This window comes from Leptodactylus fuscus, chromosome 11 (genome assembly GCF_031893055.1).
Source record: "Leptodactylus fuscus isolate aLepFus1 chromosome 11, aLepFus1.hap2, whole genome shotgun sequence".
Classification (NCBI taxonomy): Eukaryota; Metazoa; Chordata; class Amphibia; order Anura; family Leptodactylidae; genus Leptodactylus; species Leptodactylus fuscus.
This window is the reverse complement of record NC_134275.1, coordinates 36,700,688-36,822,583: the sequence shown is the minus strand read 5'-3', so window position 1 is coordinate 36,822,583 and position 121,896 is coordinate 36,700,688. Positions and strand designations below refer to the sequence as shown.

The window sequence follows — 121,896 nt, the reverse complement described above, 5'->3', positions numbered from 1 at the left end:
TATCTTTTATTATATAGCGGTATGCCGGTTTGTACAGTTTGTTTTTTTTCTCCCGCTGTGCAAACAGCAGCAGGTCTATGTACAGTATACCCAGCCTAATAAAGGAATGAAAAGGCCAGTGTTTGTCAGTTTTCAGTCAGTGTGGTCTAAGTAATGACCACTAGGTGGCGATGTGAGCATGTCATATATGAACTGTATTATGTACTGGGTAATCTATAGGTTGCTTAGGTTGTTTTATTTTTACTTAAAGGGGAAGTAGTTCTATCTTGTTAACTCTTGGTATTCCACTGAATCGCTAAAAACAAAAATGCAAGATACAAAACTCAGTGGGGGAGGTTCATGTCTGTGTCTGTGGTTCCTTTGCATCTTGTCAAAAATCCTGGATGGACAAAGTCCAGAATTTTCATCTGACAAAATGATGGGCACCATAATGGATATCCAACAGACCTTATTATAGTCAATGAGATCTGTGGAGATCTATTGGTGTCCTCAATGGTGGGATCTGTCTTCAGTGTTCATTCTGCTTTTCTGTAACTGTGATGGATAAAGAACACTGTAAATATGGACCCTGCCTCAGGGTATGTTCACATGGCGTAGTTTGGCGCTGATTTTGAGGGGGGGTGCCCTGAATCTAGCTTGAATTCAGGGACTGATGCAGGGTGCTGAATAAGTAAGTGTCTTGCTTGAACTTGCTGCAGAAAGTAGAGAGAACTTTGTGGAGGAAATGTACCTCAAATTCCTCTTCCTGTCATCCATGTGAACATACCCTAATTTAGGACCTTGAGTTACATACATAGTTACATAGTAGATGAGGTTGGATGAAGACATTAGTCTATCAAGTCCAACCTATAACCCTACAATGTTTATCCAGGGGAAAGCAAAAAACCCCATGAGGCTCATGCCAATTGCCCCAATTCAGGGAAAAAATTCCTTCCTGACTCCAATCTGCCAGTCAGTATAAAAACCCTGGATCAACGTGTACTTAAAATCTAGAATCCATAACCCATAATATTGTTCTCTTCAAGAAAGACATCCATTCTATGAACTTGTTCAATGAATCCACCATCACCATGTCCTGGGGCAGAGAGTTCTGTTCTTACTGTGAAAAATCCCCTTCTATGTTGCTGGTGAAACATTCTCTCCTCCAGACGTAGAGGAGAGACGTTGAGGTAGTCTTCTGCTTTAAAGGAGTTGTGCCATCATGAAAACTTATTCCCTATCCCTCCAGAGATCAGGTAGGATGGGGGCCTGAAAGCCCCCCGAAGGCCTCCTTGTAAATTGGGTGCCAGTATGTTTTCATGACTGGCGCTCCATTCACTTCTATGGGGGGATACAGGAGATTACAGTCCTGGAAGCCCCCCAGAAATTAATGGAGCACAGATCATACAAGAGCACTGGCGCTCCATTCAGAAGGGGGTTTTAGGGGGACTTCGGTCTCCTGTCCTCCTGATCACTGGGGGAGCCCGTGATTGGACACTTATGATGAAAATACCACACGGTATACAGGGTTTTTTTAATAGACACTGAAGACGAAAAAAGCTGTGGAAAAACGGCGTTTTCAAAATCGCACGCATTTTTGAAAACACAGCAGGTTAATTTTAACTGCAGAAATGGCAAGCATTTTCCCTATAGATTTAACAGGAGGAAAAAAACGCTATGCGTTTTTGCTGGGTTTTTTTCTGCAGGTTTTTTTTTTAACTGCGTTCTGCTACGTTGAGCCTTAGCTTAAAGGGGTTTTAATAAAAATATTGATGAGCTACTCTAAGGTTATCAGATCAGTGGGGGTCTGACACCCAGCACCCTCATCAATCAGATGTCCTCAGGAGCTGATACACAGAGTGGAGCAGTAAAAAGATATCACCGTTCTCTGTGTAGTGGCTGAATTGAATCACTGCAGCTTAACTCCCATTCAAGGGACTGAGTATTGATTTGCAGTACCATGGCCTGGCCACTACACAAAGAACAGAGCTGTCTACTTCCTGCTCCATTCCCTGTGTAACAGCTCCTGAAAACAGCTGATCGATGAGGGCGCCGGTGGTCAGAACCTCACTAACATGATATTGATGACCTATACTTAGGATAGGTCATCAATATTTCATTCTAGAAGACCCCTTTAAGAGCTTTACTTGTACCTGTGGTAAAAACTGCATGTGAATAGCCCCTAATAGTCCCCACCGTTATGTTAATAATAGCCCCTTATATAAATGACTGCCTCCCTTATGTTCATAAGGCTCACTAATATAAATGATGACCTTACCATAAAGACATATGCACATTTTATATAGGATATTATATAGGATATATTTAGAATGGCCCCTTCATGTTCATAATGCCATATAATAACCTCTTATATAAATGATGCCCCTTATATAAATACCCCTCTGTATTCAAAATGCCTCCTAATAGCTCTTATATAAATGACCTCCCCATGTTCATAATCCCCCCTATATAAATGGCCCCTTATCGTCATAATGCCCCCTAATAACCCCTTATACTATAAAAAGACTCACAACTGCTCTGCGGACACCGATCAAGTTAAAAGTAAAGTATGTACTAATGGCGGTTGTGGGGTGGGCCCCCCAGAGTCAGTGGGCCTGGGTTAGCTGCCCCTTCCACCCCTTCCCAGCTACACCACTGGGAAGAGGGGATGGCTTGCCAAATCAGACAAAACAGTGATCATTATGTAACTTGTTTGGCGCTGTACACACATAATTTCATGTTGTCATCCATCTTTTCAACTACCCTATAGGTTCCCAGCACTCTACACATGATTATAGACTTCTTGTTGAGGGAACCCGCATGTATTTTTTGGCAAATTTAGCAACAAACTGTGGCCTACACAAATTTCTGTACATTTAGAGGCAAATAGTTAATTAACTTTATTAGTCCATGGAAGATACACATGTCCTGATGTAGGATTTCAATGTATGTGAGAATTACAGCTGAGCTCATACTCAGGCCATGCCATAAGCCATATCACGTATACAGACAAGCCATTATTCTGAGCCGCTATACCCAGACTAACACCAAGCAGGCGGGTTTATTGACAGAGATGGAGTCACATCTGGTTACTTTATGTACGGGATGATGGTCTGTATACAAGAGTGAAGGCCGGACGAATCAGCAGCAGCTCCGCACTCCCCTCTTCCGCTGGAATTCCAGCTCGTCCACCATCCATACGGCCCCCTTAATGTTCTCCACCCGTACAAAACATTTATGGAGGCTCAGATTGTGTCTCACGGCGTTCTGGGGGGAAATAAAACATACCCTTCTTATATCACAGTTGTCAATTACAATGATTAGCCATAACATTAAAACCACCTGACTAATATTGTGGTCTATGATACTGCTCAGTCCTGTAAATCTATGCACTAAACACTAAATACCAGGAACACCCCATAAAACCCGCCATGACCCCTCGTCCACTTTTGGATCTTGTTAGTCACTCAGATCCTTATGTTCTCCCATTTTTCCTGCTTCAAGTACGGTCTAATATATCACATCTGACATCAGGCGCCATTGTTACATGATGAATGTAATTCACCTCAGCTAGTTGTAATGTTATGGCTGATGGGTATGTGGGAATCCTTGAAGCTGTGTATGACTATGTTCACACAGCAGAATTTGTAGAAGCCGAAAAATTCTGCTTCAGGAATTCAGAAGCAAAATTTTTCTGCTTTACCAAATCTGAACCGGAATTTTCAAATTCTGCCTCAAATCCGCCAGGCAGTATTTCTTTGCCTCCAATTCATTCAATGGGCAATTTCGGGCAGAATCCGCTTGAGGATTGAGCATGATACTGTTTGAAAATCAGCAACTGTCTTCCATTGAAATGAATGGAGACTTATTTTGAGGCAGAATCAGCTCCATGTGAACATAGTATAAGGGTGGAGACCTCTTCGAGATTATTCACACGGGCATTTTTTGCACGGCCGTCATGCTGCCTTTTAAAAAACAATGAGAGTAAATGTCTGTTTTCGACAGACTGATAGACACGTACACAGACATGTTTTTTGACAGATACATAAAATAGACATGTCTATACACCCATAGACATTCATGGGTTTTAAAATAGCCACGTGATGGTTGTCATGTGAATAAGGCCAAAAAAAGGACAATGTGACCATTTTTCACAGCCGTTTAGGTTCTTCAAAAATGGAACAGTCATGTGAATCAGGCCTTAATGGCATCAACAACCCTGGATTTTGTGCCCTTCTACTGCCTGTGACCCCATGTTGGTGATGTCATTGACCTACGTTGAGTTTCTCAAGGCCTCATGTTCCTTATTTGACCTACTTGGCTTAACAAGTATAGAGTGGAGGCTGACATTTGCCAAATTATTAACTAAGATCTAGTCTTATATCAAATGTTCTAGAAATTCTACAGTAATTTCTTTTAAAATTTTGATTTCAAAGACAATCATAACTGCCCCAGACCACCAAAACAAAAACTACTCATTGCAGTGCCCCTCCACTATAGCTGACCGTTTGGTTCTCATGCAGTGACCCCCCTCTATGATGTCTGGACACCCTATTTGGGCGTATAGATGGGTTCTTATAATAAGAGTATGTTATAGATACAATACCTTCCAAGTGACCTTGTTAAGTCTGAAGAAAGCGAACATTTTAGTAAACCAGTGATAGATTTCATTCAATGCCAGCTGCTTCTGTGGTGACTCCAGAATTGCCTATAGGATATAAGACACTCAGTGTTAAAATTTTTCCCAGTGGAGCCCCTAGTGGTGACTTCTGGTAACCACTATGATGGTGTAATGCCAAACATCAACCATTGTTTCTTTTCCTTATATCTGTTGCCAGACATCTCTGCCGGCAGCTTATATTCCTGAGAACAAAAGGATGGGGTGTGTCGAGAACCAAATGTTCTGCTCATTATTTCACCCGGCATTTGAGGGAGAGTTGGGGGGACCCCAATTTAGATGGTTGGTGGACCCCAAATTAGATGGTTGGTGGGTTCGGCTGACAATTATATTATGTGTATGGGCTGCATAAAGGGGTTGAGAGCAACTTTTCCCTATCCACAGACTAGGTGATATGTTGGAGATTTGTAGAGATCCAACCACTGGGACAGTTGTGCACCCTACATCAAGTATGTCCCCGAATCCTAATACACCTATTTACTTACCCATCGAATAAGAGAAGCATATGTGAATGGTGGACGAACGTTGTTAGTCTTGTAATAGTCAATGCAGGTTGTCATGTCTGTGAATATATCAGATATGGTTAGTGGATTAACACAGCCAGGGGTAGCAGGCAGAAGTGGGTAACATGGGCAAAAAGCAAACTGGGGAGACACTGAGGAGTAAGCAATTGATTAGTACTGCCCCTTTCTGGTTTAGATTTTGACCTCAAAGATAGTTATAGTTCATAATAAATACTTTCATACATTACGCAAAAGATGTGGAAAAAAGCTGGATAATATTAAAAAACCCTAACAACAAACCGAGGCTATTATATTACATTTTGGGGCAGCAGTTTTTTATCTCTAGTTGGAAACTATGCAGTATTGGCTTATATCATGCTTTGGGCAGTATGTTGCCCGGCTAAAATATATCTCCCCCTGTCTCCCCATACACACTTGGCTCATCTGAGCATGTATACTGAGTAGTAGGGGGGAAGAAGCCACTGGTGGCAGATTATCTTTCCAAGAACAAAAAGATCTGGCATGTTGAAAACCAAATGCTCTGTTCAATTTCTCTCACGACATTTTGGGGAGAATTGGGAGGACCCTATATTAGATAGTTGGTAGGTTCAGCCAACAATTGAGTCAGAGGTTTGCCCATGACAAGAACTTATCCTCTATCTATAAGATAGAGAATAAGTTACAGATTGGGGGAGTCTGACCATTGAGATTCTCAATAATAATGAGAACAGGGGTGCTTCTGAATATACTAGAGGTTCACACAAGCATGCTGCTGCTCCATTTATTTCTATGGGGCTGTACGGGATAGTCAGATTACTAGTAACGACCATCAGCAACATATTCCCTAGCTCGTGTAATGGTGGGTGATGGATTATTGGAACACCACCGATCTGCAACAAATTACCTAGCTTGTGTATCAGTGGGGAACAGACTCTTGGAATACCCACCAATCTACAACTTTTCCCCTAACTCATGCGTCAGTGGGGGACATATTTATGGGATCACCACTGATCTGAATTTATTCCCAATCTTGTGAATAAGGGATACATTGCTCTCATGGGCAAAACCCTTTCACACTGCCAAACTAATAGATGACATTAGTAAATTTAGGCCATTATTTCAGATATTTCCTAGGAAAACAATAGACAGAATGCATGTCTTCATCAGACCCACTGAATTCTGTAATCTCTGAGATCAGATTATGAATGTAGGACATAACCCAATATCTGTCTCTTATCTCGGTGTCTTCAGTCGCTCGCTATCTCTTATAATAACGGTCCGTCTATCTCAGAATGTTCCTTGGATTCTCAGTACAGGTAATCCGTATTTTAATGAAATATCCAGATTGATAAAAGTCACCATTCCAAACACAAATGCGATCAAACATTTCTCGCACATCTTTATAATATGGTGTTCTTGCCAGCGCGGTTCATAACAATGATCTTCTACATCCGGAACCTATCGCGCTTCCCAATTACCGAAGAAACAAAGCAATAATGATGTAATTGCAGATAACAAGCGCTTGGCGCAGCTATCTCTGCCTGATAACAGACCGCCTTTATAACCAGATAAATTCACTTTTTGTCCGAAAGGTTTTGTGAACGTTCTTACAATTAGCATATGCAAATAAGAGCCTTACATCCTAATCCATTTACATTCAGGCCCCTTAAGCTAATGCCTGTTATTTGTTAGTCACACACAGTTTACTCCGCCAGAGCCTGGGTAACGCTAAGTATAGATTGTCGCCATTAGTGCGTTACTCATTGTCATTCCAAGCAGACAACTCCGTTAGCTTTTAGTCTATCAAGCAGACATTATGGTCAGCTTCTTTAATTGACTCCTGCGGTTAAAGGCATACGAACCTCATTGTTTTAAACTTTTCTCATATTTAAAGGGAATCTTTCACCAGAAAATTACCTATTTGTTATAAACAAAGTTCTTATTCTAAACATTTTTTTAAGAATTTTTAATATTTTCTTTTAATTTTGATGTTATTGTCTATATTTTAAAGGGAAAGTGCCACTAAAAATGGCCTATTTTTTTAAACCAAACTCATCTGACTCACTTCTGGTGATCCCAGCACCTGCGCAGTTGTTCAGTGAAGCCTGGTGCTCCCATCGCCTGTGCACTGCAGCCGTGGTGTACTCCTCTGGGTTCACTAAAGAACTAACGCCAGCGCAGGGAGTACGGCTAATAGGTAAGGGTAGTATATAGGGTTATTTGGGACCCTAAACCATCAAGACTTGTGGGTGGTTTAGTGTCACAAATTGTCCTGACAGGTTCCCTTTAAATGGGTGCTGTCAAACTTTAACGTAGGAGTGGCACATGAATACCACAGTGAAGCAATGTACCACCGTAAGGCTCTGTGCACACAGCAATTTCATGCACATGATAGCAGATACTACAAAATCACCCAAAACTCCAATTGTCTGCAGAAAACATCTGCCATAATATAAATGATGCACCAATTTCGTGAAATAGATACTAAGTAAGGATACCAACTCTCAAATATATTGAAGCTGGAGCCTTCCCAGATCTGTCTTCTTAAGGCCAGGACGGTGTCGGAGAAATCCTTCTGCAGTGGAACAGAGAGGTTGAGTCCGGGCCAAGGGGAGACTCCAGAATGATGGGATGGTTGGAGGATTAGGCCGCGTTCTCTCGCCTTCTGTACAAGATTACAAAACAGTTGTTGGTGAACCTCACAGCCCTGACATTAGAGATTAGTCAATGTTGGAAGGAGGTTGTCCACTTACAGCTACATGAACCGTGCCGAGCTTTCCCGTCATCAAGCTTTGCATCTCAACAAGTCTATGTTTCTCAACAGCAAGCTGTCATGAATAAGATAATGCCAACATGTCAGACAATGGTATAAAATACTACATCTATTGTGCTCAATTTTGTCCTGGTCCATCCAGTTACCAACCACAGAAAATCCAAAGTTTTTGTCCAGAGTGAAGTCAGACACTACAGCGCTAGAGTTATTCGGTTGACCTATTAACTTGTAGGTCCTTGGTAGCGGTTATCATTTCCCACCCAAGAACTTAAACAGGAAGTAGCTCTTTTTGCCAGCAAGGAGGCTGATTACAAAAAGACCCCAAGGATCTCCAGATCACTGGGTGATAGCTGGCATTGTGGTATGGGATGGATTCCTTTACTTCAGGTATAAGCTGCATGTAGTGAACCAACACTAAATAACAGTTCCCTAATATACTTGAAAGCGTCCTTTTAACACCAACATTTTAGGCACATGATGACTAAATTTTTGTGATTATTGCATTACTGACATTGCAGGTGGCATTGCAAAAAAAATTCAGGTGCTACAATACCACTCAACCATGATCTATAAACCTGAGCCTAGAGAGCAAGGGGACGCATTAAATGGCCATTCGGAGAGTCATAGAGCTGGTCATTTGACCATGGAACGCTACTGAACCCTATAAGGACATGAAATAGATACCCTGACAGATTCTCTATGATATTGCCTTGGACCCCAGGAAGTCTCCATGGGTTATAATCCTTTAATGCTTTCCTGTTTAGATCAAACGTCACCACTTTCAGCTATGTGCTTGCTAACACCATACATGAGACTAATACTGGTGTCTCACCTGCTCCTCTAGACTGTGAACCACCTCGGTCTGGATGAGGCATTGCACTGTGCTTTTGTCGTCCAAGTGATGGTCATTGTACAGGTGTCTGAGTAGACAGAACATATTCATGGTGAGTACTAGCAGTGACTTAAAGAAGTTGACTAATTCAGACAAGCTCATATGAGGGTACAGGTCCCATTGCCAGAAGATGCTCCACAGGGATCTTGCTGCTGGATTAGTCTCCCCAGATTTTTTTTTACGGCAAGAATGTCTTACCTCTCCTGACATGTCTGTTTTAGTAAATACGGTTATTCCACTTCAGACCCATATTCCCAAGTTATCACCCAATCATAGGCTAGGTAATAACTTGCACAATGGCAGGGATCGGTGCACCCGCCTGCCCTACCACCAATCCATTCAAAACACAGGACTAAACTTCCCCATTCTTCTGAACACTGGGAGTCTAGGTGGTTGGACCCCACCAATCTGCAAGTTATCCTATATGCTATAGTTAAGTTGTTAATTTGGGAATACCCCTTTAACTTAGAATGTAGATACTATAGGTTCATATAATATGTATACTCAGTTTTAGGTACATTAGTCAAATTATTCTTGTGTCTATGGAGATCTCTCTATGTGATTTGTGAATTTCAATACCTGAGAAAATTGCGTTGATCTGTGAAAGTCTTCTCACACCGAGGAAATTTACAGGCACCACCATAGTGAACAGGATAGATGTGTTCACTGCTTCAAGACACAATACAAATGGATGACTTAGTAACTTATCAGACAGATGACATGTTGCAGAATGTCAGATACATTATTGCTAGTTCTTCAACTATTCCCTACAGATCCAGGCGTCAAACATCTAAACCTGGCCGAAGTCATTCAAGGGAACCTGTCACATGGAAATGCAGCTCAATCTACAGGGAGCATGTTATAGAGCAGGAGGAGCTGAGCAGATGGATATAGAGATATAACTTGTATGTTATGCATTTATGTCTTTACTCTTTTTGGCATTAGAAGCAGTCATTTAGTCATGGGGCAGTGCTACCTATGATTGGCAGCTATCTCTATATGTGCAGTAATCCAGTCATGTGTGCGGTCCTATTAGTGATGGCAGCTATTTCTATATATACTCTTATCTAGTTATGGGGACTGTCCTATTAGTGACTGACAGCTATATTTGTATGTACAGTAATGTAGACCTATCTATGATTGACAGCTATCTCTTTATATGCAGTAATGTGGTCACGTGGACGATCCTATCAGTGATCTCAGCTATCTTTGTACGTACAGTAATCTAGTCATGGGGGCGGTCCTATGAGTGATGACAGCTATCTCTGTATGTACAGTGACTTAGTCATAAGGGCGTTCCTATCACTGATGATAGCTATCTCTGTATTACACAATAATCTACTGGGTAACCTGTATGATATGCCATCTCTTGCCATATAGGCACATTCCTCACATTGTATATGGTAACACCTACCTAATGTCAGGAGTTACTATTTAACATGGAATCATGGCTGTACTAGCCAATCTGATTGACATATATGGATAATAAGTTTGTTTGGGTGTACACACTGATTTTATTTGGGTGTGTTCATAAATGTCACTTACTGTACAAATGTTTTAGAGAATGGAGAGTTTTTAATTATGATGTATTTATTTGTGTCATTTTAAGCAATTTTGCACTTGAGAAAGGACCATCAGTGGTCCACAACGCATTGTGCCATGTCCGCTTTCCAATAATAACAGCTGGATGACAGGTAGCTCTGTATATACAGTAATCTAGTCATAAGGGCGGTCCTATCAGAGATGACAGCTATCTCTGTATGTACAGTCATCTAGTCATAAGGGCGGTCCTATGAGTGATGACAGCTATCTCTGTATATAGTCATCTAGTCATAAGGGCGGTCCTATCAGAGATGACAGCTATCTCTGTATGTACAGTCATCTAGTCATGGTGGTGGTCCTATGAGTGATGACAGCTATCTCTGTATATACAGTCATCTAGTCATAAGGGTGGTCCTATGAGTGATGTCAGCTATCTCTGTATATACAGTGATCTAGTCATAAGGGCGGTCCTATCAGAGATGACAGCTATCTCTGTATGTACAGTGATCTAATCATGTGGGCAGTGCTATCATTGATGACAGCTATCTCTATATGTACTGTTATCTAGTCATGGGGGCGGTGCTATCAGTGATGACAGCTATCTCTGTATATACAGTTATCTAGTCATGTGGGCGGTCATATCAGTGATGGCAGCTATCTCTGTTTATACAGTGATCTAGTCATGTGGGCGGTCCTATCAGTGATGACAGCTATCTCTGTATATACAGTCATCTAGTCATAAGGGCGGTCCTATCAGTGATGACAGCTATCTCTGTATATACAGTGATCTAGTCATGTGGGCGGTCCTATCAGTGATGACAGCTATCTCTGTATATACAGTCATCTAGTCATGTGGGCAGTCCTATCAGTGATGACAGCTATCTCTGTATATACAGTGATCTAGTCATGTGGGTGGTCCTATCAGTGATGTCAGCTATCTCTGTATATACAGTGATCTAGTCATGTGGGCGGTCCTATCAGTGATGACAGCTATCTCTGTATGTACAGTGATCTAATCATGTGGGCAGTGCTATCATTGATGACAGCTATCTCTATATGTACTGTTATCTAGTCATGGGGGCGGTGCTATCAGTGATGACAGCTATCTCTGTATATACAGTTATCTAGTCATGTGGGCGGTCCTATCAGTGATGACAGCTATCTCTGTATATACAGTCATCTAGTCATAAGGGCGGTCCTATCAGTGATGACAGCTATCTCTGTATATACAGTCATCTAGTCATGTGGGCAGTCCTATCAGTGATGACAGCTATCTCTGTATATACAGTGATCTAGTCATGTGGGTGGTCCTATCAGTGATGGCAGCTATCTCTGTATATACAGTGATCTAGTCATGTGGGTGGTCCTATCTCTGTATGCAGTCATATATGGTGAGCTGTCCATCACTATGTAGGACCACCACTAAATTAGAGCAGAATCAGTGTAGGTCCTGAACGCTTGGCCCTTGGTTTACGCACTCTTTACATTTCAGTTGATAGACTTGCTCCAAAGTCATCCTTATCTGTGTATAAGAAACAACAGTCATGAATGCAGCTATGGTCAGCCATTTTGGTTGTTGCAGGAAGCTGTCCTTGGTCACATAGTCACTGGCCTACGTACATCCATACACTGATCCTTAGAACATACCTCCCAACCGTCCCGATTTCCGCGGGACAGTCCCGATTTGGGTGACATGTCCCGCGGTCCCGGTTGGAGGGAGGTATGTCCCGATTTCAACTCAGATCTGTGTCCAGAGGACGCAGATCTGAGTTGAACACACATGCGGCTGAAGGAAGGAGCTGACACAGGTCAGCTCCTCGCTTCGCCGCTGCCCGCCTCTCTCCCTGACACACGCGGCTGAAGCTGCTCGCGTGCTCGCTTCGCCGCTGCGTCTCTCTCTCTCGCTGACACATGTGGCTGAAGCGAGGAGCTGACCTGTGTCAGCTCCTCGCTTCGCTGCTGCCGCCGGCTCCTGGCTTGTAGACGCGATGTACACGCCAGGAGCCGGCGGCAGCAGCGAAGCAAGGAGCTGACACAGGTCAGCTCCTCGCTTCAGCCGCATGTGTCAGCGAGAGAGAGAGACGCAGCGGCGAAGCGAGCACGCGAGCAGCTTCAGCCGCGTGTGTCAGGGAGAGAGGCGGGTAGCGGCGAAGCGAGGAGCTGACCTGTGTCAGCTCCTTCCTTCAGCCGCATGTGTCAGCGAGAGAGGCGGCGAGGGAGCGGAGGAGAAGGTAAGTTTAATGTGGAGGTGGAACGTGAATCTGGGGGCAGATGAAGGAGAGGACGGCATGACATTGGGGCAGAGATGGGGGACATGAATCTGGGGGCAGAGATGGAGAGGACATGAATCTGAGGGCAGAGATGGGGGACATGAATCTGGGGGCAGAGATGGGGGACATGAATCTGGGGGAAGAGATGGAGAGGACATGAATTTGGGGGCAGAGATGGAGGGACATGAATCTGGGGGCAGAGAGGGAGGGACATGAATCTGGGGGCAGAGATGTGGGACATGAATCTGGGGGCAGAGATGTGGGACATGAATCTGGGGGCAGAGATGTGGGGACATGAATCTGGGGGCAGAGATGGAGAGGACATGAATCTGGGGGCAGAGATGGAGGGACATGAATCTGGGGGCAGAGATGGGGGACATGAATCTGGGGGCAGAGATGGAGGGACAGGAATCTGGGGGCAGAGATGTGGGACATGAATCTGGGGGCAGAGATGTGGGGACATGAATCTGGGGGCAGAGATGGAGGGACAGGAATCTAGGGGCAGAGATGTGGGACATGAATCTGGGGGCAGAGATGTGGGGACATGAATCTGGGGGCAGAGATGGAGGGACATGAATCTGGGGGCAGAGATGGGGGACATGAATCTGGGGGCAGAGATGGAGGGACAGGAATCTGGGGGCAGAGATGTGGGACATGAATCTGGGGGCAGAGATGGGGGGACATGAATCTGAGGGCATAGATGGGGGACATGAATCTGGGGGCAGAGATGGAAGAGGGACATGAAACTGGGGGCAGATGAAGGGTGTATATGAAACTGGGGGAGAGATAGAGGGGGGACATATAATTTACGGGTGACTGTAGGAGGATTATACTGTGTGCGGGCACATGAAAAATTAACGAGTGGGCGGAGTCAACACAAAAGTGGGTGGGGCTAAATTTGCCGCATAGCGCGCCGCACATTTTGTCCCTCTTTCGGTTCTTCAAAAGTTGGGAGGTATGCCTTAGAGTTGTCTATTCACACTGCTGTGAATTTTCTGCCTGCTTTACGTCCTGTGTGAACATACATTGCGATTGACCCTCTTCTTTGTACCACTACTGACCTGTCCTTATTCACCCCGTCACTGAAGGCTTTCTTTTGGGGTCTCTCGGTGGTATTTGAGGACAGTTCCTGTACATAGGCAGACGTTGTGTTTCTTTTGCTGACAGAATCTTCCTCGCCTTTTCCAAAGCCTGATTCCTGTTGGACCCAACCCAGACTGGCAAGACTGTATCCTGTGACAACATAATCACATGGAGTACATGTTTTCAGGGTCAGACATGGTGAACGTCGAGGGAGGATCAAAGATTTCACATATTTAAGGTGTGTACCTCATATTTGACTTCACCTGCCACTCACTTTGTACTTACCCGAGGGCTTATCATGCTGAGTCTCTATTAACCCATCCATAGGAGTATAATCCGATTTATAAATAAATCATTCTTCCCGTATAACTTCATTAAAGGGAAACTAACACACTTTTATATTACCCCAATCTCCATATATAAAATGGTGATCACGGCCATTCCTATAATTAAATGATATGTTATCAATATGTGATCAGTAGTGGGGAGGGGCGACACATGGGACCACCACAGATCAGCTCTTTGAAGAGCCTGTGGCACTCATGAGCACTATGGCCTCTTCCCTGTGTCAATGACATCACATTCATTGGTCACATGGTACAGTCACATTCAAGTGAATGGGGTTGAGCTGCAACGTAGAGGCTGCAGCGATCACCTGAATGTTTTGGTTTCTTTGACCAGCTGATCAATGGGGTCAAGGTGCCAGACCCCCAACAATTGCATATTGATAATAGATCATTATTATGTAACTTCTGGTAAACCACTTAAGACTGAGGATCCACCTTTCATGCGCTCCTGCACGTGCAGTTTTATAAACCGCTAGAAGTCTGGCAGTACGCTGAATTCAGCGCAATGTCGACTTTCTGGTTATGTGCACCTGGGCCGGAGATATCGGTGCCGTTAGTGCCCACCATCAGAAGGGCGTTCTTGACCATCTACACTGTATTGGGGGGGGGGGGACTCATTCATGCGTCATTCATGGGTGGTAAGAAACGCCCCCCTCTGACCATACAGGGCAGATGAGTAATGTCAGGCGGGACAATGGTAAGCTGTATACCTGCTTACATGGTTATATTTGTGCCACACTTACCTGGAGCCACAGCCTGTATTTGTTTGTGTTTGTTCATTACTTGTAAGTATCTTGAAGGCTGCAGGTTTGGTACTGATAATGATGATGATGACGATGAAGAAGAGGAGGAGGAGGATGAAGGCGATGGTAATGATGGTGAAGCAGAAGATGCCATATGTAGGACAGGAGATTGAGAAACAGAGTCTCTGGTGATCTGTGAGAGGAATGACAATGACTTAGCTGTGCAAACCCCAAAAATAGGTCTTTTAATGATAAAAAATGATGGGTCATTTTTATATTTATTTATATTGCTTAGTTTTATAGCGCCATCATATTCCGCAGCGCTTTACAGACATTGACAATCACTGTCCCTTATAGGGCTCACAATCTACATTCTCTATCAATATGTCTTTGGAGCATGGGAGGAAACTGGAGCGCCCAGAGGAAACCGAACATACAAACTCCTTGCAGATGTTGTTCTTTATGATACTTTATAAGGTTACCAAAATAAGACTTTGATAAAGATCAGACAGACAAAACATAGCCCCAGTCTTAATAAGATTTTTATTATAAGGGTCTCCTGACAAAAATAGCTAATCCAGGGGCCACACGGTGGCTCAGTGGTTAGCACTGCAGCCTTGCAGCGCTGGAGTCCTGGTATTCAAATCCCACCAAGGGCATAAAACCATCTGCAAGGATTTTGTATGTTCTCCCCGTGTTTGCATGGATTTCCATCCCATATTCCAAAAAAAGACATACTGATAGGGAAAAATGTACATTGTGAGCTCTATGAGGGGCTCACAATCTACATTTAAAAAAGCAAAAAAAAAAAAAAAAAAGCTAATCCTAAAGAGTCCTGCTGATAAGACTGCTCATGGTAAGTAGTCTGTAAGGGAACCCAGCAACTGCAGCACCCCCACAGGCAAAATGATGTATTACAGTCTCTATTGGGTCTGGGGAAGGAGGATAATGTTTCTTCTTGCGATGAACACGAAGGTGGCATAAGGAGCCCTATAGGCCAGGTATACAAAGTAACTTTCCACCAAGAAGAGGGGCAACTATCACCAGGGGTAGCTTCCCTATACATCCATATCTAACTCTTTAGCAGGTCTCCAAATATGAATAGTGATATAATCAAAACCTGGCCTGTGACATCACAATTACTTTCTTTATATGCTGTGATTTCATAGTGTTTATAATCTCTGTACTGTGACATCACTGTGTATATTATCCCTGTACTGTGACATCACTGTGTGTATTATTCCTGTACTGTGACATCACTGTGTGTATTATCCCTGTACTGTGACATCACTGTGTGTATTATACCTGTACTGTGATATCACTGTGTATATTATCCCTGTACTGTGACATCACTGTGTATTATTCCTGTACTGTGACATCACTGTGTATATTATCCCTGTACTGTGACATCACTGTGTGTATTATCCTGTACTGTGATATCACTGTGTATATTATCCCTGTACCGTGACATCACTGTGTATTATTCCTGTACTGTGACATCACTGTGTATATTATCCCTGTACTGTGACATCACTGTGTGTATTATTCCTGTACTGTGACATCATTGTGTGTATTATCCCTGTACTGTGACATCACTGTGTGTATTATCCCTGTACTGTGACATCACTGTGTGTATTATCCCTGTACTGTGACATCACTGTGTGTATTATCCCTGTACTGTGACATCACTGTGTGCATTATCACTGTACTGTGACATCACTGTGTGTATTATTCCTGTACTGTGACATCATTGTGTGTATTATCCCTGTACTGTGACATCACTGTGTGTATTATCCCTGTACTGTGACATCACTGTGTGTATTATCCCTGTACTGTGACATCACTGTGTGTATTATCCCTGTACTGTGACATCACTATATGTATTATCCCTGTACTGTGACATCACTGTGTGTATTATCCCTGTGCTGTGACATCACTGTGTGTATTATCCCTGTGCTGTGACATCACTGTGTGCATTATTCCTGTACAGTGACATCACTGTGTATATTATCTCTGTACTGTGACATCACTGTGTGTATTATCCCTGTACTGTGACATCACTATATATATTATCCCTGTACTGTTACATCACTGTGTGTATTATCCCTGTACTGTAACATCATTGTGTGTATTATCTCTGTACTGTGACATCACTGTGTGTATTATCCCTGTACTGTGACATCACTGTGTGCATTATTCCTGTACAGTGACATCACTGTGTATATTATCTCTGTACTGTGACATCACTGTGTGTATTATCCCTGTACTGTGACATCACTGTGTGTATTATCCCTGTACTGTGACATCACTGTGTGTATGATCCCTGTACTGTGACATCACTGTGTGTATTATCCCTGTACTGTGACATCACTGTGTGTATTATCCCTGTACTGTGACATCACTGTGTGTATTATACCTGTACTGTGATATCACTGTGTATATTATCCCTGTACTGTAACATCATTGTGTGTATTATCTCTGTACTGTGACATCACTGTGTGTATTATCCCTGTACTGTGACATCACTGTGTGTATTATCCCTGTACTGTGACATCACTGTGTGTATTATCCCTGTACTGTGACATCACTGTGTGTATTATCCCTGTACTGTGACATCACTGTGTGTATTATCCTTGTACTTTGACATCACTGTGTGTATTATCCCTGTACTGTGACATCACTGTGTGTATTATCCCTGTACTGTGACATCACTGTGTGTATTATCCCTGTACTGTGACATCACTGTGTGTATTATCCCTGTACTGTGACATCACTGTGTGCATTATCCCTGTACTATGTGTGCCCTGTGTGCAGTTATCCCTGTATTGTGATTATGTGTTATGCTCCTGCATTTATAGCTTTGTAGGATGCTAAAGTACTCAAACTAGTCCATTGATACAGATACTAAATATGGTGCGCCGCTCTTGCCTCTTCTGCATTAATCCAGGTCTAGAATCTGTTTATTCATCTCCGCCTAGGCTTTAGATGTCTCTGGTTATATATATCGGTTGTGTTTGCAGTCACCATTATCAGGAGCCTTCCTGTGTTTGTTGCTCTTGTGGCTTATGATTCAGATCACTATTAGCGACAGCCAAGACTTTGATGTAATAGACTCGGCAAACGTCTCTTTCCAGGAATAAGACAGGCAAATCATGACACAATCCTGTAATTGTTGATATAATGGACAGGGGTGCGCACCACCCACCTCTCTATTTGTCTTGAACGTTTCCTTTTAAGTTTGGAGTGGCTTTTATTATTTTATGTTTATTTGATGTTTTAATTGCAGTTGATCCTTAAAGGTGCAGTACACTCTAGTATGGGGATCATCCTATAGGAACGTGCCATGATCTTTAACTATGAAGTGGAGGACTGCTGATTAAAATAAACACCTCCATATGGTACAATGCAGATACTATGCAGATACAATATACATTTTATCTGATGAAACCGCCATGACCTCATAGTGGTGAGAAACCACAAAGTTACAGGCAGGAGAACAAGTGCCAAAAACACTTTGCTCAATATCAGAACAGATGTTGAACGTCTAATCTTCAAGATGATGCACATAAAATATGACTATCACACCCTGGTGCAAGCCTGCAGGGACATCCCCTGGCTGCTACCATATACAATATTGTGCAAAAGTTTTAGGTGGTTGTGGAAAAAATGCTGCAAGGTAAGGCTAGGTTCACACCTGTGCCTGGTCTCCGCTTGGTGAACTAAGTGCAGATTTTCTGGATGTAGCAGTGGCGTAACTAGGAATGGCGGGCCCCAAGGCGAACATTTGACATGGGGCCCCCCTGACCCCCACCTCTGTGCTCCCCCTTCCTGCACAAACCTTGTTTCTGCACACACTATTATGCCCCATAGTAGGCCTCTGCATATAGTATTATGCCTCATAGTGGCCCATACACACACTATTATGCCCCATTGTGAACCACCCATGAACAATTATTATACCCCAGACCCCAGAGTATAATGATCGGAGATACAAACATAAAAAACAATGTTACTTAACTCTCCCTGGATCCGGCGCACTTCCCACATATCTTTTCAATGTTGGACCAGACGTCACCTGACTCCAGCCGGCATCACGACGCATAATGACGTTGGCCTGGGTTAGGTGACGTCTGTGACACAACCAAACAGGCCAGAATCCTGCTGGAGCTCAGGACAGGTAAGTAACAATGTTTTATATGTTCCCCCACCTCCCCTGGACCTCCGATTGTTATATTCTGGGGTCTAAAAAGACCCCAGAGTATAATGATAGAAGTGTTTGTGGGGTTCACGGGCCCGTGGTCTCACTTACCGATCCCATCTCCTGATCACAGCCTCCTCCGGAGAAGGGGAGGCGCAGGCGGACGTGAGCAGGAGCGAGGATCGGTAAGTAAATAGGGCGCCTTACCTGCTGATGTTACTCCAGCAAATAATGGCCTATTAAATTTAAAAAAAAAAGACATCAGGGGCCTACCGGGCCCCCTAATGTCCTGGGGCCTGTGGCAGCCACTACTACTGCTAGCCTGGTTGTTGCGCCCCTGGGACATAGGCTTTCTCCAATCTTTCTGTCTCTTCATGTATTCCCAGACAGACTGGATGATGTTGAGAACAAGGCTGTATCTGTGGGGGCCATATCATCACTTCCGGGACTCCTCCTCTAAAGGGCAAAGGTCACACCAAATATTGATGGGATTTACATTTCTCTTTCTTTCATTCACTTTACATTTTGTTAATTCCGAAAACATTCTTATATTGCAACATTTTCCCATGCTGGCCTAATAATTTTGCACAGTACTGTATGCGGTCACCTGGAGTGCAGCTCTCAGATGAAACCGCCTTTACTTGTTGCATATTTGGCTCGGCTGAGTGTGCATGTGTTCTAAAGTGTAAGATTCCCCGGGCACTTACTGGATGGATGACCACAGCTTCTTTATTTTCATGAAGCAGAGCCCGCAGGTACGATGAAGAGCTGATAGTGGCTGGAGTGCTCACCATGATGTAAGGATGCTGCTGCTAACATAACACATGTATATTAGTATTGGTCAGTATTCACATTAGACATGTGCTCTTATTAACTATACATTACCTGACGTAACTGTGAGCTGACTGCAGCATTCCTGCGACTCCACTGACCAATCTGCACCTTTCCTTTTCCATCGGGCTGAGTATCACTCTCAGGAGATGACGTCTGCACAGTCTTGTCTTGGGAGCTAGGCATGGGGCCTTTTATCAGCTACTAAGGAAGGGTTAATGCAACACTTAATTTATTATTTTATAAACAGCATGAAAAATGAATGGTGTAATACACATGGGAGAACACTGGGGGCAGTGTAACACTGGCAATTCTGGCTTTTTGGACTATATAAGGCTGATCGAGACATTGCATCTTAGATTTGTTTCCCTGATTTCCATATGATGATACCTAACACATGTGATAAATGGAATGGACAAGTAAACATTAGAGGCACTAGGGCTACACTCAGACAAGTGAGGTGTAAAACGGCCATGAAAAACATCTTATTTATCACGTATTTATACCTGAAGGGCACCCGTTTTCATGGATTCACCATACGTTACAGTGTATAGAAGGATCCATGAAAACGGGCAAAAATTTCACATCTATGCCTAGCTCTTCTTATCTAAGTTATGAGCAGAAACATAAACAGAATGTCTTACCAAAAATGGTCTATTTTTATAAAGAATTTTTGATGATTTTATTTCTTTTACGTACTATATGCTGAAAGTTTCACTCTGGCAACTAAGCCTAAAAATAGACTTGACAGTTACTAATTCTCTAGGGGTTGTCTTTGCAGAAGTCTCCTCACTTACATTCCAGACACTACTAGAATCGAAGATAACACCTCTATAGATAAAACCACTGCCCCGTCATTGCATCCACTACTGACAATAGATGATGTGACAGTTTATCTACTCCACCCTCCTCGCTATAAAACTCTCCCATAGATCTCAATGATTCGGCTCCATACTATTGATACCTATGGCTATGACTGCGCTGTAAAGCGTATCACTAAGAGCTGTTAACTCAAGATGGCCGCCCCCTTAATCCTGCACAGAAAACAGAATTTTAAAAAAAGTACAATATGAAAATAAAACAGTTTAGAAAAAAAAGTGATAGATTTTCCTATCTGGTTTTAATGAAATAAATAAAAAATTGGCGATAGTTTTATTTTAAAGGGAATGTCCGGTACTGGAAAACTTTCAGATTTTTTGCTAAGAACAGCGCCACTCTTGCCCATGGCAGGTGCCTGGTATTGCAGCTCATTGAAGTGAATAGATTTCCGATATAAAACCAGACATAGACTTTGCAAACCGCTACACGGTACTTAGTAAACATTTTGGTACAGATTTTTACCATCTTATACGCTTTCACTCACTAATATAAGCCGAATATTTGGTAGCCCCCTCACGACAAGTATGTATGTCACTCAATGTGATGATAAACGCGACCCATTAGGACATCACGGCATGAATACTTACCCATCCACCGTGGACATTGCCACCTGTCTCCAGACAACTGCGCCTTCTACTACAAAGAGATCTAAAAAGCGACTTTCCATGGAAACTCCCCTCCCCCACCATAGAGCGGTTTTCCATTGTGACTGGTACGCCGGCTTGTCGAATACGTTTTTCACAACGTCATGTGTAGGTTTCTCTTGCCTGACCTCTGTTCTTACAGGAAATGGAGCCAACGTGGGATGTGTCTGTATCTACGGCTTCCCTTCCTGAGAGGCATAAAAGAGAATCTACATCTCTCTGTAACCTTTACAAGGAGTCGTCTGATATTTGGCGCAACATTTTTTTTTTGCGTTTTTATTTTTAGATAGATACTAGAAAAAACGGTAAAGATATAGTATGTGGAGATAAAGGGGTTTCCAGGCTAAATAATTGAAGACCTTAGGATAGGTTATCAATTAACGATTAGTAGGGTTCTAACCAGGGACGTTTTAATGCGTTGGGGGGCCCTGGGCAAACTTTTTGAAAGTGGGGCCCCCCAGTAACCCCCATAACTTAATATACTCCGCCCCTCAACCACCAATGTTACATAAAAAAAAAAAGTTAAATACACATGGAAACGCGTTCCCGCTGACCTGTAGACTCCAACTGTAATGTCTGTTACCCGGCGCTCATTGCGCTTCCCTGCCACAGACGTTATCAGATAACAGCTGAACAATGGAGCTAATAGCTCTGTGTTCCATTATAGTATTCAACCTCTATCTATGTCCTAAGGACACAGTTATTGTCTGCTGCCCGGAAAAATCGGGACATCACCCAAAATGTGGGACTGTCCCGCTCAATCTGGGGTAACTGAGGGTACTTTCAGTACTTACAAAGCACCGCACCGTACATCTGTATAGTAGTTGTGCTTGATATTGCAGCTGAGCCCATTTCCTTGAATGAGACTGAGCTGTGATCACACCATGTGACCAATGAACGCAACGTCACATTGCTTGTGAAGTGGAAGTAGGACTCAGGGAAAGCCAAACAACTGATCTGCACGGTTCCAGGTGTTGAAACCCCATAGTCAATGATGAGCTATTCTAAGCATCACATGACTGGACAGTTTGGTTTAGAAAACTCATTATGAAATATCATATCACGGCATTCTGAGGATCCGTCATTTGGGGCCTCCCAGTGAATTACACCCAAATATTGAGTATTATCTGACAACCTTATGATTGCTTTATAGAGTTGGGTTGTTGTAAAGGACATAAATCCGATACACAAAAAAACGCTGATCCTTCTTGACAAGCAGGACACAAACCCATTTCTATTGGCTGCCCTGCAGTGAACAGAGGATCACTAGGCAGAGACCTGACTATGGGGAAAGTGACTGAGCATGTGCGTCCACCAGCACTCAGCTCATTTGATGGACATGTACACTGCTATACACTTTGAACACCAGGTGGCGCTATACTATGTAAGTAAATATAACTTCACTGGCTATTTTTAATAGCATGTACATGGCAAACATTACTAATTTTTTATGATCCATACAATAAGTATGACGTTTAATGGTGGGGCACCCTCTTCACTGTTTTAGCATTTGCCATATCTGCCCACATTACTAGAAACAAATTGTATTAAACATTCAATAGATTTTCATTTTCTTCAAGCTCTCCCCTTTGCTGGCCATGGCCATAGATAAACATTGCAGCAAGATCTGCCATATGTGCCCCTCCAAGAGTTCAGTGTAGGGGTCATTGCTCCTTGTTATACGGCCAAGGAACCTGTATATATTTATTCTCCCCATAAATAACTGATTTTTTTCTGATGTTTTCAGTTTCCACCAATATGAAAAAATATTTCTAGGAAATTGCCCTTATTGTGGCCACTTAATATGACTAGATAGCATGAGCCGTACGAGTACTTTCTGTAACGTAAGGTGATCTGGAGTATGTGTCCTGGAGACACTAGGTGGCAGCTGTGGATCAAACATTATAAGGATGTATCATCTATAGAGATGAGCGAACAGTGAAATGTTCGAAGTTCGATTCGTAGCCGCTCAATACTCGACTGTTCGATCGAACATCAAACCCCATTATAGTCTATGGGGAAAAATACTCGTTTAGGGGGAAACCAATGTTCGATTCAGGAGGGTCACCAAGTCCACTATGACACCTCAGGAAATGATGCCAACACCTCTGCAATGCAACTGGGACAGCAGGGGAAGCATGTCTGGGGGCATCTAACACACCAAAGTCACAGTTTTACCCCAACATCACAGCCCATCAACTACACACTTTCCACACTCAAAAAACTCACTATGAAAGTGGAAAAATACCTGGAAATCTTTTTTTCCTCCCCAATAGGATGGACAGAAACCCAAATTTTACTCTAATGAAACCTTAACATGAACCCCTTTAAATCATGTTGCCCATGACAACCACAGATGGACTAGGCAATGGGAAATCCAACAGTACCCACCCTGAACTGTCAGTGTGTGTGTGTGTGTGTGTGTGTGTGTGTGTGTGTGTGTGTGTGTGTGTGTGTGTGTGTGTGATGTGGTAAGACCTTACAAAGTTCACTTTCCTGGCCCTTAACGTGAGCCCTTCCAAATTAAGTTAGAGGCCCATGAGCTGAGTTACCAGCAGAGATTGAGGCCCTTCAGGTGACTTCAGTCTTTTACCAGCAGAGTTTTAGGCCCTTTAACTTAGTTGAGCCTTGCACCAGCAGTGTTTTTGGCCCTTGGAGTGAGTTGAGCCTCTAACCAGCAGAATTTGGGGAAATCAGGGTGGATTGAGCCTAGAAGGATGAGAATTGTGCAACGCAGATGGTGGAGGAATATGAGGAGGAATTGTAGAGGTTGAGCGCAGACATGACAATTCATGTTGGGGTGCTTGACACTGGTGGGCACGAAAATTATTGGTCTATCCAGTGGCTGTTCATTTTGATGAAAGTCAGCTGGTCGGCACTCTCAGCTGATTGCGCTTATCCATCATGATAGCACCGGCTGCGCTGAAAACCCTTTCAGATAGCACACTGGCGGCAGGACAGGACAGCACCTCCAAGGCGTATAGGGAAAGTTTAAGCCACAGGTCCAACTTCAACACCCAATATGTGTAGGGCGCAGAGTGATCAGAGAGGACAGGGCTGTGGTCGGTCAGGTATTCCCGCAACATGTGCCCAGAGGCGTAACTACCATAGAGGCAGCGGAGGCGGCTGCTACAGGGCCCAGGCCATTAGGGGGCCCGGTGACAGCCGCTACCGCTGTGTTTTTTTTTTAAATAGGCCGTTACGGGCCCTATTCACTTGCCGATCCTGGCTGGGCTGGGATCGGTAAGTGACACCACAGGCCCCACAAAGGCTATCATCATACTCGGGGTCTTTGCAGAACCCCGAGTATAATGATGCGGCGGATCGGGAGAGGTAAGGGAACATAACAAACAGTGTTACTTACCTCTCCACGATCCTGCCGGGCCTCCTTTCTGACATCACATGAACCCGGCCTGCGTCCTGAGTCATGTGACATCTGACATCATTTCATAAGGACGCCAGCGGAGAAGACAGCGTAGGAGCCGGGGACAGGTAAGAAACAGTAATTTTTTATGTTTTTATTCCCCCGGGTCTCCGATTATTATACTCTGGGGTCTGAAAAGACCCCAGAGTATAATAATTGTTTATGGGTGTCCACTATGGGGTATAATACTGTGTGCAGGGGTCACTATGGGGGATAATACTGTGTGCAGGGGCCACTATGGGGGATAATACTGTGTGCAGGGGCCACTATGGGAGATAATACTGTATGCAGGGGCCACTATGGGGGATAATACTGTGTGCAGGGGCCAGTAAGGGACATAATACTGTGTGCAGGGGCCACTATGGAGGATAATACTGTGTGCAGGGCTTACTAAGGGACATAATAGAGTGCGGAGGAGGGGGTCGTTCGAGGTCTTCGACGTCGGTATCGGTTGGGGGGGGGGGGCATGTCAAAAGTTCGCTACGGGGCCCCGCCATTCCTAGTTACGCCACTGCGTGTGCCTATACTTTTCCCGCCTGGTGACACTAGACCAAACGACACTTGATGGAAACATCTCCATCATATTCTGCATCAATTGCTTGTGGCAATCATTAATGCAATTGGCCCTCCCCTCTACTTGAATAAAAGACAAGATGTTATTTTTATACCGGGGGTCAAGGATTGCAAATATCCAGTATTGGTTGCTCTCCATTATTTTGACTATGCGCTTGTCACTTGAAAAGCACCCCAACATGAAGTCAGCCATGTGTGCCAGAGTGTTACTTGGCAGGACTTTGCTGCCCCCTCCGGAAAGGTCACTCTCCATTTCCTCCTCTTCCTCCTTCTCCTCCTCCCTTTCGCCCCATCCGCGCTGCAAGAATGGGACACATTGAACTTCCCCGGTAGCCTCCTGTGTCACAATCATATCATCTGCCACGTCTTCATCCTCCTCCTCCTCCGTCATTAAACGCTGTGAAGCGGACAGGTGTGTGGAATTACTCTCCTGCTGTGACGGTTCTGCTGCTATCCCTGACTCCTCAGTGTGATCTGCGTTATCCCTGATGGCAATGAGGGATTCTCGCATCACACACAAGAGTGGGATTGTTACGCTCACTAGTGCGTCCTCAAAGCTGACCATCTTGGTAGACTCCTCAAACACCGGGATTTCACATAGGTCTCCCATCCATGGCCACTCATGGTTGAGAAAGTGAGGGAGCTGACTTTGTGGCACCCTAGGGTTTTGGAGATGGTACTCCATCACATGTCTCTGCTGCTCAACCACTCTGCTCAACATATGATATGTTGAGTTCCAGTGTATGGGGAGGTCGCACAACAGCCGGTGTTTGGGCAGATGTAGGCGTTGCTGGAGTTTTTTGAGGCTAGCAGCGGCTACTGTAGACTTGCGGACAAGCGCCGCACTTTCACCAGTAGCTCGTGCACATTTGGGTATGTCTTCAAAAAACGTTGCACCACTAGGTTAAAGATGTGGGCCAGGCATGGAACATGTTGGAGGCTGGCAAGCTCCAGAGCTGCTACCAGGTTCCTGCCATTATCAGACACGACCATGCCTGGGCCCAGGTGCAGCGGCTCAAACCATATTACTGTCTCATCGAGGATGGCATCCCTCACCTCGGAGGCAGTGTGCTGTCTGTCCCCCAAGCTGATGAGCTTCAGTACGGCCTGCTGACGTCTACCCACGCCAGTGCTGCAATGTTTCCAGCTCGTAGCTGGAGTCAATTTAACAGCGGCGGAGGAGGGTGTTGTTTTAGAGCCCCTGCCAGGAATGATAGGCGGGGAGACGAGGTACACCGGCCCAGTTTGTGACCCAGTCCCAGCCTCAACTACATTCACCCAGTGTGCCATCAGTGAAATGTAGCGTCCCTGTCCGCATGCACTTGTCCACGCGTCAGTGCTTAAGTGGACCTTTCTGCGAAGCGCGGATCTTAGGGCCCCCCTGATGTTGAGTGACACATGCTGGTGCAAGGCGGGGACGGCACACCGGGAGAAGTGGTGATGGCTAGGGACGGCATAGCGAGGTGCCGCACTTGCCATCAGGTCACGGAAGGCCTGAGTTTCCACAAGCCAGAACGGCAACATCTCCTGGGCCAGGAGTTTGGAGATGTGCGCGTTCAAGGCTTGCGCATGTGGGTGGTTAGCGCTGTATTTTTGCCTGTGTTGAAATGTCTGAGAGATGGTGGGTTGCTTGGAGGAGGCGCATGATGGTGCAGGAGAAGGAGCTGAGACAGGAACAGAGGAGGATGAGGGAGAAGTCCCCAAAGTGGTGGAGTCAGATGTTGCAGTGTCCTGGCTGGTGCTCTGGACTGCAGCGCCAGCACTGGCAACAGTGGGAGAGGCACGACGACGATTGTCCTGTGTTTGCTCTCTCCCACTGAGCCCAGTGCTTGGATTCCAAATGACGGCGCAAGGAAGTGGTCGAAACATTGCTCTTTTCAGAGCCCCTACTGAGTTTCGAGTGGCAAATTGTGCAAACCACACTATATTTGTCCTCCGCACATTCCTTGAAAAATCTCCACACCATCGAGCGAACGTGCCTTCGATGGGGGAGTTTTTCTGGGCTGGTTATGATAGGGAACATCTTGGGCCATTCTGGGTGTGGCTTGGCTTCGGTGAAACAGCTGACCTCTGCCTCTGGACATGCCTTTGCCTCTAGCTACCCTCCTTGGTGCTGCACCTCCCTCAACATCGACACTGCTTTCCCCGCTTGACATCCCCCCTGTCCAGGTCGGGTCAGTGTCCTCGTCGTCCACCCCCTCCTCTGCCAATTCCTCTCTCGTCTCCTCCTCCTGCACACCGCACATGGCATAATCCCCTCACATTCCCCACCGCGGAAAGCTGGGTTGTGCAGATACAGCCTGACTTAATTGCTGTGAATACCACTTTAGCGTTTGTGGGTAGACATTGTGCCAAGCTTGTTTGAGCTTCTCCCTTTAGTGTAGCTCTTACAAGAGCTGTTGTGGTTCTTCTTCTTTGCTATTCTTGCCTAGCAGAATCTAAAACCTTATTAGCCCTCAGCAGATGTCTGTCTCTAACTAAGTGCAAGCACAGAATGAATCGGAGCTGCTACCGCCTGTTTGTTTAAATCTGAGGTCACATGTCCTCAGCAGCCAATGGCTTTTTCCTAGTTTTTTCAATGCGTCCGTTGTCATAGTTCCTGTCCCACCTCCTCTATACTGTTATTGGTGCAGAAAAAGCGCCAGGGAAGGTGGGAGGGAAATCGAACTGTAAGTGCATTTTCAACGCGGTGTTCGTATGGAATCGAACAGTGCGAACAGCGTGATGTCCGATCGAGCATGTACTCGATCGAACGCTATTCGCTGATCTCTAATCATCTACCCTTTCTACTTTACATGTAGTTAATCTATTCTCTAAATATATTGTATCATTTATCTTGTACTGATTCTGAGTTGCCTGGACCTATTTTATAGCTGCATTCACAATTCTGTAGGCTTCAAATCCCCCTTCATTCCTTGCACACTTTGGTTCTTTTTATTTTGGGAACTGTACTTCTTATACAAGGCCCTGTACAGTAATGTTATAGGAACAACATTCCCCATTACAATATAGGCAACTGAGTTGACATCTATGTCTAACAGTCGCTACCAGCCCCTGGATCATGTGAGGCCCCAAATACAATATATTACGTTTCTAAAGGGCACAAGGTAGGTAGATTTTGCATTGGAGCCCAGGATCTTCAAGTTATGCCTTTGATTTGGCATTTTCCCAAAAACATGGGTGACCACCTGGAGTTCTGCAAGAGCAGACAAAATTCCTTTCTTTTTCTATTCAATGTGGACGGGCATGCTCTGTGTCTCAAGAAAGTGGTGTATTTAGCTTGTTGCATGTCTATGCCTCAAAGATGGGTTTTGTCATGTCCCAAAAGGGAGTATGGTTTTAAAAAGGGACTTATACATTCCAGAAAATTTTAAGGGTGCACAAAGAACGCCATTCTCCTGGACAATCCGCTATCAATGCTGACGCTGATCGTAAAAATGGTACTCCTTAGCTGGCTGATGTAAATGGAGCAGCAGTCAAGCATGTGTGTTGCCCTAGTGGGAGACTGAGGTTCCCTGGGCCCCCCATATGCATTGGACCTGGGGACACCCTCCAACAATTCCTAGGGGATAGTCCATAGTACCCTTCAAACTTGGGTGTCATCTGGTGGGCCATTATTGTGTTACAATCTGAGTCCTTTGATACCATGGTGGGCCAGTCCGACACTGGCTGATGCTGACTGTCACTCTATTCATCTCTAGGAGACTACCAAAAAGTCAAACAAAGTCCTCATCTATCTTTGTCAGTGCCATAAAACAAGCAAGCAAACAAGATCTACCGCGCCCGCATCACTTGATCAGTGAGGGTTCCAAGACTTATGGAGCTAGGTAAGTGGTATGTGCCATGAGGTCATGTTCATACAACAGAAAGGAAAAGAGATTTGAAGTGTAATTCCAGCAAAAATTCCTTTCGACTTTCTGTCCCTCTGGCTTTCCCCTACATATTCCCCCACCGCGATGTGTTTTGTGTCGCGGGTTCCGCCATGGAATCCGTGGCAAGATCAAGCAGGATGGTTATGTTTTTAGCATCCTGCAGCATTATTTACTTATTATTATATACAATGGATGGCAGATTCATGGCGAAGCTTGGCGCTAATATTGAGGTGGGATCTGTCTCAAAATCAGCGCCAAACTCCACCGTGTGAACATACACTAACTCTCCTGCAGCTATTATGTGAGACAGTGACTTTTTAAGTCAGAATCTGCCCTTAGAACTTTCCACAGAAGAGACAAGAAATCCTAAAAACATCATAAATCACGCAGCGCCCAACAATATGATGGTAGACAAAAGTAACAGGTTACTGTGACAGTTGCCATAATTTCTCTGACCTTCGTTTTACTACAACGCTTGCAAACATCAATCAGCTTACAGCGCTGTTCGGCCCTATTATGTGGTGTATTCCAATTTGCGTGAAAAGTGATAAAAATACATTTTTCGCATAATTCCCCAATCATTCCTCGGTTATTTAATCTCTAGCAATGGGTTGCACAATGTTTACTGGATAAACAATGTGTATTATAGCAAGCCACCTACTCGGTGCCAGAGAAATCTGAAGCACTGAGTATTTATAGGCTCCAAAGCAGATGGAAAATATGTACAAAAGGAAACAAAGAGCCCGGGAATGGTAATTAACTCCGAGGAGCCCGGGTGCTGCCTTCTCCTTCATTCCAGGCACTTAGGACTTGGCTGTGAAGCCACGTGCACTTGTATAACACAAGTGTGAGTGTGTTTGTAAGTGAGGCGTCTAGTGTGTGAGTGTAACTCTAAATACTATTATCAGGGTGCGCTTCAACGTTACGGACGGCATGTCCCGTCTACCGTATGTCAATACGCCTTGTAGCTATACACATGAATATCTTATCACTATATATTGTGCTGGAACCAGTTAAAGGGAGTCTGTCAGGTCAAAAATGTTTGATAAATCAATAATAGTATCATAGAGGTTCCTTTAATAGTCCAGAAGTAAATGAAGCAATGCAGAGATTATCCTCTTTTTATGGGTATATAAATCAGCGGGCAAGTGCATTGGGGGTATGGCCTTATTTACCAGATTTGCCTACAGATGGTCACAAGTGCTCTAAATGTCCTCTGAAATTGCTGCCTGATGTTGCATCTTTACCAGTGTTTTTCAGCTTAAGTGCGCATTTCATCTTCTCTGAGAACAAAAGGGTCAGGCATGTTGAAATTCAACATGTCTGACCTTTTTTTTTACCTGCCATCTGACATCTGTTAAGAGTCAGTCCCACTAGACTGACTTTCACTCTGAAAATTCTACTCTATCCATCTTGAGATAGACTTTTGGTCACACAACTCCATTTACACTTAGCTATAGAACTCTATGGAGCGGGGAGAGGAAGGAGTGAGCAGAAGGAGATAAGAGATAGCAGGACAAACACAGGTTTAGGTTGGGTTCACATCCAGTGTTGTTTAATCCGTTTATCTATTCCATCTTAGGGTTAAACAACAAAGACAGATCCGTCTAATCATGGACAGTAATAGATCCTGAAGGATCCCATTGACTATAATGTGGTTTGTTGGGTATCCACTGTTTCTCTGTGACTTTGCCAGATGCTTTCAGGACTTTTTTGGCTTTAATTTTACATGGACTATGCGACAGAGGCTTTAGACTGAGTCTCTGCCACAAATGTGAATATAACCTTTGTCTGATGCTGGAGCTAAACAGAAGCATTCTATTACAACCAAAGTACTTTATTGACAACAGTACCTATCAGTCATACTCTACATATGTCCTGCATGGTCCTTGAGCTGTTTCTGGCTGACAGAAAGATTATGGAGCAGATTCTCCTCTACTTACTGTGTAGCGTGTATGGCAGCTAGTCTATACCCATCAGGTCAAGGAGAACTGCAAACTACAAATAGAGCCTGCAGAGTAGAAAACTGCTAAATACCACAGAATACAAATGATATATAGCCAGAAATAGTATAATTCCTCATGCATACATACAGTGGTATTATTTATATTTAGGTTAAGCATGCTTTAGCTTTTTGAGCTGCTTTCTATGGATGTTAGCGGACATAGAGGGTAATTTTGACCTTTATTACATTGGCATTATATAAATAAATGCCACGGTCAATGACCTTACTAAAAATGTATGGAACTCTACAGCGCTCTGAATGGCCAACAACATCCTTTATTCTGTGCAGGAATATTTTTGAAGTGATGAGACCCTAAGAAGGAATGATGGCAGAGGCCTTTGGCTTTTTTGCCACCTTGTCGCTCATGTAGTGTCCTCTAGTTGGAAAGGATAGAGAGACAGCTGTCATGTATTGCTGTGCCTTGTTTGTTTTCCTTTGGCTGAAGCTAGTCTGGAGCGGGATCAGCTTTTGCACCTGTTTTTTGGAATGGGATTACCAGCTCAAAGTAAGGCATGTAGTGAAGGGCTGTCTGCCTCTGCCCCATTCGATTGATGGCATGCCAAGCTGCTCTTCTCCAAGAGTATATGTCTTGTGGCTAACCACCAACAGGCAGCGCACTTCAAAACACAGCAAGAAATCAGATACCCGTGTTATATGTCAGACGCCAGGGACAGGGCCAGCCATCTCTTCCAATGTCACTGCGTGCTGTGCACCAGCCTGTGAGCGTCTGACTGTACCTGGGGAATCACCACTCCGCTCACAAAAACAAGATTTTCTGTCTTTGTTCAATGAGATCTGAGCCCGTTGCCTTATCAGCGACCTTAAGTCTATCTTATTTTATCTCATTGTGATTTTTATGAGATTTTTTTATGCTATTGTAAATCAGCAACAATGAACTGCATGTAGTACAGGTCTGAATGGGTGTCTCTTACATTATGGTTCTCTGATACACTGACAAGGTTCCAAAATATTATAGAAATCCATTAAATATATAATAATGAAATTCACCTCCAATCCCACTGAAAGGGATCAATTATAGCATACTAGAATCTTTAGCAGGACATTTATGGTCTATAACAGGGGTCTCCAACCGCCGGTCTGTCGACCAGTAACGGGCCGCGGGGCATGTTGCACCGATCCGCGTACCGGCGGCGAGGAATCAGCAACACTGACGGGATAAGGTGATCAAAGTGCGGGGTTGAGCCGGGACCCGCTGTATGTCCAGGATACTAGTACTATACAGGACATGCAGCGGGTCTTGGCTCCACCCCGCACTCGCCTACCAAACTTTGGGCAACTACTGTACATTACACGTCACTTGTCCCTGTGATGTGTAATGTAGCTGTAGTGAGGCTGTAGTGAAGTTAATAGCAGCATTAGGAGTGATATCTGTCATCAGTATCCATCTTCATAACATTGTCTGTAATCAGTAGCCATCTTCATAACCTGCAGTGTCCGTCAGTTTGCACTTTCTCTTGTGTTTTCATATATACATGATTCTAATCTACACCCCCATGCTTAACCACTCATGATCCCCTTCCTTTAGTCCCCTTTCATTACTCATCCATAATTATGACATACAGTGCTAATCTCTGCGTATAGGGCTGTTTGTTTTTTTTTTGGTTTTTTTGGGGGGAGGGGTCATTTACTTAATCTGGTTTTCTTAGAATCACTGCTATATAAGCCAGCTATGGCCTCACTGGGGCACAGTCACATTTTACATCTATGTATGTGTGCAAGTATACAAAATAGTACTAACACACATAAACCTTTATATTTGATACATTAATCTGGGACAGTCCCACAGAATCTGGGACAAATGGGAGGTATGTATCCCCGCAGTCCCAGTCGGCGGGAAGTATGTCCTGGATTCAGCTAAACTGCATCCGGAGACGGAGATGAGTTGAATACAATGGTGAAGCAGGAGCTGTCCGCAGACAATACTTGCTTCACCACTGTTCCCCTCCCTATACTCCAGCCCTGGGAGCTGTAGGCACAACGTGATGATGTCACTCACATTGTGCCTATTACTCCCTTAACACTCCAGGAAAAGAGACAAAGCAGCAGGGAAACGAGGAGAGGTGAGTATCAGTGATTTTATTATGTTAAACTTCTTGGAGGGACATTAGACCGGGGAGAGATAAATGGGGACATTAAACTGTTGGCAGACACATGGAAGGGACATTAAAATGGGGGCAGATGAAGGGAGACATTAAATTGTTGGCAGATGTAGGGGATAATTAAACTGAGGGCAGATGAAGGGGGACATTAAACTGGAGGCAGATGAAGGAGTGGACATTAAACTTGGGGGGCAGATGGAAGGTGACATTAAACTGGAGGCAACTGGATTAGGACTTTAAACTGGGGGGGGGGGGGTAGCTGGAAGGTGACATGTCTGCCTATAATTGCCCCCAGGTTAAACTGGGGCACGAGGAGAGGAACCTCATACTGTGGTGTATTTGGAACATTATAATATGGGAGGATTATACTGTGTGCTGTGTCTTTGTGTACTGAACAAAGAAAAATGGGTAAGAATGAGCTGAGTCAATGTAGAAGTGGGCGGAGTTAAGTTTGCCTTTGCGCGCGATAGGTAGGGAGGCATGTAGATATATGAAAGTATGCATGTCTGTATGTAAAAGTGTACTTTTTCAGTATTTATATATGAGTGTGCTTATATGTCTGTATGCTTGTGTCAAATTGTGCCTTTTTGTCAGTGTATATAAAAGTGCACCTGTGTGTGTGAGTATATGTGTGTCTATGTGTTCACATGATGTGCTGGTTTTGACTCCCTGGTGTCATGACACACACAGGAATGCTTGGAGATACATTTGGCATTTCCTGGCCTCTGTTGGACCAGTGCAGGGATCGATAGGGGTGACAGTTTACAATTTCCATAATTACAACAATTTAGGTCTGTAAAACAACTGTGAGTATAATGTATCTTACACAACTGTGAGGATACATTACACAACTGTGAATATACAAGTCCTATGAAAAAGTTCGGGCACCCCTATTAATCTTAATCATTTTTAGTTCTAAAAGTGTTTGCAACAGCCATTTCAGTTTGATATATCTAATAACTGATGAACACAGTAATATTTCAGGATTGAAATGAGGTTTATTGTACTAACAGAAAATGTACAATATGCATTAATCCAAAATTTGACCGGTGCAAAAGTATGGGCACCTCAACAGAAAAGTGACATTAATATTTAGTAGATCCTCCTTTTACAAAGATAACAGCCTCTAGTCGCTTCCTGTAACTTTTCATCAGTTCCTGGATCCTGGATGAAGGTATTTTGGACCATTCCTCTTTACAAAACAATTCAAGTTCAGTTAAGTTTTATGGTCGCCGAGCATGGACAGCCTGCTCTCAAATGATCTGAAAATAAAGATTGTTCAACATAGTTGTTCAGGGGAAGGATACAAAAAGTTGTCTCAGAGATTTAACCTGTCAGTTTCCACTGTGAGGAACATAGTAAGGAAATGGAAGACCAAAGGGACAGTTCTTGTTAAGCCCAGAAGTGGCAGGCCAAGAAAAATATCAGAAAGGCAGAGAAGAAGAATGGTGAGAAGAGTCAAGGACAATCCACAGACCACCTCCAAAGAGCTGCAGCATCATCTTGCTGCAGATGGTGTCACTGTGCATCAGTCAACAATACAGCGCACTTTGCACAAGGAGAAGCTGTATGGGAGAGTGATGAGAAAGAAGCCGTTTCTACAAGCATGCCACAAACAGAGTCGCCTGAGGTATGCAAAAGCACATTTGGACAAGCCAGCTTCATTTTGGAAGAAGGTCCTGTGGACTGATGAAACAAAGATTGAGTTGTTTGGTCATACAAAAAGGCGTTATGCATGGTGTCCAAAAAAAACAGCATTCCAAGAAAAACACTTGCTACCCACTGTAAAATTTGGAGGAGGTTCCATCATGCTTTGGGGTTGTGTGGCCAATGCCGGCATCGGGAATCTTGTTAAAGTTGAGGGTCGCATGGATTCCACTCAGTATCAGCAGATTCTTGAGAATAATGTTCAAAAATCAGTGACGAAGTTGAAGTTACGCCGGGGATGGAGATTTCAGCAAGACAATGATCCAAAACACCGCTCCAAATCGACTCTGCATTCATGCAGAGGAACAATTACAATGTTCTGGAATGGCCATCCCAGTCCCCAGACCTGAATATCATTGAACATCTGTGGGATGATTTGAAGCGGGCTGTCCATGCTTGGCGACCATCAAACTTAACTGAACTTGAATTGTTTTGTAAAGAGGAATGGTCCAAAATACCTTCATCCAGGATCCAGGAACTGATGAAAAGCTACAGGAAGCGACTAGAGGCTGTTATCTTTGCAAAAGGAGGATCTACTAAATATTAATGTCACTTTTCTGTTGAGGTGCCCATACTTTTGCACCGGTCAAATTTTGGATTAATGCATATTGCACATTTTCTGTTAGTACAATAAACCTCATTTCAATCCTGAAATATTACTGTGTCCATCAGTTATTAGATATATCAAACTGAAATGGCTGTTGCAAACACCAAAATATTTAGAACTAAAAATGATTAAGATTAATAGGGGTGCCCAAACTTTTTCATAGGACTGTATCTTACACAACTGCGAGGATACAGCAGTGGTTCTCAATCTGTGTTATGCATACCTCAGGGAGTAAACCCTGTAGTCCCTGGGGATACACAAGAGGCCCATTCTACGGATGCAAGGATTCACCGTAGCATTGTGCTCTACATCCTTTGAGTCCACCGGGAGACCCAAATGACAGAGAGCTGAACTGGTAAACCAATGATTATATACGGGGCCTGGTGGGTTGGGTGTCCGCCATTTGAAAAGTGCAGTACTTTTCTCTCCGCTGGTTTTTGGCAGTTTCTGTAACAGAGATTCCAACAGAAGCCAGCCTTAGTGTGGCGACAGTGTGGAACCCTTTATACTGAGTGTGGAGGCCCATGATACTACATGTGGGTGCACTGATGTGGCATTAAACTACCTGTGGGGGCCATTATATTGCATGTGGGGCACAGACGTGGCATTATACTACCTATGGGGCCATTATAATACATGTGGGGACATTGCATTACTGCTGCCGGAGGCTTCAAATGTATAATTTTGTTTGAAACTCTGGGGGTACTTGGTTAGGACTTTTTCTCAATATGTATACTTTGCTTCTAAAGGTTGAGAAACACTGCTGTACACAACTGTGAGGATTTACTAATTTTTTTCCAACATATCAAGTATATATTATTAGATAGACAGAAAGATATGAGAAAGACAGATGTGTTGCTCACATACAAAGAGACTGTTAATCCAGTGGTTGAGGGAGCCTTATGCTGGAATCAGGAGATTTGCCTACTCTTCTGGTCACCCCTTTTGTCAGGGGCCTCCAAAACCTTTCAGAAGAGTTGGCAAGTATGATAGATAGATAGATAGATAGATAGATAGATAGATAGATAGATAGATAGATAGATAGATAGATAGATAGATAGGTAGATAGGTAGATAGATAGATAGATAGGTAGATAGATAGATTTAGATCAGACCTTGAGGCAGTTTACAAGTATAACACCAGGGGGCCTGTGACTCCATGAAGTCCCCTATAGTGTCAGCGGGGGTGAGATTTAGAGTGCGGTGTCTTCTAATTAATAAGTATGTTCATTAACAGATTAATATGCAAATATGCCTCGTTATACATGGAAAAAGCAGTGATCGGGGAATTGTGTCGGCAGTGAAGAGCTGAGGATAATTTGTAGACATTCGAGTTACCTGGAATGAATCTTATAAGAGCTTCTGCTAATACCTCCTTATTCTAATAACATCTCCTACTTGGATATGACGGCAATTCATCGTTATCAGCGCAATCAGTAATTAGTCATATTAATAAAGTCGGATGTGTCCTCGGCCCTATAAGATGAAAGTAGCAATCTGCACTACAGCATGAACATAAGGGCTGCAGATAACAAGCAGAATACATATTGGTTCCTCCAAGCCGCCAATGATACCCGTATCTATTTACTGGCACACATGTATATATATATATATGTGTGTGTGTGTGTGTGTAGAGAGAGAGAAATGGCACTACAAAAGTAATTTTGTAGTAATTTTGTAGTATAATATTGACAACACATCTTGTATCTGCCATAACACAGGAAGTGCGGTGTAGACAAAACATCAGTACCCAGATACCAGTGTACCCGCACTATCAACTGCCAAAGGTGTAACATGAAGTTCCTGGGCCCTAATGCAAAATCTGTACCAGGTCACCAAGCATAATGTACTAATATATACACAATAGTATATTATACTAATAGTACTGGTCTCCTTATATTGGAAAGAGAAACACTTTGGCAGGGGTGTCCAGGAGAATGGCGCATAAAGTGGTATTTTTGACATTGCCAAGCCTTCTTCATGTATCTCCATGCCCCTTGGGTCACAAAATTCACTGGTCACACCACCTTTTATGCACAAGTTGCATATAATACGACTGCTACCTCAGCATTCTGGGAGATTGGCCTGCTCTTCCTGGGAGATCACATATACATAAGTATGGGGTATGTCCACATGTAGCGTAAATGTTGTACATTTTATGTCTCAAAATTATTTTACAGCGGGGTCACACGGTGGCTCAGTGGTTAGCACTGCAGCCTTGCAGCGCTGGAATTTGTATAGAGTTTGTATGTTCTCCCCGTGTTTGCATGGATTTCCATCCCATATTCCAAAGACATACTGATAGGAGAAAAAAAATGTACATTGTGAGCTCTATGTGGGACTCACAATCTACATAAAAAAAAAAAATTATTTCACAGCAGCAGCAAAGTGAATCTCAGCGCCAAATCTTTCAAGTCTTGAAACGCGTTATCGTTTTTTAGTTTTTTTCTTGTTTTTTTCATCTTTCCTATATTTTTCTTGTGTTTGAATTTTTTTTTTTTTCGAAATATGGATTAAAAGTTAAATTTTAAATGTACCCAGCGAGATGCCGGCCTATCCTTTTTCCATGTCATGTTTATTGGCTTCCTAAGTCCTGAAGCGACTCGTGCACCCTGAGGACTGCTCTACTTACGGTGAGATACAGAATCTTTCCTCTATTCTCTGCTGCTGAGGTGGGCTATAGAAAGGTAATTCCCCCAAAAAATTATCAATCTTTGGTTGTGTGATAGGGCCCCCAAATTAAAATTGTAGAACATGTTCCTCCCATTTTCAGATCAAAACATTCCCTTTACTGGCCCCCACACAGGGGCGTAACTACCGGGGTAGCAGCTGCCACAGGGCCCGGGACATTAGGGGCTCAGCGGCAGCCGCTACTGCTGCATTTTTTTTTTCTTAATAGGCTGTTACTGGCTGGAGTTATGAAATCAAATCAAAGGAGCTTTATTGGCATGTCCGAATAGATATTTGGCATTGCCAAAGCAAGTAAAGTGTGTGTGTGTGGGGGGAGTTGGGGTTGGGGGGGAGAATGGTGGGTATGGGGGGGAGGTGATTTGGAGTATAATAGTCTTTGGGGTCTCATCTTCCTCTCAGTTGGTGGAACTGGGCAGCGATCTCCACAGTCGACTCCTCTTCTCCCAGTAGGATGTAGAATTTCCTCTTCTCATCATCCAATCAGATTAATGCAAGTCGGAAGAGCTTTATTGGTGCCAGAGGGAATGGTTGGTATGGCGGGCAGGGCGTTCAGATATGTGGGAGTGGGTAATTTGGGGGGGCAGAAATGACCGGGGGGGAATGGGTGATTAGGGGGCATAACAGTCCATGGGTTTCATCTTCCCCTCATTTGGTGACAGCTGGACAAATATTGGGCAGCGATCTCCACAGTGGTCTCTTCTTCTCCCAGTAGGATGTAGAGTTTCCTCTTCTCGTCTGCAGATATGAAGTCTGGGATGTGGGCAGAGAGTCTTTAGTAGTAGACGGCCCTCACAGCTGAGTATTTGGTACAGTGTAGCAGGAAGGGTGACTCGTTTTCTAGGGCCCCCTGGTCGCAGTGTTGGCACAGTCTGTTTTCCCGTGACTTGGGTCTGCCTGTGTCGTCCTGTCTCCATCTCCAGGCTGTGGGCGCTCAGTCTGTACCGGCTCAGGGTCTGTCTGTGTTTGGGGTGGGGTATTTTTTCCAGGTAAGTGGCCATGGTGTAGTCCCTTTGCAGTGACTGGTACACGGTGAGTTTCTTGGAGTTATTTATTGCCCTTCTCCATTCCTTGATCTACCGCTCTTTGTCGCTCTCAATGGCCCCTTTTATTTGAGCCTTGTTCAGGGCATGTTGAGGGGTTTGGTTTGGCAGACGGCTGATGTTTGGTTGGGGGGCGTCGGGTTTGCACAGGAATTATACCAGATGGTAACAGGCCCTATTTACTTACCGATTCTGGCAGGGGCCGGGATCGGTAAGTGACACCGCGGGCCCCACAAACATTATTATTATACTTGGGGGGTCTTTTTAGACCCCTGAGTATAATGATGGGAGGCCCGGGATCCAAACAGGCTTTGGACCTACTTCTGTGACGTACCTAATGCGTCCCAGGTCATGTGACGTCCCGGACGTCATTGATGATGGCTGACACCACTGAGGAGTGCAGCGGAGCCAGGGATAGGTAAGTAACAGTGTTTTTTAATGTTTGTATCCTTCCCTCTGTCTGGGGGAGGGGGGTCAGTCGGGGTTAGTTGCCCCGATTTTTCCCTTTTTACTTTGGCCTTCCACCCTCCTTGTCCAAGCCTGCCTACGCAGCCACCACAAGGATGTGCTGTACCTGACACTGAATTTATGTTCCAGCGTTCTTCAGCGTCGTAACATGACATGCAGCGTCACCTAGAGGCAGAAATGGAGGCCAGCCTGGACAGAAGCATCGATGGGTGAGAAAATTATCAGCTGCTATCCATTGCAATAATCCAATATATAAATACAGGTATGTATCCATTGACTTCCATTGTTACAAAAATGGATGTGTGGCACACGTTAAAAGAAAACAACTTTGGTGTTGGCAGTTAAAATGACCCTTCTTCTGAAAGTTCTTTACCTCTTGAAAAACGCTCCCAGTTGCGGTATCTAGATCTGAATTACGCACCCTCCAGAAATCGATATTTCAGTTTATATGGAATGCCAGACAGCACCATATACCTTGTTCCGTGATGCTATCCGGTAAAACTGATGGAGGTATAGTGGTACCACTGCACTACTATTGAGTGGCTCATTTATATTGTATTCTGGGCAGCGCCCCATGCCTAATCGAAGCGGGTGGAAATTGAGACGCTCGGGTTGTCTCCAGTTCATCCCAATGCATTCTTGTAGTCCCGTTCCTCTCAGTTACCTGTTTCCCCCTTCCTGGGCACTTCTGCTTTATGGAGGCCATCTGGATAACCTGTTCAAAACTATTTCCCCCAGCCTCCCCACGTTTCTTTATGATATCTTTCTTGTATAACCCACTCCTCCCGGGGCCTCTCTTCTGCTATGGTCCATCCTTGGCCTAGTCCATATTGCTGATTTAGTTGATCCTTTGACTTTGGAGCTCATGACCTTTGATTACTTTACTTCCGTGTTGCACTTACCCACCTCAGAGTGGTATCATTAATAAACAAATAGTCCACTTTGTGACTACACAATTTGGGGCTATGCGGGTTTCTGTCCCCACCACTTTTGAAAGAATATGCAGAGCTAGTAAAGTACTTCCACAAAAGGCCTAATCTCTGGTATCTACAGTCTACTTTTATCTCTGGAGGGCTCACAAATACATGGCAAGGTGGACTGAGATAGGGAGATCTCGCCTGGTCAATGGCAAATCATTTGGTCCCGTGCGGCCAAGTCCTAAACCTGTACTACCTTCAGAGTGACAATGGGCATGCTATTCCACATCTTTTGGGATTGTCCTCTGATCCGCCCTTTATGGATGGAGGTCAAGGCCCTTAGTGATGCCCTTTTTCTGCAGGGAGTCCCACTGAACCCTTTCACCTACCTGCTCAATTTACCGCTCAGAAACCTGGATAAAAAGACTTCCGAGCTATTTCTATACCTGTGCACTACTGTTAAAACACTCATTGCTTTCCAATTGCTAGTGTAGAGGACATCTGTAGTCTGGAATTCCTGACTGCCTCTCTTTTTTTCCCCAAGATGGCGCCGCATGAGTGGCAGCCTCAATACAGAGCTACAAGTTGACAGCAACCTTTATCTTTCCTTTTTCACTCTTTTTGTCTGTATCTTCAAGAATCCTCTACTCAAGCAACCTAGCACTATGATTTAGCCAACTATATCAAATGGACGAACCTGCGGATTATTTTCTTTGTGATGTGTGTATTTTCTTTAAGTTTGGAAAATACCTGCTCATCTGGAATTTCCTTTGTACGTGTGCCTTGTTACCATCCCCCCATAAGCTAAGGAAAGTATGGATAACATGAGGCAGGAGAGGAGGGAGAAACCTGCATGAACTTGCGGACTTCTTCTTTCAAGGAAATGTTTTCGGTGTCTATTGCCTATGCGTGGAAGATGCCAGTGGTCGGCTGACTGATATTTCTTTCTTTTACTGTGGACATGTGGGACTCTGTTACAGCCTAGGAATCTACCATCCCCCCTTTCCCCATGAGTTAACTTCTTCAGGTGGATAGAACATGTGACAGCGGTAAGAAGATAGGAAGACGGCTTGCGATGAAGGATGGGATACTTTTTTTGGACATTTTTGTGGTTAAAGAACAATAGCGCAGATGCAAGATATGGAACTATCAGCTGAGCATGAGATCTCACGACCTACCAAAGGAACTACCACATGTTATTGTGATAGCTGCATATGTCCCTCACCTCTGTAAAAAACAGTTTCTGCCTGTTATGCCACATACTGTGTCCCCCTTCTCATGTCCTCCAACTGCAGTCGGGCTGTATTATCAACATCACTTTGAACAGAGAACTAAATGATCTTGTAGTTTGTCTTCTGTTCCTTTCTTTTTAGTTGCTATGACTCCTAGTATCTCTCTATCTGCCATGAGCTTGTATGTATTTCTCTCTTGCTATATACTACTGTACTACTGTACATTATGCTGTATCACACTGAATTTCCCCATTATGGGACTATTAAAGGATTATCTTAATTTATCTTAACCACGCGATGGAGGCCTTTGATGCCATATGGTCTTCTTGGGGCATCCATTGCATTCTGCAAGATCTCTAACTCCTACCCCTCTTCTCTCCTCCTCCTCTTTCCCCTGTCGTCCTCCCCGTACTCTCTGTGTTACATGTTGATTTTTCCCGTATTAAGCACATCCATGTTTCCTTAGATCAGGGGTGGGCAATTAATATTCCCATGGGGCTGCATGAGAAATTGAAACCGTTCTAGAGGGCTATGCGCGCCGTGGCAAATTTAGCTCCACCCACTTCTGTGTTGACTCCACCAATTCTCAATCATTTTTCCATGTACCCCCACAAAGTATAATCCTCCTACAGTCACCCTAACATTATACACCCCCACATTATAATGTTTCCCTCCAAATGTCCCACAGTATAAAGTCCCTTTCCTGGTGCCCCAGTTTAAACTAGCAGAAACTACAGGGGACAATAAACTGGGGCAGATTGAGGGGGACATTAAACAGTGGGGGTAGTTGGAGGGGGACATTAAACTGGGAGCAAATAGAGGCAGACATGTTCCCCTCCAGCTACCCCCCACAGTTTAATAAGCTCCTCCAGTTGCGCCAGTTTAATGTCTCCCTCCATCTGCCTTCAGTTTAACTGCCCCCTACATGTGCTCCCAGTTCCCTCCTCTTACTCACACATGCTGTCTCTTCTCTCCTTATCTTCCTTCAGTCTCCATTCCTGGCAGCTTGATCCTTCTGTTTAACAGCAACCACATTGTCCCGTGTGGCTCCACCCACTAACAAGTCTTAGCCTATCCTAGTGGGCTAAAGGATCTGTGATGACGTCATCACAGGTCCTTTAGTGGACCTCCCATTCAGCATCTACTTTTATCTCACAAGCAGTGGCGTAACTAGGAATGGCGGGGCCCCGTGGCGAACTTTTGACATGGGGCCCCCCCCCATCCCAACTGACGCCGAAGACCTCGACTGACCCCCTCCTCCGCACTCTATTATGTCCCTTACTTACTTGCCCCTGCACACAGTATTAACCCCAATAGTGTCCCCTGCACACACAGTATTAACCCCAATAGTGTCCCCTGCACACACAGTGTTAACCCCTATAGTGTCCCCTGCACACACAGTGTTAACCCCTATAGTGTCCCCTGCACACACAGTGTTAACCCCAATAGTGTCCCATGCACACAGTGTTAACCCCTATAGTGTCCCCTGCACACACAGTGTTAACCCCTATAGTGTCCCCTACACACAGTGTTAACCCCTATAGTGTCCCCTACACACACAGTGTTAACCCCTATAGTGTCCCATGCACACAGTGTTAACCCCTATAGTGTCCCCTACACACACAGTGTTAACCCCTATAGTGTCCCCTGCACACACAGTGTTAACCCCTATAGTGTCCCCTGCACACACAGTGTTAACCCCTATAGTGTCCCCTGCACACAGTGTTAACCCCAATAGTGTCCCTCTGTGGACACCCATAAACAATTATTATACTCTGGGGTCTTTTCAGACCCCAGAGTATAATAATCAGAGACTAATTCGGGAATAAAAACATTTAAAAAAAACCCCACTGTTGCTTCTTACCTGTTCCCCGGCTCCTGTGCTGTACTGTCCTCCTCTCGCGTCCTTCGTTAATGACGTCGGACGTCACATGACCCGGGAAGCATGCCGGGTTCATGTGACGTCAGAGACGTCAGACAGCAGTAGGACGGAGGCCTGGCAGGATCGCGGAGAGGTAACAGTTTTTTATGTTTATTACCTCTCCCGATCCGCCGGTCATTATACTCGGGGGTCTGCAAAGACCCCCGAGTATAATGATAGCCCCTGTGGGGCCCGCGGTGTCACTTGCCGATCCTGGCCCAGCCAGGATCGGCAAGTGAATAGGGCCCGTAACTGCCTATTGAAAAAAACTGCAGCGGTAGCGGCTGTCACCGGGCCCCCTAATGGCCCGGGCCCTGTGGCAGCTGCTACTGCTGCTACCACGGTAGTTACGCCCCTGCTCACAAGCTATGTGGGCCAGACAGAACCTGTCAGAGGGCCGGATGTGGCCCGCGGGCCGTACATTGCCCAGGTCTGCCTTAGATACTCTTGAGTTAATTGGCCACTCGTTGTGGTGAATTTTTTTTTTTTTATTCTTTCTCTACTATTAATGTGTCTTTCATTACATGTCCATATTTTACTGCTGTGTTTATGAGACCTTATACTGTATTCCCTTAAGTAAATTGTGTAGGTTCCTATGGGATAGCAGCAAACTGAGAAAACCTTGACAAATCGGAACAGAAATAATATTATAAAATTGTAATTCCCCTTTAACTAAAAAAAAAAAAAGAGCAACTATACCAAAATCTAACAAATCTAAAAAATAATAGTAAAAATAAAACATAACATCAAACAGCACAAAAAGTATAAGCTCCATTTTTTTAACATGAAATTGTAAAAAATAATGTATTGAAAAAGTGAGAAAAATATAAAGGGAAAACAACATGCCCATATAACTAATAGAAAGATGCATCGTTTCTGCCATTACATCTGTGGGATCTAAAAAATGTAAGAAAACTAACATTCTCTACCTTCGCAGCACTGATAGGTTTGCGGTTATATATTTTCGCATTAGTTAGCACTTGCTACTTGTAAATGGGTGTGGACCATCGACGGGATATGGCTCAAAAAGGTGGTTTTGGGTCTGTTTCTGAGAAAAGCAATTGCAGCATTTTCTGCATAGCTGCCGCTTGCGACGTCACTGCGGTCGCTTTTATCGGGTTGCGGATTGTGTTGAAGGAGGCCAAAGGACATTCACCACCGCACGGTACTTTCCTGTGGACGTCACAGTCCGCAACCTTCACACAAACCAATGCAACAGGTGAATCATACTTAAAGTGACAGGAGCTTTCACAGCAAGACTAATATTTCCAAAAATGAGATTAATTTTTTTGGACCATGATGTTCTAAATTAAGGGTAAATTTAACAGACACAGATGGCTACATGAGGAAAACCATAGTTACCAGACCTAGATTCTAGTATTACAAAATTACCATAATGGGCTGTAACCAAATCTTCAAGCCAGATGATCATAAATTTTGTCGGATAAGGGGTCAAGGTCACAAACATATCAATGTACATTCATCCCATACAACCAAAAAGACTATAAATGGGTCAAACGACAGCATCTACTTTACCTCCCTCTATAAAAGAATTTTCCAAAAATTTTCAATAAAAACAAAAATGCTAAAATTTTTGGAGCTGAAGAGAGATGGGATTTTACTAACTGGGGAAAAAAGATTACCATAAAGGTCAATTCACATGTGGCAGATTTTGGGCAGAAATTTCTGCAGCTGTCCCATCCATTTTAAGCCTTATCTTCCTGCTCAGATAAATGGATCTAATAAGTGGAATGTTGGGACCGAGAGTTTTGCAGCTAAATCAGTTGTGGAATCCGAAAAAAAGATGGAGCAGGACGCTTATTTTTTCAGCATCCTACTTCAATCTCTCCCTCCAACCGAAAACAGTGGGACGAAGGACGGAATTCATTTCAGTCACTGAAATCTCTGCAACAAATCTTTCACGTGTGAATATACCCTAATAGCACATTCTAACTACTATACACTATGTACTCTTCTGTTGTATACACGTATTATCACACAATAAAACCTCAGATGTACCAGATCTGTATTGTCCTTAAAGTCTTATGACTGCACAACTTGGGCACTTTACTCTCTGCAGCCCTAGCATGATATCACGTAATATAACACAATAAGGCTACATTATATCAGTGTAATAGATACAACACCTCTCATTTAATAGAAATGCAGTCATTTGTGTCACAAATGAAAAACATGACAACATATATGGAAGGGACAATGACGCATGGACAGGGAGAGAACGATAGAGGTGAGCAGGTCTCATCAGGAGGCGCAGCATTATTAAGGCCTCCCTAAAGATTAACTAGATTTGGTTACGGAGAATAAAGGAGTCATCTGTCTGCATGGCCAAGGGAATCCGAATGAAAAGAAAGAATCCAGCCTCCCACCAGATTATACCAATCGGCTGGAAGATAAAAGACCCGAACCCCCAGTAGATTAAACTGAATCTATACAATAATGAAAGGCTGAGACCCCAATTGATTCGTCCAAAGGGGAATTGGGAATTCATTTCCATACAGCCTGTGTGCTCGTGAATATAGGGTCTCTATGTTTACTAGATTAAGTCCCATTAATAAGAAAGCCTCCATTAATCTTCCCTTGCATTTCTTTGATTTTCCTATAATTTATGGGCTGACAGATGTGTTTGTCTTTCTGTACGAAAAGGGTTGCCATGGAGGTGGCACCGGCATGTGAAGTGGGAGACCCCGGCATAAGCAATTAAATCACGTAAACTGCAAGGGGGAAGCTATTGGTATCATTGCCCTTTTAAGATGTTCTAGGGACTTAGAATGGCGCAAAAGTGGCAAAAATTCACTTACAAAAATCTACATTTTTTGAAGTCTTGAGTAAAACATTTATCTAGTCACAAGGTACAAAAATAGTAATATTAATGCCAAATGAAGGAAGGGCAATGGAGCGAAAAATAGGGACATTTTAATAGTTACACATAGCTAGACGTGAGATTGATATATAGATTAGAAAGATATAAAAATAGATAGATAGACAGATAGATAGATAGATAGATAGATAGATAGATAGATAGATAGATAGATAGGAGGCAGATAGATAAGATAGATAGATAGATAGATAGATAGATAGATAGATAGATGTTAGGCTGCATTCACACGGAGTAACGCCAGGCGTTTTTTGTGTGTATTTTGTGTGTATTTTTACAGTCGTAAAAAGCAGTCTCCATTGAGTTCTATAGTAAAATGCTGGCGTTTTTTTACGTCCGTAATTTTACGTCCGTAATTTTACGTCCGTAAAATTACGGACGTAAAAATACAGGCGTATTTTACTATAGAACTCAATGGAGACTGCTTTTTACGGCTGTAAAAATACACACAAAATACACACAAAAAACGCCTGGCGTTACTCCGTGTGAATGCAGCCTTAGAGAGATATGAGAGAGATCTATCTATCTATCTATCTATCTAGACTATCTATCTAGTATCTTTCTAACTTATATTATCTATCTATCTATCTATCTATCTATCTATCTATCTATCTATCTATCTACTCCCTATCTCATATCTCTCTGCCTTATATTATCTATCTCATACCTATATAATATCCATCTTCTATCATTCACCTATTTTATACTTACCTATCTAGTCACTCACTGCAGGAACACTAATAATAATTTAAAATTATTTTAAATTTCTATTACAAATTCTTATTCTTCTATAATAAATTTCAACATAAGGACAATTCTCATTTTTATCTATCCAGTCACTAGTTACAAAAATGCTAAAATGAATTAAAAACTCAAAAAAAAATATAACCAAACATATACATTAAGATACACTATAATAACTTAAAAAAAAAAAAAAAAAAAAAAAACGCCATGTGGAATATTTGCATGCTACGTACATGTGACAGTATGACAAAATCTTTCATGTAGATTTTAAGAAATATATTTTTTAGATGTTAAATTTTTTTTATAATGTAATTATTTAGATAAAAGCTTTGACTCTTGGTATAACATTACACGCTCCCCCCTTATTCCTTACCTCTTTCTTCCTGATGATGGGCAGATGATTTTGAAAACATGCCCGAACAGTTCCTACTTATACCGCAAGGAAACGCCTCTGACCTCACGGAAACGTGGACATTTTAGCGTATTACATAAAAGCGACTTCTTTTTTTTTCTAGGTATTTTTAAAGAAATCTATAGGTTAGGAGAGAAAGGTTAAGACAAAAGGTTAAAATAATATGTAAGTGCGAGGGAAAAGAGCTTCACAATGGATAGGTACAACCAAGTTCTTGTATTTTTTTCTTCTTTTACATATTACTTACTTAGCTGAACAATAAGTCAGCTAAAGCTTCCATGTCTACAAGACCCCCCCCCCCCCCCAACACAGATGGTCCATAAGAATTTATGGAATTCATTAACTTAGTCGTCAAGTCAATTAACTTCCCAGACGATATTAATGTTGACTGACTATTGTTACTGTCATTTATCAACTTTTAAACATATAAGTGAGGAGAAAACATAACATTTTTCACAAATCAACTGTGATCCAGAATATGGACGACGATCTTGGCAAGACAATATATCCCTCTTGGAACAAAAATAGTTTTTGTCTGGGTGCCAGCCTAGAGGACCCGGGGGGAGGTGGAACTCATGCTATGCGTTCCAAGTTAAATGAAGATGAGTGATAACTCATTAAACAGACATCATTTATCATCAATATCTCATGATATTTTCCAGACCACAACTGGCCGAGGAGCGCAATAAAAGTACTTTGGCCAAGAAAGTACAAAGAGAGTTGTATAGTATATGATTGGAACATCTAGATAGCAAAATATAAAAAAAAAATCAGAGATAATATTTATGACTTCAAGCTCTAATAAAAGTATAATAAGATCTAAAAGTAAATTCTATAAAAAATGTTTAAGAAAAACCCCAAGGTCTTTTTGAAGGATTGGAATCATGTCTTATGCTCTATGACTGGCCTATAAAATGTATCTCAGCCTGGCCGATATAAAGTAACTTGTGGTTCAACTTACTACTCTCTGGATGCATGGCCAGAGTATTGTTACCGTCATCTCCGTTGGTTCTTCCGCCACAAAAACTTCCTTGTTCTAAAAAAAATTGTAGAAAAAAATTACGGGAAGGATAAGATTAAACGTCCAAATAAATGTCATTATATTACGTATAACTGGTTGGGTCAGATATTATTTGTTATTCAAGGTTTGGGTTATTTTATACTAATTTGTTTTTCGCTTTTTTCCCGCCAACGTGGAAGAAAAACAGGCACAAAAATTTTAGGCCCTTAGGTAGTGAATGGGTTAAATACGAAATGCTGATGGCTTCCGAGAGCAACTGTGTACTGAGCTTGAAAGGCTGACACAGCTGTCCTACAGGCCTGTTTCGGATGTCCCTCTAAGCCACCAACAGGAATGTTATTGAGGCTGCTCACTGACAGAAGAGGTCTCCTTTACAATAAACATTTCCTTAAATCCTGGCTTTGTTTTTTCCTTCCTGTGTCCTCACCTCTTTATTTAGAGTCATGCAAGTCACAGCGTCCATTATGGTCTGGAATGTCCACGATGCCTGCCTTCTTGGCCAGAGACTTAGCTCGTACAGTGTGCTGCTTGAGCGGACCGGGTGCGTCTTGTACATCTGGGCTCTCACAGACCTTCAGGTACAGGCTCAGTCTTTTATCTCAAGAGTGCCCTTTCATCTTGAAGCCAAGAACTGACGTCATATCAAACCATTCTGCCCGACAGAGGGACACTGAATCTGCTTCATCCACACAGAGAACCTAGTAGGAGAATCAGACTACTATAGATTTTGCTTTGTCAATGTTTTTGTTGTAAAGGGCTCATTCCATGATGAGTTTTACCTATCGATTCAATGTTAAAGACTCTATTGTGATCACACATGCCCAAGAGACACGGAATATTATCAAGACATGAAGTTTCATACATTGTAAGGTTAAAAAAGTCCCATCAAGTTCAACCAGGGACAAAATTTGGTAACCTGAGCCCACCAGTGTGCAGCCCATTCTTCAATTATGATGTAGCAACTTAGGTTCTGTTTGCAGTTCGTTGGAGCCTTACATCAGAGTGTATCCCTCAATGTATACCTCCAATGTATGCCACCATAATACGTTACCTATTGGCCACTATGTACAAAAAAATATACATTTTCTTCCTGCGGCCCTTTGTATTGCAAAGAGTAGTCTACTCTACAAAAAGGTATAATACCCCAACCGAAGTTAAAAGGACACTCTTTGAGCATCTTTCTGGTGAGTGGAGGGCTAGGACTACACTTGGTATATGTGCCGGCTTTGATGTTAAATGGCCACCAAGTACTTTGGTGGGCCAGTCCGACTATTTTTCTTGTTTTAGTAATCCTGAGAAGGCAAAACAACTATGATCCTCATTCACGAGAAGGAAATTGTATGCTTTATGCTGAAGGTGTAAAGTTTGGAAAAGTAGTTATGTTATATTCTTTTTTTCAACTCTAAGTTTTATTGAGGGAAATTTTTGGAATACAGGATAAAAAAATAAAAAGAGCAAGTGCAAGTGAGGATAAAGGGCTAAATGCCAGACTCCCGGATAGAATACAGAGGCAATAGTCACCTTATATACTAATAGTTTATTAGATTACATAGTGGGTCAAATAAAGACCTAGGTCCATCAAGTTCAATTGTTCTGTACTTACAAAGCCAAGTTGAACAAGAAGAAGGCAAAAACCACTTAACATAAAGTGTAAAAAAAATTCCCTCCGGACCTCTGTTGACAATCGGACAAATCCTTGGATCTACATTAATACCATTAGCCCTGTAGAAAGATATCTAATCCTTTCCGCCATCAATAAATCTGCAGGATCCACTTCCATTATTTTACAGCTTGGATAATAAAGTGTTCCTTCGGGATTTCCAGACAAATAATAATAATTGTGAGGTGGTCCCTTTGTGTGTTTTTCAATAGGGTACAACTGTTTTAGATGAACACCTCACACATTCATGTAAATCATTGTCTGGAGATTTGAACTACTGTACATAGGCAATGCTTTGTTTTTTTATTTTTGCGACTTGTAAGATGATATAGATCAGCAAGAGCGAGACAAATACAGTGAATATACCATAAGCTAGAGTAAAGGGGAATTCCACCTTCGTCTTATGACATTTCATTACATGAGAGGTGAACTGGTACCCCATTGCAAAAAAAAAATCTATATCAGCTGCCCCACTAAATATAACTGATACTCTGTCACCATTTCATAATAGCAGGCTGTACTACACCGCCCCATCCTGGCCAGGACAAGCACAGAATGGTAATAAACGCGTTTATCAGGGCTCGTCTGCATTGACCAAGTAGGGATTACCTTGCATATTAAGGTGCATAGTAGTTCCTTAAAATTTGCTTTTAGTCCTGCTGTTAATCTGATTACAGGGTATTCCACTGCTGGAACCTCCTACAATCAGCGACAATCTATAGAGGAATTGGAAGGCAAGTGGTTAATTTCCTCAAATTGCCCCATGGAGAAAAATTATTACCCATTTAAAGATGCCCCCAACTCCCCTATTTATTGAATGCAGAGAGAACATCTGACTGGGGGTAGCTGCTTCTCTCCTCAACATTTTCGGCTCTGAATGACTGGAGACAAGATAAAGTAAGGTTGGGGCTCCACATAGTGTAAACACAACGTTTTACAGTAATTGCAAAGTGGATAGGATTCTGGCTAATACCATTCACTCTGCCGAAAAATAGCAATTTCATAAAATGTCTTTGTAAATGGCAGCATGTGTATTATACCTGCCGAAACACCAGTGGTTTCCCTACAGACAAAATGGAAGCGGAAAGTCCAGAGGAAAACTCTGCAATCTTTTTGTGAAAAGCGATGTGGGGAAAACATTAGTCTATGACTAGTTCTGCAGATTCTTCTCATGTAACTGCATTGTGTCAAGGTCTGGGGTTGCTAGGTGGGGTGACATAGACACACAAGTCCAGACTCTTTAGTCCAAAACAAAGGTAGAGTTTATTTTCTCTCAAAAATATAGTGGAGCAATAAAAGGAAACAATACAAAAATAAATACCTGCCCGGCTAGGCACTAACTAAATATAGAATAGGTTACCTCACTTAGAATAGCAGAAATCCAAAAGCCAGTAGAATCATTCAGGACACAGCTCCAAAAATATGACCTCTCTCTTTGGCTCTCCAGCCAAACTCTGCCAAAGTGTTGCTGCTGGAGCAACTTCTTAAGCCTCCTTGACGAGGAGACTCTCTGCAGCTGAGTCGCTGCCGGAACATCCCCAAAGTGTGGACTGGAGGAGGGTGGAATGACAGGTCCCACTACCAACCTATCTGTCATTCCTAAAAATCCAGCCCAATACTGAGCATTTCCCAAAATGCTCAGCAGACGAAAGTTGTCTGCTGAGAACAAACATTTCTGGAGTTTTCTCATTTCACCCACCTGAGTAGTCTGGGTGAGATGTACACCCCCTCCATTACCTGACCAGCCATCGGCTTACAATTGTTACTGTTTTGCTCCTATAAATTTTAATTTTCTTAGTATTTTGTAAATCCACCTTTGGCTCTCAGCACTGCCTGAATCCTTTTGGATAGACTTTCGATGAGATTTAAGCATGTCTTAACCAAAATCTGATCCCAGGTCTCTTCTACACGTTCTCAATGCTGGTGCATACTGGTAGACTCACTTGGGTACAAATACAGCTTTTTCTTCAAGTGCTCGATTTGGTTGAGGTCTGAAGACTGAGGGGGCCAATCCTGCACCTCTACTTCATTGTCACTGAACCATTTCTTCGCTAAATTGATGTATGCTTCGGGTCATCCTTTTCCTATCCATAGTACTTGGGTGTATGAAGTACCTCATCTTGTAGGATACTCACATATAGCTCAGCATTGAGACCACCATCAATCCTGGTCAAGTATCCAATGCCTTTGCGTTTACGGCGGCCATCTTACCTCCATTAGTGAAATTGGTGTTAGGGATTAGGCAGTGAAGCCAGAGCTCCCACCCACACTAAATTTATTGCAGACTTGCACTCAGACAGCTGGGAACACTAGAACTGTGTCCCATAGTTGCCCTATCAGCAAAAGACAGGAGGATTGGAGAGTCACCTCTAGTGTGCGTGCTCCTTACACCCCAGCTATTATCGTAAAGCAGCTAAGGCCTAGTTCACATCTGCTTCAGTAATCTATTCGGGGGAGTCCGCATGGGGGCCCCCCTGAATGGACTACTGAACGCATTGGCAAGCACTGTGCAGTGAAAGAACACGGACCCCATAGACTATAATGGGGTCCATGGGGTCCATGTGCTTTCTGAAGACAGGAAAGTAGATTATGAACTGCTTTTCTGTCCGCATGTTCCATGTGGAGATTGTGCGGAAAGCACATGGACCCCATTATAGTCTATGGGGTCTGTGTGCTTTCACTTTACACCGCTTACCAAAAACACAAGTCTCAATGTATCCGCCCTGGTCTTACGGTTCATTTACGCTTCTGATTTTCTTTTATTGTTTTCTATACATCACACTTACTGTATATTTGTCATTTTGTCGCCTAGTGGTTTTCACACCTCTGAAAGGAAATAAAGATTTCCTGACAAGTCATGTCAACTACTATTATGTATTTTGTTTTTATTGAAATAAACTTTTTGTGCTCTTTTCTTGCTATTAATTTACTGGATATCATTATATTGATCTTATTTATTGTCCTCTCTTCAATTGCATTCTTCTTACCAAGCCAAAAGCTGAACCATGGTTGAATCTATATTTGTAGTGTGCATTACCCAAAAGTTTGATGAACATTGCAGATTTATGGTGGTTTCTGATCCGAATCACTGCAAAAATGTAACAAAACTGATTAGTTCATTGATCATCAGGACCTGCAGAGACAAGGTCTCTTGATCATATCTCTGTAGGTCCTCAAGTCAGAAAAGTGTATAGTATTTGGGGCTTGCCCTGGGTCTGCAACTGGTACAGATTCATCAGAAATCACTTGATGAAAAAGTGCTACAAGTCTGACTTTTTCATGCAGCTATTTAATTTAACAAAATGGACACCCAACGGACCCCAATATACAGGGTCGGACTGGCCCACCGGGGGACCAGGGAATCCCCAGTGGGCCCCGAGTCTTCACTATTAGTCCTCATTATGGGGGCCATTATTGGGCTCTACCGGACCTCCACTGCCTTATTTTTTAATAGGCAGTTGACGTTCAGTAAGGCTTCTACCCAGGGCGGGTGTCATCACCCGGCAAGTGCCGGGGCCCCAACCTCCTTAGGGGACCTACTGGGTTGCCGGGTGCTGACTGTGTGAGCTGCTGAGGGACAGAGACTCCTTGCTTCAGGAAGATGCTCTTGGGCTTAAAGGGCTCTATCAGCAAAATTATGCTGTATGATCCCCACATATGACAGGCACTGCTAATGTTATTTTAACCCCCTCCCCTTTTAAAATAAAACCCTAAAACATATATGTAAATTATACTTATTGTGCACGGTGGGCAGTGATGCACGATCCGACGTAATCTTCTGGCACGCCTTCCTCTTCTTTCTTCTTCTTTCTGTGATGCTCTCCGGATCTGGCTCTTCCCCGGCTTCATCGTCGTCTTCTTCCGGCGGTTCAAATCCAATTGGTTCAAATCCGGTGCGTGCGCAGTAGCGTTCTATGTCCCAGTAGCTACTATGATTGGGCGGTCACTTTGGGGGTCTCGTCTATTGTATTTTCTCTTGTAAGCTGCAAAACCCGGCATGTACCCTGATATACGCTCGCACCGCTTATATATATATTCCCCTCCTGATGCATTTGGCGATTTTTGGGGTTTTTTGTCTTCACATTATTCAAGCTATATATTTTTATTTTTGTGTTGATGTGACCATATGAGTGCTTGTATTTTTCCAGGATATGATGCATTTTGTAATGACACCATTTTTGGGTGCCTATAACTTATTGACTATTTTTCATTAACTCTTTTTTGGTGGATAAAAAAAAAAATAAATTAATTCTGGCATTGCATTTTACTTTTTAAATGTTTTTCCACACGGCGTACAGCCTAAGTATCATGTTCCCTTTATTCTGCGGGTCGGTACGATTACGGCGATACCTCATTTATAGTTTTTTTTATGCGTTAGTAATTTTGCAGAACAAAAACCCATTTGGGGACATAAATCAATGTTTTTTGCTTCACCATCTTCTGAGATGCGTAAAATTTTTAATTTTCAGTTGACATAGTTGTTTGAGGGCTTATTTTTTTGCGGGACAACCTGTGCTTATTGATACCGTTTTGGTGTACATACGACTTTTTGATCACTTTTTATAGCATATTTTCTAAGATGAGATGGCAAAAAAAAAATCATTATTTCCGACGGTTTTTTTTTCCATTTTTCTCTCGACGTTTACCATATAGGTGAAATAATGTTTTAGTTTTATTGTACAGGTTGTTACGGATGCGGCGATACCAAATATTAATTGTTTTTTTTATTAATTTTAGGCGTTTTTAACTCATTTCATATAGGAAAAGGGAATTTGGAGGCTTTATTTATTTATTTATTTCACACACTTTATGAATTTTTTTTTTTACACTTTTTTTTTTACATTTTTTATTTGTCCTATAAGTACACTTGGACCAGCAATACTCTGATTGCTGGTCCAGTACTATAGCCTGCAATACACGTGTATTGCAGACTATAGAGGACGTGAATCTATGCAGACGCATAGATTCACTTCCTGCATCATGGCAGGATCAACCAGGTACGAGGGGGTCCTAGCAGCCTGGGGTCACTAGCCAGATTGTTAAAAAAACAAAAAACAGTACCGTTGTCCTCCGCCTGTCTGTTCGGTCTCATGGCAACACCTAATTTCTGGAAATCCTGTACCCAATTCCTCTTAGCGGTCACATAAGGTGCAGGACTCCCAGCAAGAAGTTGCCAGCACGAGACTGAATGGACACTAGTGGCGGACAACAGGGTGCCGAGGACAGGCGAGTATGCTTTTTAATTTTAAACCTCTGGCCCACCACATGTTTTGCTCCAATTCTTGGACAACATCTTTAAACGATTTTTCCATGTTTCTAATATTTATGGCCTGTCCTTAGGATAGGCCATCAATATTACATCTGCGGGAGTCTGACAGCCAGGACCTCTGCAGATGACTTTTTCCATTACAGTGCGGCTACAGGTAATGATGATAACTCTAGGAGCCACGCTGCTCTGTTGCCATATCGGATGTAGCAGTGGGTTTAGATGTTGTGCAGTGGTACACATCGTATGGCAGGTGAGCAGCATGGCTCCTGATATGTTATTACCTTTAGCCACCCTGTCTCAGTACAGCTCATCTACAGGGGTCCTGGTGGTGGGCCTCTAAAAACAATTCCACTGGTGGGTCCTAGACACCCCAGTCCGACTCTGCCAATATATTCAATGGGTTTCTTAGAGCTCAGTTCGTGCCCAAAATTTTTAAGGTCCATTGTTGTATGTTTCTCCATTCTTCTGAGCCTCCAGTGGACCATAAGTATAGAAATCAATATATTGGGAACTCTTGCAGAAGATGTCATCCCAAAGACTGCATTTATAGATACATGGGCTATTCTGGTTAGCAGAGTCTAGGGGGTCATGAGTTTTCATGATTAAACCCTTTGCAGAAAACTGAGCTTTACTTCTACAGGTCTCCAGGTTGTGTCTGTAGAGTATTCAGCAAATGGTGGAGCAAACAGGAAACTGAGAAGTCATGAAAACCAAGGGAAATCCAAAAACATTGCCAGAGACAGAGCCAAGACTACCAGGAAAGAACATACAGGAAGAAATGGGAGATTAGTAACCAAATGGTCCGGGGGCAATACCAATATTCCCACATTATATGTTAGGTCTGAAGATGATAAGAATACTATTTGTAAAAAGTGACTAGATCCCCTCCATTCTGACATCCATTATTAAATGCCTGCAGTTCTGAGCACTCCATTACCATAGAGATCAATGAGCTGGGTCAAAGGGTTATCTAGATCATTAACAGTATAGACAATTAAGCGGATTATTTTTTTCTGGCGCAAGTAGGCGGTTTTCTTGCATGACGGATGATGTATGGGGAAACATGGGAAGACCAGCAACACACTTAGCAAGACTTGTTCAATGCAGGAGAACGTGACTCTCTTCTAGACTATCGTTAAAAACACTGAACCAGACATTTAAGAGACTTTTTGAGGGCTCTGAATTCTGGGAATTTTAGGAATTTTGTTTGGTAAATGTCAATGTTTGCAGATAATTTCAGACACTCTAGAAGAAACTATAAAATAAGCAAACACACGAGTGGACAGTCCCTCGTAGACTTATGGTAGGATAGGGTAGGATAGAAATATTTATGGCCACCATATAAGGAAAGTATGGATGTTTGATCAGATCCTGAGATTTGGCACAGTGCACATACATCATCTGGCACTTCTACCGCCCCCCAACAGGACATAGGTGTCAAAATAGATGAAGACTCCAGACCAAAATCCAAAATAATGAGATCCCCTGAAATACCTTAGACCAGACCCTAGAATATTTGCTGAGTACAAAGCATGAAATATATTCAAATTCTAGACTAGACCCCAGAACAACTACACACCTCAGACAAGAGAAGGAAAGAAATGAAGGCCAAACCCAGTAGAAAATATTATCCTGAGATTAACTAAAGACCTCAGACCAAACCCCAAATCCCCCTAAAATGTAGACAACTTACACTAACTCAAAATCTTTGCATTCATCAATAGTCGCTGCTCAATTGATTCTGGCAAAGTTGGAATTTTTTCTCTAGCCCCCACCATTCCTGAGCAATGTTAATTTCAGAACATTTATGCTCTCTGCTGTCAGATGAGTCATCCCTGTCTTTCTGCTTTAGTCTAGGACCACCCACCTGACAGCAGAGAACATAACTGTGCTGAAAGTAACAGAAATGAATACTCAGGAATGGTGAGGGCTAGAGAAAAATTTACAACTGGACGAGAATCAGTGGAGCGGTGCCGAGTGAAGGATGCAATGACTTGGAATTGGTGGAGTTAATGAAATGTCCTCTTTTAATGGAGCTGTCTGCTTTGGACTCGGCCATTGTGACCTTCAGTGATCCTGTAGCACCACCACATGTGAAATGCAGCATTGCTTGTAGACTAGTATAGCTGTGCTGCGTTCTTCGGGGTCAGACAAAATATATCCAGTGTTCTGATGTGAAAAAAAAAATGCAAATTGTGTTGCATTCCATTTTTGTACAATTTCTTTTTTTATAATTTGCCCTTTTACCCAGGAAGCAAGGAGGGCTCCAGCACCCCGCAAGTTTCCTATATCTACATCAGAATAGACTACCTATAAATGACGTGTATTACGGTTGAGCGATCGTGTTTGGAAAAAATCGGATTATGATCGGCGATCGAGAAAAATTCACGATCGCTATCGGAATCCCGAACATGATCTTTTTAGGTGGGATCGATATTGGTACTATTTCCCACAATGCTTTGCTTAGCCTTCACACTGAGTATATAGTGTATATTTAGTGTGAAGGCTCCACTGCGGATCCATAGGAATGAATGGAAGCTGCCGAAACACAGCCTTAACCCTCTGCGCGCCGGCTGCCTCCATTCATTCTAATGGGAGACTAAAGTAACATCTCCAGTAGCTACTTACCTCCAGAGATGGCTGCTCCGGTGTTCTTCGCCTCACTGGCCCTCCACGCTGCTCTTCTCGCCTTGCTGCCCTGCCTCCCAGGTTAGTGTTTAAAGAGCTAGGAAGGCGGGGCTTGTGGCTTAGGAGAGTGTGGGCGGGGACAGGGTGGGGAGACGTGATGTCTCCCCACCCAGTACCCGCCCACACTCTCCTAACCCGCCCACACTCTCCTAACCTGGGAGGCAGGGGGAAGTGAGGCAAGAAGAGCAGCGTGGAGCACCAGCGAGGCGAAGAAGAACACCGGAGCAGCCATCTCTGGAGGTAAGTGGACACCAGGGGGGACTAAGTAGCCAGAGGATTAAAAAAAAATCCTCTGGCTACTTAGTGATTCACTACACAGCGTGGATTCTAACAATTAAAGAGTTCAATTGTTAGATTCCATGCTGTATAGTGAATAGGATTGCTTTTAAAATCTAATCTCCGATTAATGAAAAAATCCCATTGACTTGCATTGTGATCGGAATTGGGATCGAGATCGGGTTCAAATGAAAAATGATCGGAAATCGGATTTTAAAATCAATCCTGAAAAGTCAAGATCGGCTCAACCCTAATGTGTATATCTCTTTAAGGCTGACTCACTATTAGGTGATATGAACAGGAAAAACAAGTCACTTCAACATACACTACAGATCAAACAAGGACATCACCGGTGATACCCGTTAAAGCTGCAGAGAGCACCAGACTCGCATATTTTAGCTAGTAATAATATTCGCACTTTATGATGTGATAATGTGTTGGGCGCCAGGATCTGAGGGTTACGAGTACTAGTAAGGAATATGCTAAATACTGATTTATTTATGAAGGTGTCAAAGCACAACTGATAATGGAATACACCAAAGAGATTACACCTCGCAAATGTGTTATATCGCTAATGTGGGCAACCTGGGATCTTCCAGCTGCTGCAGATCTAGAAATTCCAGCATTCTTCTAAGAGACTGCACATCATCTCCTGCCATTCTGTACAGCAGTTGTAAACCAATATAAAGGGCAAAATTGGGAAACTTCCAGGGTGCTGTAGGCCTTACCCTCTCTAGACAAAAATTAGGATAATCTACAGAAGATGGGAATTTTGCATGTACAATAATCAGGCTCATATCTCTTAATTGGATATTTGTCAACTGTTCCAATTTCTGTCATATTATGGAAAAGAAGATGGGTACCATCTGAAAATATACGCAGATATATTATAAAGCTACTGGAGAGTTGTATACATGTCCAAATCCACAATGTATCCACAAAACAGAAGAAAAAGCCACATGAAAAAACTGTTCCAAATTGTGTCAAATTTTTAGAATCAATTTTGAAAAATTCCATTTCCCAAAAGGGCTGGATTTATTCAAAAATTTCACCCCAAATGCTTTGGGGTCATCATGGGGCAAGGTCCTAATTTTGCACACTAAAATGTTGGTAACATGGATGTTCAGTAGTTCCCAAAAAAGCAGTTTCTCCAAAAAGTTGGGCCTCAGGCTAAGCTTTTGAGATTAGGGGATATAAAATGGGCTCCTGTTTGGTTCATCTTTGTGTTTTCTTGTCTCGTCTTCCCCCTCTCTTTTGTCTGTGTGTGTGGTCCTGACTGTTCGTTCTGTTTTTTTTTGTTCTTTTTGGGGTTTTGTCCCCTCTCCCTGTCCCCTGTATGCTTTTACCGTTCACATTGTCTGGTCCATGCGACCGGTTTATCTCTCTATATTTGCCACTTCAGCATTGAATATATTCTATTGATCCTTCTTAGTTGGGGGTACCCCCCCCCCCCTCGCCTGTATATGCTGTTTGGGGCCTGCGTGCCCCGTTCTTGGATTTCTTTGTCCTTGTTTTTTTCTCCTTATGAGAACTTTTCAATAAAACCCGACTATACATAAAGTGGGCTCTTTTCTCCGATCACAAGTCTGTTTAGTACATAAGTATCTTGTCCAGGTTGTACCTGGATATGTTCTATTACAACCTCTGAAGAAGCAGAGGACACAGCTTGGCAGGGGTATAACAGGTCACCATGAAGCCATACTGCAAAATTGGTAATGTGCCCCTTCTCCACCAAGACCACGTTCAGTAGCATGTTTTTTATATATCAATGCAATTATGTGTTAACAGAGCCAGACCTGACGCTGCTGGTATATGAACAAGCAGACTGTATGAGTCAGTCCTAAATGCGCCTCTTTGTCGTCATTGTATTTCAATAATTGGATAATATGTTTTCTGTGTGCACCGCTGGCAGGAGAGGAAGCGCTCGGTGGTGGTGAGTTGCTGGGATTATTAAGGAGGCTATCAGTCCTGTCACCCCCACCCCAACCTTCTCGCTCTAGAGGATCTCTCTGTTCTGTACTATATAAGGCCCTTCAGTGTCTATATGAACTTGCTTCGGGACCCTCAGAATCAGACCTCATAGTCTTAAAGGGGTTTTTTGGACCCAAATCGAGTTTACATAGGAATGACCTATGCACTGGAAGGGACAGGTGTGGCATGCCAGTAGTCGAACCCCACAAATCCCAAAACCTGAGGGTAGATCATCAGTCTGAAAATGCAATATGGGGATGGAAACCCCTTTAAGGCCAAAATAGAGCTATTCAGCAACATAATGCATTGTAAGCCATAACAAATCATCAAAATATATACTTGTGATTCCTTCTTATATGTGGATATTTTAGGGCCCTCTTGTATTATTTATGGTCAGCTGGTAATATATAGACTGTGTCACAATAGTCGGTGCATGGGCATAGCAAAGAGGGGGTAGTAGATTAACTGGACAGGTGCCCAGGGTGATGGGTGCCAACAAGCCATTTTGCTTTGGCCGGGGTATTCAAATACATAGCTAGGGTGGAACAGAAGCTCTCGCCCGGGTGAAGTAAAGCCTTGCTGTGTCTCTAATGTGTTCCCTATTTGTAGACTATAAGCTGTTACGAACAGCTGTAAATAACTCAATGTAGTGACATTATAAAAATAAAAGAAGAAAATTCTGTTTCCACAATGAATATTTTAAGTATAACGTCTTCAGGCCAAACTATCTAAAGTATGAGCGAAATGATTGTTCATTTCAGGTTGCCTAGCAACCACTGACTTCTTGTGTGGGTGACCACTATCGGAGTCCAAGTTCTATCTGTGACCATAATACATTGGAGGAAAAGTGAGAAGGCAGCACACAAAAAAAAATCACAAATATTCTAAGTATTGTAAGATTCTGTTCAGACAACCATGATGAAAAATGGCAATGAAAAAGGGATATTTTATACAACCACTTTGCGTTCATGGGGCACGTTTTCAGGGATCCCCCATAGACCTGAGTCCTGTCAAAATGGACCGTCAAAAACTCTGTCATGTGACTAGCCCCATTGAAATGGATTGTTTGTATCGCAATTATGTTGTTCATGTAGATAGAGCCTTAGATGATGATTGCAGCAGGTCTTCACCATGAATAATAAGAGGGGGCCCTAAAACATTCACATTTTATAAAGAGTCAGTGTGGTTTCTGCAAGCATTGCATATATCAATAGTGTTAAATAATAAATGTCATAATATATCTTATTACAGAAAAATGCCCTTTTCTCCACTTATCAGACGCCTGTTTCTCCATTTTGCCTCTAGTACTGATCATCCATTCTCACTTCACTGCTAAAATCCTTGTTGAGAGAGGAGACAGATTTTCAGCAAAGATTTTAGCTGATGCCTATAGAATTCTATGGAGGAGAGGGGTATAACTACATAGAGACACCCAGAGATGCTGCTGCTGCTTCTAGTAAGTGTTCTGCTATCTCACCATGGTGTTGGATTCACAGCTACAACTCATACTAACATATATGAAGCCAGTCATATGCTGCTGGTTCTCAATGAGCATGAGAATAAGTATTAAATGTGTGAGTGTAAATATCAAGGTATCAGGCACGACAGCTTGTATGGGCCCAACTACTTATGACATAAGGTGCAGTTAGTGATGTGATGTATGACTAAAGGGGTAGTTTAAAATTGAACTGTACTGTGACATCACTGTATTTATTATCCCTATACTGTGACATCACTGTATTTATTATCCCTATACTGTGACATCACTGTATTTATTATCCCTATACTGTGACATCACTGTATTTAATATCCCTGTACTGTGACATCACTGTATTTAATATCTCTGTACTGTGACATCACTGTATTTATTATCCGTGTACTGTGACATCACTGTGTGTATTATCCCTATACTTTGATTTTGCTGTGTGTATTATCTCTATACTTACATCACTGTGTACATTATCTCTGTACTATGACATCACTGTTCCATTATGCCTGTACTGTAACATCACTGTGTGCATCATTCCTATACTGTGACATCACACTGTTCATTATCCCTGTACAGCAACATCACTGTATTTATTCTCCCTATACTGTGATATCACTGTGTTTATTATCCCCGTATTATGACATCACTGTGTTTATTATCTCTGTACTGTGATGTCACTGTGAATATTATCCCTGTAACATCCATTCAAAACAGAGGGCTGTGTTTATAAGAAAGTCTATAGATAGGGGATGTCTGGACAGGATGACACACTTAATATGAATTAGATAATTGATACGGATATTGTGCAATAATTGTGACACATCATCATATACACCATATATATATACTCTCATTTTGTCAAAGCAAAACTATATACGTTACATAAATATGCCTGACCTATGCAGATGTAAACCATATATGCCACATGTTATTTCTGGAAGCAGTGCCTACATCTCAGTGGTTGTAGTTGTACCCATGAAGTTGCTTCTCACTTGGACGCCCCTACTAAAAGTTTTACAAGCTTTATATAAATCGTTCTTGTTACACTCAGAATGTCCTAAAAATGTCTCTATTCTTAAGGAGACCCCGTGCAGCTGCCCAGACTGCCCAGTCCAAAATCCATCATAGTAACATGTCCCCCAGAGTCCGAGCAGAGAAGAGACTGCACAGATACCCCCTACAGCTGTACACAGCAATGGTTGTAGATGTCCTGCAGGCGAACATGTGTCATTCCCGGGAATACAAGTGAGTAGCAGGAGAAGGTGAGAAGTGATGCTCTGCAGGGATTTGGTAGTGTAGGTTTTTTATGCAGTGATGCATGATGCTCTGCAGGTATCTGGCATAGTGGTACATGTGCAGCAGGGATGATGGATTTTTGGAGGATCCTCGCACACATCCACCTACAATGCCATTGCTCAAAATCATCACATCCATGGAGTGAACAGAAGACAGATTAATGGAGCGTCCTGTATGCTGGGACCAGGCGAAGCTTTCTGTGCCTTAATGATGTCAGAACAGTGCAGGGGAGGGATGGAGCTGTATCCCTGCGAACATCCGGAGCCGACAAGTCATCCGGCTCCTGTATCCATGGCAACTAGAGGCGGATACCTCTTCCCCCCCATCGGCCCCCCTTCTTCATCTCCATCCTTCGCTCCCTGCCTCCCCCTCCCCACCATGTAGAAGATGGCTGGTTCCCTTTTGCTGGAGTGGCCTGGAAGGAAAAATCAGACGGGCACCCTTAATCTACACCTTCCTGGTGCCCCTAGATCTACAATCTGCAGCTGGGGTATTATTGGGACCCAGCAACCAAACAGGTAAGGTTAGGAATGGGCCCTGTGTTGTCCTGCCATACCAAAAGGGGTCAGGAGGGACAGGCTGTTCCCGTCCCTGAGTCTGTCCATGTTCTAACCCATCAATCTATACATCTCGCTGCATAATGCAAGGTCTCGGTGACATCTCCTTGTAGCCTCCATGTCTTGTATTTACATCTATTGTCCCCATACCAGCACCGCTTTGTATGCCTGTGCACCCCTCCCCCACTATTGTATCTCCATCCTTCTCTCTCATCTGCTTTATCTATCCTCTACTCCATGTATCTCCAATGGTCTGCTCTTCCTTCACGTCTTACCCTTATTTGTCCCCCCAGAGAGGATCATGTCGTTATTAAAATAGGGACAAGATCATCATCACAACCTAATAAAATCCTTCAGATTGTGGCTGGAAGTCTGGATACTGCACTAGACTTCACCCTTTCTATGCCAGAAGGCCTGCAACGTGTAGCAGCCTTGCTGGCGAATAAATGAGTAGGATATGTGCACGGCATCCGAATGCATGGCATAAGCTAATGGAGGGCTAGTAAACCCAGCGGAGGAACCAGGCCTCCATTGTGATGCCAACCTGAATTATATCATGTATAGGAAGCTGAAGCCTCTGTTTGCAGCATCCCTGATGCCAGTATACATGGCTTTCTATAGCTATTATTATGCCGCTGAGCTTTGCGATTAACCCTTTAGGCTTGTGGCTGTCAGCAGCGTCTCTGTCGGCCGCCTCCGGAATGCTCTTTGTTCCATACGAGTGCTAATAAAACTTATGCCAAGACTAGAGGGCATCTGACAGGCTTCTCCCAGCAAAGGCATATAGGCCATATAATAGAGAGAACATAGCACTGACAGCTGGGCCGGGTATATGCCAGGCATGCCGCAGGGGACACTGAGTGATCGCTGTTTATTCCTATGGCTGGTTATCCTCCTATATAGACTGTGTCTCCCTTGGCTAACTCTTTGTTAAAATCTGAGCTAAAATAACCCCAATATACAACCTCTTAAAGGGACGTAAACTCTAATGCCTATGGAATGACCATTGTGTGTAGTCTAGTGTTCCCTGTTATAAGCCATTAACTAATTGTAATGAAGGGATCACTATATTGCTGAAAAGTCCCCCCAACCCCTCCGTGATCACTACTTTACCTCCAGTATCTCCAGTTACTTATATGTATTGGTATATAAATTATTGTAGTCGTATTATAATATAAATGTGTCATCCCGTCACGACGCTCATCTAGGTTCGCTTGTATGATAACACTGACATTACTAGTACTAATAATAATACACCTAGACGTTGTGGAGGCAGCCATTTTGTGGGCTGTACCTTACAATACAATGCAATAACAGTACAGCTCATCATTATTATGTACATTGTGTATTATTAGGGTTTGTCACCAGTTTATTACCCAGTTCTTTGGTGACATCAGGTGCAGACATCATCTCGATGACATCACAGAAAGATAACATGATGTAACGGCAGATATTTTGGTTGGGTTCCAGGGCATTTGTGTCACAAAAGAAGACACTTTTCGCCTCTCAAGGACTGAAAGACTCATCAAAATCTGTGGTATGTGGAGAGCACCACGGCTAATTTACATGTTGTAAGCCCCGCCCATTACCACTGTCACCTTGTCCATTTTCAACCATGTCCCTTTGTACCCCCAGACAGCATAAAGCTCATTTAGTGGCCCCGACATGTTATTATGCTCTTAATGGTCTCCATAAAGTATAATGTCCCCTTGTAGACTCTACAGTATAATGCCCCTTGAAGTATAATTTCCCTATCAATGTGGCTCCCACTGTATAATTTTCTCCTAAATGTGGTCCCCACTCGCCACAGGATAATGTCCCCCATAACATGGTCCCCACAGTAAAATGTTTATATGGCCCCCACTATATATATTGTGGGGAAGTTAGCTCGGAGGCAGCAGTGGTGTGGACCCAAACAGTCAAGACAGGGACACAAAATGTGCAGCAAACTGGTCTATTTAGAAAAAAAACTGAAAAATAAATAAACCTTGACTTCAGGCACAAAATGAGAAAAACAAAACACAGCCTTAACTTCAGGCAAAAACAAAATAAAAAAAACAACCTGTTCGTCTAAGCAACTAACTAAACAGAACTGATACATGTGGCTTACTTCCAGCCACACGAACAAAACAAGCACAATATTGTCTCACCGGACTCAGGGTTACAGCACAGAACCATAAACCTCCTCTCACTCCAGGGAACTGCACTGGAATGATGGATATGCAGCCTTTTTCTGTCCCAATAATGAGCCCAGGATCTACACCTAGCTGAGGCCTACCCCAGATCTGCCCTGGACCACACATATGTCAGAAACCTGTGAGTGATATATCTGGACTCCAGCACTCTGCCTGTCACCTTCTCACAATATATACAGTCCTATGAAAAAGTTTGGGCACCCCTATTAATCTTAATCATTTTTAGTTCTAAATATTTTGGTGTTTGCAACAGCCATTTCAGTTTGATATATCTAATAACTGATGGACACAGTAATATTTCAGGATTGAAATTAGGTTTATTGTACTAACAGAAAATGCGCAATATGCATTAAACCAAAATTTGACCGGTGCAAAAATATGGGCACCTCAACAGAAAAGTGACATTAATATTTAGTAGATCCTCCTTTTGCAAAGATAACAGCCTCTAGTCGCTTCCTGTAGCTTTCAATCAGTTCCTGGATCCTGGATGAAGGTATTTTGGACCATTTCTTTCTACAAAACAATTCAAGTTCAGTTAAGTTTGATGGTCGCCGAACATGGACAGCCCGCTCTCAAATGATCTGAAAACAAAGATTGTTCAACATAGTTGTTCAGGGGAAGGATACAAAACGTTGTCTCAGAGATTTAACCTGTCAGTTTCCACTGTGAGGAACATAGTAAGGAAATGGAAGACCACAGGGACAGTTCTTGTTAAGCCCAGAAGTGGCAGGCCAAGAAAAATATCAGAAAGGCAGAGAAGAAGAATGGTGAGAACAGTCAAGGACAATCCACAGACCACCTCCAAAGAGCTGCAGCATCATCTTGCTGCAGATGGTGTCACTGTGCATCGGTCAACTATACAGCGCACTTTGCACAAATAGAAGCTGTATGGGAGAGTGATGAGAAAGAAGCCGTTTCTGCACGTACGCCACAAATAGAGTTGCCTGAGGTATGCAAAAGCACATTTGGACAAGCCAGCTTCATTTTGGAAACAAAAATTGAGTTGTTTGGTTATAAAAAAAGGCGTTATGCATGGCGTCCAAAAAGAAACAGCATTCCAAGAAAAACACATGCTACCCACTGTAAAATTTGGTGGAGGTTCCATCATGCTTTGGGGCTGTGTGGCCAATGCCGGCATCGGGAATCTTGTTAAAGTTGAGAGTCGCATGGATTCCACTCAGTATCAGCAGATTCTTGAGAATAATGTTCAAGAATCAGTGACGAAGTTGAAGTTACACCGGGGATGGATATTTCAGCAAGACAATGATCCAAAACACCGCTCCAAATCCTCAGGCATTCATGCAGAGGAACAATTACAATGTTCTGGAATGGCCATCCCAGTCCCCAGACCTGAATATCATTGAACATCTGTGGGATGATTTGAAGCGGGCTGTCCATGCTCGGCGACCATCTAACTTAACTGAACTTGAATTGTTTGTCCAAAATACCTTTATCCAGGATCCAGGAACTGATTAAAAGCTACAGGAAGCGACTAGAGGCTGTTATCTTTGCAAAAGGAGGATCTACTAAATATTAATGTCACTTTTCTGTTGAGGTGCCCATACTTTTGCACCGGTCAAATTTTGGTTTAATGCATATTGCACATTTTCTGTTAGTACAATAAACCTCATTTCAATCCTGAAATATTACTGTGTCCATCAGTTATTAGATATATCAAACTGAAATGGCTGTTGCAAATACCAAAATATTTAGAACTAAAAATGATTAAGATTAATAGGGGTGCCCAAACTTTTTCATAGGACTGTATATATATATATATATATATATATATATATATATATATATGTATGTGTGTGTGTATGTTCTGGATTTGCTTACATAGCACACAGAGGGACTACAATAGATATCAGAATGGGTTCCATTATAGTGTCATCCCTTTCCCTCAACCAAAACCAACAAAAGGATAGAGTTGAAATTGGGATCTTTCACCCAGAATAGTGGCACAGCACCCAAAAACCGTGACTGTCTGGCTCCATCTGGGTTAACTGAGGAGGTCTCCAATATCATAGAGTCCAATGCAGGTACATATGTTTTACTTATATAATACATGATTATTATTATACATAAACCCTTATGACGACAAGTCTTCTTTAAAGAAAAAATAGGTCAACCCTACTCACTTCCCACACAACACGCTGAGTTCGACCTCCACAATCATTCTGTAAGTACTTTTTTCCCTTTAGAAATTCACTAATAAATAAAATTTGATAATTCTTCTATAATTCTGTGTTAATTAAATAATGAAAAGGCGGCTACAATTTTTTATTACCTGCAGTCTATAGTGAAATTCCTTCCCTTTCTAGCATTTAATAATTAATAAAGATAATCCGGCACCTTTGTCTCTACAGTACTACTTTATCGAGGCTCTGTCAACTATCCTCACACGTCTGTTCTAGTATATTAGTATATTCCCCATGACATAACAATCCTAGAGCATCTTTTCTTATAGCTATGTCGTTTGCTGTTCCTTTGTTGTTCCTCATTATAAATATATTGCCAACTGGGCGTTACCAGTCGGGGAAGGGGGCGTTTCCGTCCACAATCAGGCATTGTCAAATCAGTGTCAACAATGCTAACTTGTCAAGGGACACAGCCATTTGTAGGAGGAATAACAGACGAATGGTGCACTGTAAAGATGTAAGAAAAGATGATCCAGAATTATAACATGGTGCTGAATACATGGGAGAGGAGGTAACAAACATTACTGGCAATGCCCCATGGAAAAAAAAGTATGCCAATAGCTCACTAGTGCCACCTTTTGGAAATATAGTAACTCCATTTAAGTCAACGTCAAACTCTTTAACAAGCCTTGGAAAAAATAGTGCACCAGTAGGTGTGGAAAGGCCCCCGATGCACCAATATTTTGAGATTTATATACACTCATTTTGTGGTAAATTGACAGATAACAAAGATCTGCTTGGCATCCTCTTAAAGTGCCCTTCATACAACTGTTATTAGTAAATTAGAGAGGTGGTAGTATCCCTTTAAGTCAATGTCCGACTCTTTAACAAACCTTAGAACATGACTAGTGATAACCAAGCCATACAACCGTCTGCAGACAGCTATTAAGGTGTCTACCCATTGCATTTGCAGAAGAGTTCTTCATACAGTGTCTGATCCAAAGATGTCACCAACCTATACTGGACTCATCCTTATCGCTAGAAAGGAATCATGTCATATAATAAATTGAGTCAATAAAGGGGTGCCCATTTTGGCTTTGATCTTTTTTTTTCTAAGTAAAATTATACAGCCAAATATTTAAGGCTTAAAATACTAAAATAAGGAAACCTTAGCGAGTCCTGCCAATAATGTGCCACTAAAAGACACAAATTTTATGAATAGACTGAAAAAATAACACCAGAATGTACAAAAACAGCAAGTATAGTTTCTTATATTCTGTCTCCGTGGCCATTTTTTCGTGCTCTTAAATAAAATGGTCATATGACTCATTTTTAGACACGTAGACTTTTGCTTTTGCAACTAGATTTGTAAACAACGTGAATGAAATATTGCTGTTTGTTTACACAGAAAGTAGAAGGGCGCAGTCACCCATAGCAGTCAATCAGCAATGAGCTGCGATCAATACTGCACAAATCAGGCATCCAAAGTAAATGTCGGACTGGTTACTAAGGAATACTGGTTGCTATGGATTTGGTTAGCAAATAAGACATTTGCATAAAGGGTGATTCAGGGTAAGCTGTTTTAATGGGACTTTTCAATGAAAAAATAAATAAATTCCATACTGATCAAGAGGGTATAAAAAATAAATACCAATGTTATTCACCTCCACCGATCCATGCAGCTCTGTTCCAAAGCTGCCTTATCTCTATACTGCCTCCCCTGTGATTGGCTGAGAATGCATTTCCAAGCACTTCCTGTTTGTCAGGATGTTAAGCAGAAAGCAGCAGGGACAAGGTGGCATCAGAAGAGAACAGCATAGGATAGGTGGAGGTGAGTAGTACAATTATATATTTTCTTATACCCCTGATGAGTATATAATAATAAAATAAAATAATTGGTTTCCCCTGGACAACCCCTTTAAAAGGGAATCTTTAAGGTCCAAAATGCCTCCCAAATAGTAATTATATTATGGGCCTTTGATGGACTGGTCCTCCAGGGTGAGAAATAACTGACGTCCAATCTGGCCAAGAGATGAGGGTCCTGAACAAAGAACCTTGTCTGTTAACTAAGAATTCTCAGATAAGGATCCTATTAAACCTAGATGAGATTGAGCACACATCAATTGCTGCTCATTTGCATCAGTTTGTTACACTGACCAATGCAAATTATATGGGGGAGGAGCGATAACTACTGGCCACTACCCAAATAACCCTAAACCTAGCCATGAACAAACTTCCTGTGTGATGAAACTGTATGGACTGTAGCACGTACCTCTCCATCTTGGGCACACAAACTCATATCACTAGCTACTGCTACCAACCAGATCGAAACAGCTGTCCTCGATTGAGAGACTATAACCTGGTAATAATCCCAGCGTCATTGCTAAACAAAGGCCTCTTGGAAGGTCGGGCATGAGGCTAAAGGGAGCAGCCATTATTGGGTTATTTCACTGGAATCCTGTCTTAAGACAGGCTTGCACATTCCAGTGAGCGCCCTCTATTGGTTTGCAACAATGAGGCAGCAACTGTCTTCCTAATTACATCATGGAAGGCGGATTTGCATATTCTTCCCATAGTAGCTACTGCTAGTGATACTGCTACATATCACAGGCTCCTGTCATGCAGATACAATAAAGAAGATGTGAGTTCACCATCCTTGACTGTATGCATATGGTTTCTTATATTGTTTAGGAGAATATAGAGAGAATATTTATACTGCCCCTCAGCAGGCAGAGATGGTACTGTCTCTAGCTGCCCTTGTGACATTGTGTTAGGAATAACAGCAGAGCACAGAAATGTAAAAATCTAGATGGCGTCTGATCAGAGAAGACAAGAAGAGAACTACAGGGATATAAGAGCAATATACAAAGACGAGAAGTACAGTCAGGTGTGGGATGCAGGGGATGAAATATGTGTTTTGTCTGGACTGCTTCTGAAAGGTATATAAAAGTGCATACAGTAGACAACCACTTTCAATTTCCAGCATGGAAACCATATAAAAAAAAGATAACTAATCATGATATAAAAGGTATATTCACATGGAGGAATTTGGAGATTTGAGGCAGTCTTCAGTCTCAAGATCCTCTCCAAATACTTGCCCCAAACTGGCTCCCATTGTTTTCAATCCTGCTCTATCTTGCTATGATTTCGCAACAAAATCACTGCAGTGAGAGGACTCACATTTTATTAACCTCTTTGTGTCTGAGTCTGTTCACGCGTGAAAACGCATAGCACAAAGTAAAGGCTTTGGGTTCCATAGGGCTGGCTTTTGAAGATGATTTTAAGGAGAAAGACTGCCTTGAATTCCTCTCCAGTTTACATTGTGTGAACGTACCTTTAGACAACCTCTTTTAGATGGTGGAGATCATACAGTTTCTATTTTAATTTACGTTGTACCTAGTGGGGTAACTACAATTGTAGGGATACAAGGCAAACTTTGGACCAGGCCTCGTCTGCTCCCCCCACGGCATACGATCAGGACTGTGCCCATCCTACCACCATGACCCCCACCAGGTAGCCTAGAGGTAAAAAAAGACACCCCCCTCAAAAAAAAAACAGTATACAGTCAGGACTAGACTATAACTACTAGAAAACGTCTGCCCTGTGTACGGCTAAAACTAGGCATATATTTTGTGTGGCTCGATGGTGGGTCCAAGATACCCAAGTCTGATTCTGCTCCTTCCTTATGACAGTACTTGGATGTTGGGCTTATTGGGTATTGTCTTTCTATACGCCCCAAAGCGGCTAAGTTCAAGAGTGGTTTAATAAGCAGGAGATCACATAATAGTCAGAAAAAGGCCATAGCTGTGACTTCCTATTATGGTACAATAGTCGGCCTCCACTAAGCTGCTTTCCAAATGTGTAATTCTGGTTCCAGCAATCATTGCAGGTGAATACGTATTTATTCTAGAAGAAATCACATGCAGCAGGCTTACAGTATACATAAAAGCAATGTACATGGCTTTCTAAGGAGACAATGGCAAGCTGTTTTAATCCACTTATAGCCAGCAGGAGAAATAATTGCATAATTGAGGGAACCAAAGCCCTATAGGCTTTCATTGGTTAGGAACGGCTGGGCTTGCAGGCGCTCATTTTGGCTGCATTCAGATGTACATCTTGGTACTTATTGGGATGTCCGTCTGATATGGCCATTTCCACGCAGAACTATGTTACTAGAGTATGGATGCTAAAATTGTTCCCATTGTCCCATGATAAAGCCCCATTATTCCTTATAATTGGGTTATCCTTCTAATCCACTTTTACACAGTACTGGGAAGAATTATTATGTAGGTCAGACAATGATCGCACTCTTTAGATCGGATCCTTTAGCCTTTCCATATATCATGGTTTTATGTAATATCCATCATTTAGCATATTGTATGACCTGTTTTGGACATGGGTCTCCTGAGCCCAGCAAAGAACATAATGGCTATGCTCTAACTGTATAGGACATGTACACATCCACTTTCATGCTTGCCAAGTGTCCCTACAATCCCTCCAAATCAGGCATATTCTGGTAAACTCTACCCATTGAGTTTTATGTAAAGCTGATCCAATAGTGGATGTTCCCAACTGTTTTGTGGGTGTGGAGCGACATAAATTCCATGATTTTGCCAACTGAAATGTTTAGGACTGTTCCCTCTAAATTGTTTCATAATCTTAGATGAACATATAGGACATCAGAAAGTGTCAGCTAGTGACGGTGTATGGCCACCTGAAGAATCAACTCAACTGACTAGAAGCAAGTGGTTGGATCTAAAATCCAATACTATGGAGTCTGTAGGCCAAACCACCAACTCCAACCCCTTCTCAAATGGGTCATAGCCATGGTCAGTAGAGGAAGTAAAGATCCCTGGACGGAAACCTATACGCACTAAAAAGCAGTTAGCTAAGAAACCACATGGACCCCATACACTATGGGGTCTGTGTGGTTTCCGCTCGGTGTCCACACGACTCATGTGGAGAGAAAAGTACTGCAAGCACCACATTTTTCTCCACATGTTTCGTGTGGAAACCACATGGACCCCATTACAGTCTATGGGGTCCTCGTGGTTTCTTAGCTAACTGCTTTTCAATGCATATAGGTTTTGGGGGTCCCCAAGCAGACTCCCTGAATGTAATACCGAACGCAGATGTGAACCGAGGCTACTACACAAAAAATGTGGTGTTGATTTCCTAACAAAGTAAATTAGCAACAGTCTATACATTTAATTAATTATATCAGATCAATAATTGTATAATATGAACATTTTTAATCCTTTTATTTTGAATCTGTAACTTTTTCATGACTCCAACTAAAAACAGGTCTGAACTCCAAGACTCCGACTCCACAGGGAGCCTAAGAGTGACAATGCTGTGTGCACAGAGCCAGTAAGGAGTCCCTACAGCTCTGTATTATGGACCAGCACTATTTATACTGTATATATTCCTCTGTTTCATGTAAGTGATAGTCAACATGCTGTATTTATTTTCCCCTATTTTATTTAAAAAAAAAAATTAAATAAAATGTTGAGAAAAGATAAAAAATGTAGTGATAAACCAGTAAAAAGGCAGAACAGAAATAACTTTCCCCAAAACGATTTCCGACACAGTTCCCTTAACTAGGCCATGTAAGCAATAGAGGACACAAATATAATTTCTATTTTAGGGTTTCATCACGTGATAAAAATAATTTAGTAGGAAGCCATGCAAAAATAACTTTATGTATAGCCTCACAATACAGCACACAAGAAATAAAGCAATAGCAATGGGCTACCTGTGTAATGCATCGACATGTTGGGTCACCTGGTTGTAAATGGGAGACGTCCTCTATTAAAGAGGTCCAGATGTCGAAACGTGTAGAGAAGGGGTTAAATAACAAATGAGACCATACTCACTTGTCCTAGGCCCAGCTGCCCCATGGTCACTGCTGCAGAGGAACCTTTGCAGTCATTGCTTGAGAGCTGGCAGAGAAGACCAGGACCAGGGATATTGGAGACTAGGACAGTTGAGTAAAGCTTCTTTTGTTGTTTTCACCCCTTTATACCCCCATTTATGATATGTGGTGTGGAAATCCCCTTTAATGCAGACCATCTTTAAAGACTAGTCTGATAATATCAAGATATTGCCTATCCACTCAATAGATGATGACTGCTAGGCTATTAGGGCTTTCACCATTGGGACCCCCACTGATCATGGAATTAGGATCTTGTGTTCCCTCTTTTTCTAGCAGCTAGAGAGTGGCCAGGAGGAGCTGAATGAGTGAACCAGTTGTCACACATGCATACTGTTATTCTATTCAACACTGTGAGACTGAAGAAAGACAAGAGATTTACTTGGCTTCTTGTTGGAAGTCTCATAGAGTTGGATGGAGTAGCAGTGCCCAAGTTCTTCTGGCTGTAATCTTACTTCTGGGAAAATGAAGGCATTGGACCCCATTCTGGTGCTGTTGGAGGTTCCAGCTGTTGGATCCCCAGACCCATATTGGGTATTTCATACATGATGGCCTCCCTATTAGTGTCAGAATCATTTCCATTAATAGTTCTCAACTTGCTTTACATAAGATTCAGAGACTGTGCTGTTTATACACATTGACTAGAGGGGCAACAGACTTGTGTGACCGCCACTCAAACTGCATTTAGGGGTCTCCATCCATTTATTACCTATCCTGTGGATGGGTGAAAAATTTCAATGTTGGGACAACCCCTTCAAATGTAATGTCCATCTCTTAACTTTGTTCTGTGTTGATATATTTGTAAAGGGATGACAGCTTTACAATGTGGTGGGGGCTGTGGCTAGGCAGTAGCACCAAAGAAACTGCAAGCTACACAGCCTGCCCTATCAATTCACCGTAGTCTCTGAGAGACTATGCTCTACCATCACGTGCCCCAACTTTATGCCGTTCATCAGTCACTGGCAGGGAACCATTCTGCACCTCTTTGAGTCCAATTGGCCATTAGGCTAAGTTTTGAGGACCTGACCACGGCCATGAACATTTAACATGCCCATTCTCTATGCTGCAACTTAGAGATGGTCCTAGGTCAAATGGGGAAGTCATTATTCCTGTGCAAATCTATACAACGTGTACTATTGCATTGAGAACCACACGTGGTGGTTGCAAACAATAATATTGTCACCATTGCCCCACCAGTCTTTCTCACTCCACATTTTCGAGGGTAGGCCTTGCAGTAGGTTTCAGTACGGCCAGATCTGTCCACCACCCAGACTGACTAGGAAGCTATATTCCCAGTCCATACTGGACAAATAATGACTGACAATGTCCTACTGGCTCATTTCACCTGTTTCTTAGGGCATCCCTCAGGATCCTATGGCACGACACATGGTCTCTGACACACTGCCCCTATGTCTTCTTTCCTCTTACTCTTATGCTCTATGCTGGTTCCCTGCTTCATAGCACTTAGCACCAATACATTGTCCCTATGTCAGCAACAGGTCTTGCCTGGGCTGACACTGATGCCGAGGTCTTCTTCCTGCAAGCTGGATGTTAGAAAACTCCTACCAATCCATGACACTGATAGGACTTGGTAGAGACACCATATGCAGTGGCAGCCACAAATAAGGAAAAAAAAAGAGACAGGCATACTGTCAGGGAGAAACACATGGGACAGCAGGTGGGAACATCAATTGGGGCAAAAGCATATATAAGGGGGAGGGCACAAAAAATACTGTAAGAGTGTATGATGGTAAAGCCCATGTTAAGTAGTATACATTTCTATGTGTAGATTTACCATGACGCAGTTCATTTACAATATAAAAAATAAATCCGTCAAAGGAAAATAGTAAAAAGAAATTCAGTCAAGGATCTGAAGTACACTCGACCTCTTTTACAACCTGAGAACTATTCCAAAAATAATACTCCTTACAAGTAGTACAGAAGGAAAGGTCAAGTGATTCTTTTCTGCAGCAATGTTGTCAGTGACACAATAAAGAATGTGATAATTCTCAAAGCCAAACAACAGGAGAAATCAGCCATAAAATAGACCAAGACGGACTGATGTACATATGATAAGCATACAAAAATGTCATGACGACTGTATTTAGTACTGCAAGCTCTACATATTGTTATACATTTCTCTATTTCAGAATTTTAAGGTGAATTTTAAACCGAGGGAGGGGGGTTCCTGGGTAGGAGTAACAATGGGGCCCCTACATCATTGTCAATTCTACTGAATGTATTGATGCACTATGAAAAGGACCTGTCAAAGCCAGTCTTGACACGTCTGACTTATTAAATACCAGTGCTGGATCACATTTAGAACTCATCCTGTTCCTCTGTTGTTCCTCCGTGAAATGTATAAATAAATGTAAGACTTGATATTACCATTTCTCTTTACAGTAGAGTGTGTCCCAGAACACTCTAAAGCTTGAGCTATAAAGTAACTTTGGCTACAACTTTGCTAAAGATTGTATTGTCACCCCCAAGACTAATTCACACATGTAAATGAATAGAGCTGCAACAAAACCCTGAGGTTGCAAAAAAAATCCAGTTTTGTGACTACAGTTTGGAGTCGCAGCAACCATAAGAGCAGAGCCGAAGATACACATTGTCAGAAAACATGACCTTCCACCTATGGAAATGCACCACATTGCTTTTTATTCCCACTGTTTGGGTCACCCTGCTCACTATGACTACCTGTACCTGCACAAACAGAATGACCCCCCTTACTGGCAATTGCAAAAACAGAGGACCCACCAATAAAAAAAAAACCCTGGTAGAGAGGAAAGAGGTCTAATGGCCAGACCACAACTTGATTATCCTACTAATCCTATCCTACTAATATATGAAAGTTTGTGTGTTTGGATGTTTGTGAGTTTGGATGTTTGTTCCTCAATCACGCAAAAACGGCTGAACGGATTTGCATCAAATTTGCCACATCCGTAGATAGGAACCCCAATTAAAACATAGACTACTTTTTATCCCGGTAAATGACGTCACTACACGACCGCAGTGAAGGAATTTAGGTTCACACTACACTAACGTCATGTGACGTCATCACAAGTCCTTGAGCCATTCTCAGATAGGATCATGCTAGGCAGTGGGCGGGGCTACACACTATTTTGTGGGCGGAGCTATATAGGATGAAGCTGGACAGTGTGAAAGCTGAAGAAAATGGAGTCTCATAGAAGATCAAGAGACTACAGAACATGCAAGCAGTGTGAGGGAAAGAGGACTATATCGGGTGTAGATTTTCAGTGAGTACTACAGGGAATGTGTTGTTCTGCCTCTGATGGGGGAGGGGGGAGAACTTTGGCACATTTCAGCAACATCCATTCAGCCCTTTGTAACACAGAAGCTGCTCACACAGTCACATAACAAAACCCCTGTAATCACAACTGCCCTATGTAGCAGAGTTTAGGAACCACTGTAGCACATCTCTATAGGCTCTCCATATGCAAACATGTACATACAGCTGGGTATCCTATGCATATGCATCGATGTAGCAGAGCCGAGACGCGGGAGCAGGCTGATCGAACTGTGGCAAATTTCTGCAACATCTGTTCAGCCGTTTCCAACACAGAAGCTGCTCAGACACTGACATAAGAACACCTCTCTAATCCAAATGGCCAGATGTAACAGTGCTTAGGCAGCGCTGTAGCATAGCTGAGTATGCTCTGCATATACAGAGATGTACATACAACTGAGTATGCTGCGCATATGCAGCGATGTAGCAGAGCCGAGACGCGGGAGCAGGCGGATCATCCACAACAGCAATTGGCTAAATATAAGCGGCTCAGTGCCAACATCAACCCGCAGACGAAGTCGCAGGCAGATGCTAGTTTATTCTAATGCAATGGGGCGGATTTATTTACACTGGCATGTCACATGCCATGGCAGGCACAAGGTGCCCCTGATTAATCAAAAGGCTCCGGCCTCTGTGCGCTTGCACGGAAATCTGTGCCAGTCAATTGCCATAGATTTCCTACATAACTCAAACTAGAAAACTGGCAGAAGTTATAATAAATATGTCGGGCCGAGGCGCCCCCGCCCCACTCATATTCGTGGAAAGTAGCAAGAAAAGTACATAATGGGGAATGCGATGCACATTTGGTGCTAGAAAGGGCCATCTTAGCACCCATCTATTCCAAGAAACTTCTGAGGTGTGTATACAGAATGCATGTGGCGGTCAATTCATCTCTGCAGTTTGGGCTCATACATATGTCGCCTGGCACTCCTGCATGTCAATGCCCCTTGTCCTGTCTTGTATTTGGGAACATTGCATGCTGTACTGTGTCTGTGAATGTCTCACCCACTCAACGCATTAAGGAAAGAAAAGGCTTTTTGAGTATTATTGCATTTTCTGAACAGAAACCCTCATTAGGTCCAGCGTCTTAAAGTGCAGACATCTGCAATAATGATGTGATCCTAAGTGTTGTAGTGAAGGTGAAAGGAATTAAAGAAAAGCGGATTATCAGGAGCTTAAAATAAAGCACTGTCCGAGGATATCCCAGGAGCTGCTCCTTTTATTCACCCGTCCAGTCGGGCCAATAGAAATTTGTTCAGGCCCAGATTTACTGTTGTGGGTACGAATAGACACGGGTGTAAATGTGGCACAACTTGACGCATCTAGAAAAATAGTGTGACTTATATGCGCCAAGATTCACCAAAATTGTGCAAAAATTTTAGACAGTCGAAAAATATGCCAAATTTATAATCCGGAATAAGTTTGTTTGGTAAATATGGTGGATTTTTCACACTGTCTGAGGTTTATCTTGTCTATTAGTAAAGACCATAGAGTAGTATAGATCCGACCAGTTCTTTAAACCACCATGTGTCCCACACTAATGTCTATCAATAGCCCTTACTGACCATACAGAGAATACATAGAGAAGAGGAGATCCTGTTCCCCTATCTCTTTATAGCACAACCTAAAAAGCAGCAGCAACATGGGGGACATCATACAGCAGTAATGGGCAGTCTACCTGTGAATCCAGCACTGGGGTGGGATAAAACACTTACTAGAAAGAGCAGCAGAGTTTGCAGCTCCTTCCTCATCCTCCCCATAGACTTCTATGGATAGCAGCTGTAACCTGATCTCTCAGTGAAGCTAAAAACACGCCTTCTTCCTCCAGACGCCTTCCTTCTCTCGAGACGGATTTATGCAGTGAATTGAGAGTGTGTGATCAGTGCAGGAGACAGTGGGGAGTAGAAGAAGTGGTTGATAAGTGGAAGAAGAGGTGTAATTCTTAAGATATATTACAAAAATTTATTGAAATGTATGCAAACCAGATCGGGTGGAATCAAAGTTATGTCTGTAGCAGTAAAGCAGTATGAGCCATTCTGGTACGCATCAAATATGTCTAAACATAGCACCATAGCTATAAAAAGTAATAAAAATGTAGTTTATTAATAAATTAAACTTTAGTAAAATTGGATACAGGGTTCTCAAAGGGTCAAATTGATGCCAGTTTTCCGTCCTATTTATGAAGTCCATGCACCATATTTTTGACAAAAAGTGAGTGGGTCATTTTCCCAACACACCATATACAATAACATGGCAAACTCTGTTCTGGACAAAATAGTGGGCGGCCACTTCTATACTGTGTGCACCTGGTGATCTAAACCAATGTATAACCAGCTTACACACGTATGTAGTACTGCAATGTAACATACAAAACACTGTAGACCATGTCTCACTTTTTTAACCAATGTATTTAACCAATGTTTTTCTCTGTTTTTGAATGTTGTGATATATTAATAACCATTATTTTCTCCTCTCTTGCCCCTGTTCCTAATTTTGTTCCTCCATCATTCTGTCACTAAACTATCATACGTTGTACAGTCATACCCACGTTTCGGTCTTCCCATACAACCCCTTCCCTTTTTGCTCCTTCTCCCACCCATTTTTGTTTGCCACCCTGCCACTTAAATACCTATCAAGCCTGGCCCCCCTAAAAGTCACTCTTATTGGAAATGGAGCAGCACAGAAGGAGAAGGAGGCGCTGACCAAAGGCTAGTTGGAGCCGGCCTCCAACATGGCTAATGGCAGTGAGTCTGAGGAGCTGTCTGGCTCTCTTACCCAGTCAACAGCAATCTCGACCCATCTCAAACTAGTGTTACTGGGTTTCATTATATGTGCCAGTCTAGCAGGCAACCTACTGGTTTCACTGCTAGTGCTAAAAGACCGCTCCTTGCACAAGGCTCCTTACTACTTCTTGTTGGATCTCTGTCTCGCTGATGCCGTCAGATCATCTGCCTGTTTTCCATTTGTCCTACTTTCCATCCGCAATGGTTCAGCCTGGGCCTACAGCCTATTAAGCTGCAAGGTTGTGGCGTTCATGGCCGTTCTTTTTTGCTTTCATGCCTCATTCATGCTTTTCTGCATTAGTGTTACTCGCTATATGGCCATTGCCCATCACCGATTCTACTCCAAGAGAATGACGCTTTGGACGTGCATTGCAGTTATCTGCATGGTCTGGACACTCTCAGTTGCTATGGCCTTTCCACCAGTCTTTGACGTGGGCACTTACAAATTCATCCGTGAAGAGGACCAGTGTATATTCGAGCATCGATACTTCAAAGCCAATGACACCCTTGGATTTATGCTCATGCTGGCGGTGCTCATCGTTGCCACTCATATTGTCTATGCCAAACTACTCCTCTTCGAGTACCGCCATCGCAAAATGAAGCCTGTGCAGATGGTGCCCGCCATCAGCCAAAACTGGACATTCCACGGTCCAGGAGCTACAGGGCAGGCTGCTGCCAACTGGATTGCTGGGTTTGGAAGGGGGCCGATGCCACCTACTTTGCTGGGTATACGTCAAAACACCCACACTGCCAACAGGCGTCTACTGGGGATGGATGAGTTTAAAAGTGAGAAGAGGTTGGGTCGGATGTTTTATGGAATAACCCTGAGCTTTTTGGTGCTTTGGTCACCCTATATTGTGGCCTGTTACTGGAGGGTGTTTGTCAAGACCTGTAGCATCCCTCATCGCTACTTGTCCACGGCAGTGTGGATGACTTTCACTCAGGCTGGGGTCAACCCTATAATGTGTTTCCTACTTAATAAAGATCTGAAAAGCTGTCTTCAGCTCCATATCCCCTGCTGGAGGACGAAAGCCTTGTTACCCAGGGAGCCTTACTGTGTGATGTAAAAAGGGAAACCATTGCACTCCCAACCTCACATTAACCTCAGTGATTGGGAGGCGTGGATCTAAAAGGCCGGGACGGCACGTCGACGGAGGAGTTGACCTGTTGGACTATGCTAACAGTGAAAAACACAAAAACATCCAGTTGAAAGACCATAGCTTTCTTTTTTAAAAACACAAAAACAAAGAAATGTTCCTTTTATAGAGATGTAATTGACAAAAGGACTTGGCGGGCGGGGGGCCGGGGTGCGTGAGAATTTCTGGGATGTCTCTTTTTTATTCAAGCTAAGGGCATAAAGGGAGAGGGGTGAAGGCTGGGTAGGGGTGGTAATGGAGGGTATGCAAAGTGTGTTCGGTGGGAGGGAAAGGGGAGGCTGACGGGAATTTATGTATTTGTTTATGGACATATTTATTGACCTGGTTATAATGCCATCACTTGTATTAATGTCTTTTGATTGATACAAACACGAGGGAATTTGTTTTTCTTTCTATTACTTCATTACATTCATGGATACATCCGGATACAAAACAAATTTCAGAAAATTAAGAATTCCTAAAAGAGTATTGACAAAGTTACCTCCATCACAGTTCCAGCATACAGATCCCCACCGATCTGCAAGTTACCCCCATCCTTAAGGGATACCCCTTCTAGGTTCTTACACACATATTTGATCATATGCTAAACATGATCAAAGAGGCGAGTCCTTAAAAGGTCTGCTTTTCCAGACACAGTGCCACTCTTAGGGCTAGTTCACTCTGAGTTTTTTGGCAGAAGATTTTGATGTGGAATCTGCCTCAAAATCCGCTGCCAAAAATGGGTCCCATTGACTTCAATGGGATGGGAGTCGCTCGCTTCTTTTTTCTGCTAGCTAGTCAGAGACTCCATCCCGATAAGGGCCATTATTCGGGCCTATTCTGGTGCGGAATGCCGCGACAGGATGCCGGTACACTGCATCGGCTTTTCGTCACGGCTAGCTGCGCGGTATGCTTACACACGGAATCCATTTTCCGATGTGTGAACGTACCCTTAGGATGTGTGCAGTACTGCTTCTCAGCCCATTCCCTAGTAATTCGAGAGTACTGGAGAATCAGGATGATCAAATGTAGATGGTCCTATTTGTTACAATCAAGAGGCTAAGGGGAAGTTCACACAGAGTTTTTGGAAGGTGGATTTTATTGCAGGCAGAGTTTTTTCAAAAGCACCTCCCAACTCTACCATTCATTTCAATTGGAGTCAGTAGCAGATTTTTACCTCTAGCGGATTTTTTCAGCTAAATGGAAAAAAGGTGCCATGAAGTGTATCTTCAGGCAGATTCTGCTTTGTAAACCTAGCGATTTTTTTCCACCTCGGCTTTATAAGACAGAATCCACCTGAAGGTCATGGCGCTTCTACTTTCAACTTGGAGAAAAATATCTTCTCTTGACTCCTACTAAAAGAAATGGGAGAGCTGGCTGGCGGTTTTTGAGACAGATTTGCCTTGAAATCTTTCTGCAAAAAACCCTCTACGTTAATATGCACTAACTCTGTATGGACATCATGTCATGTGACCTGCACAGACTAGAACGTATTCACAAGAGTGGAGGTAACATGACAGGATGGTCCTCTACTGTTACCATGGCTACCCTGGGCTAGCATTATCATAAAGAATATTTACATTGCTACCACCGTAAGGGTATCGGGTGGAGTTTTTTTAAACTGGGATTTTAGAGCAAAATCAAAGACAAAAACCACCCACACTTTAGTTTGTGTCTCTCTGCCACAGGTCAGCAGGCATTTTTACACACGTAGTAGTTTTTTCCTATATTTGCTGGTACAGTGCGATATCGATATTGTTTCAGCTACAGGTTTGCACCTTAGTGTTACTCTTTCTCCCTATGTGTTAGGTTGTGTTCACATTGAGAGGAATTTAGTAACTCATCTATCTCAGTTTTCTGGCACAGACTGGTGTAAAGGTGACACCTCTTTGGCACTTAGCTGATTTTTTGCACCAGAGATTCGCCACATTGTTGCTTCTGCGCCCTGCCATTTAAACGCCAGTCTTATGGGGTTGTTCAGCCACAGCAAGTTACCCCGTCTACAGGTTTGGGGATAACTTACTGATTGGTGGGTGTCCCACTGGTGTTTTGTACCCCAGTTTTGAATGGAGAGGCTGCTCGAACAGCGTGCCCTGCTCCATTCATTGCAATGGGGACAAACGGAGATAGCCAACCAAGCACAGCTGATAGAGTGTATCTTGCTGTGGTTGGAGAAACCCTTCAATAAATTCCCATCACCTTTTTCAGTGCATATGTTCGGTAAATTTGATGGAAAAACTCCTAATGCATTCACCAAACATAGCTATAGGACCCCATTTACCCAAAAAGGGTCCGAAAGAGTACTTTTTTTTTAGAACTATATAGGTAACCACAATAGAATGCACTTTCGTATATAGCGGCCACTGCAAAAAAACATCAAAATAATAGATTTGAAAAAATTTTGAAACCATAAATGGAAAATAATACAGCATAGAACGTAACAACATATAGTTCCTATTCACACTATACGATTTGCCATACATCAGTGGTTCCCAACCTATAGCACACAAGCCCGTGTGCAGTTCTCTGGATAGGGCATGCTAGGAGTTGTAGTTTGGAACAGTTGGGGAGACACAGGTTTGGGTCCATGGTTATAAACTATGCTGCCGGTTTTACAACACTACGATGGAGTTTTCACACAATCTCACCACAAGGATTGGTTGAAATAAGCAGTCTGCATGCACTTGCATTGTATACAGGTAAGACCAAGGATACTCCTCTATTTTAGCTGATTCGGAACCATTGATGAAAATATTTACTTCCTCTTATATTTACTTGAATATCCACCGCCATGATTCTGAGAACAGGGCCCCACTTTTCCTGTATGAATCGAGCTGTAGATCACATCCATACACTACTGGTCCATTCATCTCTATGGGACAGCTAGAGATGGCCTGACTACGGCACTTGCCTATCTCCAGCATTCCTAATAGAGATGAATGGATTGGCAACATAACCAACCACTCCATTCACACAGGAAAAAATTGATCAATAGGGAGGATTGAGACCCTGCCGATCACTAAGTCATGACATATCCTGTGGATAACCGATCACTTGTTAGCTTAGTACAACCACTTTGATCTTTATGGGATGTAAGGAATCTATGGATTTTTGATGAATCCGCTGCAAAATCTGCACGTTTTGTGGATTTCACCCTATGTAATGCAATATAAAATTCACAGTGAAAATTCACAAACAGAATTGACACACGACAGACTTAAAATCCAGCACATGTCAACTTCTGCTTCAAATTTGGGTTTGCAGCATGTCATTATTTTGCTGTAAAAGGCTGTGGATTTGCCAACAAATCTTGATAAATTAAGTTCAGCAGATGATATACTGTAAAATACTCTAAGGTGGTCATACACCAGCAATAGGAACGTTCAGCTGACCCCTACTCCTGACTAGCCACAAGCTGCTAAGTGTGCATGTGTTCTCACTACGGAAATGGGAGTATGCCGCTGTCAGACACTTTTGGTGTCAGTTTATCTCCTGTGAGAACAAAGGATTAGGAATTAGAGATGAGCGAATACTGTTTGGATCAGCCGATCCGAACAGCACGCACCCATAGAAATGAATGGAAGCACCTGTGACGCTGACTTTGCCGGCGGCCGGCCGGCATCACAGGTGCTTCCATTCATTTCTATGGGTGCGTGCTGTTCGGATCGGCTGATCCGAACAGTGTTCGCTCATCTCTATTAGGAATGTTGAAATTTTACAACATGATATAACCTGAATTAATCTGTTATGGAAGTATTGACACATCCCTATTCTTACAAATAGTCAGCCTGTCCCAAAGAAATCGGCAGATTTGGCCAACTCTACCCTTAAAGGGAGTCTGTCACCAGAACCCAGCCCCGTACGTAGGTAGATAGATAGGTTAGGGTCACCTAAATGATACCATGCTTTCCCCTTTGCCTATTTGTGGCCTCCATTACACAACTGCCATTGTTCCAAAGAGGTAAGCGGCAACATCCTCAATGCTTCAAAGAGCTCATTTGCATATTGACAAAAATGGTCTTGGTAATGGGGAAAACACTGTATGATTCAGGTGACCATAACCTATCTATCTGCAGAGATGAATGTGTATACTGGGTTCTGGTGATAGGCTCCTCTAATTGTATGGGCACCTTAAAACTTCACAATCTGCATCACAAGACAATATAAGTGACCCCGTAAGATATTCACTTTAATGCTTACTGTTAAACAGAGGACAAAACCACATGTTGCCCTAAACCACTTCATCTCAATATGGCTTTTTTATAGTCAGCATTATTGGGTCTGGATTCATTGGGCCTAATTAAGGAAATGGTCAACTTTCTACATATACAATTACATGTCCACGTGTATTTGCACAATAAACTGCACTTTAGTAGTTGTACACACAGGTCTCACGATCAATAAGGTCTTACAAGAAGGAATAAAACATCATAAACTCCAGTATCAAGTGTCCTAAAAGTACGTTGTGACCCACATGGGTATCGGTCTCATCCTGGGCCAGCTGGGGACTTATCTGGTGGACCAGTCCAATCCTGACGAACAAGAATACCAAACAGGCATGTCTATTCACAGGTAAATCAGAAATGCCAGCTCCATATGTATATGGGCCAACATAGCCATAAAGTATCCTCAACCACCATGGTAATACAATATACCCTACATCGTGAAGGACCTGGAGCTCTATTGGTACACAACTAAGGGTAAGCTAATGTAAGCCATCACAGATATCGACAAACCAATTTCTCTTCCAATGCAATGGAAAAATCTGACGCTTGACCGTTCTCTGAATTAGACTATCATATACTTAAAGGAATCTTTTTCTATTCACTGAACAGCTTTATAGCAAGAAATATGTCAGACTTTAAGCTGACCTGAAGAGATAAAAAGGTCAATCGGATGAGACGTGTCAGTAGAGATATTGCACATGGAAGTAGATAGTGGTGGGAAATTTCTTCTCTCTGATGAGATAAAAAGGGAAGGATCAAACCCTTGTAATAATAACATAGCGGTGCAACACCGCAGGATCGATCCAGGAGACTGACCATGATTGAAGGTCAACTTTTGACATTAGGCTTATGCGAAGTGGCAAACTAAATTTTATGGGCATGAACACTCCACTTTTTACTGGCCATTACCTCTTCCTACAGGCCTATTGTGGCATTACTCCTTGAATGTGGACTTGAATCTCTTGAAGCAGCATCCCAGTCCTACCCATGTATAGGACTTCCTGGGAAGCTTCTGTATCACCCAGCAGATTTTTCTAGGAGTCTGGTAAGATGTCTCCCCTATCTCTGGTAGAGTTGGAAAGAATGCTATTGTATTATTTGTAGACCTCAGATATCCAAAAGAAATCACTGGTCTCAAAGACTTTTAAAGGAACACTTACAGGGTCTGCCCATTACATGATATATCCCCTATGTCGCTGGGGGTCCAATATTGCTCTGTCAGGGGAACAGGAAATCATATGTCTCCCTGCATCCTTCCTGGGAGTGAAGCACCAGCGCCCTTGGATGACTTGCACTCCATTCACTGCTTAAGGGGCTGCAATTAGAGATGGGGAAATCGGATCATACTGAGCCGGGTTTGACATGAATGTTCAAAATTTTTATCAAACGATTCTCTTGGGAGAACTAAAATGGCCCAAGGGAGGTGTATTAAAAATAATAATAATTCACCTTCCCTCACCTCTTTTGGGCCACCTTGCTGCGTCTCGTGATCTCTTGGTGATCTCCTGGGCTCTTCTGTGATGTCATCAGCCTGGGCTCACCATAAAGGAGGCCCAAAAGACGTAATGGAAGGTGAGTATAAATGTTTTTTTTTTTGTTTGTTTTTTTACATCTTCCCTAGGCCTCCACCTATTTTACTCTGGGGTATGAAGAAACCACAGAGTATAATAATGTCATTTTCACTTTGACATAACTTCTGATGCATTTCTTAGAAATTGAACAGGTAGGACAGGTAGGTCCTGACAGTGTTCAGCACTAATTTTTATAGATAGGTTCCTATGAGCTCTGACAGTATTCTACACTATGTTTTATACAAGTTCCTAGGAACCTTAAGTTCACACAGAGTTTTTTGCAGCGGATTTTGACATGGAATCTCCCTCAAAAAACGACTCCCATTGACTTCAATGGGAGCTGCTCACTTTTTTTCCCCGCTAGTTAGCGGAAAAAAGAAGTGAGCTGACCTATCTTCACATGCCGCGGTCTAGACACAACGGGATGCTGATGCATGAATGGGTCTAACCAGCAGGGAGTCTCAAGCAAATTTAAGGTGTGGTTCATACCGAACTTGTTCGACCTGAGACAAATCAGGAACCCTGGGGCAGCACAGTGGCTCAGTGGGTAGCATTGCAGCCTTGCAGTGCTGGAGTCTTGGATTCGAATCCTGCCACGGATAATATCTGCAAGGAGTTTGTATGTTCTCCGTGTGTTTGCGTGGATTTCCTCTCATACTCCAAAAACATACTGATGGGAAAAATGTACATTGTGTGTCCCTATATGGGGTTCACAATCTACATAAAATAAAAAATCAGGAACCCAAGCCAACTGAACCGAAATGAACCAAATCCTGAGAGGTCCATCCAACTCTAGCTGCAATCTATGTCCCAGCAGCCCCATAGCAGTGAATGGAGCGCCAATCACCCTTCATGCACAGAGAATATGCAGGGGGAATTTCAGTTCCACATTCTCCTGATCCGAGGGATGCGGAGAAAATGTCTGTACACAACTGTGGATAGGGGATAAGTGTCTGTAATGGGACAATCCCTTTAATCTAGAAATGAATAGTAATGCTGGGTTCACACTAGCGTTTCCGTCTTCTGTATGCAGAAGACGGAAACCTGTCTGGCCGTGAGCGGACACAGAGTACTGCATGTCTGACTCTGTGTCGGTTTAAAAAAAACCCAAAAAAACCCAAAACCCCGGTTTCGCCGTGGAGAGCATAAAACGCTCACCGCCGCTCATGGCCGGACACCTTTCAAACCCATTCAAATGAATGGGTATGAAAAAGTCCTGCAGCTTTCCGTCTTCTGCTCTGTTTTGCGCAGGAAACGGAAACCTGCAAAACAGACTCCTGGGCGCAGATGTGAACGAGCCCTAACATGAAATTAAATGTCCACAGAGTTTGTCAATCTGCTATACTTTCAGTCCGATTTGCGGATAGATAATCTACAGTACATTACAGTGGATGAAAGTTAAACAAATCTCATTCATGCTCCATGGAAAAAAATCTGCAAGTTCACATCTCCATTCACAAAGAGGTCTTTTGGTCCACTGTCCTCCTGATCATATGTGACTGGGCCCAAAGTGATTGAACACTTATTCCCTGTCCTGTGGATAAGGGCCCATTCACACGGAGTAAACGTGCACTCATTTTGGTAAAATACACGTGTAAAAATAAGACTCCCATTGATTTCAATGGCATTTTTTATTATTTTTACACGTGTATTCTTTACAGGTTTATTTTGCCATAAATGAGCGCGCGTTTACTCCGTGTGAACGGACCCTAAGTATCCATAATGGGACAACTCCTTTATTGTATCTAGCAATCTACCTGCTTGGTTATTCAGTATCAGACATACAGCACCAGGGCTATGGCTTATTTATCAAACAGGGGTATGTACTAAATACCGTGGTCAACAATGGTTCTCCTCGCGACCCTGACCTGTCACCACCATAGATAAGGCTTTATCCTGTGTAACCTCTTTATTGATCTACATCAGTTAAAGCCTCCATTGTTTTCAGGCACAGTGACATTGAAGACATCACAATGACCTGTCAATAAACCTTTCCCTCCATAAAATCTATCTTATCCAAACTTAAAAGAAATAACCAGAATGAATGGAGGAGAAAATTTACTGTGACAATCTGAGAGGGAGCCTAAAACCGCAAAGATTGCCTCTAATCCACTTATATACTTTTGTAGGGCCAGTTACTGACATAATGAATATACACTCACCGGCCACTTTATTAGGTACACCATGCTAGTAACGGGTTGGACCCCCTTTTGCCTTCAGAACTGCCTCAATTCTTCGTGGCATAGATACAACAAGGTGCTGGAAGCATTCCTCAGAGATTTTGGTCCATATTTACATGATGGCATCACACAGTTGCAGTCGCAGATTTGTCGGCTGCACATCCATGATGCGAATCTCCCGTTCCACCACATCCCAAAGATGCTCCTCTATTGGATTGAGATCTGGTGACTGTGGAGGCCATTGGAGTACAGTGAACTCATTGTCATGTTCAAGAAACCAGTCTGAGATGATTCCAGCTTTATGACATGGCATTGCATTATCCTGCTGAAAGTAGCCATCAGATGTTGGGTACATTGTGGTCATAAAGGGATGGACATGGTCAGCAACAATACTCAGGTAGGCTTTGGCGTTGCAACGATGCTTAATTGGTACCAAGGGGCCCAAAGAGTGCCAAGAAAATATTCCCCACACCATGACACCACCACCACCAGCCTGAACCGTTACCGATACAAGGCAGGATGGATCCATGCTTTCATGTTGTTGACGCCAAATTCTGACCCTACCATCCGAATGTCGCAGCAGAAATCGAGACTCATCAGACCAGGCAACGTTTTTCCAATCTTCAATTGTCCAATTTCGATGAGCTTGTGCAAATTGTAGCCTCAGTTTCCTGTTCTTAGCTGAAAGGAGTGGCACTCGGTGTGGTCTTCTGCTGCTGTAGCCCATCTGTAGCCTCAAAGTTGGACGTACTGTGCGGCGTTCAGAGATGCTCTTCTGGCTACCTTGGTTGTAACGGGTGGCTATTTGAGTCACTGTTGCCTTTCTATCAGCTCGAACCAGTCTGGCCATTCTCCTCTGACCTCTGGCATCAACAACGCATTTCCGCCCCCCACAGAACTGCCGCTCACTGGATGTTTTTTCTTTTTCGGACCATTCTCTGTAAACCCTAGAGATGGTTGTGCGTGAAAATCCCAGTAGATCAGCAGTTTCTGAAATACTCAGACCAGCCCTTCTGGCACCAACAACCATGCCACGTTCAAAGGCACTCAAATCACCTTTCTTCCCCCCCATACTGATGCTCGGTTTGAACTGCAGGAGATTGTCTTGACCATGTCTACATGCCTAAATGCACTGAGTTGCCACCATGTGATTGGCTGATTAGAAATTAAGTGTTAACGAGCAGTTGGACAGGTGTACCTAATAAAGTGGCCGGTGAGTGTACATACACTTATAAGTGGGATCTTGCTGCTCAGAAATCCAACTTTTATTCCATATGCAATGCAGTTTTTCGGTTTTGAGGCAGGGCTGGGTGGTGACCACAAAATAAAATGGGTGCTGCGCCCTGATTAGCGAGAATCCCATCCACTTTGCATATACTGTAAAACGCACTGTACTGTAATGGGGTAAAACACCCCATACTCAGGATTGGTGGTGTGGCAGCGATCAGACCCCCATGATCAGCAGTTTATCCTCTAGCCCAGGGAACCTTCGGCTCTCCAGCTGCTGTGAAACTACAACTCCCATCATGCTCCAGTCACCTCCATGGGAGTTCCAAGAAGAGCAGAGTAAGTATGCATGCTGGGAGTTGTAGTTTTGCAACAGCTGGAGAGCCGAACGTTCCCTGCCCCTGCTCTAGCCCATAGATAGAGGATAAATAGTAATTTTGTGGCATAACCTTTTTAAATATTGATGACCTATGCGTAAGGATACCTGGGACCCCAACAGATTACCTGTATGAAGTGGTAGCAGCGCTCAGGTGACAACCACTTCCGCTTCACAGACCAGTAATGTCATAGTCATGCATCATATGGCCTGTCTGCAGCTCAGTCTTATTCAAGTGAATAGGACTGAGCTGCAATAACAAGCATAACCACTATGCAATGTATGGCGCTGTGCTAGGTATTCAGTGAAGAGGCTGCAGAGCTTTTCCAATCTTTGCAGTCTCTCTCCAAACAGTGGATCAGGTGTCAGATCCCCACAATCTTATATTGATGTATTATAGATATTATGTATTATAGATATTATATTCATTATAGAGCATCAATATTACAACCCCAGAAACTTCTTTAAAGGGGCTCTATCATTGGGAAAAGTCATTTTTAAATAAGCACATCCTTGCATAGCCTTTAGAAAGGCTATTCCACACCTACCTTTTGTATGTAAATCGCCTCAGATGTTTTTGAATGAGCACACTTTTATTCATATGCTAATTAGCCTCTTGGTGCACCCCAGAAGTCTGATCGTGCACCCTCTGCTATTCTTTCCTATGTACACTGCCTGGCCAAAAAAAAAGTCGCGTTGTGCAACAAGGTACCGTTCCACCACTGATATAATTATGAACTGTTCATGACAGGAATTTGCATATATTCTTGAATATATATAATTGAGCTGTAGCCTGTCAAGTGCAGATCACAATTAAAGGTGTGAAGCGATGTCTACCAACGGAAGAGCTACCAGAGGAAGAGATGTTAGTGCCTTCAAGAAGGGGCAAGTCATTGGATTGCATCAGGCCAACAAATCGACCAAGGAGATAGCCGAAGTAACTGGTATCGGACAGAGAACTGTTCAGCGTATCATACAAGCATGGTGAGATGGTGGAGAACCCCCCTCCAACCGTGGAAAGTGTGGGCGTAAGACTATACTCGAAACTCGAGGTCGTTGGTCCCTAAAGCGACTGGTGAAGAATAACCGCCAGAAAACCACCTTTGAGCTCACACAGATGTTCAACTCAACGGAGCGACACATTTCGGAGCGAACAATGCGACGAGAACTCAAAGGAATGGGTCTCAACAGTTGTGTCGCCACACGAAAGCCATTGGTGACAGAGACCAACAGACGTCGGCGCCTGTCATTTGCAAGAGACCACAAGGATTGGACCCTAGAGCAGTGGAGAAAGGTCATGTGGTCAGATGAATCGTGTTTCACATTGTTCCAGAGTGATGGTCGTGTCCGTGTGTGCGACGAGAAGCACACGAAACACTGGAATGTGCTGGAAAGGAACCTGCACTGTCACTCACCACCCCCAACGAATCTGTGTAACCTGGGCTCCTGATACTCGAGAATTGGATCAAAATCCCTGAGTCTACACTACAGAACATTATAGACTCCATGCTGAGATGGATGCTGTTGTTCGTGCTGTTATTCGTGCTCATGGTGGCCCAACTAAATATTAACACTTTTTTTTTTGGCCAGGCACTGTATGTATACAGCACAGACTGCTGCTGCTGACTTCCAGCTTCCTGTTTGCACACACAGATAGGAGAGTATAGCAGAGAGGAGGCTGCTGGGAACTTCCTGTGCTGGCTGGAGGCTAATTAGCATATGAATAAAAATGGTCTCATTCAAAAAGCACTGAGTCGATTTACATACAAAAGGTAGGTGTGGAATAGTCTTTCTAAAGGCTATGCAAGGATGTGATTAGCTAAAAATGATTTTTCCCAATTATAGAGCCCCTTTAATTCAGTGTATGCCTTTGGTGTTTATTTTTTCGCTATTATTTACGTCAGTTTATGGCATAACTTGTATAAATCTGACGGACAACCATCTGCCTTATAATGAAGAGGGGTGAGGGCCCCATTTTAGTTTGGTACAGTCTTACACGCTACTTATAAAATCACAAGATTACTTATTAATGGCGATTATTAATGAATTAAGGGATGGGGGCTACCAGTTATTTAACTGGTTACAATAGTCACATGAGCTGAGGCATTTCATCCAGCACTTGTAATTGAGTGTCACAAGTAGCTGGAGCAAAATGATTAATGAGAGACCACCCTCCCACCCCCAACTCCAAGCACAACGTCTATAGTCAAAAACTAGGAAAATTAATCCCTGAGGGGAATTCAAGGTTAATTGAAATTAAATAATTGGTTTAGTTCTACTATGCTTATTACCCACCGCACACAGGAGGAGGAGGACAAGCGCACCTTACTCATAAATTATATACTAGGGAAATGGACAATGTACAATGTGAGGGTGCATTCACACTGAGTATACGCTCACTGATATGCACGTATCATATTGAAAGCAATAGGGAAAAAAGCAGCCCATTCATTTCTATGGGGAGCGCACGTATGCCGGCTCCCATAGAAAGCAATGGGATCTGTTTTAACGCCGCTGATTCAGAACGAGTTACACGTTCAGAATCAGTGAGCGTATACTCAGTGTGAATGCACCCTAAGATGGGGCCCAAACTACACAACGTTATCAGACAACAAGGCTGGGAAGAAGCACATTTCCTTCATGTAGGTAGAAGGGATTTTTCTAATATATTTTTTCCTCCTAATGGAATATACAGCTGCAAGAAAAAGTTATTGAACCCTTTAATATAACTTGATTTTCTGCACTGTTACTAATAAGATATTACTGAGGGTGCCAGTTCACATAGAGGCCGCCATATTGTAGCTGAAAGAAGACAAAACCCCAACTGCTCACTGCAGCCCAAGTGGGTAATATGACGGTTATGAGTACTGATTAGATGGGTGGGACACCCTGAAAGTCCCCCTAAGGCCTCCTTGTGAATGGAGCACCAATGCACTTCTGTGACCAGTCACTTTTATGGGCTGTAGACACTGCTGAGGTTACAGTCCTGGCATCCCCATAGAAGTGACACACAAGTCACACAAGCGCACAGCTGCTCTATTCACAAGGAGACCTTAGAAGGACTTTCGGGTTCCCTCTCCTTCTGATCACTTGGGGACCCAGTGATTGGACCCCTGCAATCGCACACATAATCCCTTGTCGTGTGGATGGGAGATATGTGTATATAATAGGACAATCCCTTTAAAGATATGCCATCAGTTTTTCCAATAAAAGGTTTTGTTTCAATTTCAATCAAATAAAGTGAAATAGGAAACAGAACATGGTAGGAAAGGAAAAAAGGGCTCTGGAGAGTAAGCAAAGGGGGTCAAGAGTAGGAAGGTTGAATGGAAAAATTCAGGAAGGAGGGGAAAGGAAGGAGGTTTGTAAGGCGGCGGAGTAGTAGAAGATATTCCACAGGAGCCACACCTGATGGTGTATGCTGTCATTTGGCCTGAGTTTTGCAACCAGGTCCTCCATATGTCAGATATAGAGAATCTCCTGGAGCCAGGCTGACAGAGTGGATGTAGGTTTGCACAATCTGGGTATGATGGACCTGGCCACCACCAACAAAAAGCCAATCAATTTACGAATGTGTTTTTGAAGTTTATGGGGAAAGATATATAGGAGCAGAGATGCTGGGTCATCCTCTAGGGCAATTCCAGTAACCAACTGGATAACTCTGCAGACCTTCTGCCAAACAGAGTGCAAAAGAGGGCAGTTCCATCAGATGTGCAGCATCATTCTCCAATCAACATCACATCTCCAGCAGCGATCTGAGCTTGAGGGGAAAATCTTGTGAAGGACAGATGGGACTCTGTACCAACATTAGAAGATTTTGCAGTTCGTCTCTTGTGCTCTGCATGAGACAGAGAACTTGTGATACCACTGAAAGGCAAGAGACTCACATCTGGTGGAAAGAAAGCACTAAAATCCTTCTCCCAGCTGGTGATAAAGGCCAGTAACATCAGTTTTTTTTTAAGTGGTAACCCCATTAAATAAAGGCACACCAAGTCTGGTTACTAACAAATCTGTTCTTAACAAAGATTGGTTAGTGTGAACCATGGCTCGAGGCAAACAGTTTTAGAAGGCTTTAGAGACATATGAAGCTGGAAAATGCTACAAAAGCTTTGCTGAAGACCTGGGTGCACACCAGTCCATAGTTAGACAAATCCTATCCTATCCTACTAATATTATATGTGAAAGTTTGTATGTTTGTGTGTTTGGACGCTTGTTCCTCAATCACGCAAAAACCGCTGAACGGCTTTGAATGAAATTCGGCACATAGATAGTTTGTAACCTCGATTAAAACATAAGCTACTTTTTATCCTAGTAAATAACATGGCTTCACAACTGTTATGAATTTATGTTCACATGCTATATTAAACTGCTCTTGAGGCAGCTTATCTCAGGTCCCAGGTCTGTTATCTCTTGGTGCAAACACTCAGCTAACCCTCAGTCTTTGTGTACATGCATGTGCATATTATCTGATCTGCTCCAGGCAACATACTGACACACTGGATGGGAAAACATCTTTAATCCAAATTGAAACATACCGGGAAAAAGAAAATCTACTTTGTTGCAAAATTGTAAAACAACCAGAGCTATGAAGGTAGCCAAAAGTCAATAGAGTTCTCCTTAAGCGGAGCTGAGGGGGATCATCGACGTCAACAACACACTCATTATATAGCATCCTAGCAAGCTGCTGAGATGCCAGAACAATCACATGCACGCTGCAAGGAACAAGTTCAGCGGAAGGCCAGCTTGAGAGCTGCCGAAACACCAGAGCATGCGGATTATCGACGCCAACAACACGCTCATTATATGGCTTCCCAACAAGCTGCTGAAATACCAGAAAAATCATGGCCACAGCGCAAGGAATGAGTTCAGCGGCAGGCCAGCTTGAGAGCTACCAAAATGCCGGAGCATGCAGATCATTGACGCCAACACGCTCATTATATGGCTTCCCCGTGAGCTGTTCAAATGCCGGAACAATCACGGGCACAGCGCAAGGAACAAGTTCAGCGGCAGGCCAGCTTGACAGCTGCTGAAACCCTGAAGCAGGCAAGCCATTGATGTCAGCAATTTGCTGAATAAAGGCGAATCATCGATGCCAACAACACACAGAAAAAATTGCGAGCAGAGGCTAGTTGTCTATCAATGGTACTCCTCTTGGTAGGAGTGGGTGTCTTTTTAAGATTACTCCAAGAGCACAACAGACAATCCTGAAGGAGGTGAGTAAGAGTAGCCAAGGTTACCCAAGCGTAAGTGGTCCTGCAAAAACATCTGTCCATGTGTTCACTAACACAAAAACATACAAGAACACCATAAAGGAAGCCAAAAAGTAAAACACCTTGTGGCTTGTCTTAAGTCTTCCCAAGACCATGTGAATAATGTTTCTAGGAAAATGTCCTATAAGCAGATGAGACAAAAGTGGAGCTATTTTTTGCATAAATATATATTACTATGTTTGGGACAAAAAAAATGACAGTTTGCACCAACACCAAAGCCTCATTCCATGTGTGGAAAAGCATAATTCTTTGGGGATTGCAGTTGCAAGAACTAGTCCAAAATTACTCATCTACATTGTCTAAATCTTATTTCCAACTACAGAAATGTTTCCCGGAGGCAATTGCTGCTGCAGAGGATCTAAAGATTATTAAATTCAAGGATTTACTTAATTTTTTACTGTCTAAAAGTAAGACACTGTTGTACTGTGTCAGATTTATCACCGTAGCTGATGCAGGATGATAAATGTGGTGTACGTTTACCCATATGTATGAATGCAGTTTATGTTAATAAAACTTTATGAAAATTTATTGTGCTTCTTCCCTTGTTTTTCCCCTGCAGCGCTGCCAGAGAGATCAGCAGATTGGTTGTTTCCATAATGCTTTGAAATTCACAGTATTTCAGTACATTATTGGCTGACATAGAGGCAAACTATCTAGCAAGACCTAATAGACATATACTCATGGCAACTCTCATGATTGTATTGAAGATGGCCAATTCTGACAGAAGGAGCTCTCTACCTCTAACACGTTACATGGTACAGTCTTTATTGATTTTGGTATCTAACAATCTGAGACAAATTTTATGGTCTGCAATTCATCCCAATGTCAGGTATCAGGATTGCGGCGCTGCTATCTTCTGCCACGATAACATGCTTGCCATTCATCCAGGCTTATGTGGTAACCTGTGTAAGCGGGCATTCACATGGAGTAATGTGGCGCTGATTCTTGCACGATAACTAGTCTGCTCTGGGTGTATACTGATGAGGTCTGGAGTTTGAATTTCACTTAGGTCGAGTTCACACAGGAGTTTTTTGGACCAGATTTTGATGTGGAGGCCGCCTCAGAATCCGGTCGAAAAAAAAGGTTAGCCACGGCTGGATGTCAGTGCAGTGCATACAGTGCACCAGCATCCAGTTGCGGCATTCTGCTCCAGATTGCACCCAAATGAATGGGCCTAGTTGGGAGGGATTGATGCTCCGTGGATGTCCACAGCTAAATCAGCCGCGGAATTTGCCTGAAGAAAGGGCATGTCGCTTCTTTTCTCCACGAACGGGAACAAACCACTTGCGGAAAAAGGAACCTATTGATTTCAATGGGAAGCAGTTTTTGAGACAGATTTTGACGTGGATTCCGCGTCAAAATCCGGACCAAAAAATCCGCATGAACCCGGCCTCAGTGGGTCTGCCCTGGATTTGTGTTTAGGTAGGTTTGTTTATGGGCTCTGGTCTGAAGTCTGTAATATTTTATGAGGTCTAAATTTAAGGCTAGGTTCACACGATGTCTTTTGGCACGTAATGTGGCACATAGACGGCGCGGGAGCTTTGCGGGCCGTATATGCTCCCATTGATTTCAATGGGAGCGTGGATCGTATACGCGGCGTTATTTTGCAGCCGCCGCAAAATCACGGCCGCAAAATAGCGCCGCGTATACGATCCACGCTCCCATTGAAATCAATGGGAGCGTATAAGGCCCGCAAAAGCTCCCGCGCCGTCTACGTGCCACATTACGTGCCAAAATACATCGTGTGAACCCAGCCTAAGAAGTCTGGCCTGGGTCTGAATTTATTAAAAGCAGGAGTCTGGTTTGTGGACAGTAATAATTTAGGGAGTCTGTATTTATTCCTGGGTCCATATACATTTTGGGGTCTTAATTCATGCGTACTGCTATAGAGGTTGGAAATCAGACTTTTGGGCCTATGGGTACTTACTCACAGCCCAATATGAGCACAGTTACTAATATACATTCCAGCTCTCCATCCCACTAATTCATAGATTTGCAAAGTACTGCCAGGAGCCAGAAGTCTCTGCAGCTGACTCTGTATTCACACAGGATTTTTTGGGCTGGATTTTGAAGCGGAATCCGCATCACAATCCGGCTCAAAAAACCGCATCCCATTGAAATCAATGGGAGCTGTTCACTTCCTTTTTCCGCGAGTGGTTTGTTCCCACTCGTGGAAAAAATAAACGACATGCCCTTTCTTCAGGAGGATTCCGCGGCTCATTCCGACACGAACGTCTTCCTTGCGACACTCCCCTCCCGACTAGGCCAATTCATTTGGGCCTAATCTAGAGCAGAATACGCGGCCTCCACGTCAAATTCCGGTCCAAAAAAAACATGTGAACCTGGCCTAAAAGCAGCAGTTGTAGAGATGGGTTGGTCCCATGATCCAGGGTTAAGGCGTCAACCTCAGAGCGCAGAGACTTCTTCCCCCTCTCCATGCTGTGCAAATCTAAGGATCAGTGCGATTGGCAGCTGATATGTATACTAGCAAGTGTGCTCATATTGGCCACAGCATACACTGTCCAAAATTGTATTTGTCTCTATAAACCCTGTTTCCGTAAAGTGGGAGCTATGTATAGCGTAATAGCTATGCCACTGTATATAGACAGGACAGGGTCTATCGTTGCTATTGCACATGGTTGGTCGGATGAAGACAAAGGTCAAGCAAATCCAACCTATAAAGCTACAGTGGTATTACAGCCAGGTGAGGGTAAAACCCCCCCCCCCCCATGAGGCTAAGACCCCACATTGCGGAAACGCAGCTTTGTTACAGATTTTGTTGCGTTTTTTTGAGCTAAAGCCAAGAATGGCTACAAGAGGAACAGGAGAGATATAGTAAGTTCTTATACTTATCCCTTCTACTCAATCCACTCCTGGCTTTGGCTCATAAAACCGCAGTAAAATCTGCAACGAAAAAAGCTGCGTTTCCACAACATGGGGCCTCAGCCTAAGGCTGATGCCAATTGTCTTATGTCAGGGGAAATTCCATCCTAACTCCAAATCCAGCAATCACAATAAAACCTTGGATCAACTTTTCTCCTCCAAAAAGCTAAAACTGTAACCTTTAATATTTTTCCATCCAAGCCCTTCTTGAACTTGCACAATGAATCCACCAGCACATCACGTAGCCTCACTGCTTTTACCGTAGAGAATACCCATCTATGATAAATAAATGTTCTCTGCTCTAGGCATGGAGGATGTCTCCTTCTCACCGTCACCGGCCTAGGTGCACATTGTACACGTTTTTGGCTGCACAAGCCTATCCTAATCCACCAATACATCTTACCAATTGATATTTTGTGAGTTAGGGATGGACACCCCTTCTGTTATTCAATGCAACTTACATATACACCCCTTAGATCCCTCCTAGATTGCACCCTATATTTTTCAGTAGCTCCGCCCTATCCAATCATTCCCTGATATTTTCTGGCTGGACAGCCCCTCTCCTGGGGTGGGGTCCTTGCACCAAACACCTTTACGGTACTATGTACAGTGCTGGTACAGTCATTTTAAGACCCCCAAGCCCTGGGCCTGCTAAGGGGGTGCACAGCAACCCATCAATTTCTGTACTGAGGTAGCCATGCATCCTTATTTTAGGCATATTTGAACAATATTTCGCCATAACACAAACAATTAGAGACAGAAGTGCGCCCCCAGCCATAAACAGCAGTAACAGCACTCCTGGCCATCCCTATTCACTATGGATTCCCCATTACACGCCATCCCTGCGGGAAATAACAACGTAGCCCCGCCCATCCTACAGTTTGCGTTCCAAGCCTCGCTCCAGTTACAAGCGGCAAAAGCACAACTTGGATTTTTAATACCTATTGGCCGTTACAATCCGGGGGCGTGAAGGGCACGGAAGTCCTTGCGAAGTGATTGGTGAAGAAGGAATGATTGGCAAGCAGGGTGGAACGAGAGGAGGAAGTGGCCGCCGGTCACGTGACGCCTTCTCGCATTGGGCGGGAGATGTAGCAAGGCCAGAGCCTCCGACTTGACGTCCGCCGGTCACGTGCCGTGTTGTTGTCGTGACGTGGCGACTCGTGACTGGCACGGAGGTGACAGGGGCGGTGACGTCACGCGGTGACAGTTCTCGTGGTGGCATCGGGGGGACAAGTTTTTGAGGGGGGTCCCTATGAGGTGAGTTTGTCATTTGGAGGTAGACGGGGCGGGCTGCGCTTCTGACGTCGTGTATGTGACGTAGTGCATTTCTGTGTCTTGTTTCGGTATCCGTATGTCTGCAGTGGGGCATTTGCTTGATTTATAGGGGTTAGGCTTCTAAGGTCGTTATACGGGCTGCTGTGTGGTGCCCTGACCTAGTAACATCCCCTGAGGTAGTAGTCTGGCCATCTATGGGTAAGCTTTACCTCAGACATATGATAGTATACCTGTGTTTACCTCGGAAACATAAGGCTGACCCTGTATGGCAGCCTGTCATACACACCAGGGGTATGTACTAATCCTGGCATACCCCCTGTAGTGTATTCTAGTGTAGCCTGGTCATCTATAGGGATGTGTTATTTAGAGTATACATATTATATGTGTATTTTCCTCAGAAATATAAAGATGGTGCTATATGGTGGGCTTGTATTCAGCATTGGGGTTAATATAGTTATTTCGGAAAACCTCCTGTAGTTTAATTTGGTGTAGCCTGACCATCTATAGAGAAGATTTACCTCAGGTATAGGTGTTATAACTGTTTTTACCTCAGAAATAAAAGGCTAAGGCTATACGGTTCTATATTTTTATATACTCCCCATATGGTGTTTTTTTTCATATAGCCAGGACATCTATAGGAAAGCTTCATGTCAAATATAGGTTTTATACTTGAATTTACCTCAGAAATATATAATTACTTCTGTTCAGCAGCTTATGTTGTGTAGTGGGTATATTTACTAATCCTGGTCTACTCCCTGTATTGTTTGTGCATATGTAAATACATGTACAATATATAGGTATATGTATTATACATGTATTTACTTCAGAAATGAAAAGATATGACATCTTGTATTGTGCAGTGAGACAGTCATATGTCATAAATATGTCATCATTGCAATGCAATACCCTTGTCTGGTATCTTGGTGTGGCCTGGCCATCTCTAGGGAAGCCTTATCTCAAGTTTCAGTATCATACCTATAGTTATCTCAGAGATATCAGGTTATTGCTGTAGTGCAGCTTATGTTGTGCATCAGTTTGTATATACAAATCCCGTTGCACTCCTTGTAGTGTATTTTGGTGCAGATTGACAATCTATTGTCAAGTTTATGTATTATACATGTATTTACCTCAGAAATAAAATGTTATTGCTATACGGCAGTGGTACATATTTACTAATCATGATCTGGTCTTGTAACATATCTTGATGTAGCTCGACCATCTATATGGAAGCCTTACCTCAAGCATATGGGTCTTGTATGTATTTACCTCAGAAATATAAGGTTATGGTTATATAGTAGCTTGTATTTTATGCTAATCTTGGCGTATCCCTATTTGGTGGCATTTTCTTTTATGTAGTCTAGCCATTATACAAATTATACCTGTATTATCTCAGAAATGTATGGCTATATGGCAGCTTGTATTGTGCATTGGGTAATATATACTAATCCCGGTGTACTCTCTATAGTGTATTTTTGTGTAGACAGTTCTATAGGGAAGGTTCATCTCAAGTATACAAAGCGTACCTGTATTTATCTCAGAAATATAGGCTTCTGAGCTTCTGGCACATATGTCAGTCATATTCCGTGAGACAACACTTGAGGAATATGGCACAAGTACTGATCGCCAACAGGCAGTGCTTGATATAAGTCGCAGTCTCTTTAGGCTTTGATTACACAGCTATCTAAATGGAGGGCTGGTGCCTATGTGTGTGAACCAGTGCTCCATTCATTTCAGTGGGGATACTACAGATGGAGGCTATGACAATCATGAATGGATCTCTGACCATGCATGTGCACCAGTGCGCCATTCACATGGAGGATTAAGGGGATCTTTCAGGTCCCTGTGATTGGATCCCCAGTGATCTGACACGTATCCCCTTTTCCTGTGTATAATTGTCGTTAGAGGTACAACCCCTTTACGCAGAGTGTCTTGTGCAATGTGTGCTTTGGCAATGGCCACGCTGACTTATAATGTTGAGTCTGTCTAGTGTGCTGGCAGCCAGCAGTGTTGTGTTTGCTTGTTCTGTGTTTATACTACACTACACGCTAAGGAAAAATCCATATATTATACCTATATTACATATATGTTTGTATACAGGGCTGTACAAAAGTTTTAGGCAGGCATAGACTAAAGCAGAAAAGTGCTTTCAGAACGAGAAGGGTTAACAGTTTTTGTCCACAAAATGAAGTGAATGAAGAAAAGAGAATTGAAAATTCCATCACAATTTGCTTTTCTGGGCAGGCACAGTGAAACAAGGTTTACTGATCTTCACATTCACATGGTGTGGGGGTGGAGGGTCAGGGTCTCCTCTTCATCTGTCAGAAACAGAGGGGTGGATGGGACTGAGATTAGTAGGTTTGGAATCCTAAACCAGCAATATGAGGACATGCTGGTGGTTTACGGGCCCCAAACCTGCTGACTGTTTCCTTTTAAGACTGGCATATGGAACAGAAGAGATGAGGCTGCTTTTTGGCTTTTCCCCACTCTACTATTTGAGAATGGGGAGAAGCCTCAGCGTGGGCTTTTTTTCCCCCTATACCTGGCTTGTTGTTAAACTAATGCAAAGTAATAAAACATGTCTTTCTATCATGAGGTACCCTGCTGGGCTTGATTCTAATGACCGGTACCTCTTTAAATATGGATAGTGTATCATTTCGCCTGCCCTGATTCAGGATAATCTGGAATTGACAATAGTGGTGCATGAATGAATGAATGAATGTCCTCCCCTGATAGACCACCATCTGATGATACGTTAGATACATATATAATTTTTTTTCCGTTACTTTATCTATATAGGTGTGAATTATTTTTAGTATATAAAAATAAAAGTTATGTTTTATGTTGCTTTGTAATTGGGTGATCTCAAAGACCCCTTCAAACACACTGTGTATACCTGAAAAAGGTTGTCTAAACAAGTCTGCAAGTCACAAGGCATGGTGCTTCTACCTATGTTATGCCATCTGGAATGGTGGTATGTGTTATGGGGCTTTGGTGCCCCCTCAGAGTACAGAGCCTGGTAGTGAATGGTACCTCTACACCCCCTATAGCTCTGCTGGTCAGACTTACATGATCACAATATGATCATGTAAGTGATAGCATATGCCGAACTATAGCGAGCTGTGTGGCTGTGATGTATCAGACGGATCACTCTTAGTTGAATTTTTTTTTTTTTTTTTAAATATCTACATACTTCACACCATATGGACAGTACATGAGGTCACCAGCAGTGATAGATCGGAGGTAGGTTTGCCATTGCATGGCTGAAGATTTTGGAGCAGGATTGGTCTTGTGGGCCATCACTACCTTTATCTTCCACTTTTTATTTTTAGACTATTTGTTATTCTTATTACTTAGGAAATGAGTTTGCCGAATTTATTGGTTAACTGTCCATGAGTGCCGCCCAGGTCTTCAACCACTTACCTTGTTTTCTTTCACTTCTGTTGCTAATGCTGGGTTTACGCTAATGCTCTGTTTTCCATCCTTTGGGTTTGCTTGTGGACTGGAAAAATAGAAACCCTATCTGTTTAAAAAGTGGTTACTCGTGGACCCCATAGACTATAATGCAATCTGCTCTGTTTACGCCGAAATCGGCAGAGAGAAAAGTCCTACTGGTCTCTGCATATTTTATATGTAATGGGGGACCGAATCCGTATGAGCTTGTGTGAACCGATCGCTACACATTGAGGCATCCTCCTTAGTTGATGTGTACTTAATTCATTATGGACACTTTTAGCGATTTTGCATGTGTGTCACACTTTTTAACGGTTTTGTACATGTGGTTTAACTGCCCTACCTAATTAATTTGTTAGGCTGCCAGTACATTTTTGTGGCTTACTTTTCATGACACCGGGTTCTTTATTAGTATCTTCAGGGTAAACTGTATGAGACGTCTTGAAAAAAATCTATATATTTTTAAGTTCTAGTTTTTCATTCTTTAAACTTACAAACTGATACCATAATTGTTAAAATAATTTATTTGCTTTGTGTTGGCTGTTTGGTGTGTGTGTGTGTGTGTGTGTGTATATATATATATATATATATATATATATATATATATATATATATATACACACATACACACACACACACACACACACACACACACACACACACACACACACACACTAGCAGTTACCCGTGACTTCGTCTATGGGTTGGCGGTGGCGGTGAACTGCTTATATTTCTTGTTCCCCCATCTCTGCCCTCAGTTTGTTGTCCCCTCCTACCCGCGACTTCCTTCGCAGCCCCCCTGACCCTGGCGCGAACCACCTGCAGCGCGGCCCGTGGCCCCCACGTCCCTTTCCTTGCGGCTGCGGCGGGCCCCTCCTACAGGATGGTGGGTCGGGAGGCAACGGCCTTGCTGCTGCGCCTCGGACCCCCTCTTTCCCGCTACCTGTGTCCCCGGCCCTGCCCTTACCCACCACTCGCTCCCCCGGCCCCCTACCCCCATATAGAGATTACAGTGACCTCCTACCTCCCCCCAGCACCAGCCACCCGTGACTCCGGTGACCGTAACCCCCCTCCCTTCCACATGTGCAATCTGTTTCCCCCCCCCCCTGTACGCACCCTCAGCCCTGTGGTACCATTTCCCCCCCCAGCAGAACCCCTCCCTAACCACTACCACCTCCCCCCCATTACACACCACCTGTTGTAACCCCTAAATCTAAATCACCTCCTTTCCCTAGAATACAATGTGGCCTTGCAGCTGTTGCAAAACTACAACTCCCATATATTAAATATTTTTACCATTTTTTGCTTCAAAATTTTTTTTCCCCATTTTCCTCCTCTAAAACCTAGGTGCGTCTTATAGTCCAGTTTAACAGATATTTAACAGATATTTCTTGTTAAGTTACTATATGAAAAAAGAAGGAAAAAAAAATAGAGGATTAAAAAAGTATATATGCGACTGTATGTTTTATTATATTTCATGTGTACAAATCCTGTAGTGCTTTACACTTATCACTATGGCAGTGTTCTGGAATCTTCATTTGACAGTAAATTACTATTCCTTTGAAGTTCTTAAATTTGTAATAAAATTATAAACATCTCAGGTATCTATTGCATTTTTTGTACTAGTACTCTTTGTTCAGAGCTGTATTAGGACTTTTCAGGGATTCCCTTGTATAATTCCTACTCCGGATACAGTCCCTGCACTAGCTATATTGACCCTCATAATTCTTCAGACTGGCAGCATAATTATTTCTTTGCTAAAATATAAGCAACATTTTTAACTTTAGCGCATGTACGGCTTTTAATGCTTAATATTTCCTTGTATTTAATTTCCAGATTATGGGTCATGTGGAGCATTGGTGAGACACTAGCCCTAATTTGAAGTTCCTTCATCATGAGTTGTCCAGAGAAGAAAGAGGAGTGCTCCCCTCCGCCGGCAAAACAGAGGAGAGTTTTGGAGACTGAGGAAAAGAACAATGGAGTTCTTGATCTGCCAGATAGTCAGGAAGCTGAGGCTGCTCAGACTTTATGGGAGATGACCAACTGGAGAGAGAATGCAGAAGATAAGGAGCAACCAGGAAATGTTATTCCACACACTCCAGAAAATGGCACCGCAGAAGAGCCTCATGCGAGGTTACCTGTGTGTACACCGGAAAGGGGAGATACAGGGGAAAGTGCAACAGGAACCCCTCACATCCCTGAAGGCGGTGAAACCGGAGAGAAGAACACAAAAACATCAAAGCAAGACCCTTTAAAAAGGGATGCGGCAGGGAATGGAGAATCAGATGATCAGCGGAGAAGAGGTGCCCAGCCTAGCCTAGAGATAGCAGACAAGGAGGAGCCTGCTGTTCTGTCACCTCTTTCTTCAGATTCAGAAACGGGTGACCATCGATCATGCAGTGAGGGTGATGAATGCTGCATTGTTTCTGTTGGCACCCAGGCTACTAGCACTGATCGCTCCCTGCAGGCTCTAGAGTCAGTGCAGCAGGAGCTAAGGTCTGTGAATGAACGGGCCGACCGTGCTTTGTTACAGTTAAAGCGGCGATATGGACAGCTCAGAAAGCCACACATCCAAAAACGCAACGCTATCATACGTACCATCCCAGGATTTTGGGTCACTGCTGTATCCTATAACCAGTTTGTTACTCTTATATTTTTTTTTCACCTCTCCTAAGCTAATCTTCGTGCAGTCGAACAACTTCGTACAGTAAAGAGCTTTATTTGTGTGTAACTATTGCAATGCAAAATATTTTACTCAGTTTATTGTCCTCAGAACCATGGAAGGAATGGTTAGTAGCTTGTAGTAAGGAAGGGGAGGGGGATATGTATTGAGGAAATAACGTGTCTTACAGTCTAGGTCACTTTGGGGTTCAGTAATGGTCTAAGCTCAGTTGAGTAGTCTCCTAGTTTGGGGCATGTCTGCTTGTACCACAGATCACAGCACTGAAAACCCTAGTGACTAACAGCTATCATCTCATCTCTTATTGGCAGTGCTTCCTTTATATTTCCCATTCCTTTTCCTTTTGAGAACCCCATTAACTTATTGGTGTGCCATTTATTTCAATGAGACAATACTTTATGTAGATGCCGTGAATGTAAACCATAAAGAAGACACTTCACTTATGTGAGTGCTGTGTCCCCTTCAGAGCTAAATAGCAGGGCTGCCTACAGTCGAACCCATTTGATCTGTTATTGATATCTTGAAGATGAGTTATTAAAATTCTGCTTCAGGAAAATACCTTTCTATAGTAATTCTGTTATAAAAGGTATATAATGAGACTTCTTTGTGGAACACCTAATACATAGTATTTTCCTTAAAGTACCACTATTTTAGTTTCTGAATCACCCACAACTTTCTGCTATGATTGATGACCGTGATGAAGACACTTTAAGTTACATGAACAACTTACAGGTAGGTGTATTTATGTAATGAGAATTAATATTTCTGGATTGGACTGACAGGAAACATTTAATGCTGACGTAGGAATTTTATTACACCAGAACGTCTTGCTTTAGACTGAAGCCCCACGTTGCAGATCTTGTTGCATGTTTTAAGCCAAAGCTGAGAATATTTACTAAAGTAATGTAAAATATATATGAAGTTTTTAAACTTCTACCTTCTGCTCAATTCACTCCTGGCCTTGGCTTAAAAAACCGCAGCAAAATCTGCAACAAAAAAAGCTGCATTTCCGCAAAGTGGGGCTTTAGCCTAAGTCGGTCTTTTCTAAACCTATGCCGTGCTCTTTAATTTAGGTAGAGGACTTTACACATCTTAAGTCAAGTTGCAAGATAAAATTCTACTTCAACTCCAATCCTTACTTCAAGAATGATGTGATTGTTAAGGAGTTTCAGTATGGTTCCTCTGGTGAGTAACAACTCTAGTTAATACTATCAGTCTGGTTCATTGGATGGTCATGTGGTCCTCTTCTGTTATGTGCCATACAATGTGTATCATCAAATATTTCACCACTATATTATCCTAGTCATTTTGTTCTCGCATGACGTTGATTCTAGCTTGAAGCAATGCTTACTTTATGTAAAATAATTCAGAGTCTTCATGCTGGCTGTATAAATTGGGCTATAAACTTCTCTCTCCTGTAGTTGTCATATAGTTGTCTAGGTTTGAGTCCATAGACAAGACAGTGCTTGTTCTTTTCAATGATATAGCAACAGTTATTTAAAGAAGTGCGCCAGCCAATTATTTTTGCTTTTATTGGGCAGCATAAGCTGTTATTAAAGAATTATGCAAATGCTATTTTAGTTGATGTGCCATTTTTGGATTGTTTGCCATCTTTGATATCTTCTACTCCTCTGATAGTGGACGAATATTCCCATCATATTTCCCATCATGATTTTGGTTTTGCAGAGGGGCTGGAGTCTTACCACACTAAACTTACTCTACTCTAAGAGCATATTCAGATAACCAACATTCTTTGTTTTCATTCACAGATCAGACTGTCAGGTTCATTTTCACAGACCTGATTCACTCATTGAGGTGACTAAGTCTATGAAAAAACTGGATCCTGTACACATCTGTTAAATACATGGCATGGAATCTAGACTAGTTATATGAATAGAGTGCAAATCCCATCTAAGCAGTTGACAGATGATAAAACTTCCATGTTACTGACCTTACTCCCACTGCAGAATCTTAATGTATTCCTATGTCATGCAGCTTTAATCTTTCACCCCTGCCTCCTGAATATGATAGGTTTCTCCCTGTCTCCACTCTTACAAGCAGGAGGCAGGGCCAGCATTAAGACAGTCTAGAGATTCTGCACACACAGACAGTATTTACATTGTGAGATAGGGCAGCTATAATCATTACATGGACTAACCTGTTATCACTATACTCTTGCTCCCTTTCATACTGCAGACATTATATCTCCAGCAGCAGTGGAGGGGGGTATATAGAAGAGGAACAAAGATGACAGACCTTGGTGGGGAGGGGAAGTGTCTGGTAGCAGCCAGCAAGGATCTATTAGACAATGTCATCCTGCAGTTCACATGATCTCCAATACACATGGCAAACTGATATCCTTTTTACATAGAATAGCGAACTTTAAACTAGTGCTCAGACTGGGGTATACATGGCCCAACTGCCTGTAATAAAAAGGTTAAACTTGTATGACTGCTACTCGGATAAAATAACACAGCTAGAGTATTGTGGTGAGCTAGTGTCATATTTTTAGAAAAACATCTCCCAGAATGCTTCCTTGGGGGCATCCATATTGGAGGCACATGCTTTCTCCTTGCATTATCAGTATAGTTTGCTTTATAGCAACTGCAATTTGTCAGCATGAAAAGTTATTCCCATATCAGTAAATCACTACTGAGATGGGAGCAACTGCTCCCCCTCCTGACCCCTAGAGCAGGGTCTAGGGGAACAGTGGAGTGGTTCTGCTCTATACAAGAGAAAGGAAGCTACGGAGACAGCAAACACAGCTGAGCTAAACTGTTTCTGTGACTCCCATTCTCCTCTATAGGATTTCTTGCAGAAATGTCCAATTCATCTAAATTGGGTTTTCAATAATCCATACACATGCTGCGGAAACCTCTTTGACATGACAGCCTAAAAAGTTCTTGTAATATATCTAGCACTCATGAATGTATCTTTTAAAGGGATCCTTTCATGGGTTTGGGCACAGGCAGTTCTATATACTGCTGGAAAGCCGACAGTGCGCTGAATTCAGTGGAGTGGAGTCGGCTTTCACGATCTTTGCCCTGGGTGAAGAGCTATCGGTGCCGGTACCGTAGCTCTTGATCGTCAGAAGGGCGTTCCTGATAGTCTGTCAGGAACGTCATTCTTCACAGCAGCGCCTTTCGCGCTGTAAAGTGTGAGTGGGGAGGAATGCCTCCTCCCTATTCTCACAGTACTCGTCCATAGATAAGCACTATCAGGAGGGGAGGGGGTGTTCCTCCCCGCTCACACTGTACAGCGCCATAGGCGCTGCTGTGAAGAAGGACGTTCCTGACAGATTGTCAGGAACACCCTTCTGACGATGAAGAGCTACGGTATCTGTACCGATAGCTCTTCACCCAGGGCACAGATCGTGAAAGCCGACAGTGCTCTGAATTCAGCGCACTGTCGGCTTTCCAGCAGTATATAGAACTGCCTGTGCCAAAACCCATGAAAGGTCCTCTTTAAAGGAGCTCTATCACTGGGAAAAGTCATTTTTAACTAAGCACACACTTGCATAGCCTTTAGAAAGTCTATTCCACACCTACCTTTTATATGTAAATTAGTTTCCTGCGAGCATTCCTCTCTCTGCTGTGTGTGAGAGCAGGGAGATGAGTCATCATCAGCAGCCTGTGCTGTACACACAGGAGAGAGACAGTGCTCGCCGAGACTTCTGGGTGCACGCTGGAAGCTAATTAGCATATGAATGAAAATGGGCTCATTTAAAAACTACTGAGGCAATTTAAATAAAAAAGATAGGTGTGGAATAGCCTTTCTAAAGGCTGTGCAAGTATGTGCTTAGCTAAAAATGACTTTTTCCATAAAGCTAGGGTAAGCGGCCACAAGAAAATGGCCGTGGGCATGCGCAGTTGGCTCTGCTCGAGGCGTGACGGCAGAGCCGACTGCGCATGCCTAGAAGTTTGAAGCCCGCGCCGGAAGAAGACGCAGGGAGAGGCCGCTCCAGGCGAAGATAGAGGCGGTGCTGGAGAGTTCTCACAGCATTGGAGATGCCCTCAGTGCTGTGAGAGAACTCATTTGCATACCGACGAAAACTGGGATTTCTACCGAACGGCGGCATGGAGAAGACATCTAATGTTAGAAGAATAGCCTTTCTTAAGGTTATTGCTACGTGTTAGGGACAAAAAAAAAAAATAGCATTTTAATGATAGACTCCCTTTAACGTCTCCATTAAAATGCAGACTCTTCCCCACCTTGTAGGTGAATACAGTCATATCTGTGTTGTTGCAGTATTTCTTGGCCGCTTGCTATTTTTGTACTATTGTTTTACCTGACTTGGGAGATGAAATAACTAGCGACTTATAACTTTTTTGCCATTGTTCTATTTCATCTTACAAGTTCACAGTACTTTGGTAGGAAAGAATACATTGACAACTTAGCCCTCTTGTCATCAGCTGGAATGCAGATAAATAGGGATTTCACTATTTTAAGAGAAAATATATAATTATGCAGAAATATTTTTAAAGTAGTTAATGAAAGGGAGAGGTCCATTCTTGGGATGGTCAACCTTTTGTCTATTTGTAGGGTTTTAAGTGTGTCCCCTGGGGTGTTTAATCGTCAGTGGTGCTGGAGGTTGTCAGCCCCTAAATATTTTATGGTTTACTTGAACAATTTACTCATAAATTATATCTTATAACTATTACTTGTTTTGCCTAAAGAATTGGCTGCTTTACTTTATGGAATTACTTTTGTTTTGTCTAAATTGTCAGGAGTTAAAGGGTTCCCAGGACTAATGTGTTGTTACACACACATGCGCACATACATACATACATACATACATACACGCACGCACGCACATATTTATAGCCATACTTGTGTTAGGCTACTCTGTAGGTTTGTGTTAGGCTAGGTTCACACAACGGATTATGGAGAGGAATTTGAGGCAGTCTTCTGCTTCTGACTCTCCTCCATTTCCAGCCTTATGGATCCTGCAGTGAAAAGCTTAAGCAAACTTTGCTTCAGTGTGGATAATCAACCTGATCCTTGAGTCAAGGTTTCTGCAGCTAAATCCATGGAAAGACTGAGGAGGATGCTTTTTTTTTTTTTTTTAATAAAATAAATGTCTGTCACTTCCTCTCATTGAAAACCATGGTAGGCAGATTCTAGCTGGAAGTTGCAGCTGATTTTGAGGGAGGATCCTAACTCAAAACCAGCTGCAAATTCAGTTGTTAGAATCTAAGCTTAAGGCTAAGGCTGCGTTCACACAGTATTTTTTTGGTTAGGAATTTGCTCACGAAACTGACTCAAATTCCTCCTCCAAAAACTCCTCACCATACAGTCCTATGGGGAGACGTTTTTAGGAGGAGGAATGTGAGTCAGTTTCCTGACCAAAAAACTCTGTGTGAATGCAGCCTAAGGCTTCATGGGACGTCCCGCAGCAATAAAGCGCTGCAGGAAAAACCCCTGGTAGGAACGGATTGTGGTTCTTCCCACAGTGCATTAAACAGAAAGTTCGCAGAGTTTTCCTCCGTGGACATTTTGTTACAATTATACCTATGGGGAAACCCGTAGGGCCCTGGCCTAAAGGAGCTGTCTCGTCAGACAACTTCTCCATCAGAATATGTCCCCGGGTCTAGCGCTTTGTTTTCCAGATTCTGCATCCCTTCCTGTCACTCTGAGTACTGTACTCAGACAGATCATTTTGGCTGCGAGACTAATGATTGCTTGGCATTGGAAAACCACCTCCTGTTTTACAGTAGCGGAACTGATCCAACACATACACCTAGCCTTCTCTCTGGAACGGTTGCTAGACTCCAAAAACCATAGTTACACTAAAATGAGTAAGAAGTGGTCTCTTTGGTTTGACTATATTGCACGCGAATATGTATCCCTGGGCGACTGAATTACCCTTCGGTAACCTTACTGTCCCTCCCCTGGACCCTCCCCGTCTCTGTCCTACTGTATAGTTGATCAAGGCATGCCGTTGAGCTATGACATACTGTTCTCTTTAGTTATGTTTTTGTTGCTCCCCTATTTGCCCTTTTTGGATGAGCCTGTCATATTACATCTTGCTATGTGCTGGCATTACTATTGTATGTTTCACATGCTATTGTTGTGTCCTCGGAATTTCCAGGGTGATAATGTTACCTCTACTAGTCATTTTTGCTTTTACTTTGGCTCTTCATCCCTATGTTCTTGTTTTGTTTCATTTGTGCAATTGAAAAAGCTGTATGTATTGTTTTGTTCTTCTTAATAAAAACTATATTTGAAAAAAAAAAAAAAAAGTCCCCAGGTCCCACTCCTGACATTTCAGCAGAATTCTCATTAATAGCCCAGGACTGACTGGCTCTGTATAGCTGCACCATTTGCCATATCATTAGAACTGACCAGCTCAGCTGTCTATTCACTAAGGGTGTACTGGTGGGAGCTAAATCTGCCATCTAGGGTTATGCTCACACATGTTTATAGTGCTGGGTTGGGACTCCACACACTGACAAATGGCAAAAACTGGTTTTGGTTCTTATAGATAAACCTGTGGTTAGCTGATCAAGATTAAGGTGTGCTGATCTTGTGAAATGTCACGCTGCTTATGTTAGGGAGGCAGTTCTGCTTCTGACAGGGACAGTCTAGAACAGTTTTACCATTGGTGCAGTGCAAAATTTCCGTGCAAGCATTCCAACAACACTCCTGTGTAGACAAGACCTTAGCTGACCCAAACTTTATTGAACTAGTCTTTTGTAAACCAGCATGGAAATGGAAAAGGTTTTCTGTGCAGTACTGTTCATAACTACAATTTTCCATATTCTTTTAATTGCAGGCCGCCTCACATCTCATTCTACACCTATTCAATGGTGGCGAGGGCAGAATCCGTCTTACAGTGGCAAAAACAGTTCAACACCAAGCTTTTTCAGCTGGTTCTCTGATCACAGCTTCCCTGCTGCTGATCGCATTGCAACAGTAAGATATAACCTTTCTTCCTTAAAGGCTGGGACTACGCACACACTTTAAGGACAGCCACAGTCCTTAGAAATATCCGTAAAATGCATTAACAGAAATGATCAAATCTTAAAGCATTCCTCCAGTGAGTGCTCTGTATGTTAGTTTAGTCCACTCACAGGCTGCAGATTTAAAGGGAGTGGATCACCAGAACCTAGCATATCAACCCAGTCCCGCATATAGGTAGCTTAGGGTCACCTGTATGAAATAGTGTTTTTCCTTGTAAATCACTGACTCTGCAACTGAGATGTTGTTCTTTATTAATATAAATTTTAGCTCTTCAAAGTAATGAGGGTATTGCTGCTTACCTCTTTGCAGCAATAACAGCACTCTCATTGCTCCAGAGAGCTAATAAAGACTGCAATATCTCAGCAACAGAGGCAGCGATTCACCTGGGAAAGACGCCATTTGATTCAGGTGACCTTAACCTATCTGCAGGGCTGGACTCTGATATTGATGACCTATCCTTAGGACAACTCTATTGATTGGCTGTTTGAAGAGACTGCAGTGTTCAGACAAGCGCTGCATCCACTTTGCTGCTTACAATGTACAGTGCTTCATATGTCAGCTGCGCTAGGCATTGCATTTCTGCCCCATTCACTTGAGTAGGACTAAGCTTCCAACAAACCATGTAACTAATGCAAAACCATAAGGTCAGAAACAAGGAAAGCTCCTAGTCACAGCAGTGGCAGCCCCAGACATTTGAGCCATATTGCCTCAGCAGACATGGCAGCATCTGAAGTAGTGTTTGGTATTTGCAGTGACTTAACGTAACAATTGGATGTATTTCTCTTAAGATAATCAAAGAGGATCTATGGCCAAATCCTTTGCAGTATTATCTTATTGGTGAGGGCGAAAGTGATGATCATCCAGCTGAAGACAGGTTAGTAATGATGTATCCTAGTGAATTGGCTCAGTAAATAATATTCTGATGTTGGTGCTATTGGAGTTTGTTCACATGATGGATGTTTTTCCTAGCTGAAAAATTCAGCTTCAGGAATTTGAAACAGAATTTTTCCTCTTGACCAAATTTCGGGTCATATTCTGTATCCAAATCAGAACCTGCAGTGCTGAATTTTCCGAATTCAGATCACATTAATGGGAGTAATTAAGTGGAATCCGCCTTAATAACTAGCATGATGCTTGTTTTTTCTGCTAGCTGAAAAATCTGCAAATGAAAAAAAATTAAAAATCTGCCTCCCCTAAGGGTCCATTCGCGCGGAGGAAAATGGTGAGGAATTTGGCTTTTTTTTTTCAGCGCTTAAATTCCACACCAAATTCAGCGCCATTTTCCTTCGTGTGAATGGACCCTTAGAAATCAATGATTTCAGGCGGAAGTTGGAGTTGATTTTGAGGCGGAATCCAACTCAAATTTTGCGTCAGATTCCACTAGGTGAACATACCGTATTTTTCGGACTATAAGACGCACTGGACTATAAGACGCACCTAGGTTTTAGAGGAAGAAAATAGGGAAAAAAAATTTTGAAGCAAAAACTGGTAAAATATTTAATATATGGGAGTTGTAGTTTTGCAACAGCTGCAAGGCCACATTGACAGGTGACCCTGCAGCTGTACGGGGACGCAGAGAGTGTTTTTTTTTGCGGGTCCAGAAGTACTTTTTAGTTATACCATTTCGGGGAATATCTATTGCTTAGATCACCTTTTATTGAAAAAACCCCCCGGTGGTTTATGATATATGATTTTCTACTTTTATATATATATTCTAGGGAGAGGAGGTGATTTAGAACTTTTATTTCATATTTTTATTATATATTTTTAAATCTTTTTTTTTTTTTTTTTTTTTTTTTTTTTTTTACTATTTTATTCCCCCCCCGGGGCTTGAACCTGCGGTCACTTGATCGCAAGTCCCACAAGTCACAAGATCGCAAGGGACATTCTATCTATTAGTATTACGGCTGGTCATAGAGACCAGCCGCAATACTAATACAGCAGTGACAGGCCGGGGAGCCTCATTAGGCTCCCGGCTGTCACCCGAACAGGTCGGCTCCTGCGATATCGCCGCGCAGGAGCCGGCCTGCATCTCTACAGGTACGGGGCCGGTGGGGACCGGCCCCGGGGGAGAAGGGGCCACGGATACTGACCCGGCATCCGCTGTACTAGAGAGGCGGATGCCGGGGAGGGATAGACGCCGGGGCCTGAGACATCGCTGCCCTGCCCTGCATGAAGCCAGCGGCGGGGGGACGGAGGAGCGGAATAGCATCGCCCCTGCTGCTGGCTTCATGCAGGGCAGGGCAGCGATGTCTCAGGCCCCGGCACCTGTAATGGCGTCTATCACTTGCCGGCTTCCGCCTCTCTATTAGAGCGGGTGCCAGGCGCCACATTCGGCCTATAAGACGCACCCTTCTTTTCCCCCCGAATTTGGGGGAAAAAAAAGTGCGTCTTATAGCCCGAAAAATACGGTAATCTTACACATGCAATTTTTACTCATTTTTACACGTACTGCTTTTTCTACACTAATGAAAATGACAAACGTTGGTCAAAAATGCTAATGCATTGGTTGAAGAAGTGTATGCATTGACGCAATTTAGAACTCAATAGTGTAATAGTGTCCTGAAGTTTCTGTTCTGTGTTTTATAGTGATCCGGACAACACAGATGACTGTGTTGTTATCGTTGATGATGATGATGATGAAGATGATGATGAAGAGGAAGATGGAGGGGAGGAGAATGAAGAAGAAGATGATGATGAAAATGATGTACACGAAATTTCTGATAATACAGAAAAACACACAGAAGGTAAGAACCAAAACAGACTAGATGTTAGAAATGAGTCACTGCTTGGGTATAATATAATTTTTACTGTTTACTTTATAATCCCCTGGCCTGGGACTATTGTTACCATAAAGTCAGTTTTTGGGCGTTTCCTGACCAGCTGATATTAATGTGTAATTGTGACTAATTTTGGGTTATCTGAATAGACTTGAATCCATTTAAAGAGGACCATTCATGTCTGACACCAGCAGTATTGTATACAGCTGGAAATATGACAGCGTGCTGAATTCAATGCACTGTCAACGTTGCCGGTATGTGCCCTGTTCCCAGAGATATCAGGGCTGTTAGTTTTGGCTGTAAGGGCGGGCTCTACAGTCTTGTGTAATCACTGGGTGAGGAGGTACTCTCCCCCTTAGAGTACTCTTCCATATCCTTACATCCCAGCGATGACGCCATGCTATAAGGCTCGCCTTTCTGACAGTGGAAGGATATTCGTGCCAAAACTTAACAGCATTGTCATCTCTGGCATTGGGGCGCATACGAGCAAAGCTGAATTCCGCTCACTGTCCACTTTCTAGTGGCATATAATATGCCAGGGTCGGGGGGGGGGGGGGGGGGCTGAAGCTGCAATGAGCACTCTCACCAGGTTGATTCAGTGCAGATCAGTAGTTAATGTAGGGACACGTAAAGCAGCCAGCTGTTAAATCCTGTATTCTTGTAGGGCTGAATAAAGGACTAACTCCTAATGAATATTCATCAGGAATTAAAAGGATTTTCTGAGCTGGGACAAAGGCAGGCAAGGATGTAAAATAACAAAGGAATCCTAGCTTACCTGCAGAGTTTACACTGCTTCAGAGCTCACTGATAGTGCTTGTTTACTGGGCTGCAGTGATGTCATGTCAGCAACATGTGACCACTGCAGTCCATCTTGGGTGTTAGTAATGCACTGATTCCACCTGAGGAATGTGTATGTATGCCTCGATGGATGTGTCCCATGTGTGCCATTGTATTGGTTTTCAGCCATTGGCTTTCATTGTAAAAAATCTTAAGTACAGTGCAGTATGCTGGGTGCAGGGTTGCCTATGGATATATTGTCTAGTGCACTGGGAGCTTTCTTGGCGTACTCAAAGGATGTCAAGTAAAAGTGATATGGCTGTTATTACAGAATGGATGTTATACGATACTGGTGTCATGATATTTTATCTGCTCCTCAGGTACTGATAACGATGACGACGATGATGATGAGGAGGAGGAAGAATCTGTGCCTGAGGAAATGGTGGAGTCAACTGTTGTTGATGAGACAGATAACATTGTATTGGATGCAGATGATTCAGAAAACTCCTCAGAAGATGGTGGCGATTCTGAGTAGCATGCAAAGACGACGTTGAATAGCTAAATAATTAGTAGGCACAGGGAATCCTTCACCCCACTAGAAGGCGAGTTGCACTACAGGGAGTAAGGTGTGTAGGAAACTTGGTGAATTCCACTGGTATAGGAAAAATATACAAATACTTGCGGGGCTTCTCATACCCGACTCCACAAGCATGTCTGATCAGGGACAACCCAATTTATATGCTTTTCTAGTTAACGTAGTGGGAAAGTGGACATCTGCTTCTATCCCATTGCAGTATCCATAGCATTTGCACTGCAACGTAGGCACACAGGAGCCAGATTTAATCTGAAATACTGGATTTGTTAAGGTTGTACTCTTAATTTAAGAAGAAAAAAAAGAAGCTATTTTATCAGTAAATTTTAAGTGTTTTTTAGGTAAATAGATATTTACATTTTTTATAATTCAGGGGTTTTGTTTTTCTTGTTTTCTAAGCTTAGATGGGCGCCAACAAATACTGCCAAAAAAAAAATTAAAAAAAAAAAAAAAGCACCAGGTAGTGCTCTGCAGGCCACTATTTTTATTTTTCTTCCACTATTACACAGAATTGATTTGTAAAGTAATACAGGTTTGGTCTTTTCATTGGTCAGTTCTATTTATTACTTCATTGCAATTCCACGTCTGTGGACCTTAACCATACGTTTTTTCATGGCAAGCTTCAGATCTCTCTCTCTTTACATGGCCCAACACTTCCTCACATGGACCACGCCTATGAAACCTCAGTCCTGTCTTACTCCGTTGACACTTCGCAAAGCTGTGTCTGTTCTAGCACAATAGTGTGTACACTGGCTTACTGTGTATGTGTGTATTTATAGAAAGAGAGGTGATTGCTGAAGAACTTGGAAGACCATCCTGCTTGTGTGCTTAGTAGTATGTGATACAGCTAACGCTCAACACTTTTGGAAGTTGGCCCACCGTGCTGTAAGTAGTTGCAGCATGTTGGTTAGCAGATGCACAATCCTGTTTTTATGTTGTAGATCATAGTTTGTTTCAGCAGCGACTTATTTCTCACTTCTACAATTTCTGTGCAGGCCACGTTTTAGCTAAATGTAATAATACTGCACCCTGGTGGCAGCTATGTGGTCTTACAGACACAAGTCACTTGGCATGAAAGCTGCATATTTGAGCAACGCGATATCTATTCTTTCACATACATGGCACTTGGTAGGATTTGCTTATCCCATCATTTAATCCCACTGGAAGGGGCACCTGCATCTGCACGTAATACCGCCCAGCAAGGTTGATGGTGTTTCTATTTTCACCGTATGTCATATCTTTTTATTGTAATGTACTCCAAGGCGATTTTTGGTTGTCAGGAGGAGTCAAAACAAATAAGATGTGCATCATTGTAGGTGAGAGCGGTGCTTTGGGTCTCAGCTGGCATTCAGTTTAGAAACTGTGGGGTAAAGGTTGCAAAATGCTTCATTTTCTGCTGCTAGGCAGTGTATTGCTCAGGATTATAGTGCACTGATTATCTATAGGACAGCCTGTCCTCTCCATATTTTATCTTTCTTGGCAACCTGCACTGCAAAATGTTAACACCCTTTTTGTGGAAAATATATTCTTGTATATAGATTGTATCTTAATACATTTCTGCTAGTCTTCTCTTCATTGTTCAGTAGGCTACCTGCGTAGCTGTTTTTGCGTTTTCTTGCTCCTGCTGTTCTGGGAAGACATTTGCTGTGAATGTGGGAGATATGGCCTTCCTTCTTCTGTGTCATTTTCTATCGCTGCCAGGATTAAACTCTCAGGGCAAATAGCCCTGGAATTCAGTTCTGGAGGTCTATTCTCCAATGTCTTTCCAGGATGACTGCCCATGACAACATCCTGATGAATGGCACAAAGTAAAAGAGGACTCTATAAATTTCTGTTTGCTAAATAACTGTTTAATGTGGCACATGTGGAGTTACCCTTAAAAGAACCGCAGTGCTATTGAAGCATCGCTTGGCCTTGAACACAATTTCACTTGAATAACATGAGTAAATATATTTTCAAGACTCTCAGTATCTTACCTTGTAACGATTCAGAATTACAGCTTGTCTTACAGATGTTACATTCACAGTTCTGCTAGTGGTGGGTCATGTGAAGTCTCCTGCCAGTCCCTGCTGGTTCATTGTCTGCCCAGAGCTTGTTTATACATTGGAGCATACTCTATAAAGCATACCTACAACTATAGAACAGCTTTTTATAAATGAATAGTACAGGTGACTATAAGGATCTCTTCTCACTGAACAGAGGCGTATCTTAACACCTTACGCCACCAGTCATTTTTCGTTTTTGACTCCCCGCCTTCCAAACCCTATATATATATAGTTATTTTTTTTCCCCATTCACAGAGCCTTATATTTGTGTGGTGAATTGTTCTTCATTTCTTCATAATGGCACCATTATTTATTTGTCGAGGTGCCTTTAGAGCCCCCTCATGAGGGTTCTGATCCCAGTAGTGATGACTGCTGCTGCACCTCTTATAGCTATGCCCCTGCTACTGATAGAACCTGTTTATGTATCTAGTCGTGCACACTCAAGTCTATGGGAAGCAGAGAAGGAGCAGCTGCCAGCCTTTTGATTTATTGCCTCATTCTGCAGTGAGGTAGATTATCTTACAACATATAGTAATGTCATAGTAGCTATCTCACTCACAGTGTTGAAGAGTATGTGCAGCTGTGGCATCCTCCTACTTTCTCCATAGGCTTCTATGTAAGGAGTAACTCCACTTGAAAATTGAAGAAGCATATTTCCTTAACAAGATATATTACAAAGTTTCTGATATTCACATGAACTATTCATTTATGAAAAGTTGTATAATTGGAGGCGCACTCTACTGTTATGAGACTTTGCTTCTATGCGAGGCTTCATAGTTGTCAGTGCAGCTCAACAAGTATTGTAAATGTGTCATGTTAAGCTAGGTTCACAATAGCATTTGGGTTTCTCTTCTACAGGTCTGCTTGGGGAAACCTTTTCTTCTTCCTCCAACATATTGTTGTTTGGAAGGTGGAAGGGACCACAAGGGCCATCAGGTCCAACCCCCTGCAAATGCAGGTTTCCCTTAAATCATCCCAGCTAAGTATTATCCAGAATTCGCTTATAGGTTTCCATTGATGGCGAGCTCACCACTTGCCGTGACAGCCTGTTCCTGAGAGGCAGTCTCCGAATGGTCACACAATGCTAATGTGACCGATGCCTTAATTAGAATAGATAAAGCTACTGATTTACTTAAAAAGAAGGTTATCTCTGGAAATAAATGCTAAAAGGTAGCAAGAATTCTAGTTCCTTTCACTGTTTGATTTAGGATTATGCTGAAAATGCTGCCAATCGACTGCAGGATGTAGTAATCCTGTAGAGAAAATGGGTTGACTTCCTGCTGATGTTCTCCATCTTTTGCTTGGAGGCGACTGAGAGGGTGTGGCTTAACCACGGGGGGCCAGACTTAAAGGGAGTGTATCAACAGGTTGTTTTTTTTTGTTTGTTTTTTTTAAATCAAATAGTGAAATATGACTTCTGTTTTCATGTTCAAATTTGTAGATTTCTTCTATTTTCTGTATATGATTATGGGGACGGCAATCTTGCCTCTGCTTCTCCTGCTCACAACAGTCTCATGGCCTTAGGCCACAATAGATTGGGACTGAGAGGCCTATGGGAGAGCTCATGGAGGTCATGCTCTGTAGTGTGTGGCCAGAATTAGCTATTTGTGGAGGGTCTGTTAACATCACTTGGCTCCGGTAGTGACCACCAGAACTGTAAATGTCTTAGCTGTGACTCAGGATTAGTACCAGACAAGTAACTTCTTTAATAAGGCTGGCCATACACAATAGATACTGTAGCTGCCAGGCGAACAGTGTTTTGGTCAATCGCTGTCTCTCTCAACTCCCCTTTACGCATCTACGCTCTGCTCTACCAACTGTGCATGTGTTTTCAGTATGAAAAAGTGAGTTTGCTGCTGACAAAGGGAATCTTATCAGGGCGATTTGGGA

General features: G+C 42.9%; 3 protein-coding genes across 7 annotated transcripts in view; 2 read left to right on the top strand and 1 right to left on the bottom strand.

Annotated features, from left to right (window-relative positions):
• Nucleotides 1-3,035: 3,035 nt before the first annotated feature.
• Nucleotides 3,036-49,562, bottom strand: FOXP3 (forkhead box P3). 5 transcript variants are annotated; one of them, XM_075259689.1, is made up of 12 exons: nt 49,439-49,562; nt 19,894-20,043; nt 19,716-19,820; nt 14,811-15,003; nt 13,699-13,870; nt 9,405-9,494; nt 8,766-8,853; nt 7,914-7,988; nt 7,663-7,825; nt 5,143-5,219; nt 4,586-4,687; nt 3,036-3,246 (listed from the first exon to the last, which is right to left on the bottom strand). In XM_075259689.1, the coding sequence occupies exons 2-12, from the start codon at nt 20,023-20,025 to the stop codon at nt 3,121-3,123; spliced, it is 1,323 nt and encodes a 440-aa protein (XP_075115790.1). In that variant the 5' UTR covers nt 20,026-20,043; nt 49,439-49,562; the 3' UTR covers nt 3,036-3,120. The 5 variants fall into 5 exon arrangements, with proteins under 5 accessions (XP_075115790.1, XP_075115794.1, XP_075115793.1 ...); XM_075259693.1 differs by having other exon boundaries at nt 9,405-9,491; XM_075259692.1 differs by having other exon boundaries at nt 19,716-19,817.
• A 14,447-nt stretch (nt 49,563-64,009) lies between these two features.
• Nucleotides 64,010-82,148, top strand: GPR173 (G protein-coupled receptor 173). Its single transcript, XM_075259696.1, has 2 exons — nt 64,010-64,178; nt 80,334-82,148. Exon 2 carries the CDS (start codon nt 80,527-80,529, stop codon nt 81,643-81,645), a length of 1,119 nt encoding a protein of 372 aa, XP_075115797.1. The 5' UTR covers nt 64,010-64,178; nt 80,334-80,526; the 3' UTR covers nt 81,646-82,148.
• Nucleotides 82,149-100,521: 18,373 nt separating this feature from the next.
• LOC142184653 (uncharacterized) overlaps nt 100,522-121,896 on the top strand; it is a 23,630-nt gene continuing 2,255 nt past the window's right edge. The window contains exons 1-8 of the mRNA XM_075259687.1: nt 100,522-100,701; nt 106,006-106,792; nt 107,504-107,585; nt 107,927-108,034; nt 113,625-113,764; nt 114,601-114,686; nt 116,402-116,559; nt 117,750-121,896. The exon at nt 117,750-121,896 is cut by the window's right edge and continues 2,255 nt beyond it. Of these exons, the coding sequence (XP_075115788.1) occupies nt 106,064-106,792; nt 107,504-107,585; nt 107,927-108,034; nt 113,625-113,764; nt 114,601-114,686; nt 116,402-116,559; nt 117,750-117,904 (1,458 nt within the window). The 5' untranslated portion in view covers nt 100,522-100,701; nt 106,006-106,063 and the 3' untranslated portion in view covers nt 117,905-121,896. The remainder of the gene's footprint in view (nt 100,702-106,005; nt 106,793-107,503; nt 107,586-107,926; nt 108,035-113,624; nt 113,765-114,600; nt 114,687-116,401; nt 116,560-117,749) is intronic.

Coding starts and splice junctions, on each gene's coding strand:
- FOXP3 (XM_075259689.1), bottom strand. CDS start 20,025: ATGCCTAGCTCCCAAGACAAGACTGTGCAGACGTCATCTCCTGAGAGT. Junction 9,495..13,698: donor GACGGGGTGAATAAGGACAG/GTCAGTAGTGGT, acceptor TGTGTCTTGAAG/CAGTGAACACATCTATCCTG. Junction 7,826..7,913: donor TCGGCACGGTTCATGTAGCT/GTAAGTGGACAA, acceptor AATCTTGTACAG/AAGGCGAGAGAACGCGGCCT.
- GPR173 (XM_075259696.1), top strand. CDS start 80,527: ATGGCTAATGGCAGTGAGTCTGAGGAGCTGTCTGGCTCTCTTACCCAG.